This window comes from Colius striatus, chromosome 7 (assembly GCF_028858725.1).
Source record: "Colius striatus isolate bColStr4 chromosome 7, bColStr4.1.hap1, whole genome shotgun sequence".
NCBI classification, from domain to species: Eukaryota; Metazoa; Chordata; class Aves; order Coliiformes; family Coliidae; genus Colius; species Colius striatus.
This window is the reverse complement of record NC_084765.1, coordinates 24,435,477-24,540,933: the sequence shown is the minus strand read 5'-3', so window position 1 is coordinate 24,540,933 and position 105,457 is coordinate 24,435,477. Positions and strand designations below refer to the sequence as shown.

Here is a 105,457-nt window from a genome sequence, read left to right as displayed (position 1 = left end):
TCTGACTGCGGTATGTGCCGGATTGCATATGTGGATACCTCACCAAAGTGCACAGGTTATTATTGGCAACAGGAAGGGTTCCTCCCTTCAGCAATCAAATTGAAAAATAGTAGGGAAGTGTAGAGAGCAGAATTGTAGGAATCCAGGGGGAAAAGCACTCTAAAACAAGTGCATTCGATGAGTACATTGAAGTTTTGCTGTTGAAATAGCTCAAGACCATCACTTGGGATGGGATGGGATGTCTATTTATTCATTAGCACCACGAATAACCATATATATATGTATGCAGACATATTAGAAATGAACTTTGAATTAATTGGATACATTCAATTCACAATGATTAAGCAGAAAATTTCATTTTTCAAGGCTGGATATCTAGAAAGTGGTGTATGTCCAGACACTTCTCTTTAGTGAGAGAGAAACCATGCTTCCGAACTCTGATGTGGAGCTGTTCTTTTTTAAGGACTGCAGATCTAGGACTAGGTCTGAGAACAGTTTCTAATTTTAGTTACTGCTACCAAAACAAAAAATTACTCCCATAAGGAAGATGAAATCCTTCCGCATAGATCAGTAGCAGAAGGCCTCTTTAAAGCCTGTGCAGACATAGGCCTTGTGCTGACCTCTGCACAGCATAAGCCTTTGTTGATGCTCCATCTCCACAGGAATGAAATTTATGCAGAAAGCACAGCGGAAGAGGTTCAGATTAATATTCTAGTTTAGGCTTTTAATATTGGGTAGCATAAAGGTCAAGTAAACAGTTTAAAAATAACTGAACATTATTGCTGTGAAGAACCTGTAGTAGTGGTTTAGCCTTGGCTGGGTGCCAGGTGCCCACCAAGTTGTTCTGTCACTTCTCCTTCTAAAATGGACAGGAGAGAGCGAAATATAACAAAGGGGCTTGTGAGTCGAGGTAAGAACAAGGAGATCACTCGGCAATTAGCATCATGGGCAAAACACATTTGACTTGGGGAGAAATAGTTTGATTTATTAACAATCAATCATAACAGAGTAATGAAATAAGGAATAAAAACTAAATCTTAAAACACCTCCCCTCACCCCTCCCTTCTTCCCGGGTTTCTATCTCCTCCACTGCAGCAGCACGTGGAGATAAGGAATGGTGGGTCAGTTCACCACAGATGGTCTTTGCTGCTGCTTCCTCTCAGGGTGAGACCTCCTCACACTTCCCACTGCTACAGTGTGGGGTCCCTCCATGGGAGATAGTCCTCCATGATCTTCTCCAGTGTTGGTCCTTCCCATGGGGTACAGTACTTCACAAACTGCCCCAATGTGGGTCTACTCCACAGGGGGAAGTAGTCTTTCAGGAAGTAACTGCTGCAGTGTGGGTCCTCCACAGGCCTGACAGGAAACCTGGTGGGGTGTGGACTCCTCTCTCCACAGGTTTGTAGGTCCTGGCAGGAACTTGCTCTAACACGGGCTTCCCACAGGGTCACAGTCTTCCTTGGGCATCCACCTGCTCTGCCGTGGGGTCCTCCATGGGCTGCAGGTGGACCTCTGCTCCACTGTGGACCATCATGGACTGCAGAGGCAGGGCCTGCCTCACCATGGGCTGCACCACAGGTCACAGGGGAGTCTCTCTTCCAGTGCCTGGGCACTTCCTCTCCCTCCTTCTCCAGTGATGCTGATGTCTGCAGAGATGTTGTTCTCACATTCTGACTCCCTTCTGCTGCTGCTTCTGCGCAGCAACTTCTTCCACTTACCCACTATGTTAATCACAGAGGCATTACCTCTATCACTAATTGGCCAGGCCTTGGTCAGTGGCAGGCCTATCTCAGAGCCAACTGGCACTGGCCCTATCAGATACTGGGGAAGCTTCCAGTAGGTTTTTTTAAAGAAAAAAAAAAAACTCAAACCCAAAAAACCTCCATGTAGCCCTCCACTACCAAACCCCGGCCACACAAATGCACTACCTCTGTGCAGAAGTGGACCTCTGTCTTTTTGGTGTTTATCTTACAATACACAGTTTTTCCCATTTGTCATCATATTCTGAGTTACCAAACTTCATCACTGATGAGTTGGTTGCTTGCTGTTCAGTTAGTGGCTCCATAAAGTTATTTAAAACTGCTTCAACTGACCTTTAAGCAATTTGGCTATTGTTTTTAATTTTCAGATAAGCCATTTTTAAATAATGGCTGTAAGAAGTGAGCAATGCTCTTGCATATTAATTCAGCTCTAAACTAATTAACTACCTAGTTATGCAGTTTCATAATAACCTGTCATCTATTTTCAGTTAATTAGGCAACATGATTAAGATCATATGTGTTGAATTAACAGGTCCATCTTACTACAGTTTCATCTTGATCTGAAAGCCATATGAAAAGGACAATTTACCCTTACAATCATAGAATCAGAGAATGGAAGGGACTTCTAGACCCATCCTTCCACTAGACCAGGTTGCTGAAAGCCTTATCCAGTCTGGCTTTGAAGAGTTCCAGGGATGGGATAGTCACATCCTTTCTGGTCAACTGGTGCCAGTGCCTCACCACCCTCACAAGGGAGAACTTCCCAATATCTAATCTAAATCTCCTGTCTTTCAGTTTGAAGGCATTACCCCTTATCCTATCATTATGTGTCCTTGTTTAAAATTCCTCTACAACTTTTTTGTGGGACTCTTTAGGTACTAGAATGCTGCTATATGGTCTCTCTGGATCCTTTTCTTCTCCAGGCTGAATAACCCCACTCTCTCAGCCTGAGCCCTTCACAGTGATCAGTCTGATGTTTCATGGAAAGAGGTAAGTTTTTTTTTTTATTTGCCTTTCGTATAGATTTTCTGCTCTGAAATGTGAATTCCTAGTTGAGGCATATAGATTTTATAAAATGGTCAAAAAAATAATTTGCATAAGATCTGCACAACAAAAGGAGAGAGAAAATTCTTCACTTCTTACTCCATATTGGTCAGTTCATATTTATCATGCACATCATTTTCTTCTGTCTGAGTATCTGAGTGATGAATTTCAATAAAAACAATGTAGACCATTGCTCCAAGTACACCTCCCAGCATAGGTGCAACTATAGGGACCCACCACCAATTATTTCCAGCCCTGTAAGACAAAAAAACCCCAAGAATTATCGTTACTTGTTAGTCTAGTGAACAACCTAGCTTATACTTGGCAGTGAACGAATACAGTGACGTGACACTGCTTATACTGTAGACCTGTCTATTTGGTCTCGCATTTCTGTAAATGAATGACACCCGTCTCTGTCCTGCCCATGTTGTGATGGAAAATGCTGAGTAACAACCATCAGGCATGTTGCTCTATGTACTCTACTTGCCCCTTAGAAAATAAGGCCTCTTTACTGCATGTCTGTTTTGGGAGCAGGTGATAATTTCTCCCTTGTGAAAAATGGGCTTCATTGACTTACAGTGAAATGAACAGGGACATATTTATTGCCCAGCAATCTTGACTGATGCTGTTGCCAGATGCTCGTGAATAGGTTTTCAGAAGTGATAAATTCAAATGTATGTGGCAAAAATGAGTTATCTCATCTGCATGGAGATTTGTAGGTTCAGGCCTGCAATAGTGTATACAGTATTCCTCTTGACAAGTATAATAGATTATACTTGATTTTAAGTATATTTGCCCTGAGGAATGCAATAAAACACAGTGACTGTAAAGCACATTATACTTGACTAGAGTGGTCAAGATGCAAATTTCATGATGTAGTGTCTTATCTCTATGTTTTTACAATGTGAGATTTTTCAGTAAGAGGTAAATAAACATTCTGAAGTTTTACACATCTAAAACTTAAATCTTTTTTAGAATACCTCTGCTCAGTAAGAAAGTCTGACTGTGGCTCTACTCAAATGTTTACAGTCACTTTGCACAATTACTGGGATTTAATTTTAAATATGTAGAGTTATGAACATTTTTAGAGTCCACCATTAAATGGTACAAAACAATAAATAACATCCTGTTTATACAGGAGATAAATAGCATCCTCTTTATGCAAGAGACCTGGGCTTGTAGAATTGTTCTGTCTTTCCAGGAGGTCTACATTCAGACAGTAAATTACTGAGCATTGGTTTCTGAGCACGGACTTTCTTAACTGTACTGGTGCATGAAGGTGTTTTGATTTGATAACATGCTGTATTAAGTGAATATGTGAGTCTGCAGTGAACACCCAGTTGTCTCAATTTTATACACTTTTGAAAATGGAGAAATAACTTCCCCTCCTGCCCCTGAAATACAAAGGTACAAATTAATCTGTGAGAGAAACTTTACAGGAAGCTGTCAGGGGAATATTTAAACTGTAAGGATAATTATCAGCGCTCAGTTGTTATGGGTTTAGGCAAAAGTGAACTCGTGGTTAAGTCACAACACAAGAACAGAATATGGCTAATCTCACATCGCTGTATTGACAATGTTATTATTCCGTGTTCAAATATGCCTGGGATGTTCATGTTTTGCTTTTGCAATTATTTCTGTTTTGCCTGGAGGATATAAAATTGCTCCTCATATTGCTCTACCAAGTTTATAGGTCTATTTATTGTTGAGTCATAAATGTCTGTTGAGCCCCTGAATTTCAGGGACAAGTGTGGACTAAGGTTTTATTGAATTAATCAGCACCACAAAATCTATATCAAGAGCCTGCACATCCTCTGTGCGTGCTTGCCCGTGTATGCAAGCATATAATGACCATGGTAGGTTTCTGTCTTGACTTGTTCCTGTGAATTGATACATGCCTCATGAAAAGAGAAAGTCATTGGCCCCTGCATGACTTTCTTTAAAGGATGGCCCGTATTTGCAGCAGCTGCTGTCTGCTGCACTTTGAGCACTCTCTGCTAAGATGATGGGTGTAAAGTCTTTATAGAGAGCGATGCCAAATCTGAAATGAGATCATGACGCAGCTGAGTTATGAGTTTCCATAATAATTCTTCTTCATTGACACAAGAGGAAGGGCTCCTTGTGACAAGAACAGATAGCTTCACTGAAATAACCTTAGTTCTTTTCTACCAAAGCTTTGCCCTAGCTTGCAGCTTTGCTGCTTGGTTAGCAGGAAGACATCCAGCTATGCCTCTGTCATCATCAGGCAGTTTCGCTGCTACGCAGAGCTGGAAGGAGCCAGCTGTGCAGGGAAGAGGCAGTGCATGGGCTTGGTAAGCTGCAAACATTTCCAGGAAACTACAGCTTGTAAGCTACACGGACTGGGAACTTTTGGCCCATTTTAATCTTGGAAATTCATTTTTCACCTAGCCCAACTGCTTTGGGACAGTGAGATAAGACTGCTGTTACAGATGCAAGGACAATTCAGGCCATTCGGCAGCATGGAAGATGTCTGGCTACTGTTCTATGCTCCAGGAAGAGCGCAAAATATTTCAGAGGCTACTTTGCCATCCAGATCCCTGTGCAGCCAAGAGGTGCATGTCCTGACCTGTTCCAAACTGCAGTTTATGGTCGGGCGTCTTGTCCCCGGGGCCGGCGGCCACGAGGTGTCAGCGTTACCGCGCGTCCCGGGGAGAGGCGAGTACCGGGCGGCGGCTGCAGCGCAATCAGCTCGGGGTGAAACTCTCTATGGTTAGCCTCAAATCCTGATGAGGAATATTGTTCTGTAGAGGTTCCCACTTTATCACTGCTGCTTCACTCTCTGTTATCCTTGTCGGAGTCCGCAGTCTAGTATCTGTACTCAAAGCTCTGTCTGATCTCTCACTACAGACAAAACTTCACTACCCAAAACTTTTCTTAAGCTTGTTAGAATATTAAGCATGTGCTTAACAAAGACTTGTGATTATCTCTATGTTTTTTAGGACAAATCATTAGAAACATTTAGGTCTCTAAAATCAGAATTTGTCTCTAGTGATGGGGACAGTTGCCATCTGTGACACCTACTCACAACAGCTTTAATATTTCCTAGTGTTTTGTTTGTGCAACACTCCCCTCATGTCACCATAGAAGTTTCATGCTTCATTCCCAGCTCCTGGACATGCCTTTTACTAAAGAGCTTCAAAGTCAATAATTCCAGTTAAGTTGAAACATCCAAGGTTTAGGTGTCAACTGTTGCTGCACCACTTGAGTGTCTCATGCACATGTAACACCACCAAAGCATCAGGTCGTTGAGAATCCCAGCTACAGTTGTTCAGACTTCTGCAGCCCCTCCAAAGCTTTCAGTGACCCAGCAAAGCTCAAGTTCTTTCTATGTCATACCCAGATCTATGCTGTAAACGTATTTCTGTTGCTTCGTTCCCTTGAACTTGGTTATAGTTGTAGCCTTACAACTGAAGACGGGGAGGAAGACTTCTTCCTTGATTTATACATCCCCAAAACTGTCATGAGTTTATTCTGGCAATGACCAGAGACCTCATATCTCATTTTTCACATTTTCATTTGTAAATTTCTTCATGTGATCTTTACAGTGGGGCTGTATTCCTTCTCTATATGAATCCTGAAACTAAATTGGGGGAGAGCCCACATTAGTACAGATGCGGCATTTTCATGTAATTTCATAAATGTAAAAGAGGAAGACCCAACTTTGGAGAAGAGTGGAGTTCATGGGTATTCTGTGCCTAGAGCACAGTGCAATCAGGCTTCCAAAATTTTTCAGCAACCTTATAGCCAACTTCATAGTATGTTAGAGATATACTACATGACGCTATAATTAGTATCATAGTCAACATGTACATGGAGTTCAATATTACGAGAAAAACTACTTTGAACAAAGCTGATAAAGAAGAGGTTTAAATAGACAGAGGCTGTTTGTGGAAAATTAGTCTGCATAGGGGTAATAGTCCTTCAAGGAGAATTCTGTAACTACACAGGCATGAGAGAGAGGAATCCTAGGTGTGGGATGTCACTCTGTGGGCTGCTTGTTTGTGTTTTTTAAAGCTCAGTCTAATGGTACAGTGGTAAGAGCTGCTAGGAAGGAAAAGTTTGGAGGTAACTGGGCTAGAGAGCAGCTCACCAGAACTGCGTTCCATCTGAGTTCTGAATCTGATCTATGGTGTGGTTATGTGCCAGTTTCTTCTATGCAATGGCTGACTTTTTTTTATATGAGAAAAACTTTGCTACCGCTCTCCTCTACAAAGGCACATGATTTGTGTAGATGATAGTCATACTAAATAAATACAGATTGTTTGTACTTGCTGAAGTAGCTAAAACGAAATCTCTATTAACCAGAGCTCTCTAGTGGTCTACAGTACTTCTGAGGATTCCTACTTGTAAATAACTGAAAAAACAAACTATACAAAAAAAGCCTCAAAAGATCTATGTCCTGATGACAGATTGCTCTCACTTAGATATCCCAGAGTGCCTCCTACACTGGATCTGTGTAAGCCATCGATTTAATGTGCAACTAATTAGCTGTGCATTTGGCCAGTTGAGAGTGTGTGTGTGTGTGTGTGTGTGTATGCACACACATGCACAGGGGTTTGAGAGTGTGCTCTGAAATGTGGGAAAGTGAAGAGAGCTTTCTTTCATTCACTCCTTCACTCCCAGGCAGGAAGTCAGGCTTTTAGATTGTTGTATGTTTCTGCAATAACTCAGTAGTAATAATAGGCTAAATCAATATGATCCGTCTGTGTTTTTTATAGCACCCAATAAATATTCCAAATAAATATTCCCACCTAACTCTCTAACAATTTCTTCTTTTTTCCTAAAAGCTACAGGACAAGAGAAGAAAGTGCTCTTACATTTTCAGTGACCTCAAAGAATCTGTAACATTTTGGGAAGGCTCTACTTGAAACAATGATTGATATTAGCGATAATGCATGTTTGATTTGCCCTAGGAGCAGGAAATCCTTTTTAAAGCCCAGCTCCTAGAGGATGTCTGGCATAAAGTGCATGAATAGCTTCTTCTGGTATGCCAAGAATTACCTATATGTATATAAAATATGACTTGGTACCATGTTGAAACAGGATCTTACTTTTCTAGGAAGCAATTTTAGCCAAGAGCATTTTACTTCATATCCAGACATACTTACGTGAATACTTCCATCCCCCATCCTGCAACAGCTGTGAAGAGCCTTGGACCTAGATCCCTGGCTGGGTTCATGGCGCAGCCACTGTTCATTCCCAAGGAGCAAGTAAGAACAATTATAAGAAGTCCTATTGCAATTGGCTCTAGGCCCTTTGGGACGCTGTTATTTCTAGTGTCAAAAATAGCAAATACAGCCAGAAGAAGAACAGCTGTTGACATCACCTGGCAAATGCAAAGAAAATATTGAATAAATATGTGCAGATTCCTTCTTATAATGAAAAGAGAGGCCATGGTAGATCTGTGGACTATGTTAACTTAGAGCTGGCATTTAGATTTATCACACTAAACAGAGTAGCAAAAGTTGGAACCCAGTGCCTCTCTACCTCAGTCATGAGAAGTTTTTATACCTGTGCTGAAAGAAAAAGATACAGAATGTGCTGAGGACAACTGGTGGGGAGGGGAAGCTGAGGACAGCTGAGGTGGGGGGGAAACCAAAACCAACAGAAAAAACCCAAAGCAATAACCTGGTGTGGAAAGGAAGAGGATTTAAAAGACATTCCCTCTGTAAGGTTTCATGCTATGTTTCCACATTTTTTGTATCAATTTAGCACTTCCATTTATTTAATTTTTGGTGGTTTTACTATGCCAGTACAATCACTACTTTGATGTAGAAGTATTTTATGTGTTTGTATTTATGCTGATAAATTAGATCAAATATGCACCCTTTATCCAGGTATTGCATAATGTAAGAAAACAGTGAAGACTACATAGTAAAAACTGAGCAGCTGAAAAATTAGGAATTACCTAAATTAAGGTTGTAAGTGTAACTGTAAAGTGAACTCTGTGCTGCATATGCTAATTGAGCCAATGAAGGAAATTTTCTTGGCATTACTTTGATGGAAGTGCTGCTCTGCTTAAATAAAGTTGTTTGTAGATGGTGATGTTGCTAATGATTAACTTAGGGGAAAAACAGATGAAGGTTTCAGAGATGTCAAAATATGAACTTTATATATTGATTTAAATAAGTTTAGGTTTGGATTTTTTTTTAGAGAAAATATTTCATATGGTTTTAATTTTGTTTTAAGACATCTGTGGGTTAAAAGATCTTATGAAAAAGTCTGTTGACTGATCCAAAGATCAGAATTGTCTGTCTTACAAAATTTGAAAACAATGTTTGGGTATTTTTGAGGGTAGGTTGCACAATCTTCAAGTCCTTTTCATAAGGAATTCCTGTGCTACAATCCCTAGTTTTACATAGCTTGCTTGTGCAGTGTTTGTTTCATGTAGGACAGGAGAAAAGAGATTTATTGATTAGAAATAGAAGATATTAAAACTTCATTTTGCACTGTTGGTTAAGTGGGATTAGAGAATACAGATTGGAAATAAAGTGAAGACTCTTTCAGATTCAGTCATTTGAAAACCAAGAAATAATAGAAATCTGTTTGCAAAGAGAAAGCTGTAGAGGAGGCTTACAGTAACAGAAAACCCAGTTGATCAAGGTGTCCTAAGCATAACTTAAGGAATAATAGGTCCACAAAATGGACTGTATTTTGATGTAAATGGACATAGCTCTGCTGAAGTTTATGAAGAAAGATTGATTTATGCTGGGGAAAACCTCTTATGTATATTGCTTCAAAGACATTTAGAGTGCAACAATTAATATGATGTATGTGAAAAGAAAAACTTGAAATTATCTTGCTCATAAATATGACTAAAATGTAACCCCTCTCCAATAGCATTTTCATTGCTGTGTAACACATGATGTGTGACCAAAACAATGAGATTCATCCTGCCCACTAGAGTTCTATGTAATTTTTATTTTTTATTCTTGTTTTTACAGTTTTCAGTATGTTTAATTTGTAGAATCAGGACAGCAAATGCACTTACCTGATCTGCAAATCCATTTATGAGGGACAGATACGGAGCTGGATATGTTGCAAAGATATGTGCTGTTGCATTAGGTCCTGTGACTTCAAGGGTTCCATTGCTATACTGCATAAAGGCATCTGTAGAAAACAGACGTTACCTGATTGCACTTCCCCATAAACACTAGGTGTTCTAGGGCTAGAATATATGTGATGGGTCTGTGCACTTCACATTCTTAACTGAAACAGATTATTTTTTCTGGAAGCATAGTTGTAGATTTGAGGTGGTGTACTACTCATTACCCTTCTATCTCATCTCTCCTTCTGTACCTTGAAGTACTTGTTCTATATATCACAGCTTTCAAAATCGGGCTGGTTTTACCCCTGCTCGTTGCTCCAAGCTCAGTGTCAAGGTGGATTTTCTCATTCTGAACAAGGCTGCATTATTCTGTAAGAGGTGCTATATTTGGCATTATGCTCCCCCCTCCCCCCAATCTCTAGTGTCCTGATTGTACCGTGGTGGACTCCTAGCCATCAGGTACTCCTGCTATTCCATTTGAAAGTTGTGCAATGACTTCTTCTGGAAATGAACTCTCCTGAGAGACCTCCTCTTCTAAGTTTGCTGTTTTCACTCTTCATGGGCTTTACACCCAGCTGCTATGCTAATCGTCAAAGATATGAGGGGAGAGGCTAGCCTCAACACTTCAGTTCTTAGTTTATTTAAGTTAATGTATTTGTATATATATAGTAAAGATTTATTTTTAATGTAAATATGTGTATATTTATGTTAGCATATTTAAAACACATTTTAAATATAATATGACTTCTTTGTCAGAGTAATTTGCTGTCTTGGCAAGCCCTGAAATGTTAGAAATAGGAAGACGCTAAGACGAAGCACTCAAAAATCTGCATAGACAGATATGAATAACAAACACTGCCTTCATTTCATTACTGGGTCCAGTGATGAGGTGATACATGTGAGTAAAGAAGCACCTTCCAATCTCCCATGGAAGTCATGGTGAGGATGGTCAGCTTCTCCTGAAGCTAGCAGATGAATCTGTTTCTCCTTGCCCCTGTCTTTTCTAGCTTTGCTTAAGGGCATGACGTAGCAGAGAATATTTGGTTGTTTACTTTGGTCACGCTCTCCTGTTTGTAGTGTCAGACTATTTTGTTGCATTTAACTGTTAGGAAAAAAAGGATAAGAAAATGACCATTTTTTAGCTGTGAATTATCCTGTACACCTTTAGAAAGGCCTCACATTTAGCAGCCTAGCATATATATTCCCACACTCTTTCAGGGACATCACTGAAAATGAAAGCACCTACATCAAATATGTGTGTATGGGGAAGGTCTTGAGCTCCTATGTCCCTTTTTATGCCAGTGAGTTTTCAGTGAGCACATGACACTCCTTCAAGTTGCAGGAAGCAAAAAGTACAAAAGAGGTTGGGAACTGGTAAGAACAAGAGGAGGGCAGAGTACCTGAGCAGAGATAGGGGTGTGAGAAAATCCTGCACTCCTGAACAACAGGAAGAATTCTCTAACCCTAGCCCTAAGTTCCCTACCTTGCCTTCCTATCCTACTGTTGCTCTTTGGCAGAAAACATTGAATCCACCCCCAGTCCCGTGTGCATGTTGATGTATTGCTGCATCCTGGCCACAGCCCTAATCCTGTCTGTCTGGCTTGAGGAGGAGCTGGATTCAGATGGAAATCCTCTTCTGGATCCCACAGATTCAAAATTCTAACACTAACCTTAAAACAAACCAACAAAATACCCCACCCCAAACCCAAACAAATAAAACCCACCAAACCCAAAATAGTTACCACAATTGCTAAAGATTTTTTTGTTCATGATTACTGCTGATACTGAACATCTCGCTGATATACAATAGAGGTTTCCATTTTCATTTCTCTGTTGGACTTAGACCCAGCACTTTCTGCAGACATAATGCCCATACGAGAAAGGCTTTGGAAGAGGCTGGGCTGAGTCAGTTAGAAGCAGTAGATGATTGAAGCAACCTATCCAACTGGGTTGATCAAGTCGGGGAGTCTGTTATTAAATTTTTTCCTTTTGTGGCACACTGTCTAAAAGAAACGTGCCTCGGGGGTCGGGTTTGGGGGTTGGGTTTTTTTTCCTTTTCCCTTCTAATATGTGACCCCTTTGTCACTCTACCTGGAGTCGACTGCCTTGGAGAGCCAGCTCTCTAGCGTGGTCTGAAGTTCAGTCAGGAGGGACTTGATCTCATATCCTGTAACCTCAGTGAACGATGTTGGTGATACTTGCCTACAGGCACTTGGATCAGGTTTTTAATGTTTTTAATTTTCTTGGAAGATGAATAGCCCTATATCCTGGCTATTAAGTCATTTAAAAGCCTTACTGAGAAATACATGATCTCAGAGTATCTGGTTTCCCATGAATAATTTTTCTAAATTTCAGAACATTTCCTGGAGTATTAGTGTTTGTGACAAGTTGTAGGATACCTGGAATGTTTGAGCCTTTTCCCTTCAAACTCTTTATGCTTCTTCCTTTCTCCTGTACGGCTTTAGTTTGAGTCCTGCCATTAGCTCTGTGTGAGCAGAGCCCTCTGCATGCTTAGTGTTCATTGAAAAGTTGGGGCCTTGGAGACTGGCTGACCTCCAGCTTGTCCTGTGAGCATGTCTAAGGTGTACTCACCATAATAAATCCCAAAGACAGCTGCTGCTCCAACAAATGCTCCCAGGAGTTGTGCTAATATGTAAATTGGTAATTTGGTCCATTTTAATCTTCCAGTCACGGACATGGCTAATGAAACAGCAGGGTTTAAGTGACCACCTGAAAAATAAATCACAAGATAAGCTATATGGATGATTCATATACATGAGAATAGGTGAAGGATTTGTAGAAATGTGGTCACGTTCAAACAGAACAACCAGTACATGCTTTTCTAGATATTATTTTGCAATTAAATGCTGATAGCAATGAAATTGAAGCAAGGTGGACGAAATTAGAGTAGGGAGGGGGAAAGGCACCAATATCCCGCTTCCCTCGTGGTATTTGCAGACTGTGCTATTTATCAGACTGCTGTTCTACAGTACATCATCTGTAGATGTGATGGCAACTTTTCTAGAAAAAGCCTAAATCTGCCCTATCAGTTGTGATGGGAGGGCCATCATTCTGCACATATTCTCTCTCCTAAAGGCATTTGGGTCTTTATTTTTAAGGGAGGATTGAGACAGCAGATCATTTGTTCAGTTTGGCAAGCATGTATTGAGATTAAGGACTGTTCCTGGCTTGATCATATAACTTGAGCAGATCAGAAGTACCCAGGTTTTAAGTCATGTTTCTGTCCCTGTTTTCAACCTGGGATTACTTAGGAACTCAGTTTTCACGAGCATAAAATAAAATAATGTTAGGGCTGTCCAGTATCATGCTTACTGTGGGTGAGCTGTGTCTAGATGGGATCTAGAGACAGCAGTGCGTAGTTCGTCATCACGTACTTTCATCGAGCTCTTACACCCTTCAGAAAGGCCCACAGTAAGGAAACTGATAAAGTAGCTGTGCTGAAACAGAGAGTTCTAGTTCACATGGAATTTCCTTCCTGTGTATTTAGGAGAAGCTACACTAAACTCACACATGGAAAAGATTTCAGCAACACTGAAATTCTTTCTGACAATTTTGGGTCCTAAAAAATATTTATCATTATGTCGCACACTAGTCGCTTCCCTCAACATCTTTTATCAACATGGAAAAAAAAGTGTTGAGTGCTTTGTTTTTTAAAAAAATGTGTAGTTGATACTTAAGAAATACAAAAACTCAAATAAATAAACAGATGGAACAGTACTGCACAGTAAAAATGCAGTAAAGCTCAAGTTTTGCAGGGACATAGCAGATCCACAGCTTACCTTCAAGGTAAAGCCTCATTTCAGCCTGCATGGTTATCAGAAAAAAATGGCCTTTGCCTTTAATAAGATAACTAAAAGAGCATGACATTTGTCTGTCAAAAGCTGGTGATGAAGAAAGGACCTCTATGTACAGTTTCTGTGTTTGTTTGCACTTCAGGTCAGTGAGTCATTATCTTATGAAATCCAGGCATCTTTGATACATAACGAACTGACAAACACAGATAACAAGCTGGATAAAACTTTCTTTGTATCATTTCCAAAACTCTGACCTAGTAACACCGGTCTTGAATTAATTTTGAATTCCTCACTGTGTTTCAAATTCCTCAGCATGTAGCAAATAGATGGATGGCACTTTATTTAACAGCCCTTCATGTGAATTTTGATAAATTGTTGTCTTGTCTTTTGTTCTTTACTCTGGCTGGAATGAATAATTTTCCTTTCTTTCAACACCTGATATAGTTCCCCACCTGTATATAATACAGGGTGATTATGATGGCCAGGACAAGTCATAACATTGGAAAGATGTCTGATTAACATTAAATCTGGAAAGGAAAAGTCTATTTGAAGGTTTTCATGATGATATAGGGGAGTGAAAAGATTCTTGGTTCGTGTGCCACTGGTAGTTTTGTAGGTGTCAAAAATAAAAAAAAGAAAAAAATCTGCATTGGATAGTGTGTTTCCCATTCTGTACTTGGTCACAGTCATGAGTTAGGCTGAAATGTTAAGTTGGGAAAAAATGGTGGGAAATTATCTGGGCATTGTGGAAAGCTAGATGGAGGAAAAGCAAGAGGGGGAATTTTTCTAGATAAAAGAGATCAAATTCCCCAAATGTGCCATGTTACTATGAATTTAGAATTCCATAAAGAACTTATGTAAAATATTTTAGCAGTACTTAGACATGAGACTTCATGGACAAAGAGCCACAGAATTTGCTAACAAATTCTATACAGGAACTGATATTCTAAAGTGGCCACTAGTAATCATATGTTACATAGTCACAGCCTGATGAAATATTTGTTCCCATTCTTTCACAGAGAAAATGCATTGCATGCAGAATCTTTTGGCACAGGAAAACCACAGGAAGCACAATACAGCAACATCTGCAACTGCTCTGCCCTGCTGGGATTGAACTCTAATCTTCTGTATAATAAGAATATCCCTTAAAGATGCAAATATTGGACAGGTTAGTGTCTTTACAGTTGTTTGGGTTTTTTTTTTAATGATGCTGCATTAGAAAGGTTTACCTGCCCATATGTAAACCAAAAGTGGTAGTTTAAAGTTATTCAAATAGTAGGAACGTGCTGATGAATAAATTGTGTGTGGCATTAAGGAACCATTCTGCTCTGTTTCAGTGAAGGTAGCAAGACTGCTTGTTTTCATAGAGTCATAGAGTGGTAGGCGTTGGAAGGGACCTTTAGAGATCATCTAGTCCAACCCCCCTGCAGAATCAGGTTCACCTAGATCAGGTCGCATAGGAACATGTCCAGCTGGGTCTCAAAGACCTCCAAGGAAGGAGACTCCACAACCCCTCTGGGCAGCCTGTGCCAGGGCTTCCTCACCTGAACAGTGAAATAGTTTTTTCTTATGTTTAAGTGGAACTCTTTGTGTTCCAGCTTCATCCCATTACCCCTTGTCCTGTTACTATTTACTATAGAAAAGAGGGTTGTCCCAACCTCCTGACACCCACCCTTTAGATATTTTTAAATGTTACTAAGATCTCCCCTCAATCTCCTCCTCTCCAGACTAAACAGCCCCAGTTCCCACAGCCTTTCCTTGTATGAAAGATGTTCCAGTCCCCTGATCATCTTTGTGGCCCTGCACTGGACTCTCTCCAGCATTTCCCTGTCCCTCTTGAGCTGAGGAGCCCAGAACTGGACACAGTACTCCAGATGAGACCTCACCAAGGCAGAGTAGAAGGGGAGAAGAACCTCCCTCAACTTGCTGGCCAGACTCTTCTTGATGCATCCCAGGACGACATTGACCTACTTGGCCACGAGGGCACATTTCTGGCTCATGTTTAGTTTATTATCAAGCAGGACTCCCAGGTCTCTCTCTGCAGAGCTGCTCTCGAGCAGTTCAACCCCCAGCCTGTACCGGTGCAGGGGGTTGTTCCTTCCAGATGCAGGACTCTGCACTTGTCCTTGTTGAACCTCATGAGGTTCCTCTCTGCTCAGCTCTCAAGCCAGTCAAGATCCCACTGAATGGCAGCACAGCCTTGTGGGGAATCAGCCAGTCCTCCCAGTTTGGTGCCATCAGGGAACTTGCTGAGGGTACACTCTGTCCCCTCATCCAGGTCGTTGATGAAAACGTTGAACAAGACTGGCTCTAGAACTGATCCCTGTGGAACTCCACTGGCCACAGGCCTCCAGCTCAATTCTGTGCTGTTGATCACCACCCTCTGGGCTCTGTCTGTTTTGCAGTACCTTGATCACTAGATTTTAATGTGAACTTAGGAACCTCCTTGTGCATGGTATCTCTGTAAAGAGATTTGTAAAAGAAGAGTAATGGCCACAGAAAATTATTCTATAGCAGCTATTTATAACAGCCTGCCCAGATTGGCTTTAACTTCTTTATGAAAGGTAAGAAAGGTCTCTATGAGAAATGGAGTACAAGGGCACCATTTACTAAGAGGGCAATATAAACTCCATATACAACACAGAGTATTGTGAAGTATTATACACAATACCGTGTGTTATTACAACCCAACATTTTCTATTTTAAAGGGAGTATGTAGATGCTAAAAGCAGTTATGCTAACATCTCCAATACTAATTTGGCCAAACTGACTGGTAGAAATAGGAAACAAAGAACCATCCTTTACATTGATAGTGTATTGCAGAATGAAAGCAATAAGACAGCCTAGAAATTACCGTGTCAACAAAATGCTGTATAAGAAAAAACTTCACTTACCAGAAATACCCCCAGTCACGTACACTGCTATGATAACTGCTGTTGCAAATCCAATGGTTATTGTCATGGGCCCACCGTGGGCTCCTCGACTCAGGACAGCCTGTCCCACAGACCCACATCCAAGGGCCTGTGTTTTGAAAGAGAAATGTAAAACCATGACTGTGTCTGCCAAATGTTATTGGTTAGTTTGCAATTCCTGCTGCTGTCCAGGTAGAGTTGAAAATGCTGTTGAATGTAGAAACATTGTTAGAATTTGAGATTATTGGCATGTGTGCCATTGTTGCTTTTGCTGCGATTAATATTTGCTCTTTTCCCCTGCTCTATGACCAGGAAGAATGTTTGCTAATAAGGATCTCTCCACAGAAAACGATTTTCAAGTACAATGATGAGAGTCTAAACAAGATCTCACAGCTTCTACAGCAAATCTCTGCACCTGCAAGTGAAAAGGGAATTAGTTCTGTGTGGTAAGTTTTCAGTTCCAGAATGCTGTTAGAAGCAATGAAAAAATTACTGTAAAAGTTATGATAGATAGTTCAAAAAGCTTTTAATGTTAATGATAAAGCTCTGCAATGAGACAGCTTTCTGAAGATCAGAGTATGTGTTGCTGCCTTGATATCATATATTGCTCTGTCAAAGTATTTCACTGTCTCTGAAGCTTGAACAATTAACTGAAGTTGGGATACTTAAATAATTCACATTGGAGCATTCTCGATGGAGTTAAACTAACTTCCATTTTATGTTGGTTTCCTTCAGAGAGAAGTTCATCCACACATTTAAATGGATGCTTAAGCTCATGCTTATTCAGTTCTAAAGCTTCTGCTTAGCTTCAAGAATATGTTTAGGTTGTTTTAAATTTGGTAAGAAACATTTTCAAAGGTACAGAAGGTCTTTAGTATAAGCCAGACTAGCTCCCCTTTTTCCACCAGAAATCATAGAATCATAGAACGGTAGGGGTTGGAAGGGACCTTTAGAGATCGTGTACTTTAACTCCCCTACTGAAGCAGGTCCATCTAGATCAGGTCACACAGGAATGTGTCCAGACGGGTTTTGAAAACCTCGAAAGAAGGAGGGAGGCTCCACACCCTCCCTGGGCAGCCTGTGCCAGGGCTCCCTCACCTTCACCATATTTTTTTGTTGTTGTTGTTACGTTATGTTTAAATTGAACTTCTTGTGTTCTGCTTCATCCCATTATCCATTGGCCTGTCACTAGATACAACAGAAAAAAGTGCTGCCCCAATCTCCCGACACCCACCATTTAGATATTTGTAAATATTAATGAGATTCCTCCTCAGTCTCCTCCAGACTAAACAGCCCCAGTTCCCGCAGCCTTTCCTCCTATGAAAGATGTTCCGGTCCCCTGATCATCTTGGTGGCCCTGTGCTGGACTCTTTCCAAAACTTCCCTATCCCTCTTGAGCTGAGGAGCCCAGAACTGGACACAGTACTTCAGATGAGGCCTCACCAGGGCAGACTAAGAGGGGAAGAAGAACCTCCCTCAACTTGCTGGCCAGACTCTTCTTGATGCATCCCAGGATGACATTGACCTACTTAGCCACGAGGGCACATTTCTGGCTCATGTTTAGTTTATTATCAATCAGGACTCCCAGGTCTCTCTTCACAGAGCTGCTCTCCAGCAGGTCAATCTCAAGTGCGGTTGCTTCTTCCCAGATGCAGGACTCTGTACTTGTCCTTGTTGAACCTCATGAGGTTCCTCTCTGCCCAACTCTCAAGCCGGTCGAGATCCCACTGAATGGCAGCACAGCCTTGTGGGGAATCAGCCAGTCCTCCCAGTTTGGTGTCATCAGGGAACTTGCTGAGGGTACACTCTGTCCCCTCATCCAGGTTGTTGATGAAGATGTTGAACAAGATTGGCCCCAGAACCGATCCCTGTGGAACTCCACTGGCCACAGGCCTCCAACTCAATTTTGTGTCATTGATCACTACTCTGAGTTTTGTCATTCAGGCAGGAATTTGTGTCTTTGAAAATCTGCTTTTTAAATGTATGCCTAAGTACTTTGCTGAATAAGGACCAAACACTCTATGGAAGTTATGAAATGATATCTGCAGTGTGAAAACTTTTGCTTCTCTGCAACTGCAAGTGGTATAAATCATACCATTTCTGGGATGTGACTGGATTTATCTTGAGAAACCTTAATTACATTCATGTTAAATTGCATATATATTCCTCCTTTTATGGTACCTAGGAATCTGATTCTTCTTATAAAATCATTCCATCATAGCCAATGCAATTTCTTTGGTTAATCTCCTTGTTTTGCTTTAATGTTCTTCCATAACTATGTCACCAACGACTTTATTGCAAATATTCTTTCTAATTATGTATATTTGGATTCATCAAATTTTGTTGTTCTAGAAAATGCTTATTTTCAGTGGCAAGTCAATTGCATTCAGAAACTGCAAAGTCACAGGAAAATCTCTCCTATTTTAGAAATACACTGTACCAAAACTAAGGTTTAACAAGCAAGTCCTGCTTGAACAGATGCAATTTAAACATGCAAAACTATACATTTGTTTCCATTATTTCCTCAAGGGCTTTAACTAATGCCAAAAGCTCGCAATAAAATTACACTCTTAACCAGCTTTGCAATCCAGACAGAGTTCCTGTTATGAAAGTGCCCCGAGACCATGTCATATACGCAGGTACACCTCTTGCCTTGAGGTTATAATCATGCAAGCAAACAAAACACTGTCTGGTGCCAAAGTGTTCCAGCTGTCAGGTTACCTAAGGATAGGGTGGTGTTAGATAGCAGCAGATTATTGAACAGTATAATTGAAAGTTAGAAGATGTATGCTAAGGTGCAGTCGACTGCCCTGCAATGGATGACACATGCTTATGTGATGCTGTTAGCATCAGGTACTGAGCAATTTGAATGGGAAGCACAAATGCACATACAGATATAAAACCAGAACAAAATACATTTTAGTTGTTCACAGATGAAATTATATTGTTGGGAGTTTTCTAAACTTCAGATGAGACAATTCTACTGACCATGCATTTATATGTTTGTTTAATATGGAAAGAATGGGTATGCTGAACTTTGTAAAATTGAAGAATGTGGCACAAGCAAGTAGGAAGTGGAATTAGCATGTTCTAGCCTTCGTTTTCCAGACTTCTCAAAGGGATTATTTCAGAAATTGAACGAAGCACAATGTCATGAAAGATACGTCTTGATGTGAAGCGAGTTCAGTAGGCTTGTCAGGCCTTCTGTACACTGAGGTGCAGCTTGCATTCAGGCAAGCAGTTAGATCTAGGAGTATGAGGTGTTCTGAAATGGCATAGGCAAAGTTCTGCAGACACAAAGAAAAGGCCATTCTTCTGAAAATACTGCCCTTTTCTGTAAGGACAAGGAAAAAGAGAACAGGGGTGAGGCAGATGGGTGTAGAAAAGGATAAGGGAGAGTAACCCCATCTGTGTATATCAACTACAAATTCACAAAAAGAGGGAAGGAAATAGCAGAGGGAGGCTGTGGCCTCCCTTCCCTGATTACCAGAACTGTGGAGAATTCTACAGAACCAGTTATGTACTCCTCTTGCATAACAGCTTCTGCTCTGCACATCATAGGGAAATATGTAACTCCAGATGCCCCCTTTGTTGTGCTGACAAGTCTCAGAAATCTCAGTCTACAAACAAGAAGACAAGCAAGCCAGCATGCAAGCTGCTTGGTGGATGCTGAGAAATGACTGCTTGTTCGTGTACAATGTTTAAACACTACTGCAGATACAGTCAGTGTGTGCTTGTTCTGGGATGGGGAAACTGGGAACAGAACTACAAATCGGAACCTTGTCACAGTAATATTTTCTACATCTGCTGTTGTTATAAGGAGACAAAAAATTTTCTCATACCTACTGTAGCTAGGTTTCTATAACTGGAAACTATCACCTAATCATGTAATTACATGAGCAGCAATTTAATACCCTATGAATTTTTGCTTGACTGAATTAAGACTAACTAGATCATCAAGTTGTAACTAAATATTCTAAGTTTCTAGGCCAAACTTAGCAATCAGCTGTACCCACACAAACTCATTGATTGAAGCACATGGAGTTGGTGGGAGCTTAATTTACATTAGAATATAGCCAGATTTCTTTATCTTATGTTACCAGGTTTTCATCTTAGCAGTTGTCTGTAGCCTGATCTGCTTAAATTTACTGGAGTATCTTCAGTACTGACATTTTATTCACAAAGTAATTAGTTTACTGTCATAAATAACATGTTTGGGTGTGGAATAGCTGTCTGCCCATTCTCTGCCAAAACCCTTGCGTCATAGACATTAGATCCTTGTCTTTGCCTTTGGTAACAAGGAAACATTAGGAAAGAAAAACAACTGGCCTCCGATGAGCCTAATGTCGTGTTACTCCCTGGAAGCTTGCAGAATTTTCTCTCTGTCCCACTCACTAGAAAGACTAAAGATCATTTTGCCTCTCTCTGTGCTACTTTCAATGCTTTTGCAAATGCTTGTTGTAGCATTTTTTCAGTGTAAATAGGATTTCCTGCAAGATATGAATCCAGAATTTCAGGGAATCTATTTTTCTACACGGCCTGTTAAGGTGTTTAAAGCTTTAAGGAGAATGCTTATACAAAAAAAGTCTCCTTTTTATCGAACACATCTAGCGATACCGTGCATTCATAGCCCGACACTTTTACTATAACATTAAAGAGACAGCCAAGTGTTCTGCTCTCTAGCTTTGTGGAAACAATGACATGTGTTTTGTTATATCTTATACATCACCAGTTATGTAGTGAGTTACATACCTATGGTGGGGTTCCATAGATATTTCTGCAGAGTACAGCCTCAATGGCCACAGAACTGATGATGCTCTATACAAATACAAGAACTCAATGTGCTACAAGAAATAGAGTCAGCAGTTACACACACACACCCCCCCACCCCCCCTCAAACAAAAAAAGCACATTATACTTTCAGTTAGGAAATCCTAGGAAAAAAAAGTTCAGAATTAATATTTTAGACAGTATTCAGGACAGAACTATGTGAAGACGTCCCAAGGATCCCTCCACCAATTCACAGTTTTCTTTAAGGAAGACTTTGTTAAGGTGAGACAACCCTGCCTCTTTTCCACACCTATATTCTCCTGCTGTTCCCCAGACAGACGTTTCCTGCTACCACATGACTTGTCTGCTTTCCTTTCTCAGAGTGAACAGACCTGCTCTGGATTCTGCCATGCAGTATGTTACTGTGCAGTGCTGTGAGGGAGAAGGCTTGGAGGGGCAGTAAGGCTCAAGCTGTGTGCTTGCACTGGCTGTCCCCAGTTCTAAAATTATGTATTCCCAGTCTGTGGAAGCAGAGCAATATTGCTGGGACATTTGAGGACATGAGAGCAAGGCCTGGTATTTCAATACTTAAGGAAATCTCCATGATTTCCCCAAGCAATCAGACTTAGCATGTCATCTTTAGGCCCACAAAAGCAAGGATACAGGTGGGAAGAGTCAGAGAGTCCTTTGGAGGTTGGGAGAAGGGGTTGCATTTGCCTTTCACTGCACAGAAGGATCTCTTTGACCAAAATCGCCCATGAAAACATTAGAGGGTTGTTTGTGGTTTACTGTCGTATTGTACAGTCCCCCCTGCCCCTCATTAATGTTTCCATATATGGTTAGTTTGGGTGTTGCTTATAAAAGTAGCAAGTAAACTTTTCTGATAAGAAGCTGATTACTAAATTGTTGATGTCCTTCTAAAGGTCTTTAATTTGGAGTATGTTTTAGAGCTCACTTTCACTTCCAATCTCTTTGTTTATAAAACAAGTCTGCCTAACAATTTCTCTGTGTTTTGTAATGGATTTGAAACTCTTTCCATACAGATCTATATTTTTGTTATATTTGTGTATCATGTAAGGCCTTACTTCAGACTGGGCTTCTAAGCATTCTTTCAATAGGGATAGTAATGCTAACAGCAACAAAAATAGAGACATGTTAGATCGACTACAATTCAGGGCATTGGCTCTGCAAGAATTCAAGTTGCAGGAAACTCCTTACAGGAAAGAGCAATCTTCATCTAATTTCATGTTTAATATTTGCCATCTTTTAAGTCGGATAGTACTTGAATTTTTTAAGATAAGATAAAAATACACCTTTCCAGTCAAGTAATTTTTAAATACTTGAAAGGCACATGGTCTTATTTTATCATTAATTAAATATTTTTGTGGGAGCAGGGAGGATTTCTGTACATTGTGATTTAATCAAAGTTGGAGTAATAAAAATCATTATATTCATTCTCTTGATAATCTCCTGGGAAACAACCAATATCCTTCTGGATTCAAATGGATTTCCCTTTATGTTTTTTCAGACTTGCTGTCTAATAAAATAAGTGTTTGAAAAAAACCCTTATCATTTAGTTAATGAAATACTATAGACATAAGATTCAAAATGATTGCCATTTTGAAATAATTTTTTTAATGACAGAAAGTAGTACTACTTGGAGTCATGAATGGAAATTTATTAAGGTTTTGGATTAATTGTGTGTCTAAAGCTTTCAAAACATATAAAGATCTGATTCAAATTGCTCTGTGGGGAAAAAATATAGTGAAAATGGTGAGGGATAGACTGTGCTGTGTTATATAAACTGATGCTTTTTCATTTTTATTATGAGTTTTGCATAAGCAATTAGAAAACAAATAAAAGCTTGAAATCACCTAGAGAGAATGTAAAGTTCTGCATTCTCTCATATTTTATTGTGCTTCATTTTGCACTCTTCATGCTGAAATGCTAAAATGCTTTTCTTTCTGAATTATATAGGCCAACTGGCTTTAGTCAGTTTCTTCAGTGAATATTATTTTCTTACCTCCCTTGCAAAGAGGCTAGGAAGAGAAAAGGCTAGGCAAGGGAAGAAAATCTTACTTAGTAGCTTCTTGAGGAGAAAAAGAGCCTATTCAGTTCAGTTTCCCTCCCAGGTTATTCATTTATTTTTGAGCTGAGATGTGCTTCTCTGCTTTGCTTCCTACACCGACTGAAAAGATTAAAGTCTTTCTAAACTCTTATAGTGTTATTCTCTGTAACTGTGCTCAGAGAATTGTATCACTCAGAGTGCAGGAGCAGGCATTGCAGTTTCTAAGAAAGGAGGTTTTCTGTCCTCTCTTAGGAGTACAACAGTAAGTGTATCTCTTCTTTTATACTTTCCTTTGTGTGCAGAAACAGGTTGACTAGATCTTTACTGTGCCCTCATAGTTGGAGGAGATGCATGGTTATGAATAATTAGAGGCTCAATATGGTCTCTTCCTAAGCTGAATGTTTTTAATAGGAAAGAAACTTTGAGGAATGGGTTAAAGCAGACCAGGATTTGGAGAGCTCACTAGAATTCACTTTTAGCCAGAATGGTTTATTGAAGGGTTGAGATCACAAAGATATAAACTCGCTATATGGCATGAACTGCATTTATTATCTTTTATTCTGTTCTGCAACTGTTTATGACAGTTTTAAACAGGTTATTACTTTTATTACCTTTTTTTTTTTTTTAATTTGGCAAAACTTTTGAAAAAACAGCCCATAAAATTGTGTCTGTAAAATGGAAATTCAAGGTTTGCACTCGCACTTGAGTATTGGAAGGGTCCAAGCATTCTGTAAGGCTCAGGGAGAGTGCCTACACTTTAGTCCAGTAGATGCAAGAAGGTATATCTAAAGAAAAAGGTCCCAGGTAAGTAAGTTGAACTTACTGGAACCTCTTGGTTAAACAACGAGAAAAGAGTTATGTGTTGAGGCTGATGTTGCAGAGATGAAGATAATTCTCTTTTAAAACTTTCATGCAACACAGAACATCTGAGTCATCTGAAAGTTTAAAATGTCATATACTGGAAAACTTCAGTTTATTTGAGAACAAAAGATTTCCTGTGACTTCAGAAATATTTGCTTTAATGAGCATTTTAGGCTAAAAGAATAATTAGGTAATCTCCTTTACAGTTCTTTCACACTGCTAATTACTCATCAGAATTAAAGACTGACTTCAGGGAAACAGAAGTATTGTCTAGAATTAAAAAAAAAAAGAGTAAAATTATAGAAATAATACCAGTGGGCAAGAAACCTCCTTAACCTCAGCACAACTAAGGGTCTTTGTTACTGCTTTGCCTTCCGTTTGCAACGCTGATTTACTAGAGTTGTGAGAAAGAGGAAGAATTTGCACATCTTCAGCAGAATACGTAGCAAAATTTCCTACCGTCAAAATACAAGCAAATGGTACAATTGCAGAAGCAGAAGGGACCCTTAGTTGGTGATGACAGGGAAAGGAAGCATCTTACTCCCATAAAACGAGTGGGATTGGTCTGGAAGTGCAGGATTACATACTATGACATTAGATTCATGAGTTATTTTTATTATTTATTGTTTGTACTATAGCACTGCTGCTACAGGCCCTAATGTATGGATCTCTGTGATACAGATACTTTTCAGAGTGCTTACAGTGCTAAGGCCCATGGTATTTGTAGCATTATATAATATTTTAAAAGCTGCTAAGTGACAGATCAAAATAGCAATTATAAATAAGCTTTAATAACCTTTTTTTTCCCCTAGCTTTGACAAACTTAAATTCACTGTCTGAGAGCTAATTATACGAGTTTCTGTAGTCCAGGAAATTCATTGCTGATGGCAAACAAGGTAGCTGTTAGAAGCTACTACTATTTAATTTAGTTGTCTACCTTAAACAAAACTTGCTGTAAGAAATTTCTTCCTATGCAGAGTATCCCTTTCACCAAAATGTAGAAAATTAAATTTTATCTTTGCTTAAAATTTTTGAAGTCCTAATTTTGTATTAAATGCTAAACAATTATTTAGGAAGTAAATGATCAAAAGCTATATTTGCTTTCATGTAAAAACATAATGTAATGAGGATTCTAGTGCCTGTTTGGAATAAGAGATATATGTTACTGTACAGCATTGTAACTAACTGGAATGAAAGGAAGAAAGATATGGAAAAATTGATTTAATTTTAATCTTCTGGACTCAGCAAATATAATGTCATACTTAAGCAGGCAAGACTAAACTCCACAACAAAACAGGAGTGATAACTTACAGAATGAGGTGGTCATTATAGAAAAAAGAGACAAAAAGATTTTGATGAGCAAAAGGTAAATAGTCTTCTTTCTCATTAGTTACACTGTTTGCAGTGTGGGGTGTCATACACTCTGTTCCTGCTCAAGCCCTGCATTCTCTGTGCACACACAAACATTTGCTTCGGTGGAAGCTTTGCAAGAGGCTCCCTGCCTCCAGTTGAAGGATAAGGTTTGGGATAGGAATATATATACTCATTTATCTTTAAATGCTAAATGAAAGCCTGTGTTCTGTTTCAGTGAGGGAATGTACACTGCTCTGGACTCAGGAGATATTGCACCTCCTTTCTGGGAAATGATGTTTAGAAAGATACTCTTGAGAGTAAAGATGAAATACAAACCATATTAGGTGAGCAGCAGCCAGTAAAGGAAGCCACATGGTCCATTTGACATCTCTTTTTGGAACTGTTCCAATTGGGATATGTTAATTAATGGCGTAAGCCAGAGTAAATCCCATTTTGTTTGAGCAATGCTGCCAAGTTCCAAAGGGGAAATATGGAGAGAAGCATGATCAAAAGCAGAATGCAGTTGGATAGGTGAGTTCCAGACAGACTTACTGAAAAGTTACATAAACCATTTCTCTGATATGGCATGGTTTCTTAACTGTCTTGTGCTGGTACCCAGATGTTGTCCCCCAAAGTAACCCACAGGGGCCCTGGGAGAAAACATACTGAACCAAGAGACATGTTGGAGAACAAAAAGCTCTCCAGAGAGCTCTTTCTCTAGGAGAACCTCATGGACAGCCTCAGCTATAGAAGACCGAGGCTGTGTCAGAGGCTAGGAAATGTGTGGGTGCACTGACCTCTCAGCCACCATGGTACAAACGAGCAGGTGTTCTCCCACCTCAGTGACCTGTTGCATAGGTGTAGGGAGGGAGCAGTGCCATGAGTTGGTTCCAGTCACACTAAACCCCACATTTCTCAGTATCCATTTCCTGGAACACAGTTGTATTCTTCTCAAATGCTCATTGAATATTTTATTAGTAGATTGTGGGGTTTGTGGATGTTTATTCTAAATTACAAATGGCACAATTAAACTTTTCAGGTTGAGGGTTTGCCACGTGACAGTACCAAGGTAAATGCAAGAAATGGACAGGAGCTCATAAAATAATCTACAAATGTAGACACAGCATAGTGCATGTCCTCATTGCCTGTACTGCAAATGTAGCTTAATGACATTGAAACTGCACCACTCCATTTAAGAGGGGAAGTGCAACATTTTCTCAGCTTGATAAAATCTTACAGAGTGAATATGATATAGTTCAAGGCAGTAACCAAAAGCTTAGTGCAACCAAAGCCACATGCAAGTTGGTTATGGACTGTACATTTTGGCTTTTCTGCCTTGGTTCTTGTTGCAGAGTGTAATTAGACAAGCTATGCTATTCCTTGAGGAATAAGTCAAGGCTTGATACTGAAATAAATACTTGTTTGCCCAGCAGAATAGGTCTATAAGTACAATAGCCTAATGACGATCAGAATTACCCAGGCAGTCAATAATGGCAGCTACTCCGTGTACCATCGGACTCATAAAGCAGGGCACTTCCAGGTTCAAAAAGACTGGTGTTGCTCACTGAACCCTCAGAGGCTGAAATCAGGTGCTTTAATAAGCAGAGAGAGGGGTTCACACAAGCTGTGTCTGTATTATCAAGTCATGCAATGCAAGCAGCTGGTTCAGAGAAGCTGACTATGGACATCTCAGGAGGGATTACTTAGGAATATCTTTGGTCTGATCCACTGGTCAGCACATTTGCTGTGATTCTGAAGCTCACCTTCAACTTTAGTTTAATTTGAACTTCGGTTTACATGCTCTGAGAACATGCTGCAAGGCAAATCACAGCACGTGAAGTGGAGATGATCAACAGATGTTATCCAAACTGTTTACCCAGTGACTTTCCCAAGGCTTGTTGTGTCAAATCTGTTCAATGTTGCAGGCCAAGACCTTCTCATTCCCGGGCGAAGCTTGATTTTTGCCTGATGAGTGATTTCCCTTTCTATGTTACAGTTTGTACATTTTCCAGCTTGGAAAATAGCAATGCAAGGCTTGAGAGTTACCAAAGAAGTAGCTTAAGCTCTTAATAGTATGTGGTCTGTGAAGTTGTTCTCCAGGAAAAACAGACAAAGGTGATTTGGGGAGACAGAATTTCACCCAGATAACTTCCAGAGGTGCAAGGCTGGTTGCAGATTTTGGTGTGGTCAATTGGCATTGACCTCCAGACAGAGCCTGTGTGTAATTGAAAGGTTCATTGCTGGTGCAGGTGCTCCCGACAGACTGTAAACCCCATCACAGTGACGAGAAATGGCTTCACTGTGCAGTAGGCTGTGCACGCTCATCTCACTTTCACTTTGTAGCAGGATTAAGACGTAATAATTGGCTGGTGGAAGCAAGCTATCACTTCTTTTGCATATATGATGTCTGTTTTTCAAGGATTTCTGCCTTCTGATTTACCAGAGTGCCCCTTTCATCAGCTCGAATTTAAGGGTTTAATATTTTTCTGTTCTTAAAGAGAAACTACTTATTAGCTGACAGAGCATTAAAGCAATAACCGCAGAAAGGTCCGTTTCTTCCCAGTACACGCTTTGTATTGCTACTAACCTGCTCAGTCTAAACATAAATTGGAATCTTAGAATGGTTAGGGTTGAAAGGGACTTTTAGAGATCCTCTAGTCCTGTCCTGTCACTAGATACAACAGAAAAAAGGGATGCCCCAACCTCCTGACACCCACCATTTATATACTTGTAAATATTAATGCAATCCTCCCTCAATCTCCTCTTCTCCAGACTAAACAGCCCCAGTTCCCACAGCCTTTCCTCATAAGGAAGATGTTTCAGTCCCCTGATCATCTTGGTGGCCCTGCACTGGGCTCTCTCCAGAAGTTCCCTGTCCCTTGATGTAACCAAGCACTGAGAAAGCTGCAGTTAATTCTACATTAGACTCTGCTCTGCTTTAAGAAAAGGTTTAAACTAGAATGAGTGAAAAAGGATTGAGAAACAACAGTTTTCTGCTTCATTTTCCACTGTGTTCATACAGTGAGTTTATTAGAAAATGGGTTCTGAGTTTGTATTTCCTTCTAGTCTTGTGCAGTAGAACATTAAATAATAACATTTGTGGTCTACTCTGTTCTTTAATGTGTTTTCTTTACTTGCTTAATTGTATTAATGGAAAGAGGAGGAGGATCTTGTGGCGAGGACAGAGTACTGTAAGTCAGGTGATCTGGGTTATATTCAGAGTTCTGCCACAGGCTTCCTGTGCAGTCTGCTGTAAATTAGGTTTGCCACTAGAGAAAATGAAGATAATGACATTTCCTCTCCTTACCAGAGTGTTGTGGCACTTAATTCATTAATGTTTGTAAAGTGCTTTGTGCTCCTTGCTTCTAAATGTGCTCCTTACTGTCATAATGTCTCATGCATAGTATTAAATTTGGGAATAATGTTGCTTTAGTGCCTGGGCCATTCAGTTTACTGAAGTGTAGTAAAGACCTTTATTTTCATGTATTTTATGAGATACTGGAATTTTTTACTTGAAATTTAGCCAATATAGTTATTGTTATAAAATATACTATGTCAGTACTATGCCTGCTTCTTTTTTCTTCATATGCTTTCACTATGATGAAATATTTAGCAATAAGCAAGACTGTCTTGTTCAGATGAAAAGGAGGAGGAAAAAGTTTGGCATAAATTCTCTAGCTGCTTGTCTTCCAGCTCTGTTACTGAGTCTGCTCTCTAGCCTGGTAAATTACAGGGTAGAGCTCTATGTCACAGTGCAAAATTCACAGAAAAATTGAGCAAGAAACTAAGTAAAAAAAAAAATCTAGGGATATAAAAACAGGGAGTTCTTGTATTTACCTAAATTGTAGCAGTACTACAGGACCAAGAAACTGTCCAATTTATGTAATACAGTTAAAAACGAAGTAAAAACCAAGTTAACTTACAAAATCTCTGAGGTTCGGCAATGCAACTCCAAATAAATACACTACAAATCACACAGCTAAATTTCTGTATTGCACAGGAAAATAACACAGCTAAAATTGTCTTAGTGTGCAATATAGTATGCTTTTTTTTTAAAGCAAATAGAAGTGGTGCATAGAAGTGAAAGCAGAATAAACAGCTGAGTTTTTTAAAAACAAAAATATTATTAACATCCATTGTGTATATCTGTGTAATAGTGTAGTAGTTCACTGAAATTCTGCCCTCACATGAAATAAAATGCCTCTCAGACAACTGTAATACATAAAAGCTATCTGTTTTTAATAGCCAGTAGTAATTACATCAGGTGAAGAAAGGAATTTCAAACTTACCATAAATAGAAGCAGTTCATTCAAGGCTGTACAACGTTTGTCAGACAGTAACCACATTGCTGGTACAGCACAAGAAAAAGCATATATGTCCCCTTGGAAGCAACTGCCCAACGTTAGATTAGTAGGAAGAAAGGAAAGCAGCTGACACTTACTATCAGTAAAAAAGTTCCCAGGAATTCAGACAGGGCTTCTTTAACTGAGCTGTTCTTCAAGGCAAATTTCTCCTTTAAACTCCTCTTGCTTTTCCGGCTCATTTTGGCTTCGTCTATTGTTCTGGTGCCCTGGTTACAAACACACACAAAATTTGTTCGGCATTTGTCCCTGCTTCAGCTGAACTTTGACACTTACACATGGAAATATGAGATTTCATCTTGTACAGCCAGTGAAATCATCTGACTGCGGACATTGACAACCGACTCAACATGTCCTAACAATTCATCATGAGTTTTCTATCCTGTGCCTTCTCTGAATACGCTTCTATTTATAATGGTTAGATAATACCAGTAATTTCACAATCAGAACTCTTCTTTTTTTCCTTGCAGAATGGATTAATCATTACCTTTCCTGATATGTTACTTTCTTTTTTTTTCCTGGTAAAATGAATAAAATGTTGTTGCTGTTACTCTGATCAAAAAGAGAAGCAAAAAGAGAAACCACAAAGTAAGGAACCAAAATATGGTTGAAAATTTCTCTCTGACCTACATTGGGATTTAAACCACGCTACTATTGGCTGTCCAAAAACTTTTCAAGAAGAGGTTCTAAAAGAGAGTGAATGCTTGTGAGAATGCTGTGCTTTACCCTGTAAACAAGAGCTCCTCTCTTGTCACTTCTGAGGGATTTAAAGGGCTAATTACAAATCTTCCCTTGGTGTAATATCTTGAATTTATATATTCTCTCACAATACCCTTTCTGGACTAAATGTCTTGCTCACTAGTGACCTACCCTGTTTACAAAATAGCAACGAGGCAGAATAAATTAGGTACAATTAATGAAATCTGCTTCAGACCAGTGGCTCCCTATAATGCAGTACAGGCAAGTGAGGCACTGAGTGACTACATGTCTCCAACATCTTTAGTTTAAAAGTGCATAGGTGCTACAATATGAAGCATTATATTATTATTATTTTCCATAGTCTTAAGACATGAAATTGCTGAACACCTCAAAGAACTGGGCTTCCTAGAGAAAAATATTACACCCTTAATCTCTTAAACATCATGAATGGTTTTGTCAGATGTGATACTGACTTGACTGGTTGATTTACAAGTATTTTCTGTCATTTGACTTGACACCAAAACCTTAGCCCAGTCCTCCTGGCAGATTATTTTGGCATGTGTTGTAGATGTTCAGTGCCTTGGTTTGTATCTGTCCTAAACCTTTTTCACCTTGTACCACTACTATTGTCTCTTGTGAACAGGACAGAGGTTTACAGGACTGAGCAAATGGGCCACTTCTGTTATTCCATCAGTGCTCTTCCTTGCCTTATTCTAGAACTTGCAGCTGTACTCACCACCACCAGTTTCAAACCTTAACCACCCAGTTCACCCCCACCTCTCAATTTTCATCCTTAACTACTTTTCTGTGTCCTTTTACTCAACTTTCTCTACCTCTGCATTGAAGTACTGCTCTGCCTTTAGCTGATTCAGAAAGTGCTGGCCTGTAGAAAGCCACATCGCTGATGAATTATAGGATGATCTGTCTTGGTGCTGTACAAGCCAGGGTAAGAACCCATGCAACAGCTCTAGGAGTGCTACAAGTCCTGTACTACAGGACCTGCCTGTCCTGCAGGTCCACACTTGCACAGGCAGCTGGGAGCTACCTCTGGGAAGCCTGTGTGGGGCAGTTGGAAAACTTTTACCCTTGAACCCTGCAAAACAAAGATGTTATTCAGGACCCTAATTATCACAGCACACTAAAGTACATGTTTATTATGTCTGTGAGAGAAGTCTTTCAAAATTCTGTATACAGTAGAACTGAGAGAGGATGCTAGAGAGGCCATTCATTACAGCAGAATGAGATAAACCACTTCCTCTCTTCCAGGAAAATGAAAAACAAAGACATTTATGAATGCTTTTTTTTGTTGTTGTTTGTTCATAGCAGTTCTTTTTTTTATGCCAATGCAGATCTCTCTCACCAAGTAGTATGCAGACACGTCTTAGTTTAGTCTCATAACAGGCATGATGGTGTTAACACTATTTTTCAACTAACAATAGGACAGACACAGAACTCCTCTTCTTTGTCCAGATTCTGTTGCCTTCCTTGTAACAGGTTCATGTCTCTATAGGGTGGAGAACTGACACAAATATGTATGGTTTATGTCTTTTTTCTTCAGATTTTCTTCAATACTTAAAAGAAACTGTGTGATTTAACTCCATTAATAAGAACCATAATGGTAAGTTAGACCAAAGGTCCTTCTCAGCTCTATAACCAGGTTCAAGCTAATGTTCTAAGAAAGTATAGAAGAACAGAGTACACAGGGAATGATTGCTTCCTTGGTAAATCCTTGAAGCTTTTGACAATTTGCAATTGAAAGTTGCTGCGGCACTATGGAATAGCGTTCAAATAGAAAAAGGGTCAGCATAGAACATTTGAAGTTAAGTTTCCCCTTTTATTGACTTCAGAAAGAAATTCTAAAGATGTTTCCCAAATCTAACAAATAGGTACAGAACATTACAAGAAAGACAAATAAAATGTAAAGAAAAACACTATGAAAGCTTTGACCTTAATTACTAACTCATGTGTTCCATGCTTGACCTTTTAGTCACATGCAATGGACCACCTGGTTCAACAATGGAATGGAAATACACTGTGATTATTGTTTTCTACTGATCCCTTTCACCTGGGCCCTGCTTCCAGAATCATAATGATAAAGATGCTGGCAGTGCCACCCACAAATATCAACAACTGTGTCATCTGAGGGAAGAAAATGCAGACATCTTTCAAAAATGAAAGTTGTATATAAGCAAGGAGCATAGAAAGAACATAAACTCAATCATATTAAATGTAACCATAACAGAACTGACCAAAAAGATTTTGAGATTTTGCCAAGAATGTGGATATAATAATATAAACTTTTTCAAATTCCATCACCAGAGGCATCCTACAAGAGAGAAAATAAAGCTATAGAGGATGAATATACAGGAGAAGCATTCAAGATGGTTATACTACACAGCCAAAAAAGCTGAAAAATTTGCTTTGCTAATGAATTAAGCATTAGCTGGTCTGAGTGTGAGGAACTCTTCTAAAATGAATTATCAGTAGGAAAGGCCTAAATTGAAGATTTATTGAAGATAAATTGATTAGTTAAACAGTAACTAATTGCTGGAGCTGTGCACTGATTACAGAATCACAGAATGGTAGGGGTTGGAAGGGATCTTTAGAGATCATCTAGTCCACCCCCCCTGCAGAAGCAGGTCCACCTAGATCAGGTCTCACAGGAACGTGTCCAGGTGGGTCTTGAAGACTTCCAAGGAAGGAGACTCCACGCCCTGTTTCTACCAAGGGATTCAAATATACATCTACTGAGGTGCTAATGACAGTGGATTGTTTTTTGCTGAACCCAGTACAGCAAAATAGAGTATAGCAAAGATACTACTGATCCACTGGTCTTTCAAAAGAGTCCTCCAAGGGTGATCCTGGGAACTAAAAAACTGTCAATGTGATTTCTCTGTCATGGAAATGAGATTATCTGTTATAAAGAATAAAATCAGTAGACACACAGATAAAGCTGATACTCTATAGAAGCTTCAAATAGATTCTGTTAAGGGAGGTTATGCCTCAGAAATCTATTGGCATTCTTTAAAGACATCAAAAAGCACATTGTGTGATCTGTGTAACCTTGGATTGCAAGACCAAGACCCTTGGGCCCCGTACCTCAAGGCAGTCTGGACAGAACTATTTCTTCTTCACCTGGATTCAAGCAGAGCAGGAATTCACACAGTGTATATAACGTAAACATTTTTATAGTAATCTTCACTCCTATAGAAATAGCAAAGTAGAGAATAATGCACATAGCTCCCACAGTTTAGATCCCATGGGTAACAGTATATACTGTACTGAATTTTTAATAGCATATTATTCAGAGTATCACATAAATTGTTACTACTGATGTAATAAAACCTAAATCAACACAGCTGGAGAGACCAAGGCTATAAATACACACTTTTTTTTTGTAATGTAATAATATGAGACAAATTATTTTTAAGTCTAAATCTATTGATTTTAGTTGAATTTGAAAAAAAGACTGAATCACAGAATCTTAAGGGTTGGAAGGGGCCTCGACGGATCATCTAGTCCAACATCCCTGCCAGAGCAGGACCTCCTAAAATAGGTCACACAGAAACTCATCCAGGTGAGTTTTGAATGTGTGCATTCACTATAATTCATGTCCCTGGTCAAATGTTTTTGCCTAATTTATGGGTTTTTTTCAGACAGAAACTGCTGCACAGTCCATAAAGGACATTCTCTGTTTTATGGATTGATCCTGCTGCTCAAAAAAATTCTAGTGAGAAATATCTAAACACACTGTAATTCAGCATTCTGAGCTTTTTGAATACATTTTTAAAATAACATTTCTTTAGTTCTTGGGTTTTTTCTGATTATTCTTCTGTCTCTGGTGAAAAAGTGCTCATGAGAGAAAACATCTGCAAGGTCTAGCTGAGCCCACCTTGGAGGGGGCAGGGCATAGGAAGTGACCTCTTGAGAATGTCTTTGTTCTTTCTTCTCTGTTTCTGTGATCTCAGTGTCCAGATAAAACATCTTAGTCCAGATCATGAACACAAGTTCAAAACCACACCACATAAGTGTATTTCAGTCTCTTTTTGCCAGTGATCTTTAAGGCCCGACTGAAAGCTTGTTGAAGTCCACTGTTGCTGACACTGATTTCAGGGAGAATGAAATGGGACTTTCTCTAAAGTAGGATCCAAACCTTCTCTTTGTTCTTGGTTGGCTGACTGCATCATTAAGCCTCAGTGCATACCTGATGCTACTACACATATATCTATTATATATAATTATATAATTGATTATAGTATTTCTTTTCATTTGTTGTATAGACACATCTGTGTATAAGGCTCAAGAGTCTCCAAGGCAGTTTAGTCTCTGTGATAGCCATGCTGGCACGGTGGGGCACAGATAACTTTCCACACCAAAGGGCTCCCTGACAGCTCTGTCAGTGCCAGCATAACGTGAACGTGTTGGGACAGTGCTGTACAGAGGATTACGTGCACCACTGCTATCTGTGCTTCCTACTGAGTGTGCTGGATGTGCTTCTAGTGTAAGCTTATCTGGCAGGTTACAGTATGGGCAGGTCTGGCTTTCTGAATGCATTCAGAAAAAACACTGTTTCAGTACAAAGAATTTTGCTTTTAAGGAATAGACCAATTTAATATAGGCAAGTGCTTTGTTGCAGACAGTTCCCCGCTCTTTTGTTCCTGCATATTCTCTTTCTCAAACGGTTAATGTACATGAGATGTGAAGGTATGGGAAGATTATTGACAGCATGTTCTTTTTAAAATAACTCTCCTTTTCTGAATTCTTTATATAAAGCCTTCAAATTGGAGATGAAAATTTTAAATTCGTTTTTGCTATTAAAAACAAAAGACATCTCAGTAAATAAATCTATGCAGCATGAAAAAACCTGAAAGTATATCCTAAGGGCTTTGCAGTGATCCAAGTCCTATGTTTCCTTAACCTGAATGGCATACATTGTAAAAACCTTTCATCTCTCTACAGGGCTGATTCCCTGTAGCAATAGACACCCTGAGATGACTTATGGCTACATTCAAGGCTGTGAAGAGCAGGAGATCTGAGCCTATCTAATTATTAAAGGAGGAAAGACAAAGGGAATGACAGATTTGACTCCACTGACACACAAAGGCCAAGTAGAGTGTTTGGCAAACAAATAGATGCAGCTAAATAAGACAGCAATTCATGGTTCTGAAACCTAATTACCATCAGGAAAGTGACTGTTTCCTGCATGTGTCTCACCAACCCACCTGCCTTCAGCTGCCTCCCACTTGATGTGGCCTCACACAGATAACGTCAAGCCACCTTTTGACTCTTACTTAGAGAAGAATTTTCTGTAAGACCTGCTGTTCCTCTCTCTTCTGCAGGCAAGAGCGTTGATTTTGCCTCCATGCTCGAAACACGCATTCCTTGCGTGTAGTGAAGTGCCAGTCTACCTGTTTTTAATTCTTTTAATCCTTTTCATTCAGGATGATTCATAATTGAATGTTTAAATCCTCTGTCTTTCTAGGAACAAAAGCTTTGCTTCTGATTTTTTAATTTTTTTTTTTTATATTTAATACTAACAATATAGGTTAACAATTTATCTCAGACTCCTGTATAAGAATATTGGATTGATAGGCCCAATTCCTTTAGAACTCCCAGATTTTAATTGAAAAAAAAATGTTCAGAGGTTCATAGCAGACCCTTTATAGGGTGTACTTAGGAGCAGACCCAGGCAGCAATCTTTTGTTACTTGTGTGTGGTATCTATATTCATTAAGGTAATGAAACTATTAATTGAATATGTAAGTTCAGGTAATTAAATGTAAGACTTATTTCTTTAGTTTAAAGGGTAATAATAAAAAATTTAAACTTGCAAACTAGATCACACATTTAGTGATGATAAATGTGGTCTGGAAAGTGCAATATTCCAATACGAATTAGTTAATTGCATCCATTCATTAGGTGATATACATTAGCAGAAGGTCAATCCATTTGAGGCTTGATGTGTTTTACAAATAGTAAATTCAAACAGGTGTAAATTGAAGAGAAATTGAAAATAGAAAGTTTTTTTGTATATTTCAATTCAGAATAGTATCCTTACAACCCAGAGCACAATGCCTATAAGGTCACAGTTAAGACCATGCGTTCTTTACAACACTCCCATGGCACTGGCACTCACTGCCCTCTATGCTCTGTGGGAGGTACTATTTTGCAGACACTGGGCCAAACTACCCCATGGCTGTGTGTTGTGTGTGTTGCTTTTGTGTTGTTGTGTGTTGCTGTGCACAGGGTGGTGACCAGCCAAGGAGCAGCTGTGAGCTGCATGGTCTCGGGAAGCCTTCGGACTAGGGGAGTGGCACCTCTGGCTCACACCATAACTGGCAAAATCAGCCTTCTGCACAACAGCCTACTGTGCGACACGTTCCATTGCAACTATCCTCTTAAACTATAATACTGATTTTTGGAACTGACACAATTAGAAAGTGAGTCAGACACAGACAGCCTTTCCAAGCATAGTCTGTTTCATCACTCTTAGTGAATTTTTTGTGGCTTGCTTAAATCCTTAAATTCAAGTTTCAGTTTAGGGCAGAATTTCCCATAGCAGCAATTGACAGTCCTACTGCGTATAAAATGGCCACTATCACAGGTAAGAAAACGGATCCATTTGACTCATTTTTAGTAAAAATTACATTAAATCAAGTTTTCTTGACTAGCCATTCCTGGATTTTCAATAATAAAAGTGCTTGTATTGATATCAGCATTTATTTTATCTTTACAGTGATGGCAATGTAGAAATAAAGAAAATAAAAGTAGACTTAATTTATTTCTTTAGAACTTAAAGTCTAACCAAACTAATTCTTAAACAATTATTAATAAAGTTTAGAATATTAAGACAATTAATATGTGAAAAAAATCTGAAATAATGTTTCATAGATCATCACAGTATTGTGGTTGTTGCTTTTTTTAGATAGTATTGCTTATGTGTGTAACAATTTTACCTTACATGTATAAAACATCTTTGTCTGGAGCAAGGGTTGATACCATCCTGCACACAATTCAAAGGCCATAATTCTTAAGATATTTCAAACAATGAGCCTCTTTCAAATGATCAGACTTAGTGACATTTAGATAATTGATTCAATTAACCTAGAGGAAAAAAGTGCTATAATGTGTGATTTATGTTTGCAGATAAATTAAAATACAAGTATCTCCTGAAGAGCATTTGCTGCCATCATGGTCAGTAATGAAAATAGCAGGCAATTAAAATAGGACACCTGAGGCTGAGGCTTTTACTGTATAGATCAGAAAATGAAGTTCATCTTTCGTAAGTGGAAACCTGAGCTTAAAAATAACTTAGTGCAAGTTTCTTTTCAGTGCCTATTTTTCTTCCAAAAGTCATTCCTAAATCACATAAGAGATAAGAAGAGACAGTTGCTGAGGCAGGAGGCAAAAGGTACAGAGGAGTAGACTCTCTCCATCCATACTGAATTTGTATGAGGAACCAGGGATATCCTTGGCTAAATGGTAGTGGGACAGCTGGGAGAATTATATGTACAAAAGAACTTACAGGTCAGATTTAAATGATTTTGGGGCAGGTTTTGAAGTTGATCTTGAAATTAATTACTGGAAGCGTCTCACAGAATTGTGTGATTCAGTTCCTTCATGTGTGTTACAAACTGCTTAGAGTCTGGAGCTCACTAAGAAGCAAAAGAAATAGTCACAGATTTGAAGTAGTAAGAATGAAGAGCTCAGTGGTGCTGGACTGGCTGTAGCCACTGTCCATTTCAGTGCTGTATCAGCATGTGCTTTGGTACAGCTCCCCTGTCATACAAGAGGTATGTGAGATACAAAAAATTTACCCAGTCCTCTAGCTTTGTGACTTCTTTTAGGCAATGGGGACACGGTAGTTAGAGCAGGAGAATATCATTACATACAATACATCCCAGGAATGCCTTAATTACACCTGTATTTTCTTCAACATCACAGCTCCATCTTTTGCACCCCCTTCTAGCTACCAAAGGCCTTGATTCCACCATACAGTGTAACATCTATGTCTTTATAAATAATACCAGTCACGGGGGATGGGTGGAGAAATCAAGACTTGAAACAAAAACATTTCTTCAAATTATACATTCAAGTTGACCTATAAAAATGAAGCTCTTCAGGGTGAATTTGATCTTGGCTATATACTAGCCTAAATTTTAACACTGAAGTAAAAATCAGTGTCACTCGATTGTTCTTCACTTTTTTGACAGCCATTTCTTCACAAAATGTGAAGACAATAACATCTTTGTCATTACAATCTGAAACAGAACATATTTGTTTCCTGATTTGCTAAGTAGGAGGTTAATTAAAACTCATTCATGTAAGACAATAAGCCAGTCTTACTTAATTGCCAGTTCATTTAGTATTGCCAATTCACAAAAACCTCAAACTCAAAACAAAAACTACAGGACTGTAATAAGTGGTTTCTCTGATTTATGTAGGTGTTTAGGGACTGCAAAACTTGGGCTGAACCTGGAGTGTTGCTTCTGTTCTTTCTCTTCTTGACCTTTTATCTTTCACAAATTAATTAGCTTACTTCTGTTCTCATTGTTACTACTGAGTTAAGGCACAAAGAAATTGTGTTAAATATTAGATATTCACTTGCAATTTGCTACCATAAAGTAGCCATTGCAGTGCTGCATCACTGAAGCAGCTCACCAAGCTGGACTCATCAGTGTGTCCTGCATAGCGTTGCAGACCTTGCTCCTAATTCTGCTCAGCAAAGTTACTGTTGTACTTGATGAGAACCCACTTGTGGTCCTGGCACTAAGGCCTATATCCTTGTCTTCCCAGATGGTGGGAAGGGGAGCTGCAGTCGGTCACGGGCTGTGGAGAAGAGCAGCAGCATGCATCCACCATGTTCTCCTGGGGAGCTCTGGGAGGCTGCCTGTAGACCAGGAGCCCCCAGAATGGTAAGCACAGTGCCATTCTCCTCTTGGGGAATGCCCACAAGGCATAGGTAGCAGTTAGACTGAAGGTGGACAGCTCTGGGTTTGCTTCTAGATGGAGGAATGTGGTTGGTACAAGTAGTTGATGGAGATCACTTAAACAGCTCCAGGTTTTGTGGGTTTGAACTGCATCTCGGTGTGCACTGAAGCCCCTTCTCATCAAAATCTCCTGAACATTATTGACTTGATTTAATAATGAAACTGTAACAGAGTTTCCTCATTCCTGAAACTTGTTTAAATGCTGTCTCTTTTTATAGGGGCACATCCCCATTCTGATTTATTTTAAAATAGCTTTTAGAAGGTGTCATCCTTGTGATGAAGTGTTAGGTCTGTGTTGCCAGTGTGCCATTAAAAATTGAATTTCTGGCATTTAAAAGTCTCACTCATCCCAAGTGTCACAGTTTGACAGCTTTGCATGTCACATTATAGTACAGTATTACAGATCCATTTCCTCTGTCGGGGGGGGGGGGAAGAAAAAAAGGGTGAAAAATGAGAGAAAGCAAAATCTGCAATCTCCTTCTTCATTATTGAGCTGGAAATTTACAGAAATGCACACATTAGCCATGAAATGACTGAAATGGCACTCTGTGTCGTGTGCTGCCTGTCTGTGCAGAAGCAACTTTTGTCATGTGCTTCTGTACAAACAGTAAGAGAGTGCTGGGACACTGCCCGTGAACTTGTAAAACATGGAGCAAGGAAATAGCTATGGAATCAACAAATGGGTATTGTAACAAAATTAAGACGTGGATGGATCCCATTGTTTATTCTTGGCTAGGTCAAGTAAGAGGTCACTTGGTGTATTTCTTGCTGCTTTGTTTTGCCAACTTTAGACAGATGTAGCTTTGGTGTCCTTTCTCTGTTTATCTGTCTGCAATGTGATAACTTCAAAACATGACATCTGATTTGTTTCAACACCTTCTGAGTGTTTGCATCAGTAAACAGAACTTTATTGGTTTTTGCCTTTCTAAAGTAACAAAAACTGTCTAGGTTTTGTGTATGCTCTGCTTAGGAGTTCTGACCAGAAAGATTCTAGGGCTTTGACCATACATTTCTGATGTCCATCAGCCTGGTCAGGGCGCAAGCTCAAGGCATCCGCTGTTTCATCCAGCAAGCTAGGGCAGATGTCTGCCACACACGCACTGTTTGCTGCACATATGATGAATCTAAGCCAGCGAGTACTGGATCTGGTTTTGTTGGTCTTTTAATTCCCTGTGACCCACTGTTTGGCATGCCCAACCTCTTGCATGATCTGACCTCCCACCAAGAGAGCACCTCCAAAAAATAATGCCTGGGAACCAGTACACATCGCTTCAACAAATCATTCTGCCCTTTAAGCCTCTACCAAAAAACTTCCAAGAGACGAGAAAGCCCCTGCTGGGCTGCAGGACTTGCCCTGGAACTGAGCACCTGCTCCTCCTGATGGCTTTCCTTCCTGGGAAGAATTTGGAAGCAGAGGTGGGCTGGTGCCCTCGTTACTGGAGTCGCAGTCCTCTAAGCCTCCGCGCTGGCTGCGGGGCCCGCCACCACGCACCGTCAGCGGCTACGGGTGCAGGGCCGTGCCCCTGGCACTGGGAGATAGGAGACCGTTGTACAGAAAGGAGGGCAGGCGGGACTGCACGGGAGAAGGGAGTAAGCCTGGGACCTCGCAAGGAAGGGGGAGGGAGGTGTACAGCGCTCCTCCATGAAGGGAGCAGGTGAAACCCCGGGGGCGCAAGAACCCCGCAGACCCAGGGGACGGGCGGTACCAGCCCCAGCGCAGCGCAGGCCGGAGGGCCGCAGGACAAGAGAGCCTGGAAGGGCGAGGAGCCCTTGTCGCCGGGCCGGGGCTGAGCTCGGGAGCGCTCCGCCGCCACTCGGAGCCCCGCGCGGTGCGGGGCGCGGTGCGGGGCGTGCGCGGGGCGCGGGCGGCGGGGGCCCCCTGCCGTAGCGGCGGGCGGCGGCGGGCGCGCGGCCGGCAGGGGGCAGCAGGCGGACGGGGATGGCGTTGCCGGTGCGGCAGGTAGGGCCGGTGCGGGGAGGGTGGGGGGAGCCGCGCATCCATCACTGTCACCGGGGACGCGCAGCCACTTTGATGTCAGCCGCCGCGAAAACAACAGCGAGGCGGCGCGGAGAGCAGCGGGCGCGGTGTGGGCAAAGCCGGCGTGGCGGGCGCTCCGCAGAGCGCCGGCGGCGGGAGCGGGGAGGGCGGCGGCGCTGCCGCCAGGTGCTGCGCGCCATGGGCCCGGGCAGGGGCCGCTGCCCGCCCCGCGCCCTCAGCATCGCCTGCGCCCGGGGCCCGTGAGGGGCCGCCTGCCCCGCGCTGCCCCTCCGGCTCCCCGGCGGCCCCCGTGCCCGAGGGGCGGCAGCCCTTCCCGGGCCGCGCTGTGAGGCGATGCCGCTGACGGGCCACCGGCCCCTCGTCCTCCCCCTCGCCCTTCCAAGTGCTTCACGAGTGCGAGCCCGCGGTCGGGGCTGCCTGGGCTCCCCATGGGCTTCCCCGGGGCCGGGGCTGGCTGCTCCCGGACGCGACGCCTCCCCGCCGGCCCCCGCCCTGCACGGGGGCGTCGAGGGGGGACGCGACAGTTTTAGCCGCCCCTTTCCCCGCCGGCGCCGAGTCGGTTGCCCAGTCCCGCTCCTCGGGCGGGAGGCAGCGACCCGTGCCCGAGAGCTCTGTCCTCCCGCCTGACGGCGACGCGGAATCCCGGGACGGGACGGGACGGGACGGGACGCGGGGGCCCACGGGCCGCCGGGGCTGCGCAGCGCGAGTGTGCGACGGGGCTGTGCCGCTATCGCCCTTAGGTAGGACGGACCTGCCCCCCTGCCTCTGCCCCCATGTCCAATAAGAAGAGACCCGGCTTGACACCTGCCTATATACAGAGGACGAGAGCAACATCTTCAGCGCTGGTCTTTGGAGGGGGGGGGGGGGGCGGGGAACCGACCCAAAACACAACACAACATCAGGTCAGAGCGGGGGGCTCCGTGGTACTATAAAACCCCCCCAAGACTATGACTTCCAGTAAAATTGAGATGCCAGGGGAGGTGAAGGCAGATCCTGCAGCTCTGATGGCATCTCTGCATCTGCTGCCTTCTCCCACTCTCAACCTTGAAATCAAATACACCAAGGTAAGTTGTGTTCGTTTGTTCTGGCAGGGAAATTCATGGCTTACCCTTCAAAGGAGGGATTTTGCTTAAATCAGTTTCATTCTGTCCTAAACAACTTGATTGTAGAGATTAAAAAAAAACCTACAGAAAGACTTGCCTTGAATCTGTAATAAAGGAAACAGATTTTTTTTTTTACCATGTAATCATCTGAAAAACCACAGGAAATTAGATCTGTTGGGACTGGCTTTGCCACTTCTCTTTAAATGTAGTATTTTTCACAGAGCTGTTGGGGTTTATTTTGGTGCAAAATCAGTAGTTCTCAAATACGTTTCAGTTGCTTTTGATGTACTTCAGAGGAAGTTACTACACATACATGTGTATCTCAATCAGAAAATAAAAATGTTTTCTTTCTCAAATTACCCTGCCTGCCCAAGGGACTCTTTTACAGTTCCTGAAGGACTCTTAATACTACCAGGTTGTTGCAGCCGTGGAACAGGTCTCTCTGCTAACTTCCGTGACACTTCAATACACCCTTGAACAATATTGCAAGGGGGTAAATTTTTTTTCCTATTAATATTTAAGACTAATTTTCATAAAGACAGGTTGCATAAAGAACAAACCTATTGGGTCAATGTAGCAAAATGTGATGGTTTTCTGTGGTGTATTGTGGGACTGGGTTGCTTCTGTCCATTAAATGGTCTTTAAGAACAGTCATTTGTTTGCAAATGCAATTTTAATTTTGAAATTCGTTTATATCATTTGAATCCTTGCATCTTTATTACCTTTAGTTAAAGAACATTTTCAGTTCTGTTGGAGAAGTTTAAAATGAATCGTATAAAGAGATTACAATGTGTCAGACTTTGTTTCTAATTACCGAGTAACTTAATAGGAAAATAAGCACATCAGCACTGGAAAAAGGTGATAACATTTTTATCTACTGGAATACAACTTCAGGAGCTTTAAAGCTGATAGGAAACTCATTTTGGACAATGTAGTGTATTTTTTTTCCTCCATATCATCACTTTAAAAGCTTTTCATGTTTTCTCTTTTTTAAGTGGGTGCCAAAACCAATTTGTCCTCTAATTTGTTACAGCAATTCCATGTTCTAGAAGAGTGTTTCAGAGGAAAGTCAACTATTTCAGAGATCATTGCATTTTGATGGAAACTGCTATATACAAATTAAAAAACACATATGGTTTCTTGCATATTATTTCTTCAAAAATCGTTTAAATAAGCAATGTAGTCACTTGATGTTGTGTGGAGTTACACTTTGGGAGTAATCACGCTGTGCAAACAGTATTTGGCATGAATTTTGTTTATTGCTGGTTTCAGTGTAAAACAGGTTTCTGGAGCGTTTAGTGGATAATTCTTGAGAATGCTGTCACAGGCAGTTTGTATAATAAGTGGACTTGTGTTTCTCTATTCTGAAACTAGAAAATTAGTTCTAACAATCTTTGAAAAAGATAACAGTCCTCAGCAATCATATCTTCCTATCTGCGAGAATGTCAGCTGGATGGTATCCTTTAATAACTCAGAATATATTGTGCCATAATCTAGGTAGTATGTAAGATCTGACACATTTTATACTAAATGAACAAGTAAAAGAAAGTTATTTTCTTTCACTATTAAGCCAAAACTAACAGCAACATGTTCCTTCTAAACTTGGTTTTGAGATATCAGATAACTCCTCATTGCTTTTGAGAGAAATTTGGTTTAGGACAGGTATCAAGTATTTCACTTGGCGTATCCTCTGTCTCTGTTTTTCTGTCTGTCTCACTCTTCCCTCCTTTTTCTCTTTCTCTGTAGGAAATACAAGTGATTTATAGATAAATGGAGTCTTCAGCTGGGAGTCTTGTCTTGAGCAGGACTTTTATCCAGGATCCACTTTCCCACCTATTACAAAGAAAAACAATCAGAAATGAAATAATGGATTGTAACTTGATGCTTTCTTTTGTGGGAGTGGTCACTTCACATCTTAAATGACAAACAACTTCCATAAACAATAAATAACTTTAGACTAAAGTACTTTAGTTAAATAAAAACCCCAACAACCCCAAACCTTGTAAAATCAGACATCTGTAAGCATTCCTAGCAGCCTCTCTCCTGCTTGTTAGCTGAGAATTTTAAATACACTGCCAGGAAGCCAGGACACAGGATTCTTGAACTCTTTATTACAACTGTCTCTAAATGTAAAATCTTTATGAAAAATAGAGATATCTGTGAACATTTAAGCCAAGTGAAGTAATCAAAAAATATGTTTTACCAATTAAATCCCATTTCTGGGAGTCTAAAATTGGAAAATAGACCATCTTGTTAAGATGTAACCTGATAAAATTCCAGGAACCTCTAAAAGAGATTTGTTAAAGATTTGTGATGTGCACCAGAAAAGAAATGAATTTATTATTCATTACCTCTAAAACACTACATTATCCCTGGGATTATTATGAAAGCTCCTCTAAGAACATAGATAAAACAAATACTACGCCCATAATTTTCATATATTTGATTATTTAGCAGAATTATCAAAGCTTGTGAATTTTTCCTCTGGTAGGCTTACTGAAGCGACCAGAAAACTGTGTGTTAAGTTCTTCTGATCAGTACACCTGATGTAGCACACAGAGACAATGTAGCTTTTCATTGGTCAGGAAAAAATGTATTTAGTGAGGAAAATTACTTGATGCTATGTTTTTCTGTAAGATGTGCAGTGGTATCTATTGTGACTTCAATATTGGGAGTCAACCTATTCTTTGAAAAAGCAACTATTAGAACTATTTTTTCCCAACTTTTTGATACCTTGGCATGGTCTCTGTGAAAAATAAAGTATTTAAATGTGCATAACATGAATTGGTGAATAGGATGTGAACCAGACAGGAGGATGAGTGTTCAGGCACACAGGGTTAAGTTTTTTCTGTGTGGTTGGCGCTAAAAGTGCTACATGCAAGATTATCTCTCTTTTTATTGTGATAACTGCTTAATTCTCTGCTTCTCAACATCAACATTTTGGGAGGGAACAGGAATTCTTCCAGTATTGCACAGAATTAGATTGATCTATGTCCCTGTGGCACAGCAAGCCCTCCTCAGGCTTGTCAGGAACGCGTTGCCAGTGCTGTGCTGCAGACACAAGGGAGCACCTAGGTAGAAGAGGGATCCAGCCCTCTCCCTGGCAAAAATGCATACTCTACAAATGTCAACCATGCCAGAAACTCTCTTGGAATAGGCTGCTCCAGAAATATCAGGTGTGTGAGAAAAGCTGTAGCATGACGTCCAGTGTGGACACATTATTAGCATGTTCTGTAAGGTAGAGTGCCTCTGAGTTGATGGTCCTGAGAACCTGACAGCTTCTGAGGGTGATTGGAGGGTTCTCAGCTTAGTATTATGTTGGTATCTCCCTCTTCCATGCTCTTAGGAAATGCTACTCTCTCTCCTGAGACTCGAGCATCTCCCAAGTATCTGGCAGTGGATGTGGCCCCATGGACCGAGCCCTTTGCAGCATTTTCCTCCTGCTGTCTCCAATTGAGGGGCTAAAAGTGCTTCCAGAGGTTGTGACTGTCCTTCCTCTGTTACCACATAATCAGAGCTGCCTTACAAAGTATTTTCATAACTGTTTTAGTTAGACATATTGACTTTAATAAAAAGACAGTTTGGTATAAAATGAGGACCTCAGGGTTCTGTCCTGTCCTAGCCCTGTTGCTACATCATGTAACGGAGTGAACAAACATACTCAGCTTGCAGCATGTTGGGGACACTAATCCAGATGGATGTTTTAAGTTTTGCTTCTGGCCTGCCAACTGATTTAAGTCTGAGAAAGTGCTGAAGAATTTTAGCATAAGGAAAAAGCTGAAGAATTGTGGGTTTGAGAGCTTTTTATGAAGAGGTGCTCTAAAGGGGTGAAGCTACAGTGCTGTGGCAATGAAGAGGTACAGAAATGTTTCTGTAGTAATAACCTGTGAATTGCCTGCAAACCATATTTTTTGTCCTGTGCAAAAGGCTAAAATCAGGTCATTTTCTCAACACCAACCAACTGAACAACCCAGCACTGCACCAGAAAGCTGCACGTGGCAACTTGTATGGAGTGTAGGCAAACGGCTTCTGAATGGACAAGAACGAACAAACACATTTCAAATTCTCACATGATAAGCTTTTGGGTTTGAAGTATTTTGTTACTAAGTTTCTGTCTCTTCATTCCCATTGTGCTTTCTTGGCATTGCCTAGAAATGAATGCTGCAGAACAGTATTATAAATCCTTTTCTCTAAAATTTCCAGCATATTTGGCAGATAGAATTCTAGACTGACACTAAGATAGGAGGCAGAAGATCTGTTTTATTTAGAATGACATACAGTCTTTGTCTTTTGGTTTTTTTTATCTTAAGACAAGCTTTGGCAAAACTCAGGTAAGTGGTGGACATGTGCTATTTCCCATCTGCATTTCCCTGAATGAGCTCACTACTTTAAAGCCTTTTGCAGTCGAATTCAGTGACCGATACTTGAAGAAATCAGGTAGCCTTTTGGGTCAGCTCAGTGAGTACTGTCCACTTACAAAAGATGGGGCACAGAAAATTAGAGATGTTTGCACAAGGAATAGACAATAGAACATCTGCTTTTCCCCTTTGTGGAACACTTCAGCATCTGATGTTGACTCTAGATATGTCCCTCTGTATCTTTCTATGTGAAGTTTTAGGATATATACTGTATTTAGATTTACTGTTGTTTACAGTTCGAATTCTCTTCTAGTGCATTCATACTTTGTGGTTAGCATTACAATCCATCCACTCATATAACAATTACAAACTATTTATGCACTTCTTTCCAATTAACAGCCTGAATTTAGGATTCTTTCTTTCCTCCCAAACCTCTAAGGTCTTCTGCACAAACCCAATTTATCCAGGTTTTTCATGAGACATCAAGAAACTATTATAGTCTTATGCATATCCAGTCCCCTGCCTTTGCTTACTCCGGTACAGCTACTATAACCATCTTAATTCAAGAACACTAAAAACAGAGAAACTATCAGGCTGAAACTGGCAATAATGACATAACTGCTGCAGGTAACTACTGCATTTCTGAGTAGGTAACTGTTCTAACAGAGACCTCTTACTGTGCTGAAGTTTTAGGGAAAGACTGAATCTTTAGGGAAAATGCAAACTGGTTTAATGCATCGAGCTATACATACTGGAATATTATATTGCTGGATAGGGGAAATTTTCCTTTTTTTTCCAGTCTATAAGGTCAGATGATACACCAAAACACAATTAGCAATTTTTCTCGTGTCTGTAAAAATGTTTATGGTTTCAAGTATAACCGTACAAAAGATGCATATATTTATTTGCACACCAAATCTTGAAGGTCAGTAATAACCAGAGCACTTGCAGGAGTTGAAGAGCAGACAAATTCACACCCCTGCTCTGAAGCAGAAACTTGAATACAGATCCCTGCTCTCTGATGGTGGGTAGTCCCCAGTTTTGGGTGCTATCCACTTTTGGCTATTCTTGGAAAGAATCTTGCCTTTTCTCCTGTTGGATAATTAACTTGTAAATTTTTATGAGGCCTGAGAGATATCAACTTGAGAACCCAGTGGGCAAGACAGTCATGGAGTAAATGTAGGATTCAGGTCTTTGCTCCAAGAATACTCATGATGTCAGAGCAAGGATTTGATCCAAGATCTATGTCTGTCTAGGCATCAACCCTAATTATTGGACTATTGAGTTGGGATAATGTGTCTTGAACATGCGCTTTCCTTCTAATAAAAAGAATCCTTCTTTAATTCTCCATTCCATTCTGTCCCTCAGAAGGACTTTTGCACAGAAGTTCACCAGTCTTGGTAAATTTCCATATCAAATTTCTCTCTTGATGTATCTGTATTTTCTGATAAATCCCAACAGTCCAAAATTTTTTTATGATTTTTGCCCAGCTTGTCCATGCCAAATTGTTCCCTGCAGACCTCATTGGTCTCTGCCATTTTGAAGTTATTCACTGCCATAAAACCCCTTTGCTGCTATGAGCACCCCACAGTGAGACCACTGTATCTCTCTTCCCTCTTGACTATGCACACGAACAGTGGCCTTCAATAAACTGCCCACAGCCATTGCAAGTCTTTGGGAACATATCAGCATCTCAGAGTTATTTGAACCTTTCCTTCAAACAACCTTTTTTTTGCATTTACTACCTTTGGCAAATTTCATCCACACTTGAGTTGCCCAAATGCCTTTTAACTCCAGCCCTAGTGATATTTTCTTCAGTACTCTTACTAGTCTGAATATTTTAATCTGCAGACTATGTACCTTACTGTTAACAATCTGCACAAGCAGGTGAACCAAGATATCGATTGCTAGTCACAGTAATGGAGGGGCACCTTGCTATTAACCTCTTTCCAGCGAGAATTATCCATTTATTTCCAGTCTTTTTATCTTATCTCTTAACCACTTTTTAATCCATGGCAGGACTTTATCTTTCACCATATGGTTACTAACTTTCCTTAATAGCCTCTTGCTAAGGGCTTTATCATCAAAAGCCTTTTTAAAGTCTAAATAAATTATATCCCCTGATTCATCTTGACTCCTCATTTGACTAACTATCTTCCAAGAAATCTCACAGGTTTACAGAGATAAATGACAAAAGATGAGTTCAGTGGTCCATATAATAAATTCTTAGTCGGATCCTGCATAAAGTCACATTTCTTTTTTTTTACAATTTTGCAGATATCTTTCCTGAGACTGAACTGTAAATTTTTGCTGTTTATTTTATGGTAATAGTTTAGTTCTTTCCACTACTAAAAAATGACAACTTTTTAGCTCTTTTTTTTTTTTTAAAGAGTAGAACTCACTCTCTGAAACAACCAAAACATCCACTTTGCTTCAACTGAAATAAATGACAGAAAAAAAATGCATTTAAACAAAAAACAGAATTATAAGGAAGCTCTGTAAGCACAGATGTGTAAAGGTTTAGAAAAGTCTTCATGAAGTTGCAGATTTGTGCAGTCCTCTAGTGAGGAATCCTCAGATAAATGCTGGCATCCCTACTCAAGCACAAATAAGTGCATAAATAGCTGTGTGAAGATGTACTACTAAATATTATGTGGATAAAGATGAAGTCTAAAAAATTATTACCATCTAAGAGATCAATCATTCATTAGTATTATGCTTACTGCAATGAATTCCTGTTCTTCTTGCATACACCTATCTGGTTTTTCTCCAAAATACAAGCTCCATATTTTGGAATTTACCTAAAAAGATATCTCTCCTGATCAGCCTTTTCTGTTGCTTTTCATAGCATCGATCTTTGTGACATGAATGCAGCACATTGATTTCACGTTATGCAGTGTAACTGAGCTTTAGGAGCACTTCATGACTAAAAGTATATGTGAAGCCACATCAAAGTGTTGCTGCGATAGCATTGCTGAAATGGTCTCCAACTGACAAAAGAAAAAAGAAGGACTTCATTCTTGTTCACTGGAAGTCAGTTCCTTTCCCAGAGAGCCTAGTGAACTAGATTTTTACCTTATGACTTGAAACATAATACATTCCAGCTTTGCTGGACTAAAGTGCGAAAATACTTCAGAGCAGAGAACCATCCACATCAAATTCTATGACCGCAATGAAAATGTTTAAGGTCAGCCCAATGTCCCTTGACCCCAGCTGGAGGTTAAACACAGGAACCACACTGACCACTAGAGTATATAGACCTTAATCTGTGAGGGATTCATAGGTAATGAAGACTTTGAATTGAACTCAGAATCTGAAGGGATGCTGGTAGGACAGCTGTGCCGAGGCCTGCAGCAGGTGTTGTGGTTACAGAAAGCATATACTTTGCTGATTTCCATGTGGATTTCCAGTATGCCCAATTTTAAATGACTTACAAAAATCCATTTGGAAAGTCAGAAATATGTAGGAAGCATTGCACAGAAGAACAGGCTGCAGGCTCTTGGCTGAACTTGGATAGGAAGGGAGCTGCCAGGGAGACGCTGGCTCTTACCATGCTCTGGTCATCTAGCAATAATTACGCAAAGTCCCACAGTTTTGATTGAGGAACTCTTGGTGAGTGCCTTTCCCTACATAATTCCAAACACATGCACTTACACAGATGAAGGCTTCATAGAGCTACTTACAACTTCAGAAAATACAGGTATTATTTGACTGTCATATAAAAGCTGATCTTATTCTCTTATGAATAGCTCAGCATGCCTTAAATTTGGCCTTGACTGACCGGAGCTGGTCAGAACCTCAGGTCTATGTTTCATCTGAAATAGATCTCTCCAATTGGAAGGTCATTCCAGGTCTGTGCTGTGACATTGATCTCTCATGCTTCAGTGAGAAAAACACCACTTACTACATCATCACACCTCCCTCAGGTATGTCCTTAGTGTCTTTTGTGCAATTCCTATTGCCTCAGCTTTTGAAAAAGGGAATATTTGGGATGTATTAGCATTTGGCATTTCTTTCAGGAACTAGTTTTCAACTGTGCTGCTGCTTATTAGTTATTAGTGGAGACAATTCCCCAAACAAGTATTTTACCTGTTGTCTTCTAGTGTCCAAACTAGGGACTCTACTTTTCTTCCCTTAGCCCTTCAACACACGTTGAATTTTGGCCAGAAATATTATCTACTTCTGGAAATATCTTCAGTCTCCCTTCTACGTATTTCATAGTCAGATTGTTTTTGGAATGCACTGACTCTCCCACAGCCTACATTTATTTATTTAACTTAAGGTTCCTGTTGCCTGTTTCATTTGTGCTACCTTTTTGGTATTTCAGACTATTTAGAAGCAATTTTTAATTTTTGTGTTTTGCAGTTTTTAAAAGATTAATTTCTTTCCTTTTTTGTCGGGCTTACATTTTCTCTTGTATCTTCCTCCTTAGGCACGTATATTTTCTTGCCTATGCTTCCCTTTTTCAGCTTTGGGAATGCAAATCTTCTTTGACTCACTCACATTCTGAAGCCTTCATGCTGATTCTATGGATTTTAATTTCCTAGCTTCAAGCAGGGAGTTTCTAAGTTACTTCCTCTTTAAAAAAAAAATCCACTTCTTGAAGTTTAGTATCCCAGAGAGTAGGGCTTCTTCATGTGTTTCTCTCCTGCAATGAAGCTGAAATTATTTATGTGTTAACCATTTCTCAGGGGTTCATACACAATTTTTGGTCCTTGACAGGTCTATGTCAAACGTTGTTTACATTAGGATACAGAAAACTCTTAAATTCTCTAGACACTAGCTCAATGCAGCTCTCGCTGAACTAAATCACAGTTACTTTTGCACCAGTCTTACTACCTTCATGGTATTTTTCCACTTCAGTGCCACTTCAATGTCACTTCAGTTGCTCTTATCCAGAAGTCAGCACTTCACTCTTGGTATTATCCCTCATGATCTATACCACCTCTATATCCATGGGTCTATGTTATGTGTTGTGTTTCTCTTCCAATAAATGTTCACGCAAAGCCTTGCACACAGAGCTACTCCCTGCTCTCTGCAGCCTGGCTTGTCCTCCCTGTGTAGCTTACACCTAGAAATCATGGTACACCTCTGATAATTCTCATTCCTTTTTGCTCAAACAATGCTAGTCTTTTTGCTCTCCGTGATACAGTCCAGGTGATGCATTTTCAGTTAGACTTCCAATGCTGGTTTATAGGCACTTGCACTTTTATTTCTGAACTATAGGATGACCTAGATGAGAACTGTGATCTAGTTAGTTGAAAAACCCTGTGAAGTCTTTTCAGCTCAACCACTAAAGCACCTCCTATAACATGACACCTCTTGTTTACCACTCTGAGAGTGTAAAAAGTCCTTAAAATAGAAATTGGTTTTAAACTGCCTTTAATACTTTACACTGTCAGCTTGAGAAGGCATTTATGTAACTGCCAGTTGGATACATAAGTTTGGGGTTTTTTTAAGGAACCACTTCATTTGTTGCTTGGAACATACTAGGAGTTTATTTTAACTGTTCTTTGCATCCAAGCATAAAAGCACTGTCCTGATTCCACTGTGTATTTACCAGGATACCATAACAGATGCATTTTACGTTTGCTTATGTGGGTTTTTTCATCTGTAACAGAAATAGTTTATTCGTGAGTAGTTAGAAACTACCAAGAAATTATCACCTGCCTTCCCAAACCAAGGGGTTTATATTTTACTCTCTCCAGTTTCTTCAGCGGTGAGGTATGGTTGCAGCAGTCCTGTACTGGAATGGCCTGAGAAACATGTATGGTGTTTTCAGGATATCTGGCTAAGCCTTCACCCCCTTTTCCATCAGTGCTTGATGTTTTGTTGGCCTCCCTCTTTTTGTCCTTATTAAACTTTACCACAGCTACTTAACAGCCTCTCGTGTCTTTTGTGATGTCTATGGGATGCTGTTTTCCCAAGAGGTGAGAAACAAGCTCTTCTTTTTTACGTGTCCATCTGAAATTGTGATACAGGCTAACACTAAATGAGTTGGCTGTGCTGACCATGAGCTGGTCTTGGTGGTCCAACCCTCTGATGGCAATTTTAAAATCTTTTTGTTACTAAAGACATTTTTAGCTAGCATCACTCAACTGCAAGTGTTAATATTCTCCTCCTTCCATCAAAGTTTTTAGAAAACACTAATTGATTCAGTCTCACTGTAAAACTGGTGACAAGGCTCCTTCACAGATGGAGGAGTTTAAACTTGTGGGAGTGTAACCATGACTAACAGACAGTAGGTCAGTGTCAGAGGCAGGATCTCTTGCTAAACCAGCCAGACTTGTAGAAGATAAAACCTCTTTTTCTGTATGTTCTATTCTGGGAAATGGAAATACAAATTTCAGAGTCAGTGTTTACATGTGGATGTACATCTACAATTCTATATGGTATTAATTGCATGCTTTTTTGTGCACTCACCTGTGCATGTGCACACCACATAGATTAAAAGACCCCTTTCCTTGTGTTCTGTGCTCTCTTTCTGTGTCACTTTATCAGGTGTTGTCTCCATTTCTATTCTCTTGAGCACTGTCTAGGAGCCAGTGGCCTTGCTGGAAGACCTGTGTAATGAGTTAAATGAAGCTGGAGCTTGTGATGGTGCACTTTTTGGTTAGCAGGAGGAGTATCTGCATTGGCATGAGTCAGTGACAGTGCTGGCAGTCCAGGTGGTTGTCTCTGGTATTGTTTCTAATCACTTCTCAAATATTTTGTTTTAGTAAGGCACTCCAATGTGGCGGGAGAAGGAAGGCCCTGCTATTTAGATCACATCCAGGAGCCCAGTGTAGAACATGCTCAGCAACTGGTGCAGCACAGCACTTCCTCCCACCAGCTAAGATAGTTGCTTTTAATGTTTGGATTCTAGATGAAACACAAATATGTTCATGCTCTTATTCTCCGTCCGAGTTCATTTCTGTCCTTGAGAGAGCTACAGGACAAATTCTTGATAACTTATTTCCTGGTTAGAAGCTTTACCTGCTTTCCTTGAGAGGCTCCCTGTGACTGGGAACCTTTGTAGTCAGCTCTTCCAGCTGTTTGCCTAAATGGTCTTCAGGGAGACTAAAATCAGTGAACCTGGAATAACAGCATTTGACTTCAGCTAGGTCTCATGAGAATTTAGTTATTACTTAATGGATTGAATTGGCGACATACCTTATACCAGATAACTGCCAAAGGTTGCATGAAATTAACCTTCACAAATGGCTAGTTATTGGTATAGTCCTTGCAGAAAGCTGGGCAGTGGGAGACATCTGTTCGCTGTAATTAATATTGTTTTTCATACCTTTACATGCCAGTAGTATTGGCCAAGTCTGGGTGAAAAATATCTCAGATTAAAGTCTTGATGGTGATTTTAGCCATTTAGTGATCATGTGTCATTGTGCTACACTGAGCATAAATCCTATCTTGTAAACAACAGGGAGACTAATGAGGTTTGCCCACGATCTGGTATTGTCACAAGGGATTCCAGCAGAGAAAAGGGGGATTTGGTTAGGTCAGGGAAAAGAAATGTGACTTTCAAGGAAATGGAAAAAGAAATCTCAGGATTGCATATATGAACACTTGCTTTCAAGGAAGGCTTTTTATTGACAAGACTTGTAACCTACTTTGCTCTTTTAAGGAAAACTCTGCATAGCTAGGTTTTGGGTTTGCCTTACTATATGTTTTTAATGCTGCAAGTTGTCAAAAGTTGAGGGTCACATTTTTAATTTACACGTGCAAGGTTATTACTCTGCTTCTATTTAAAGGTAAACAGAAGAGCTTATTTTTTAAGCAAGCCTACATGTCTATATAGAATAGCTTGCCAGTCATATATAAAAATGTTAACTCTACTAAATATTGGCACTATTTTGCTGTACCTTTAAGTGTTTTATTTGCTTGGGGCTGTAATCAGTTCTTGCAACAATGCTTGACATCCAATTTTAGTCTTAGCACCACAGTGTACTTTGGGGTGTAAATTTGTCAGATATCCAAGCACAGCAGGATACTTTGACAGCTTAAGCCTAGTTCTCCCCAATCAGCCTTATGAATAATAAAAAGTAGAATGACCTGTTCCAGTTTTGTATATGTCAAGTCAATCGCTTATTAACAGAAAGAACTGGAGGAGAAATCAGAACTGAACTCCGAGGAAAGAGAATCTAGCTAAATGTTTCTTCTCTCCAGAGAATATTCTCAAATAAATAAATAGTATTTCCCAAGACTTTTTATTGAGAAGAATTTCTAGTGTGAGAGATTACATTGCAGCACTGATTGAGGAGAGGTGTTGGGTTCCTTTGCATCTCGAAGAGCAAAAAAAGGTTTATAAATCAGACTTCTGGGAATTGTTATCTCACAATTTCTTCTAACAAACACAACAATTTGTTTTAAAGGCTTTCACCAAAGATGTCATAAGTGGTAATCCCTATGTTGTAAGTGGACACTTAATGTGATTTAACTGCATGCTGATGATGCAAAGCTATTCTCCCCTAAAGCTCATTAAGAACATCCAATTTTCTGGTAGACTAACACTCCTGCTTACTATCGTAGAGATAAGCGACTGTTTAACCAGGACAATAAGATATAGTTTCAAACCAAGGCCGCAAAACTGAGTGGCCACAAAACCAACCTTTGTGAACATTCAGACTTTGAATGTAACTATCACAACACAGTTTAATTTTTTTTAGGAGTAGTTTGAATTTCTGTCTATACAGACATGTACATGCAGGCATTGTCAGTCACCTTAATGAGCATACTGGTGAATATCATTATTTATTATATTAACAAGCACGACTGAGGTAGAAAAGAGCCAGTGCAAGCCATTTATGTAAATGAAATAAACTGATAAATATTGAATTTTGTTTCATGTCGCCCTTACACGTAGATAATTCTAACAGTTTATCTAAGATAATGCTTCCCATGCTGCAATGCTTATTTGTTAGCTTGACTTTATCGTGGATTCTGTACATGCAGACTGACATGAAAGAAAATATCACTGATTTCTTTTAGCAAAACATGCTAACAGTAATATTTGAAAATATTCAGGATGCAAAGTAGAAGTGAAGGTAAACTTTCCAGGAGCTTAAGGCTGCTCACTTGAGTCTAATGTAGAGTTAGCACTTTGCAGGTCAGCGGCTCTGCTATTTGTCTTTGACCTAACAGATCTGGAGTTCTTCACATCAAAACCAAGTCTTGCTGAGCTGAGATCAAACGTGTTAAGGTAAGGATCTTGCCAGTGATTTATCGTGCCAGGGAGGGTGATCAGGCCATAAGGGGCCACTGCAAATGAAGTTGACATTCCAGCAATTTCTCATGTGTAGTTATAAGGTAATTTTCTCTGACAGAGCTTTTAAGTCAAAATAAATTTGCCCATTGTATTTTTCCATGTTGCCTATAGTGTCTGGAATCCTAGGAGGAGTATTTATTTATGCAGCATAGCTCATTTCTAAGTAAGAAATTGTTCTTTGGTGATGAATATTTTAAATGGCAGTTACCTACAAGTGATGATCTGCTAGATTCTTTTAAATGACAGAACATGGTTTTCACATACAAATAAATAGATCACGCTGTTTTATGTCACGCATAATGAGCACACAAGGCTTGCACTGCACGAATGATGCAAAACACAGGCAAACTACACAGACTAATACTACTCTTGTTTGTACAAACCTCTCATTCCCGCCGTTTCAAATGAGTGCTTGTGGAAGCGTTTCCAGGATCAAGTTCTTAATAGCCACAACTTCATTAAAGCACAGTGACAGCCCAATAACTGATTCTGTAAACAAATACTTCATCCTCTCCACTCCTGATTTAATGGATTTTAAGAAATCTTTCCTTATTTCAGTTTTAAGTTGCAGTAAGCAACATCAATCACGGTACTCCCTAAAAACCACAACCACCCTTACCCAAATCATTCAGTGATGACTTTTCTTAGTTATTAGTGGAAATGAGAAGTATCATGGCTTCAGGAACGATGTTTTCTGATGCAGTTAAGCTAGATAGTAAATGTTCCTCTCCAGCAATTAGCACCACAAGTGAAAGGATAATTAAAGCTTAGGAGCTTAATTTCTTAAGAGTACATGAAATATTACTTGAGCTATGGGAAAGTGATATTGCTCCTGGATTGTGCTGTTACCAGCAGATGAATTCTTCATTAACTGGATTAAAAAAAAAAAAGTAGAAATGACTTTGAGGAAAGCCTTTATGTGCTGTAAGTAAAGTTTCTTCCCACAGGTTTAATTAGGCTGCCAAAAGAAGTAAAATGTTTGTGGTGGGTATAGTTCAACAGGCAATACAATCTGAAGTCTCTTCTCTTTAGATTCATTTTCTTGAACAACCAAGCGCAAAATAGTCCCTTTAATGAGACTGAATGGAAATAACGGATGCTAGATCAGCATGTGGCACAGTGAGAAACTAAAATAGAAGAAGGTATCATCACAGTTTGGCAGCCTGGGTTTTGTGCAGGAAATACTTGGGGGGGGGAGGAGGAAAGTAAGCACGCTACTGCATGTTGTTAAGACTTATTTAATCTTCTTAACTAATTACTCACACTTCCTAATTCAAAATCATACAAACAAACCCGTTTAGATAAGCCGGGAGTTTTTTCAAACGGGTGCCCCCTACAGCTTAGAAAATAAACATGACAGGTCTCCCCTGTCTGATGTGCTGCCATTTGCAAAAGAACAGACCCAGCTCCCAGAAAGATGGAAGACTAATTAAGACAGGAAGACAGGCAGGTCAAACATTTGGTGTGAGGGATTTGAGACATAGGGGAGAAAAAAAATCACGTTACATTCCACTTTCACAGCAGACTGACAGGAGGCTTTAAGCCCTTTCTCCGATTCCATTTGCTACTCAGAGGCCCTGGATCCCCCCAGTTTCTCCTCCCAGTCACACCCGTTTCCCCACAGCCGTCTGTGCTGTGAGCTGGCTCGGCAGGGGATGCACCGTATCTGCCTTTAAGCATCTACACAAGGTGTCCAGGTGAGTGAGCCAGTGTAACAGCCACTGGAGAGACCGGTCCTTGTGGGGGCGGATGGCACTGAGCCCGAGGTGACAGGTACTGGCCTGAGGGACTGCTGCTCCCTCTCCTTCCACCCCACAGTGACTGGAAAGAGACCAAGCTTCTGCGTTAGGTGCTAGATATATGACTCCTCCTCCAGCTTATGTCTGCCACACTGAAGTCTCGACTTCATTTACACATGCTGAAATGTCACTGAGACCTTAGTATGTTCACCTGTTTTAAATACTTGGCTTCTGATCCAAAGTCTGCTGATGTCAAGGACTGTTTTCTGATTTCAGTAGGCTTGGCTCAGGCTTTGCTACTTGGAAATTACATCTAGAGAAGCTGAACGCTCTGGTCTTCTCATCCAGACGTACCCTTGGCATAAGACTTAGGTTGCATAAACATAATTCTACTAGATTTTGGTGTATGGCTGTGCTGACTTCAAAACCAGAGCAGCCTCATTCACTTCTGCATTTTATTTAAGATTTCACTTTTTTGATCCTCCTGCTGTAGTGTGTTTGCAAATGTATAAAATTCTCCAGTCTAAAGATTTTAGTTAATCTGAAGTTTGAACTCTAGATTTCTTGAGTGAAATTTCAAGATTGAGTTTATGAAGGAACTCCTAATTTATGGTAGACCATATCTAAAAGCTGTGACATTATTCTTCTGGCTCCGAGGTTCAATTGAGTTTTTAAAAAACCTCACAGAGCTTTAGAAAAGAGCTCTTCTTCCTTTTCAAATATTTTTGGTTTGTTTGTTGGTTTGGGGTGATTTTTTTTGGAAGACAGTGGCAGGGAGAGTGTGAGGTAAGGCAAGGGTAGGAGCTAGGAAGATGCAGCAACCAAAGGACAGAGATAAAAATCTACATGTTCTGATTTTGTTTGGCCCTCACAGACCTCACAGGCTCTAGAGCAGGTGTCAAGTTTCCAGTGAAGCAGCTTTGTCTTGCAGTACAAACATCCTGCTGGAGACTGTTGCCATTGCTTCCCTTTCATCAGCTGGGGCCTGATGCAGCTCCCACTGAAACCAGCTGGATTTTTCCTTTTATTTTACAGTGAGTGGGACTGGACCTCTAGTGGCTGAAAACCAATGATGTCCACAGGAGCTTGTTTGCCAGGAGTAAATTTAGTGCAAAGTTCAGTGTTGCTCACACAGTTCACAGTTACCTTTCTCAAAACAATTTAATTCCTTCACAGTTGAAAGGCATCTGATTACAGGAACCACAATCTGGATAACTTCTGCATGACTAACATTGCTCTGAGGTAACTGTAATGAGGGACATGGTAACCATTTCTGTTTACATGCTCAGGCCAGCCAGCCTACCTTGATATATGTAGATATGGGGTTTGAAAGAGATGTGGTCATTGGCATTGCCCAACGAGAGGCTTGTTCGTGGACTGGTGTGGGAAGCAGGGCTCTGCACTGAGAATGTTTGGGGAGGCTGGCTTCAAAGGCTGTGCCCCATAACTCATCATTTGTGAACTGCAAGCAAGGACCAGTGACTCCCACTCTTCACCTGAACAATCACAGAATCACAGAATCTTAAGGGTTGGAAGGGACTTTGAAAGATCATCACTAGATGATGAGCCCCCCTGCCAATCTCCTTCTTAAAAATGAAAACAGCACTGCTGATCAATTGCTGGCCAGTCAGCTATCAGTGTGCTGAGGTTGGCTTTAGCTTTCCTAGTGACTACTTATAAATCAGGTTTTTGTTGATTCTGTAGCCAGCTGTGTGGGTTTCCAGTCACTCCCAGGAGTGTCCCACAGCACGCTCTGGCTAGAATGTGAGAGATTTGTTGTATCAAGACAGCCATAAAAGTGAAGGAAAACAAAGCTTGAGAAAACAAACAAGCTGCACCTCTGATTGGCAATCCCTTCTACATCATTCCCTTACAATTGTACTAATCGTTAGGACTCTTGAAATGTTTCCAAAGGAGAGGAAATTAAGTTGCTGAGATGGGAAAGGATATGAAATTTCCTGAGCAGACTGAGGCACAGGTGCCCGGTATCTGTGATGTTATGCAGTATTTACCAAGGGAAATGCTGCTGCTGGATTTTCTGCGTGCCTCTGAAATTGTTGTATGCCCCCCCACTCCCCCCAAAAAAACTGCCATTCTGTATTTCTTAATGCCTGCAGCTATGAGAAGATGCTGAGGTCTGAACAGCTGTGGTTCTTTTATAAAGCACTTTGGCATCTGATGCCCCCTCCCCCATACTTGCAGATTTAACGCCAGAGGCTCTCTAAGGAGAAAGTCACATATGAAAAAAAGATCTTTGATGGAGTGAAGCTATAACCAGCTACTAAATCAATTGAGTTAGGAAATTCCCATTCCTTCCTCCATTCATCCAGAACCATATCTCCTGTGGGAAGCCATTATTATTTGGATGTTAAAATCCTCTTCCTGTACCAAAAAACATTTCTGGAGCTGCAACAGTACAAAAACATTGTTTATTAAGTTCATGGGAAAAGAATTCCACCTCCAAAGAGCTGAATGTTAGGCCACTGTCTGTCCACTGGCTGAAGTTCTTTACTTGTACAGCTGGGGAACTTGAAGAAAATGTCTGATGACATCATCATGAAGCAATATGGAATTAAGAATGTAGATCATCATTTCACTCACACATCATTTGAGAACACTTTCAAGAAAGGAAATGAAACGTTACATTGTTGCCACCTGTGTTGATTACTCTCAAGAATTAAAGGAGCCCAAATTACTATTTTTCTAAGGGAGGATAATACAAACAAGAGAGATGGTGAGCATGGAGAAATCCCCAGTGAATTTAAAAATCAGTTCAATTTTCCAAATCCAGGGCTAGCTCCTGGGTGAACATCAGAGGGAATCCACACAAAACCAAATCTCATCCAACTAACAGCTGTAAACAAGGTATTAGTACTATACTGCATTATAATTACTTATATTTATGCACAGATCTGCACAGAGATGGTTGTCTTTTGTGATGAAAGACACAACATCGCAATGAAAACACAAAATCCTGTCCATTTTCTCCCTGCTCTAAATTTTGCTGCTACTGCATTGCAGATTAGATTGTTCAGACTGGTTTTACACACCTCCTTTTCTCTTTGAATGCCTGTTACTCCAATTACCTGCATGGTTTGAAATGAACATTAAGTTGGTAATTATTAGTAAACCAACTGGGACAGATGGCTACTTAAACATGATATTGTCATTTATTTGCAAAGCTCAATTTGCTTTGCTTTACACCAAAAACATTAATTCTTGGCTTGATTTCAAAACTGATGAGCATCCAAAAATGCATTTGAACTCAGTGCATAATGCTTTTCAATTGCAAGTCTTATACAAAATGCAATGTATTGTTTCCTTCCAACTGTGTGTCGGTAGAATCTCAAAGTAACTTGCATTTTTACATGATCGCTTTGAATTTTCCTTTGTATGCTTTTTTTGGATGACACAGTATCTCAAAGGTTCCAAATGTATGGCCTGTAGGATGAGTCTGATTGCTTCCTTGATTAGTCTTATGGAACTCCCTCAACAGTTTCTATATGGAGTTAACCACAGGCAGAATATGAACCCAGCAAATATGTGCTGGGGCCATTATCTTGCAAAGTTCTATCAAAGGCCTATGAGAACACGTGTGCGTGAGGAAGAGGTTATTGTCAGTACCAGGAGGGATGTGCTGGTTCTTTTAGGAAAATGCCATCTTTCATTTGGAAAGGAACAGAAATTATCAGGAGACCTTTATGATGAGATGTCCTGAGAATGATGGTGCTCCAGGGGCATGTTCACAAGGACCTTCCAACCTCACCTGTTTGCTGTAATGCCTGTTTGAAATCTCCCTATCCCACACACTTGCACACCCCCTTGCTCCCTCTGCTGCCGCCCTGCTCTGTGTCCTGCCTTAGGCAGCACTGCTGGTCAACAAACAGCATTTTGTTTCCTCCTTAGACTGTTGTAGGCTACTGCCAGAGTCCTCACTTATGAGAAGCATTGTCTGTTTTGCAAGTTGGGTTTGTTCTTGGCCCTATCCTGACAGGGACACCTACGTGAGCCAGGAAGGTTTGCCATTTCTCTTCCTCCTCTGACATTAGCGCAGTTTTGGCTCTGCTGAGGGTAGATGGCAAATGAAATGTTTGTGTGTTCCAAAATTGTTTATGTGTTCTAAATTTTTTCAAGTGGTCCCTTCTTCCCTTTCCATTTTGGCACAGTTTGGTTGATAGCACCCAGCAAGCCAGATTATTTAGCTTACAATACCGCATAGCAAATACATGACATACTCTATACCTCTATACTTTTCCTTTTTCTTACTACAAATGACATGAGGTAACACTAGGACTCAAACAAAACCAAATTACCTCAGTAACTCCTGGAATACTCAAGTGGTTAATCAGTTACCTTTTATTTACATATATATGCTTAATGCTGAATTAAATTGTAAAAACCAAAGGCTGATTTATAGCTCCAGTCAGCCTTAATTAACATTGATTCCAGGGGAATAGTAAATGTGAACAGCCTTCACAATTGAGGCTGAACAATGAACTCACTGGGTGTTGTCCAATTTGTAGCATGATTTACATGGAAGCAAGCCCTTCTTTTTTCTAGGGTTACCTCTTTTTCATCTGGTGTTTAGGATGGGTTATATATAATCCATAGATAGGAACATTTGCTGTCAAATATTTTCCCTGATTTACAGTTAGCCTTTACCATGGTCACTATAAATAAGGCAGAAAAAAACCCATTTTGAGGCTTTGCAGGGATTCCTTGTTCTTGCAATGTGTCATCGCTTGTCCATTTCATGGCATTTTTACGAAGTGGCCATAATGAAAGTCAGATTAAATGTACAGGATATATACGTTTAATCAACAGCCATTGGAGTCAATAGTGCTGGAAGAGTTATAAAAGCCCCTGTGAATGCAAATTTATTGCAAAAGAATCTGTGTCTTGGTGGTAGGAATATCTGCTGAATGGTACTACCTGACACAGAACACCTAAAACTTTCAAAAGTGAATTATTTAAGTGTAAGGTTTTGCTTGTAAAGCCGCCAGCTGCTGGATTTCAAGACTTGAAACTGTTCCAAAACATGGGACTAGGTACTTTATTTGTGCACTAGAGTAAATACTCTGATTTTACTGCCAATTTAAACGTGCTCAGTTTACAGTAATGAGCTTGTATAGGCAATACCTTGTTTATAGAAAGTGGAACAGGAAGAAACTAACATTAACCATTAACAGTAGCAATTTCTCTTGCCTTCAACTCTAACTTCATGCCAAATAGATCCTTCCCATGTCCTATCTGAAATCTTTGCTGTTACTGTTGTTTTGCTAAATCTGTGAGATAAATGACGCATTCAGTAAATAATACACCTCATGGTTCCAGCCAACCAGAACTGCAACACTCTTGTAATTCCAAGGCAGTGTTTCTTATTCACATAGTCAAATGCACTTTAAGAAGCATGTGTCCCATATACTAGCAAACCTGATGATAGGTGTTCATCCCAGCAGAATGTAGGTAACCTTTGAAAAACTTGTTAAAAAATAACAGACCACTTCTATAAGGGAAGAGTACTGAAATGCAGTTGCTACCACCTCTTGGGTTCTTGTTCTCAACCCTAACTCCTTTATTCTTTCAAGACAGATCCCACAAGGAACCTATGTGTTTATGTACATCCTGTTACCTTACACAAACATCCTTACATCTCCTTTGGACATCTGCTTCTGAGGCTGCAAGCTTTTCTTCCTTCCCCTCCCTCCTCAGTGCACCCCCACACTCTGGGCGTGGAGTTAACTCCACTGAACTCAATGGAAAGGATGACAGTAAAATATGTCTTCTTCACAAGTCATAGGTTTCAGACATTGTTTCACTCATAGTCTAAGAAGTGGCAATGATAGACCAGAGGATTTTGGCTTATACTGTTAGTCACTAGAGATCATACTGGTGATTCATTTATTGTCTTCTTTTTTGACTGAGTTAGCTCCAAATGGTGACGAATGCTTCAGTTTGCAAAACAGTGTAATCACTGAGCAGGAAGACACTACCCATGGTATGAGGAGCTTACAGTCCCAAGGACATGAACAGGTTCAAGATACATGGACAAATGGATAATAATGCAGTAGGTCCTGGGTTTATCTACCTGTCATGGTTTGACACAACAGCCTTTTCTGGTAAGGGGGAAGGGGCTGTAAAGATGGCTCCTGTAAGAAGTTGCTCGCAACACTCCCCAGCTCTGAGCCAGACCCACTGCTGGGGCTGAGCCAATTAGACACCTCCACGATCACTTTTTAAGAAGAAGCCAGAAGAGGAAGTTTCTTCCTCCATCTTCCTCCATCTTCTTCCTTCTTCTCTACCCCTTCTTTTTCTCCCTTTTTGCTTTTATTCTGTTCTGTTTCTTGTAGAAGAAACTTTCCTACTTTCCTCTCCGAGTACTGGAGTCTGTTTTGCCTGGAACCGTAATTGGCAGCGAGCTCTCCCTGCCCTTGTCTTAATCCACAACAATCTTGCTTATCTTTTTACTCCCATTTAGCTGGGGCCTCCGCCATCCTAACGAGGGTGGGGGTGAATGAGGGCACCGAGTGAGAGACTGTCGTGGTGCTACTGTGCTAGCTGGGCCAAACCACGACACTACCTCTGAAAACCAAAGCAAAAAAGGGGAGGAAATAAAGAGAGACTCTGAGATGGATGGAGGGGGACACAGCAAAGTGTCTGAGGCTAGAAGCACAGGGAAGATGAGGAAACAACAGAAACACCCATAACAGCAAAAGCATATATAGTTGTTGGTTTCTCTGCAAAGTTTATATTGCCAGGGCATTTTCCAGGCAGGCACAGGTTCCTTGTGCCCATGTCCTCAGCTGGCCAGACATGAGCCTACTCTGAACCAGAAGCTCTGTCACTACAGTCAGTGTGGCACTCAGCCTGACATAATAAGACCTGCTCAGAAGAACACAGCTACATGGCTTCCCCTTGGCTTGGAGAATAGTTTGAGCAAGCTCATGTCTCGTAGTAGAAAACTACAGACACATCTTTGCCTTCATGTGCAAATATGAGTGTGCACTTTCTATAATATGCACAGGCACACTAGTGTCCTTACCATGTTCTTTTATGAACTCTTTTTGGTGTTACAACTGTTCATCTTGAGCTTTCTGACTCTATTTTCTCATGACTGCTTTATTTGCTAGGATAGTGTTGGGATTTTTTTCCAGCTAGGTTTCTTCTCATCAATTTATGATTAGCTCTCTACTTGTTTCCTTTCTTCCTTACAGATGTGTTAATGCTTTGGTAAGCCTCTTTCCTTAAACTCTCAGCATTTTGATGCCGATGCACGTTTTTGCCATCAGACAAGTTGTAAACAAGTTCAAGCAAGTTTTAAGCCATTTAGTTGGCAGGCTGGTGCTGTTATTCTCATTGTACTATTCCAAGCCTAAAATATCCCCAGCTGATCTATATGATAACATAGTCTAGTCTTTGACTAGAAGACAAGTATTACATTTCATTTATTTTCACGTGAAATAATGTGATTTTTTTTCCTTCTGTCTGGGTTTTGCCACATGCAACTTTGCTATAAAGAAAACAACCAAAAAAAAGAAACCAACAACCTGAAACCATTTAAGCAAAGTCCTTACATATGAACTACCTTCCACCATCTCCTTGAGCTCATCTGGCTGAACCAAGCCATGTACCAGTACAATGGTAACACCTTCTTTCTTGCAGCAGGAAGACTGCAGAAAGTGCAAGACTAATGAGGTAGCACAGTACTGCTCTGGATAAGTTGCGACGTTGTGTCTGCCTCAGCAGTGGGACAGACATTTGTCCCAGTGTCTCTGGTGGCTCTGTAAGGAAACTGGACCGGTGTTTAATGTATCATTCACTCTTGTTCTATTGGCATGATCCAAAAAGACAGGTCGCCTTCTACCATCTGAGAGTCTCTAATTTGACCTGAGACTCTTAAATCTTTCAAAGGGTCCATCCATCAGCTTTCTATTCATCCACAGTCGTAGGATCTGTATGGGGTATGGGGCTTGGCTTCAACCAGAGAAAGGTCCCTATAAACCCAATGCAAACCCTCGTGCAAAAAAAGAGAAAGGTGGCACATATTCCTTCTATCTTGGGGTGAACTCCTGCCTCCAATGAAGTCAGTGGTAAAATTGCCAATGATTTTGATGAAGTCAAAACCTCCCCTTACATATTTAAAGCTGTATTTCATGGAATGCAATGAACTCCAAGGAACCCATATGGTGCCTGGACTTTTTGAACACTTTTTTTTTTTCAGAAAGATTTCAAGGACAGGGAGGGTCATTTTCCTAGAGTGACTTCTTTCATATTTGCTAATAAATAATTGCATACTGTTCTTGAAAGGTATTTAGTAGAAAATAACTGGTATGTATGTGTTACAAACCAGTACCAGTAAAAGATCTACTTTAAATGAACTCATTTGTCATTACCTCTCAAAACAGTTGTTGTCAGCACCATTAAAATTCAGATTTGGTTTGCCCATGACAATTGATGTGAAAAAAACCCATGTGAACACTAAAAGAATGTAACAATTTCTATTGTTTGAACCAGATAAGCAAGTTAATTCTGTGCTGCAAGCCATCACTGTAGCCAGAATCTACTGACTGTGTATTGACAAACTGTGATGTTTGAGATTATTCAGCCTTGACTGGATTGTATCAGTGACCAAATGTTTATTTACTGAATTGAATGATTGCTCTAAATCCATCTCTTGACTCCAGTGGTTTCGAGGCTTTTTCTTGGATACAGGTATTTCTTTTTACAGTTTATTCATTGCAGTTTTTGAAGCAAATTTGAATGTCAACCAAGTTATTTAGTTTGATATTGCATCTACAGTGACACTGCCACAGAATACACAAAGATATCAGGGGCTGACCCTTAGTCTGAACTCTTGAAAACAGTAAGTTTTACAGCCATAAGTAAGTTTCAACTCTTTTGTCTTAGAGTCTGCAGCCTCTCCCAGGAGTTTGTCGTTACTTTTTATTGTCAGTAACCACTAATAGCTACATTACTATTTGTTCATGCTACAGGACTGATGATTCTTTTTCCTTTTCTAGATTTTCATCAACAATGAGTGGCAAAATTCTGAAAGTGGGAGATTATTCCCAGTATATAATCCAGCAACTGGAGAGCAGATCTGTGAGATCCAGGAAGCTGACAAGGTAATGCACCCTGTGAACGAGTAGAAATGTATAATATATAGATCAAAACAACAGGTCCACCACACTACTGTTGGACAGTTTTGTGCATCACAGCTCCAAAACCCATCATGTGACTAAGGTATACAGCTGCAAATTTCATAAGCTTGGTAATGTTTTTACCTCAAAGCCTTTGGTTTTTTTCCTCCTTCTTGACAGGTTGATACGGACAAAGCAGTGAGAGCAGCTCGCCTTGCTTTTTCTCTGGGTTCAGTTTGGAGGAGAATGGACGCATCGGAAAGAGGCCATCTTTTGGATAAGCTAGCAGACTTGGTCGAAAGAGACAGGGCAATTCTTGCTGTAAGTGGCACCTGAAAACCAACAGTCAGATCACCTGTCAGTTTTACATTCTTTAAGCAAATTAGTTCATAAATGTAATATGAATTATATTTGGAATCTACACTCAGCTCGATGGCTAAGATGCTGACCATGTACTTAAGACCTGATCCAAAGCTTATAAAGTCAACAAAAGTCTCCCAGTTGACTCAAATGAGCTTTAAATTGGACATCAGACAAATAACTGGGTGTGCACCCACATTTAGGCCTGTGATGAGCACTTGCAGTTTCCTAAAACAAAAACTGGAAGACGGAGTGAAGTGATTTGATATTAATGAAATGGCAGGTGAAATGCTTACTGACACTCAACTGGTAACATGAGTTCTGGATACTGCGCTGTTCCGCTCACGGATGAAGCCATCTGAACGGTGGCGTTGTTAATGTTGTTTTCCACATGTCAAGTGCTTTGAACTAAGCTGGTGAACATCTTAATTCCCGCTTTGTCAACACTTAAATCATCTTACCACCAGTGTACGCTGTAAAATCACCACAGGGAGAAGGAAGTGCACAGCAAATCAACTTAACTCTGCCTGTCATTTGATTTTTATTTCTAGAGCCAAGTTCTTTACTGAATTGCTCTGCAGGCAATGCCATTAATTGCTCTTGGGGATATAAGTCAGTGCAGAATTAGGCCTCTATTCTTCTCTATAGAAACTCGTTTGATGGTTGGTGTGTTACACATGGGCGTACTTTGCCTGTTCTAAACAGTTTCTATTAGACAGCGATAGAGAATGGCTTAAAGCTACTCAACATCTTAGGATATTTTATTGGATTCTTTTTGCTAAATGATCTTAGGAATCCCTAAGAGGATAGCTTATAAGATACTTTTAAAAATAGGAATATTAACTTAAAAATAAGGACATTAGCTTGTTAATTTATGAGCTTCCCTAGAGGAGAGTTTGTTTATTCGATGGCAATAAATAAACTGGCTGTACAGTATAGATATCTCAGACCTCAGCAGGAGTCTTGGCAGCCATATAGAGAAATTTTTATATTCACATCAATTATATAAAGAGGGATATGTCCATTCTTCTCTTTATGGATTCAGATCATTAATATGGGGTTACAAGGAGCCCCTTCTCAGCTGTTATCGTTACCATAACAGAACCTAGTTTGACAGGCATTTTTATCTTGGCACCTGATTAAAGCAATTTAGCATTTATATATCTGGACCAAACACAGTGGCTATTAGGTCCAAAATACACACAGACACATGTACATGCATGTGGATATACACACAAACCCACAAGACAGACACACATAAACACACACGCACATACACGTTCTTAAAATCAATCATTCCAGAATACTCCAGAAGGAAACAGGCTTTTTTAGAAAGGAAAATGCTTTTAGTTCACATTTGCAAAAAGAAGTAACAAAGGGGATCAGATAGTTGTTCTGAACCTTCTGGGACAAGACTATGCCAAGGCATAACTGATCGATCTTCATTAAAATCTTTGTCATGACTGAAGAGCTGTTAAGACAGTAAATACCGTCTTAACAATAGTACAATAGTCTAAAAATGCTACTATGCTTATATTTCTTAACTTTTTCCTGTCCCCTAGACTATGGAATCACTGAACAGTGGCAAACCTTTCCTGCAAGCTTTCTATGTTGATCTTCAAGGCGTCATAAAAACCCTGAGGTATTATGCTGGTTGGGCAGACAAAATCCATGGAATGACCATTCCTGTAGGTAAGGGGGATTAAAGCACAGCTATGCATCTAAACCTTCTCATGGCCAAGTGTCTCGGTAGATTATGGCTTTGTGAAAGGTAGAAAGAAGAGAGACCTTTTTTAGTCTCCAAGTGTGTTGCTGAAGTGGATGTTTAAAAGTCAGCAAGGGCTGGACTAGCCGACCTGCTATTGTTCTGCCCTGCATGCACATCCCAAAGAGTGTTTTGTTTCTTTTGCATATGTCTATCTGAGAAGGAGATAACTTAATGCCTACATTTACATATTGTTAGGCTTACAAAAATGGATGCAGTATAAGCCTGACAAATACCCTGGAACACATAAGAATACTCTTAGCTGCCTATTTAAGAAACAGTCTGTTTACATATATATCTTGTTTATATGAGTCTTCTTACTACCTATCCAAATCATTTTACTTGAGACTAACACTGGATCCAAATTCTGTTATACTTTGAGAGAGTTTGTAATGTTACTATAGAGAACTACACATACGTATCAGATATATTTTGTTATATATTCTCCTTCAAATTATTCAATTAAGCTTTATATTCTATATATGACATATATCTTTATGAGTGCTAGGAAATTAGTTTTTCTGCTTTTATTTTTTGCTAAAGAGACAAGAAATATCCTTACAATTCTTTTTATTTAACAAGTCTTTTCCTCGTGTCCCTCCCTTCCAGCTGTTTGACAAATACAGGCTGCTTTTTCTGCTGTGAATATATTCATTTGCAGTCTGGACTAAATGTACCAACTGCTATAATTACACAGAGTGGCAAAGAATAGCAAAGAATGACTTTATGCAGGTGCAGTCATTAAGACAAATGTACTCGTCTGTTACCTGCAAAAAAACAGTCTTTGGAAAAACAGTAAGGAAACGCAACATTCATTCTATGGATTCCCTTTGGCTTCTTGGTGCATGCTGATAATTGCATTTTTATTACATTTTGGTGAAGAAGACCAGGCACACTCAGAAGTAAAAGAATTTTGCTGTTGCACATCCATTTCCATAAAATCCCATTCTATAACATGATATCTGCAGTACACTAGCTTGCTTCTCTAAAGCAAAGCACCAAACTATCAAAGTTAGGCAAGCAGATAAATAAAAAATGTGGCCTCAATATTTTCAGGAGGAGAACAGATCATGTAACTCTTACAGCAGCATTACTCATCCTGGTGTTTCAGCTTATCAAAATTGCAGTATGTACTGACCAATGTTTGTTGTCACTAGTATATCTTCACCAAAGAAATTACAATATTAATATTCCAGGTATAGACTCTCTTGTAAGAACTCTTGAAGATTTTCACAGTCATTTAGGCTGAGATTCAGAAATCCCGATTTTGCTGCTTGCACTTCACATTTAAACATGCAAAAATGCAGAGCCCACCATAAATTCATATATTCAGCAAATTTCCTGTTCCCCAGTCTCTTTCTCCCTGGCCAGTGAACATCTCCTTCTCACTCATTAGCCCCACAGCACTCAGAATTTAGGTCACCAAAAGGCATTGGCAGGTTAAGGATAATAAATATTCTCTGCTTATTCTTGTCCTCAAGTAGTGTATCAGATAAACTCCCTGGTATTTTTTTCAGTGAGGTGGGCTATCCTGGGGGAGAGGAAGGCACATTTTCATCATGCCTTCCTAAACTCAAACTTCAGTGCTAACAAACAGAGTTATCAGCAGTATAGAATGGTATGTCCATTCACAGACTTTCAGAGTAACAATTAGTTCTTCCTTTTGGTTAAACACTCCTGTTCTTCTCTAGTTTCACATAACAAATTTGTTATTCTCATAAAGCTATTTTAGGGGAAGGCCAGTGTTAAACAATGGTGCTCTTTACATTCACTTACCATCAGCTCATCAGAGGAAACCAAACAAGACAACAAAAGCAAATAAAAACCCTATTAAAATCTCCTTCTTTTTCTGTTTAGTGTGCTAATAAATCTGAAAGCTCCCAATCTTTCATCTGTTGAGGTTTCCTTTTCCTTCTAAAATAAAAATAGGCAAGTGATAGACAAGTAGAAGAAGAACAGTGCGTTTTACAGTCACATTCCTTTTGGTCCCAGAGCTGCTAAAACCTTCAGACTGCCCTTTGCTTGCTCCCATGCGTAAAGCCTTGATGATTTAAATTAAAACAGAATGAGGCTAGACTAGAAACTGTTAAACCAATAAACTGAATGCAAGCAAAAATGTATCTTTAAATCAATATATTATATGATACAGCTTAACAAACCAACTTGGCTCTCCTCCTCCACTTGTTTGCTGGTTCCTGCTATAGGAGGTATGTGACTGTATGATGATTGTTATGCAAATAAAATAGCTGGGACCAAGACTCCTGACAGAAATCTGAGCAAACACATCTGTGGGAGGCATTGCTGTCCCACGGTGAGATCCCTGGATAAACAGGGCATTCTTTCTGATTAAAAAATGAAAATCTTTGGGCCAGGTGCTAAGCAGCTGCAAATTGATCTGGCTTTATTAATATCAGTGAAGACTGAGGAACGCCAGTTTATTTCAGCTGACAATATATTAAAACCCCCACTTTTGAGACAAATTTTTAGGTTGAATGTGATGTCACTGTCAGATCCCTCTCGAGCAATGTTCTTCTGACTGTCAGCTGGTAGAAGGATAAAAGTAACAATCAGCAATGGCATCTTAGACTATGTCATTAGCATGACTAGTATAAACTAATATTACAACTCCAAAAGGTTTTAAAGTTGCATATTTAATTTCTGTGCACAGTGAAGCTTTCTACACTCACTGTTCAGAAAAAGTGGTTCATTTATCAATCTTGAGTTAGTTTGCCATTGTAACAGCTGATTTTACATTATGGACAAGGTGGCTCAGATATATCTTTGGCCTGTCCAGAGGCATCTGAAGTTTCTGAATAACATCAAGTCACGTAGGTTCACAATGATATTGTTAGAAAGCAACCTTAAAAATCCCATCTCAACAGTAAGCCTGTGGAGGATGAACTTTGGAAGTAGATGTCAAAAAGGGCAGCTGTCTCGAGTCCAGTGGAAGAAAGCAAGGCAAGCAACTCTGCACCGGAGGTATTGCTCTGCAGAAAGAACATTCTGCCTACATTGAGTTGAATTAGCCACCATTTGTCTGACTTGGCAAACAGGTTCAGGTTATCTATAACTTTGTTTTGAAGCACACAGACATGTGGCAGTGATTATGCAGTGACAATCTAAAGTCAGACAGTGATAACGTAACAGTGTTACTGTTATGTTGCCACCATCCTTCTGGCTGAGAATCCACCTCTCACAGTACTACCGAGTACAAGCTAGTATTTTTAGTTGACTCTTCTGTGTGCCTCTTGAGCACTTAGACAGTTTTGCCTGTACATACTTCTCTGTATTTTGACTCCTACTTCTGTGGTCTGATGGTTCTTCCTATGGCCTGTGAACCACGACTAGCATCTGTGAAAGATAATCTAAAAAAATCCAACTGATCATCTCAATTTGTGAAACAAATGTTCTTCCTCCACTGGGAAGTTTTTAAGCATCTGAAGATCGAAATGGTGCAATGACACGTTGTTAATGCAGAGCAAACTGATTAACTGTTTTCTTACTCCCTGCCTTAGTTATTTCCTCTGTTCTGTCCATTGTCTTGGTTGCAGACTATTGTTACCTTTCTCCTAATTACTCTGTATGTGGCCCCCAGCTGATGTATTAGCTACTCTAGCTCAGGTTTCTACTGAGCAAATCCTGTAAAGCAGATGTACAGAACTAAGCAGACCTGAAAAGAAATTGTTTCTAATCAAATTCAAGTTGAAGTCATTACTCAATCCCAAGAAGCTTTATGGATTAACCCATTTATTCTTACCAGACATATAATACAGGACATTGCAGCAGGTTCCCAAAATGTACACTCTGTTGTGGTCAGGTCTTTCCTCGACATTGAAAAAGGCTGGCTGCAGCTCCAGACTGAGTGGAGTAGAGGCCACAGCTGCCTGCATGCTCTCACACCATATGAAGCAGAGCACATACTTCTGCATTGGACAGGGAGAATGGGAGCAAAAGCACTGGAATCTCTCCTCCTCTTCCTCCCTTCCTCCCTCTATCTCCTATCCTGGTAAATCATCTCCTGTGATTGAGCCTAGGTACCCTTCTTGTCATTCTCATAGACTTAGCTGAAATTATTTTTGTAAGGAATGAGATTCAACTTTTTCTAGATGTCTGAGCACTACAGGCCAAAGAGCACATTCAGCTCATGCCTTTACCGTAGCTTTTCTCTCAGTTGGAGCCTCACTGAGAAACATTTCACCTAAATTCAGAGGTGATTTGAGCCTGGGCTAGTTTATACAGCTACAAGGCTCCATTTAGGTTCAAAAGTGTGTAAACTGACTTTGCACAGATATAGGCCAATCACACTAATGAAGCTGGTGGTTAGACAATATCTTAACCAGTCGTCACACAGAGCAGGTCATTTTCCTGCTCTTTATCAGTTGGGAAGAAGCCCACATCATATCACAGCATGTATGAACTCGATATGTCCTCCTAGACTACAGACAAGCACTGAAGCAGCAACAACCGTGCAGCTTTGTGACTGAGCATGAACTTCAGCAGCCTTATGGCAACCACTTGTGCCAGCTGTGCAGAATGAGCCAGCACAGAGACCTGCGGCTCTGAGCAGGCCAGGCCATGGCAAAGCTTCCCACGGGCTGCAGACTTGACCATGAATTACAGATCTGTTTATTTCGTGACCTGACTCAGGCTGCCCAGAGCTCAACGGGCTTTAGTTCAGACTGCAGATCTAACGTAGCACTCACTTTAACTAGTGATATCTCTCTCCCCTGGGGTTTTTTGCCATTTTTGTTCATCATGACCTTAAAAATAATTATCAAAGAGTTAATTCCCTTTAGTCTCATACCATCCACACCTGCTGTTTGTGAATATGCAGCCTGTTTTTCCTGTATCTTTGTTGTTAGGATCTGTCTTAGTCTATACTCTTACTGCTGTCAAAAGTCTAGTGAGACAAGCCTGTAATTTCACAAGTTTCCAATTATTTAGTCCATTCATTTCTTCACTCACTTCTACCTTGCCCAAAAGGTTTGTGAAAATTGTTCTTATCCTCTGTTGTCTAGTTTTCTTGCTGCATCCAACTTTTCCCAGCCAACTTAAATTGACTGCCTATTTAGCCTGAGGACATTTCTGCTACGGTCAGTCAGCCATAAGAGCACGGCTCTATGATGACCCCTGTATTCTCCTTAGTATTGTTTTCTGCAGAAATTTTGCTTAAGCACACATCAGTCACAGGCTTCCGCTTGTCATTCCACAGCTACAGCTTGTGGTGCATAGTTCCACTCCTCAGTCTGTCTGTGTCTTCAATGGAAGACGGGTGAGGTGTATATCTGCTATGCCACATCTGCTTGAACGTATACGTTTATACTTCTGTGTTCCAGCCTTGCCTTTCAGGCAATTGCTTTTGTGACTGTTCCCTCACTTCTCTCACCCTCAAATCAGTAGAGGCCACTGAGTGGCTTTCTTGCTACTGCCTTTTTTTTGTGCTATACAGCTCATCCTCTTTGCCATGGAATACATCAGGCTACTTTCTGCTGCGATGCCCGCTTCCTGTGCTCTACAGGAAGAACAATTAGGTTGCTCCTGAACCTAGGTTTCCCATACTGGCTCATGAAAAAAACATTTCCATTACTCTTTATTTCTTTTACTGCCATCAAAGGCTGATCCTTAGAGCTTCCCCCCCTCCTTTTTTTTTTTTTTTGTTCTGCCAAGTCAAACTGCACTTGAGAGTAACCATGCTCATCTGTTTCAGATGGAGATTATTTTACGTTTACAAGACACGAACCCATCGGAGTGTGTGGACAGATCATCCCTGTGAGTATCTCTACCAGCACTTTCTATTTATTTTCATTTGAACCAGCTCTCTTTAAAGACACATAAAACATGGTCTTCAGCTATGTGTGTTTTCCATTACGAAAAAAGCTGAGCTCATATTGTTGACATATCTTTAACAGCCTCCCTGCAAATGCTTATTTGAACATGCTAATAGGGTTTAGGCTCTGTTATTAGGAGTTAAGTTCTCAAGTCATAGAATTCTCATGATTAAAACAAGCAAAGCAAAACAGAGTGTTAATATGCTGTCAGTGGTTATGGATGTTCACACAACTTATGGAAAATTGATGCTTTGCTGTGGTAGTCTTTTTATTTATTTAGTTTTTACTGTGATTTAACAGGCTCCTCGGTTCCTGGGAGAATGTGATGCATTTTAATTCCATTCTTTCCTGCTATTTCTTTTACAAAGCTGGAGGAGAAAAGGAAACTCCAGGAGACATAGCATTACAATTAACGTGATGTATCTAATAAAAGACATAAAATGTTTGGTTTATTTGTTATAAGAGAGAAATGCAGTATTTCATCAAATCTAATACTCCCCCTATACCCCAATGTACCTCTTAATATACTCTCGCTGGACATTGCATGGGAAGCTAACTTTTTCAGAAGAACAAGGTAACTGGCTTTGGCAGAAATTTCAATGAGAGGCTCGCATATAGCTTTTAAAATACTGTGTGGAAGCTTTTTTCCTTGACAAAGCACTGGGGAACTAATCAAGACAGTGTCTGAAATTGTTGTTGATTTTTTTTATTTTGTTCACGTTAACCATAAAGCCACTAAACAGCAGCATGCAGCAATTCTATCAAGAGGAGCAGCCAGAAAAGAGTAACAATGTTGAGCCTTTTTTCCCTGTTTATATTTGCTGTTATTTCATGTCTTTGTTAAGAGGTGGCTATTACGTTTGGCACTCTGTAGAAACGCAGAAAAACATGCAGCCATGTTTGGAGAGAAACCACTCAGAGTTTACAGCTACACCCATCCTGCAAACACCCTCATGATCTCCTGACTTGTCTGGAGAGTGGTTCTTATGAATGAATGATACCACAGCTCTGTCCTCATTCTTTAGCCAAGCACATGGATAAGCAAAATGACAACTTCAGCATCAAACCCCAAAGCTGCTGGACATCACTTAGGCTTGTCTCATTGAGCTCAACTGACAGATCCGTTGAAGAAACTTGGCCACGGGCAAAAGATCACACCAAAAGCAGGATTTATTTAGTTTAGATTTGTAAAACTCTTTGTTGAGGTGCTCAACCACCTACCATACTTGTTCATTCTTCCCCCAAGTTTGTCCTCCAAAACCTCAACATGACTGTCACATGCACCTATCCTACCACTGCTACTAAGCGGTTCCATGATTTCCTGCCTAGCTGCCAGCCACAGTACAGCCCCTGGCCGCTGCCTGCACTTAGCCATTACACCAGCAAATAACTTATTACAAAAACAAAATTAAACAACAAGCCTAACACTAAACTCCTCATCCTCTTTCACATCCTAGCTTCCATCAAAACATCTGCTCTTTGGCAGCTTTGAGGCATAAACAGGGCTATATACTGCCCTGTAAAACTCGTCAGAGCTCTCCTTGAAATACCATTAGAAGTGCAGGCTGTCAGCACACTGCTGGCCCTAGAGCTCCCCTCCCAGGTTTATATACTGGAGATGGAATTAGAACATCACTTTGTCTCCGGAGTTTATAAACATCTGAGGGAGTAAAAAATTGGGTGTTCAGTGAAGGAAAGACAGTTGTGTATTTTTTCAAGCTAGCCAGGGGCTAGAGAGATGTCTGTGAGAGTGGCAGCTGATATGCATCAGGCAGTAACATGTTCTGGCCACTGGCTGACTCTTTGTGACCCATATTTTCTATTTTCTTTCCAAAGGAGATTATTTTATGCGTTTGTAAAAGTGATTGTCCAAACACCATTATTTTATTAGCCTGGCATTTCCACTGAAATGAGTGGGACTGCCCACTTAACCTGTTAGAATCGGGCCTTGATGCAGAAAGGCTTGTTACTCTCTGTCTTTGATCACAACTTGTTTGTGCATCAAACTAATGTAATTCACTAGATTTTCTGCTGCAGTTAAATGGAGTTGAAATTAATGATGGCACAAAATTTTACATCAACAAAGAGCATTTGTCGACTCATTTTTTATTGTTTTTTTAACATCTTGCATATAAACTGCTCAGTAAGAAGTTTTCAAGAAGATTAAATGCTTTGACTGAGCATTGACACTTATGGGGTTTTTATTGTAACCCCACCAATTAAGGATTATATAATTTCAAGTATAAATTTTATATCTTAAGATGTATTCCAGGATAGGAAATTTACATCCAAAAATACTTCAGCATGAACAAACAATTCTTTCCAAATGTAGCAGAAGGAAGAACTACTTGTCATGGGGGACTTAAAAGCACCAATTGCAAAACAGTGAACGAAATAAAAATTTCTGACTAAAAAAATTACCAGATAACAGAAGATTCTTTTATGAAGCCTGTGGGTAGGGGCTGCATTTCATTGAACAGGAGAGAAAGAACTAAAAGGTCACAGTTGTCGCTTTCTTAATGGCAGTAATTTAAAACAAAAAATCCTTGCTTTGTGCCGGGAAAGATTTATGTTGAGGATCAGCCTGAGAAATAAGTGAGGTAGCAGCTTGACATCTTGAAAACAAAACAACACTGCTATATTTTTCCATCTATCAACTTTTATTTTTTCCTACAGTGGAACTTCCCCCTGCTGATGTTTGCATGGAAGATTGCTCCAGCTCTGTGCTGTGGCAATACAGTAGTTATTAAACCAGCAGAACAAACACCACTCAGCGCTCTCTATATGGGAGCCCTCATCAAGGAGGTAAGAATAATTGACAGGAATGTCTCTGTCTCTCCTTGTGGGGAAGGGACTACCAGCACATGCCTGGTTTAACGTGCTCTGTCAGTTTTCATGAATCATGTTTCATTCATTCCTATTTGACAGGCTGGCTTCCCACCAGGAGTTGTAAATATTTTGCCAGGATTTGGTCCGATTGTTGGGGCAGCCATAGCATCTCATGTTGGCATTGATAAAATTGCTTTTACTGGATCCACTGAGGTAAGAGCATTCACAGATGTGTTACTGTAAAATGTAGGTAAATACTTGGGATAATAGTATTAAGTCCTTGTGCTACATTTCTCACTGTCACTGAGAAAAAGAGCTACATCTAAATAACAGTGCTTCCCAGCTAAACTTATGTACCACAGTACTTCCAAGGCAGAAATGGCTCCTTTCCTCCAGCCCCTGCTGTGCTCGGCACCTCAGCACAGGAGATATGCCTGGAAAAATAGTGCTGGGGTTTCCTGTGGGCTTACAAGGATGTGAGTCACATGCAAGTAGGCACAACATCCCATGTATATCACAGCACTCATAAATGCTGCTTTAGCATCCATAATTTGTGTATCTTGGCATACCTGGGGAAAAGGAGAATGGAAGGGGGCAAACTGGGGGAAATGTACTTCAACTTTGATGGATGTACTTCAACTTTGATGAGGATGAGGAGGAAGTCTAAAAAGGAAGGAATGCAGGGAGAAAAGGAGACTTGAGGCCGTTTCCTTTCATCCCATCACTTGTTACTTGGGAGAAGATACAGACCTCCATCTTACTGCAACCTCCTTTCAGTAGTTGCAGAAAACTATACGGTCTTCCGTGAGCCTCCTTCTCTCCAGACTAAACATCCCCATCTCCCTGAGCCGCTCCTCATCAGACTCATTCTCCAGACCCTTCACCAGCTTCATTGTCCATCTCTAGACACACTCCAATGTCCTTGTACTGAGGGACCCAAAACTGAACACAGTATTCAAGTTGTAGCCTCACTAGTGCACAGTACAGGGGGACAATCACTTCCCTCGTCCTGCTGGTCACACTATTTCTGACACACCCCAGGATGTCTGTTGGCCATCTTGGCCACCTGGGCACACTGCTGGCTCATACTCAGCTGACTGTCGATTAACACCCCCCAGGGCCTTTTCCTCCAGGTAGCTTCCCTGCCACTCTGCCCCAAGCCTGTAGTGTTGTCTGTGGTTGTTATGACCCAAATGCAGCAGCCAGCACGGAGCCTTGTCAAACCTGATGATGCAGATGTTAGAGCTTGGTCTCAAGATGAAGGCTGTAATCTACAGAAAGAGTAAGGAATCCCTCAAAACTCAGATGGTGTCTTGCTCTCAAATATGTGCAAAGCTGGCTGTTATCAGGGTTGGGGTGGGGATGATAGAGGTACTCCAGACTGAAGTCACAAGAGAAGGGGCCTTATCTCATCGTCTGAAGGCAGACAGAAAGGAATCTCAGTGGGAGTTTCAGGGCTGGTTATATTTAGAGAGTGCTAAACCCAGCCCTTTTCAATTCAAAATCTGACAAACTATTGTATGGAGGGAGCTAAACCCCAGGGATTTGGTGTCTCTTTGATATGTTTGACTCCTACTCATGCAGTGGGAGGCTTTATGCATCCCAGGGATACTGCTTTTCACAATGAGTCAATTTGGTTTTGATTTAAGTCAACTAATTCATTGACTGAGTAGCCCTATTAGATATTTGTGGGTATCTTCCCAGTCAGCCCAGGGATTGCAGAGACCAGCTCAGTTATTTCAAATACATTACTCTGGTGGAAGTATCCTGTAATTGAGTTTGGAAGTCACCATACACAAGCCTAAATTACCAGTAAGATGTAGCTGCAGTCATATGCCTAATTTGCACACACACGGTTGTTTTGCAATTACTGTATGGCTGTACATGACATTTTTATGGCAATTTTAGATTATAATATACATATAATATACAATAGTAACATCAGATTTCACATTGTTATATGGAATTACTCTAGTTGTTACATCTCCTGTAACCAGTTTATATCAGCATCCTGGAATACTGAAAACTTTAATATGAGCTGATTACCCCCCATAAATTAAGTTGAAACAATTGTTTTCATAAAGATATGTGGTCTCTGTTTAAGATAAATATTCTATTATACAGGATGTTGCACTGTTTGGAGGAGGAAAAATACAGATGGGTTAGGTTTCAAAGTTGTCTTTTGTAGCCAAAATAAATTTTTATTGTAGTTCCAGACAGCTTTAGTTTTAATAGGCGTTTAAACTCAAAAGCTGTGGGTTTTATACTAACTCAGTGACTACCTTTAAAAGCCTTACTAATAGGAAGTGAAAAGCATTACAGAGATGAAAAAGCAATTCTCTAAGAACCTAAAGCAAGAACAGATGGAACGTTTTAATGCAGAGTTAGTGTAAACTATTCCATATTGTTTCTTATTTCCTGTAACACTGAATTTTTGTAACAGCAAGTCAACATTGTAACATTTTAAACACAATGCTGTTATATGAGCTGTACTAGAGTCTTTGACTTCTCCAAAACAGATTTCAATTTCTAATGAAATAATAATAATGGAAATATTTTGTCTCTCTGGTCTTGTCTGATGCATGTCAACTGTACACTCCAATGATGTGGATTTCCGATAGCTATCAGATACATAAGTACCACAAGATTAACTTCCATTCCCCCATTTCATCCAGGCAGTTAATATTTTCAACCTGAGCAAATGAAGGATAAAGCCTATCCATACAAAAGCAGTGATCTTCAAGTTAAGATGTCTGAAGCACAGGGCTTTCTCAAGTTTTCACCATGAGGCTCTTTGGGTAAAAATATAAGTTCTTTACCCTTGAAATATATACTTATGGCTAATGAGAACTCCTCCTTTGCCTGTAAAAATCAGGCTATTATTATCTGTTTCCTGCAAAGTTTTTTTTTAAAGCAGAATGCAGCCTGCTTTTTCTATTAAATAAAACAAAATCATGTTAATGTTTTCTCAAAACTTGTAGAACACAATCCATAGAAATATGAGCCAGTGGGCCAAGCTCATGCCTGTACCTTGATAAAGCCTGATATAGCCACACCAAAGATCCATCCAGCTTGCCTGACCAGCAACAGATGCTTGCACAAGAAGAGAGCATGTGTAGAGTAATCCTTTCCTTGCTGTAGCCTCACAGCTTCTGGTAACCAACACTGTAAAGACTTCCTGAGCCTGAAGGTGCATGGGCAAGTGTCTTTAATAGCAACCAATGGCCTTGTCATCCATGTGTTAGTCCAGAACCTCTTCAAACTGCTGACTGTTGTGAGACCTCAAGTCCATGCCTATGCAAGGACAACACATATGTGACTTCTAATTTATGATACTGATTTCTAGATTACTATGCTGACCCAGTTTGCACTCTCAATTTGTTTTCAATTTCTTAGATTGTCTAGGTCTTTGAAAATTGTTTTGATTACTACTACTTACTTTTCATAAACTCCCCCAAAACACTATGTGAAAAATCATAAAGAGCCCTTTTCAGTGGTACCATCACAGTTTGATTCCACATTCTCTTTTGTTCTGAGCCTTCCTTTTATGGTCTAGCTCACTCAAAAAAAAAAAAAAAAAGACTAGTCTGCCAACTCTTTCATTCCTTGACCTGCCTGCTTCTTATGAAACACTCTGCCATGGATCACCTTCTCTCCCAGTCCCCTAGTGCATAGCTCTCAAACCTCTTCCCTCTACAGTTCGCTAGGAAAGGTTCTGCAGCCACCTGTCAGGCTATGAACTTCACTTTGACAACTGTCATGCTGAACGAAAGAAAATCATGCTGAATATGAAAGCAAGGCTAAAAATATTGTGCCGCCTTTGATTCCAGAAGTATGGGCATTTTAACAAAAGTGTTTATTTATACTGTGTTGTTTTTTAGTGAACCAGGGCTAATCTATGATCCTCTCTAATTATGGCAATCTCCTTTCAGGCTTCACTCACACATTTTTCCCTCATCTTCCACAATCAGATAAAGTGCCAAAACCAATCTTTCTTCCAGCCAATCTGACCATGTCAACACTTGCACCTATTCCTTTCCTACACTCCCTTGAAAGCCCAAAATTGATTTAAAGATCTTATACATCTTACTATATTTCTCCTTGATCTTTCTAGCCCCTAGCTGTTGAGTGAAACTCTGACTCACCAGGACTTTGGGAGTGGCCCTGTAAAGCTCAGCTATCTCCTGTGTTATCCTGCTTGTTCACTATACATGCCTTGCCCTTTTACTCTGCCTCAGCTCCTTCATTGATCCATGTATTCCTGTCTATTTGAGTTCCTTTAAAAAAATCACTAGCAACAATTTAATGAAAAAAAAACTCAAGTCACTTTTATTTTCTAACCTTAAGAACAGAGCTCAGAAGTACAGGAGAGGTTATACAAGCCTCCTGTCTTCCCTAGTTAAATGCACAGAGGACTATTTATTTCCAGGACAAATGCTGATGAGGGGACAATTTTTACATACATCAGAAAAGCAGAGAGGTTCTTAATATTAGCTTTTTATTTTCTGAAATTAGTTTTGCTAAGTAGCAAACATGAGAGACCTTGAAATAACAGAGAAAGGCAGACATCAGAAGCTGCTTTACTCTTCATTTGCCTTTATTTCCACTCAAACATGTGAATTCAGCTGCAGGCTTTTCAAATCCAGCCATTTTGACTGCTGCAAGCTGTCTGGCCATGTCTGAACATATGTGTTCTCTTTGAAAAGGAACTGCATACCCCTAAATTCCTGGTGCACATGGAATACTTGGATGCAATATCTTCTGGGCTTAAGATTAGAGATGAGTATGGAGAGCAAGAAGTTAACATTTAAAAATATGTGCACTGAAAGCACTGTCTGGATTTTAAATTGTTTTTTACTGGTTGCAAAAGTTTAATGAGTTCTAGTAACTTCTGTTCAAAAACAAATGTGTTACCTCCAGATCAGAGTGGCTTACAACTCTTTCCAGTCGCTAAACACTCTCAAGATGAGAATTATAGATAACACACAAAACTTTTGAAGCCCTAGCCAACAAGAAATGTATCCTAAGTGGCTGGTTTCCACTTTGTTCAAACTATGACCCATTAAAATGCAGACAGATTAAAGATAGGATTCAGGTCTGTGTTCATGCAGTTCTGTAGAGTAACTCAAATAAATATCCAACAAATTGGTTTGGATGCCTGTGTAAACAAAAGGTCTATAAACAACTGCAATAAACGCCAGCAACAGAGTCTGCATTTTGCTTGGCAGAATGTTTTCTTTATGCACTTAGATTAACAAACCATGATCTCATCATTAGTCAACAAGATACTAGAGAGACCATCAAAGCAAACTACAGGAGAGTTGAGATTGATTCATGCCAAACAAATGTTTGTACCTAACAGCTGTATTACCACTGATTCTAATTTACTCAGCAGGATTCTCCTTTCATTTCCGAAGTGAGATGAATGTCACAATGCATGATGTAGACAGAATGTCTACCTACTGCATGAGCAATGAGTTGTGTCAGCTCTCCTGAATCACAATCTCTTGCTGATTTTGGATGGGATGAGGAATTACATCCTGGGCATTTCCCACCTTAGGGAATAATAATTCTAAGGGTGGTTTGACCTGTTCCGAGAAGTCTCTTAGCTTACCATGCTACACACATGCCCTGTTCAATATGAGGAGGATTTAGGGAGGCTGCATTATCATTCATTCCTGTTTCTGATGAATCTTTTTGGTTGTATCTTGGACAGCTTGTGCCTCCTGAATGAAAAGTAATTGCTTCATTTTTCCATCCTTCTGTGTTTTCGGTAGAATTTAGGGAACTGTCCTTGGACAACTGGTGTGCCCCTTTGCCTATAAGAGACATGTCAAAAGGATTTACCTTCTTAAAACTGAAACAAATAGGGTAGTGTATCAGCCCTGTTAAAGTTAACGAGAGTTTAGCAATGGACTTCATAGGGCCGGGATTTAACCCAAGGAACAAGTGAGCCCTTTATGGCTTAAGACTCTCTAGGAATTTCTGTTTGAGATTGCTTTTTCACTTGTGCTGCACTATTTGTTATGCTCTTCTCAGAGCTGCTCCTCACACAGGACATTGCACAGTCAAATAAAGCTGCTCTTCAAGTCAATGTTTCAAAATTCACTTATTGCAGGAGACACACCCTGAACATACCATGCAGTCCTGAAATATTTCTCAGAAAGATTTTGCGTACAATATAGAATGTTTTAAAAATCAGACAAAGTAAGCAGCAGCACAGGTTTGAATGTTTTACCAAAACACTGACAGACAGTGCCTCAATACCTGGAGAGGGAAAACAGCAACATGAAAAATGTCTGATCATGACACCTCCCTAAAACAATCAACCTGTTGTGACCTAAACCACTTACGGATCTTCAGGTATTCTCTCAGTATACCAAAAAAGGTATAATAGCAAAGATGGGCAGCACAGTTACTTAAAATGCCAACATAACTGAAGATATATGTCTCCTCTGTCAATTTTTTGCATTGTTCATGGAATCTTTTCATCCTGTGCAGGCTTACCTTCACAGTCTTATCTGTGGCAGTGTGCAAGAAAACTACCTGCTGTTCAGCTAGACTGCTCTTCCTCTACATTCAGGTGTTCCCTAGTGGCTTAACAGGTAGCTGTGATCAAAGGAAGGTTCAGATCAGAGGAGAGGTCAGACATTCTGATGGAACTGTAGAGGAAGTATCACAAAACCTGAAAGTTTGCTATTCACTCACGAGACTTCTAGTGCATGAACAGTAGCAGGCAAACTCGCCTATATAATTTAAAAACACTCATTTCTAACTGAAACCAGTAAACTAAGAGAACCTGACAGGCAACAGACTTTGAATTTCTGCATGGTGTTTAAAATCCAACTGCATAAGCCTCCCCTTGAAAGAGACATTAAACTCGCAAACACAGAAGGCAAAATTAAGCAACAAACAAATTGTTTTCTATCATGATACATTTTCAGTGCCTAACTTCAAGTCCAGAAAGAGATCCTTCCAGGACTATTCTTCATGTCGTTTTGTTGCACAGGGGTACCACAGAATGCTCCTTTAATCTTTTGTTGTTGTTGTTCTGAATAACAAATTGTTTTCTTTGAGATGGGCCAAATTACATCTGCCTCACCCTTCAGGCAGCTTACAAGGTTCTGGTACCTCACAAGCTATCCAGGGATACTCCTGATATCAATCTTGAAGTCTATTCAAAACAAGGATGGGGAGTCAGGGCTTTCTCTGCCAACATTCCTGCTGAATAATCACACAGCTCCATTATCTGTGGAGGAGTCCTCGTTTCCCTCCAGAGGCTGTACTGCCTGTTGGGAGCTCACAGATAGAGCTGAGAGACACCACAGGAAGCATGTACTGAAAGACTATACAGATTGCAACACTATCACTTATCCCTTTCATGCTGTCTTTCTCCATAAAGAGAGGGGTGGTCACAAAAAGCCGTCTTTGTCACTGAACAATCACAGCTCTGGTGCCTTCCCTAAGACTTTTCTCTTTCTGTAAGTGCACAGGGCACAATAGGAGCACAGTGAACAAAGCTGCTGGGCAGCAGGAACCCTACCATCCTGATGGCTACACTGGTTTCTAATGGGAAGGACACAGTGAGGCTGTCTTTTAAGTTTATACTTGGAAACTTGACAACCTCCCTGCATTAATAATGTTAAGAATAAGGACTCTACTTTTCCAAACAAACATCACTGTCTCCAAACCCTTTGGACATCAACCTTTGACATCTTACATAATATTTAGACTTGGATATTTGCAAATCACTTGTTTGCATGGAATCCTTTCAAAATCTTTACTCACATGGACAAAAAAGTTTAGACACTGAAGTGGTAGAATGGAAGGCAGAGGGATGGTGGGTTGGACACATTGTTCTGGCTTCCTTGGTCTGTTCAGCTGTTCGTGAATTTTTGAGGGGAAATGGGTGATTGCTGCTTTTTAAGAGCAAGGTTCAAGGCAGTGAGGGTGAGCACTCACTGGTTTCCAGTGTACATTTTCAGCACCATGAGATAGATTAGAATTTCCAGATGACGTGCTCGATGTATGTGGTGCAGGCGGAGGGCAGAAAAGGTCCTTCTTTTTCATGTTCACTCTTGTCTGTCAGTCAAACACAGCAGTAAAATCAGCTCCAATTAAGGGGATATGCAAGGAATTTCATGATAATGTCAACACTCCATTCGATCAATACAGAGGGAAGAAAAGAACTTACTTTTAATTTTTGTTGTTGTTGTTAAAGAACCTCAGACTGTGGTACATCCAGATAAACAGTTAACCACAAAGGTACATGAAAAGGTTGACAAATCCTTCATTATCTTGTGGGGCTTTTGCTTTGTTTTTTCTGTGGGGGCCCTGGTTTCTGTTTCATTTTCTTTCTTATTACTCCAGTGCTGATTTAACTTTCTCCAGCAGACTCTAAGAGGTTCAGTTTCTCATCCATTAACCCCTTACTGCAGGGAATCTCACTCACCTGACCTTAGAAATACAAAATAGCTAGAGAAACCTGAGTATACTATGATGAAAAAAAAAAGGTCCAGCTCTGGACTAACTTCCATCTAACTTCTGTGTGACCTTAAAACATGTCCCAGTTAAAAGAAAGCACTTACCAAGATTCTGAATATTCAATAGATACTTTTAATCCTGAGTTTTATCACGTAGAGGCCTAAATTTACCCGTCATTACTTCCTTAGCTGCAAAATGGGCACAGTTACACTGCAACAGTATAAAATCTGATCTGTTTTGGATTCATTGATCTAGGGAAGGGAGAATTTCCAGGGAGCACAGTTAGGAAGTACTGACATGGAAATAATGTAGCTGTCAGATTGCTACTTCATTTAATCTACTGTCATATCCCTTGGTGAGATCTGCAATTTGCGGCTGCTCCGGGCACATGGTTCCATTCTGCTGCAGCTGATCCCACAATCTGCAAAGACATCGTGGAGGTGCTTCTTATCTCCTCGACCCATATTAAGATTATCTGTGGGGCCATTGAGAGTCAGGTCTGGGATGGTGCATTTGTAACTTCTTGCCCCACTGGGTATTCTGCTGTGAGCTGTTAATCCTGCAGAAAAGGATGACAATTTCATCAGAATTTGATGTATTCTGGATTGACATTGCATGGTCAAATTACTTAAACCTTTGGGCAATGAAAACCATATTTTGAGGATAACTACAAACAATTTGGCTAGCAATTTAGTAGCTACAGTAAGAGGGAAATAAATTCTAAAAGCAGTGATCATCTGGAGTAACTAACACCTAAACTATATATAGAAGTATGATAGCATTTATTACTAATGAATAGTAATAAGCTTAACACATGCTTAATACATACTCAGATATCTATTTTTTCCACTAAAAATAATTCAACTAAACTTCTTAATAATAGTATCCAAAACCTTGTGAACGTGTTACTAGTTTGGATGGAAGTAATTATTGTTACACCAATTTCAATGTTTAATTTAGCCCTCCTAAAGCAGGTTAAAAGAAAGCCCCAAGCTGTGTTAGCATGGATTCAAAGGGGTGAAGGGTACATATACTTTGTGCTCATCCCCCCTCAATTTCTAGAAGAAAAACCCTGGAAAGCTGCTGACTGCTGATGAGAATCTGTTTGGATTGAAGAACCTGCTGGATTATTTAAAGCTCTGTTCCAGTGATAGCCAACATTGGCTGTTAATGTAAACTGTATGACTACATTCTCTGTAAAATGTGTCTCCATTTCCTTTCAGGTTGGGAAACTGATCCAAGAAGCAGCTGGAAGGAGTAATTTGAAGAGAGTTACACTGGAGCTGGGTGGGAAAAGCCCAAACATTATTTTTGCAGATGCTGATTGTAAGTCAGCACTTCCATATTTTTCTTAAAAACATATTTATGTGGTGTCTTTTGTTGTTGGTGGTGGTTTTTTTCATTTTAGGGCATATTTTTCATACAAAATGAAATGGATCAATAGCTAATTGCACTTTTTAATCTTACAGAAGCAGCCTAAGGTGTGCAGTGTTTTTTTTAGAGATAGCATTTGAACCCTCAGATTCACAGGCAACAAGAAAACAGAAAAAAACTTACAACCAAGCACACAAAAATGGTCCTACCCACAGGCATCATACGTATTTATCATCCTAAACTTCAGGAGGGTGGTTTGGTGCTTTAAATATGGAAATCCTGTTTTGGTTTTTTTTTCACAGCAGTCATAAAAAAGGAGGGCTTTAATTTACCCTTGAGGTGCTGATCTAGTCAGTGCTGGATTCCTTTATTAAGCTGGTTTGATAATAGCTATAAAAGGAGATTATTCCTTTTTTTTTTTAGCTTTCACAATTGAAGAATTGTGTATTGAAATATCCTCATTGCCACTGTCAGCAGGGAGTTGAAGGTTTTGGCAGCTGGATGATGTTGTACAGCTGAGATTTTTGGCACCTGAGAAGATACAGGACAGTCATTTAGGATACGATAAAAGCACAAGCTGGAAATTTCTGCCTAAAGGATCAGCAAAGAAATAGTTTAAAATATCAATATCTAAATTGTCAACAGTTTTGAAGTTAATACCACATTAAGATTAATTGGACAGTTCACACCTAGCTTTGAGCTATTATTTCAGGCTGAGTGCAGGCACATTGTGCACCATGGGTTTTCTGAGAACTTTGTAACCCAAATCAAGAGATATATAAGGATTTGGTCTTTTAATTTGAAAGGAGAAAGCCAATAGAAAAGTGATTTGGTTACAATCCTGTATTCATTTTCAAAGCTTACTAATGTCTAAAAAACTAGGAAAAACTTGAAAACTTTCTGCATTTTCTCTACACAGACGTGTTTTACAAAGCTGGGAGTCTAAATTACGGTTACAGTCACTCTAGTAAGCTAAAAAAGCTCCTGTCAGCTGAAGCGAGATGCACATTTTACAGTCTTCTACGGCAGTTACTCATCTCCTTCTCCCACCAGAAATCACCACATCTCAAATGTCCCTAACTTACTAACTCAGACTAGATGACCTGAACATTTCTAGTAGAGTAATTTATGTTGAGGCAGGCCTGTCTGATGGCCTTCCACAGGGGACTGACAATGCTCTGAGCTGCCACACAGAGCTGTAGTTTATCTGCAACACTGGATCTGCTAAATAAGGTTGAGGGCCTGGTGAGAAGTCACAGGACACGGGAATAACAGAGCACAGAGAACAGCAAAGTTCTTCAGGGTTGTCTGTTCCATAGTATTATCATACTGAAGCTCTCTGGTCTTCCCATAATTCTAACTACCAGCACTCGACCTGAGATTCAGACTTGAAAGCTCTGATTGTTTAAGAGCAGCAGCCAATTTGCTCAGGGTTCCAAAGGAGCTGTTTGTTCTGTTTGAGGAACACTGCGTGCCAAAAATTAGCAGAAAGCATGACAAAGCTTTTGAAAGTTTAGTGCACCAAAAAACCAGAGAAGAATGGTAAGAGCCCCTCACAGTGAAAAACAATAACCCCTCTGTGGTGTTAACAATAGAGGAAGAAACATCAGTTAATCAGTTCTGTCCACTGGTGTTTTCCATCTCCATGGAGCTGCCTGGGAAAATTTGAATAATGGCCAGGAAACACCCTCTTCATTAGTGTTTTTTCAAGACCATACTGAGGGCAGAGTAAGACATTTCTGCTATATGGAGTTGTTTAAGATGTGCTGAAGGTAAAGCACTGTTGCTTTGTTTATTCCATAAAAGATTATATTTTATGCAATGTTCCAAAGTGTTACAGCTGATAACAGAGGTATTACAGTGCTATAGGGCATCACTGTGCAAGGATAAATTCAATATTCTTGTCTAGTCAGCTGTTACACCCAATGTGAGAATTTAGCTCTAAGTGTCTAACTAAGACTGGATCCACTCTCCTGCTTGGATAGTGGACAGTTGTGCCTCCAAGGAAGTTAGAGCAGAAATCAAGGGTTGATTGTTCTATCATTGAGCCACACCTTTAAAGCCTTAACCATTCACCTGTATAGGCCAAGAAGATGTTTTTCTTGCAGAAAAATAGTCTGTCTTTTGTGGATCAAAGGAAAATTCTCTCAAGTACTTGATTGGCTGTAATTCTCACACTTGCAATATTAAACCAAACACAAACTTGAGATTGCAGACAAATTTTTCCTTCCTCTACTGATCCCAGTCAGGCAGACTTCTATAATGTGGGGCACAATCCGTTTCCTAGGACCTCTTTAAGAGTTTTAGTTGATAAATTACATGTTGGTGGCATATAAGTCATTGTTGAAGTTGTTCCTACTCCTACCCTACTCCTATAGACTGCTAAAGCACTATCTTGATTTCATTTTTGCAGTGGGATATTAAGCAACATTTTGTGTCTTCTATCACAAGATGACATATGGGATCCATTACCCATGCACTCTTTAATGAGATGATACCTCAAGTCCTAAGTGGTCCCCTGAAATCTAGTGTTCCTGAAACAGTTGTATTGCTCCTAATATCCCTCCAGTGTAGATGTGTTCAAGGTGGAATAAATGGGGAAAAAATCTGCTTTAGACATTTGGACATTTAAAAATTCCATATTTTCACAGGAATTATGACACAAAATTAAACAAACCGACTTCATTCTTGAGCCAACACATGTTATTTGGTCACTGTTTTGGAATTTTTGAACCAAAATTCTACTTCTGAAGTCTTTGGAACGTGGTACTATGTAGTAGACATGACAGTGGTGCAATATCAGATGTGTCTATGATGTTTCAGAGCAACATACGCTGTCTTGTTTTTGTAGTGGACTATGCTGTGGAACAAGCGCACCAAGGGGTCTTCTTCAACCAAGGTCAATGCTGCACTGCAGGCTCACGGATTTATGTGGAAGAATCAATCTATGAAGAGTTTGTTAGAAGAAGCGTAGAACGTGCAAAGAGAAGAGTTGTGGGGAGTCCTTTTGACCCAACTACAGAACAAGGCCCACAGGTAAGGGAGCAGTGCCCAGGAGGTTCCTGGAAGCATTTCAGCTTTACTAGGGCAGACAGCAATCAGTGCATACTCATAGCCCAGGGTAGCTGACATGACAAATGCTTTAAAGGTTAAAATTCTAAAGGAGCAGATAATCTGTGCAGCTCAGAGGTGTTTCTTGTTAAGTAAAAACGCTCATATTAAATATCAGGAAGTTTGCCTCCCAGCTTTTATTGCGAGATTCTGATCTTCAGCCCCTAAGATAAACCTGTAAACAGTGAGAAGTTCTCAAAGGTGTCTGTGGGCACTTACTTTAAATAATTGTCTACAATCAAATTGTGCTTGTAGACCACTAGAGACAAAGGAATTCTAAACAAAAGATAGGTTGAATTATAAATAGGTCTTTAGAAACTGTTCCTGCCACTAATTACCCACTGGCCTTATACCATTTTCGGGAAGTTAACCTAGGACAAAAAATAACAATCCACTTTGTGTTTAGAAACAGGTTGCTTAGCAAGAATGCAAGTTGGGCCACATACATAAGGAGGCACATCCTTAAGAAGACTGAGCCCTTGGTTGCAGCCAGCAGCTATTTGTGAATCTTTGGTAACTCAGGCTCAAAGAGTAGTGAATACAAGCATGAATCTACCCACTGGCACAGGACTTGCCTAAAAATCTGATTGCCAAGTACACAATCTGAAATCAAATGGCTTCTTCTCTCTTTCAGATTGATAAAAAACAATACAACAAGATCTTGGAACTGATTCAAAGTGGCATTACTGAAGGAGCAAAACTTGAATGTGGGGGTAAAGGGCTAGGAAGAAAGGGTTTCTTCATTGAACCGACGGTGTTTTCCAACGTCACGGATGACATGCGGATTGCCAAGGAGGAGGTATTCACACAACTGGACAACATCATTTCAGAATATTCTAAACATGTTTTGGTTTTTCCTTTTGTTTACTTCCCAAGACAAAACCTTTAGAGTGAAAATTACCACTATGTGATAATTTTGTGGAAAAAGCAAAATCATTTCCGAACCTCCTCATGCACACAGCAAATGACGGCATCCATTGGGTAAAGAAACTCAAGTGTTGTCATTGGCTGTAAAGTCTCAGACTGCAAAGAAGAGATAAGGGAAGAATGGGGGAGTTCCAGTGAGGCAACTGCTTTGGGAAATGCATGCAGCTTTATGGACAGCTATTATCACTATTAAATGGGAAGAGTACAACAGGAGAGAAAATACAAGTCAGCAGAATAAAACAGGAATAAAACGTCTCTGAGTGGGCTGCTTTATTAATTAATGATTCATCTTTGTTGCAGATTTTTGGGCCTGTCCAAGAAATTCTGAGGTTTAAAACCATGGATGAAGTTATAGAGAGAGCCAACAATTCTGATTTTGGGCTGGTAGCTGCTGTCTTTACAAATGACATAAACAAGGCCCTGACAGTTTCTTCAGCCATGCAGGCTGGAACAGTCTGGTAAGGCAGAAGTTATCACACTCTTGCTCTTGGAGATAAAGTGTTTGACTCACTATCACTATGGCACCTCAGTTTTGCACCCTTTGTCTGAAAAAATGTTTATCTAGACCATCCTAGTGTTGAATCACTAACCAAGACATAGAACAGCTGTAAGGAGACAATGTGATGGCTCACTGCAGGCAAATGCTATTGAAAACTGGAAAGCACCTTGCTTCCCACTAGCATGGCAGCCACACTGCTGAATGGCATCACTGAAAACAAACAAAGCAAAGTATAAAGGATCCTTTCTGTGAAGTAGAGTAATCCTGTGAGGTGTCTGCTAATGGCACAAAGAATTATGTACTTTCTACAACATTAAGGAACTGAGAGGACACCTCTTTAGTCCTTAGGACTTTAGTTCCAGAGTTAATCACTGGCAGTTTGGTATGTTAAGCCTGGGTAAACTAAAGATCCAGGAGAAATCAGGGAGAAAAAGAACAAATTCAAACCTCATAGCTCTCTGTTATAAACCAGCACTGAGGTTTGTCAGCCAATTAACAGTTCAGTACTGAGGCTGCATCCAAGTGTTCGGTGCCTCCTCCAGTCTTCACAGGCCAAATCCCATTCTCCTTATGAACAGGGAGCAGAAGGTTGTTTTGGTGGCATAAATCCCTCATTTCTTTTCAAAGTGAGACAAGTTTGTTATCACTAAGAGGTATAGAGTATCCTTCACTCCACAAGTTTCAGCCTGTCCCTGAGTGGTCCAAAGGGTTTTCTGACAGTAGTTGCAGTTGAATTTAATGCATTTTCTCTTCCAGGATAAATTGCTACAATGCCTTAAATGCCCAGAGCCCTTTTGGAGGATTCAAGATGTCTGGCAATGGGAGAGAGATGTAAGTATTACACTGCTGTCTTCTAAACTGTTTTCAGCTATAAAACTTAATAAACATTAGTGAATCCTTCCATGCAAATTAAGATGAGGAGATGTTCCCATCTGAGGATTGGGGCATAATATAACATGACTGAAATATTTGCCTTTTTTTTTTAAATTGATTTCTTTTTTCACATAGCAGAGTGAGTTCCTGGAACTCTCTTCTTATTCTGAAAGGAACTGAACATTTCTGAGTATTTTTGTGAACTTGTAACCTGTGTTTTCTGAGAGTTTTTTTAGACATATTAACCAGGACTTTTGCAGAAAGATTCTCCTTTTGCTACTCCTGTGTGCTTGTTGACTGGTTTGGTGTACTTGTTTCAGAGTTGTTTTGCAATATATTTTGTCTCTCTTGCTATTTTTTCCATTTCTTAACTTTTTTCTCCATTTATTAACATAAGTGCATCTGAATTTTATTAAAATTTTATCTATCTCTTCCAGATTTATATACAATGTTAAACCAAATCAGGCCTAGAGAAGGTTAAATAAATGTGTTTGCAACCCTTTAAAAAAAATCATCACTTTCCATGACAAAACTTTTTGTCTTTTTTTATTGCATTTAGAACTAAGTGCCTAATATTTTGAAATGGAGCTCCACGCTCAAATACTGTCCCATGTACCTAATTTAAAGTCTTACCAGTTTCTAATTCTCATTACAATCACAAGGAAGTTTAGCAATTGCATCAGCCCCAGATTGGTTACACACACAAAGGATTCAATTAATTTCTGTGCAGGAGGCATGTATACCAGATATGTCTCACCTAAGCTTTCAAAATAGCTTGTGGCTAACAGCAAACTCGGCAGTAAAACTAAAGTAAGGTCAAACTCTTTAAAACTTTAAATATGTTGAAGTATACAACTTGACCTATAAAATCAGCTCTATGTAGTCTGAAATATTTTCCCTCATTAGGGAGTACTTTGAATAACACATTCATACTATTCTCCACATTCATGAGTTATGAGGTGATCTCACACTGGCATAAATATGTCAGCTCATCTACCTCTTATCATTGTGAAAATATTTTAAAACTACTAAGCTCGATAGAGCACATGAGTAACCTGACACTTGAGCATGACCCCATTGACTTCAGGGAGGGTAACTGCAAGTGAAATGTTCAGGTATTGATATCACAGAGTTTTGAGAGGGAAACCAGGCAGCACCCCAGCCCTCATGGAAAAATCTACAAGTTGTACACTTGCTTCCCATCTACTGCTTTGGAAAGATTCGTCATAAACAGTAAATGTTTGGAGTGGCAATAACCTCTGTCTCACAAAGATGCCTGAAAACCTACTTTGGAGTAAACATGGTACTCCTTTCAGAATCAATTTGTTCAGATATCACCTTCTAATTCACCTCTTCCCCCCCTGCATGAATATCTGCATACTTTTTATTAAAGTGCCACTGTTCCTCAGATCCCTGTTTTTAAGGGATATATTTTACAGCATAAATAATGTTGAGATGGGCAATTAAAGAAAAAAAGAAAGAGATAAAGTGTTCATCTATATGTGTGTCATTGCTAAGGTTAATGTTGTGTTACAGCTGGATCACAATTGTGCCCCTGTGCTATCTGCGCTACCACCGTATTATATGAGACTTGTTTTCTTCCTGCATTTAAATTCACAAATTGGGAGAAAAAAGTTGAGATCTGCTATACTCATTTTACACTCCAACAAAATGTAGCAGGGTATGTGCATACAATGTATGGGAAGTATCAAACAGAGAACCAGAACTCACACACACAATACAACTGATTCCTGTTTATAATAAGGCTATTTACAATATTCTTGTATTCTTAGAGTCTGAAAGAGGGGGTTTTTTAAATATTTATACTTCTTTAAAGCTTCTTATCATTACCTGAGTGGTGTAAAATTTAACTCCTGTAACTAAAAATCAGGTAACTCGTTCCAGATAGCCACATGTTGTTGTTTCACATTAGGTAAGAGTCCCCCAAAATTCTGGATTCTGGCTTCAAGGGAAGGAGATGCCATTCTGACTCAGAACCATTCAGAAACGTTATTGTCTAGGTAGCTCTGAGGTACAGCAGTGCATAGTTGCATTCCCAAAAAGAAGTGCAAGCAGAATGGCTTGGAACTATAAATTTTTCTTTTTTCTCTTGGACTGAGGGAGGGAAGAGAGCATGTAATATCTCTTTTTTCTGAAGAGCAGTTTATTCCTCTTCCTTCACACCTACACAACCAAGGGACAGCATCATGCAAACTTGACCTATGGGCTCCCTCCTTTTTGCAGACACCACCCTTGTACTTATTCTGATACCAAACTGAAATCCAAGAAGACCCAGAGAAGCCATAGAACAGGATGTTACTGCTCCCTACTTCCCTGTACTAGGCTATGGGTAGAAGCAAGCCCTTTCATTGAACACACATTGACTCTTCTGCTCTGAATGTCTGCAATAATCCATATTCCTGTTCAGCAAGAGCAACTTTTTATCTTTTACCTTAAAATTCATCACAGTTGTCCACTCCCAAACTTTCAGTCAGAAAACAAACACATAAGATCCTGAAGCCTTAAGCTGAAGAAACAGGCAATAAATATATCTGTTTGCCAGACCAAGATGAGAAACCAACTAGCAGTTGCAATATGCACAAAGGCGCTGGATACTCTGTTGGCTACTTTAGCTACTGACTTGCAGAAATGTGTCCAACAAGTGTCTGGAGCTGAGCTACAGCCCTACTGAATGAGGCAGAAACTTTCCCACAGGGAGTTACTGGATTGGTTTTGGGCTCCATGCAGTTCTTGGTGACAGCTTCAAGTGAGCGATAAGGGAATAGCCCTGTGGCTCAGCTGAGTCTGATAAGTAGCTGAAGTTTTTGGTCATTCTTTGGAGACATATCTCCCACTTTCTACTGAAAGCTGGGGGTGGGATGGTCCAAATCAATGGGAACCTTTCACATGTCAGAAAATCTTTACTAATATATTTCCTTGAATGTACTTGGACTCTGCTAAATCTTAAAATGCCTACTGAATCATCAGTCTCAGTTAAACATTAACCACTGTATCATATGTAAGGCTTACCAAGGCAACAGGCACATCAGAAAGTTTTCAAAACTGCAGGTGGAGTGAAATGGGCTGGTAAATACTGGTATTTCTGCCCAAATTAATTAAGTTTCCAAGGAAGATTACAAGAGTTCCTCCCACAGTGTTATATTTTGTGTAAAATTTACAGTGTAGAGGTAAATTCAAAGTAGGCTGTGCAACACCAGGGCATAGAGAGGGGTTAAATTGCTTTGAACAGTGCCCTCTCACTCCATTCTGAAAGCAAAACTTGTTAGAAAGAGGTTCTGAGGAGCTCCCCTGAAATATTCTTTATGGTGCAGTTGACATTAGATTCTGCACAGGGAGATCTAGAGGGAAGACAGTGTCAAATAGTAAGTGTGCCAACATGATGTGTGTGCTAACTCTTTTTAGATTTTAATATAGATTTTATATTTAAAATAGATTTTAGTAGAAAAAAAGAGCAATATTGTGTGTGGTTTAGGGGTGGGGACAAGAATTGAATAAAGAAACTCCCCAGAAGCCATGCAAAATCCCTTCTAAACATCAGCAGAGTTGTCAAAGAGATGAGCCATGCTGAAGCTGTCTCCAACAAAATCTACACAGCCTTCAGAAACACGGATTTCTTAAGCATAATTTATCCAAAGCAGAACATGTACCCCTCAGAGCCCTGTGTCAGATGACTGGGATCTAGTAAGCAGCTAGGTTTTAGCAGGATGGAGTATCTTATGTAAGATGTTGTGCCAGGACAAACAAAGGTCTTCTATGTAAATCTAGTGGAAATCTGAGCAAGCTGAATGCTCTTTCACATTATGTGCAAATGTTGATTTATGCTGCTGGATATTTTGTCGAGGAAAAAGGATGGGTGGGTTAGAAGTCAAGTTCATCTTTACTCTGGGTTGTGTGCAGTTCATTGTCCATAGTACTCAGTTTGGACCTTCTCTTTCTTGAGTGCAAATATAATCAGTAATTTCACTGGCTTGTGCTGTAGATCTTGGTGTTTGGATGTTTGCAAGGTCTGCAAAGGAAAAAGGACATAAATTCATTCCCAACAGTTCCATTAACAGACAGCAAGTATTTCTGGGTTTAATGTCATTCTGTGTGTCTTTATCAAATGCTGGAGCCATCCACTCTTCTTTTGACCTAAACTGAAACTTCATCTTCAGGGTTTCTGAAAGGTGGCATGAAAGGAAAACCTGTGCAAAATTGTAGTACAACAGAAACCTATGCCAAGAATTTTAGGTTGTACCTTAACTTTATCGAGGAATCACTTTGCAGGTTTTTACTCAACATAGAATGTCCGGTGTAAGCTGATGCTGCAATTTGTCTTTTAGGGGTGAATGTGGATTGAGAGAATATTCTGAAGTTAAAACTGTGACTATAAAGATCCCTCAGAAGAACTCCTAAAATAATGAAGGACCACATTGTGCAGAAGAGCACAGTATGCCACCCTCTCTGTTCCTTATGGAGATCAGCACTCAGGAATAAAAAGTGTTACACAATATATATTTAAGAAATTAATTTGCAACATATATCCTGGGCACATAACTGTGTATGTAATGCAAACCAACTCTGCATGCTTTCGTATAAACCTCCTGAGAATCGTTCTGTCTTTGTAAACAAATCGTAACGAGATAAAATTGCTATTGGACATCATTTAATAACGGTTCTAGCTATAAAACTGATAAATGCAAATGTATGCACACACACGTTTCTCTCTTCTTTAAATAAACAAAGTAAGTCTTACTGCTTTTCTCAAACAGACCTGCCTTGTACTGACATCCGAGTTTAATCAAGGTTTTACAAGCCAGATTTTACCCAATATGCTAGCAACGAACAACAGAAGTATCACTGATGCTCCTAAAAAAATAAAAGACTCTGAACGGTAACGAGTGAAAAACTGGTATATTGAAACCTTTCCAGCTAGCATGCTCATGTATTGAGGACAAACTGGGGAGGGAATCAAACCACTATATGGAAAAAGAAATCCAAATACTTATCAGTGAGATTTGGCTTTCATGACCCACAGTGATTTGCCTTTCAAAGCTTATTTTCGTAATTGCTTTATGTCTTGTTATAATTCTTCCTCACTTATTGGAACTTGAAAGGTTTTACCTGCCTGCCAAAAGAGCGTGGCTAGACAGAGTGGGAGGGTGTTAAGGAGAACAGGAGCAGATCCCAAGGCTTCACAGAATATTTCCGCTTTCACTGCTTGTCTAGTTTTGTTGTTGTTGCTACTGTTGTTGTTTTCATGGTTTTTTCTTTTTAAACAAATACATGCACAGACAGACTCCATTTATTTGTCTGCTATTAAAATGCCTGTGATTACACTGGGAATTATTTGTTGCAGGAGGAAGAATCCAGCAAAAGCCTACCTGACAAGAAGTAAGCTTGACCTAATTTTGTTACTAAATGGTGGCTTGCCATCCTGACCATGCTTGTGAGCCTTAGGTCAGCTTACTGGCTGATACTGACTTTTCAATTATATCTGCTCTCTTTTTTTTGGCCAAGGAAAATATGAACAAGTTCTTTTAGAAGTGAGGTGTTTAAAACCTGTCACATTATTACCTGCTGCCTACAGAATCTCTTCCAACTTGTAACTAACAAACTAAACACCACCTCTTTCTTCTTTCCAGCTGCAGACCTCACCAATTCCCCAGACTTCTTTTAAAGAGGTTTCATTTTATGCTTTAACTTAGAATTAAGTATAATTATTTTAAAAGTACAGGAAATCATCTACACTGTGTAGCTACATTATCTGGGGTGTAAGGACAGAGTTGTGGCCTCAGGTGGTAACAGCTTTCCTAGCTGCAGAGTCTATACTACTAACTGTTGAAAACTCAAGACCTGATCAGCAAATCATTTGTGCATATTATTCCTTTACTCTCTGAGGAACTCCTCTTAGATTTGAAGTTGTGTGTGTCCTTAAACATACTGCTGGACCAGGACAAGAGTATCCAGTGCTTTGTACAATACTTTGTATTTCTAACTCATGTCAAACTGTGTATGTGTTTTTAAAGCAATATGTATACATGATGTTATTCAGAAATGACAGTACATTTACAGACATGGAGATGAACCCAAATATTCCTGAGTTGTTAAATGCAAATGCCATATACTTCTATTGTAGTGTACATCAGAGAGAAGAAAAACAAAATACAGCAAATAAGAGTATAGTTCTTTTAAACTGCAATATAAAATGTGAAAAAGGAGACTTTACTTCTTTTCTCCTATTTACTTAAAGAGAATCTTCCAGTGCTACCAGCATTTACACTATGTATTCTTTTGTATCCTTTTTGTGGTTTTTTTGTATGTCTGTGCTTTATTCCCAGTACATCCAGGTAAATAACACAGAGTTGCCATTTTTTTCAACCCTGTCACTGCAGTCCCATTTGATGTACATGGATTTGTTAAATCCTTTTTAAATGTACCATCTGCATGGATTCAGCAAAACATTTTCCAGTCCCTGCAGCTTTTTGTTATAGTTTTAAATCATGTATATAGTTATATGTTATTAAAAAAGTAAAAGGATATTTTCTATGAAGTTTTTTCCATTAAAAAGGTTTAGAGAAAGACTTTAGACTACAAGACTCCTTTATTGTTGATAGAGCTATAAAAACATTTTAAAAATATTTTCTTAGCAAAAGATCTGCTCTTGCAGTAGCTTTATTTTCATTTGCAGAAGTGAATGAAGTAAAAGGCCAATTACATTTTCTGGACTATTATTGCAGCTGTATGAAAAACACTTGTGAATTGCAGATCTAGGTCACAGACAAAGTTCATCCTCACCCTCATGGTCAGAAAGTTTAGCTATTGGGGAAGGTCTGAAATCATCAGAATCAGTGGGGCACCCTTGCAAACTGCTGCATCACAGCTTGAGCTTTGGATAATGTTTTAAAACATTACGCCTTTTCTTTCTCTAGTAGATGAGTCATGGAGATAATTAACACTCAGATCTTTTAGAGAGTGATAGTCTGCTTGTCTCTAATTTCAAAATACTAAAACATGGGAAAAGGACAGATTGTTATTTGACAGACAGTAAAATTCACATGGCTAAGTACTATACAACTCTCCCTCAAACCCTTTTTTCCAGGGTTGCTTTCATTGCTAGAAATTGCAATGCTCTTTTTAAATGGTGCCTATTTAGATAAAGTAACTACTCAGTTAATAAGCCCAAACTATTTCATTGTATGGCAAGCAATGGTTATACTTCACAATAAATGTTGGTTTAATCAACATGCTACAGGCAGTCACAATAGATGAAGTAACTTGACTAAAACAGATGGGATAAAAGATAGTAAAACTTAATAATAGGAGTGAAATTGCATTCTCAAAAAGGAGCACTGTTCCTGAAATCTGGGATATAAGGAATGGAGTTTAATTTCTACCTTCATGTGGCTGTGAGTGCATAATTAGCACTTCCCATATTCTCTGTGTCTCTGACCTTTTTGTAGCCTATCTCACCACTCCAAGCAGTCACGTAGGCACAAGCAGTGTAGTGCTTTTCTGAAAGCACAATGAAGGAAGGTGGGTTGTTCTGGAACCCACTGAAAACAAGGAGCATTGTCATCTACTGAAATGAGTAAAGTTCAGGCTATAGTAAATAAGTGCTCTGAAACCTCAGCCAGTGAAAGTAAATGTATTAATAAATACGTATACAGGTGTAGTAAAGGGAGACTTTGGAAAGAATTGTGCTTTTCTGCTTGGAAAAAGATGTGAAGGAAGGCAAAACCAATTTCAATTCTGTGGCCTTCAGGCAAAGCAATAGTCTGTGTTACAGTGCCTTCTTATTTCTCACTTCTGTTTCAGAAAAAAAACCCAAAATAACATTGAGGACACCATTTGAGCTAGAGATGACATAAAAGATGAATGATACACTGTACTGTTTACTTGCAGCTCTCTGCATGGTCACACCTAGAGCTCTGGACAGCTGCATTTACAACGACCTTACCTTTGCATCCATACATCTCCATTGGCTGCATGCTAAGTCCATCAACACAGGAAGCTATTTTTCTCATAGCAACTTCATACCACAAGGACTGATATTCACAGTGCTGTATCTGTCAGGAAGCAAGAAAAGCCTCTGTGGCTATTAGATGCCATCAGCATTCCCACCCCATGCAAACATACTTCTCTCAGCACATTAGACTACAGCTGCATAAAATGTATCTTTCTTCCTTGTCCCTGTTAAACATACAGTTGATTAGTTCTTTGTGATCTTCACTGTATCTCCTATGCCTACTGACAATGCACAGGTGTCAGGGAACTAGGTGCAGCTCTGCCAGAAAGCTTAGGAACCTCTGAAGCAAAGCAGAGGACTTTAGCATGAAGTTGGGCCATTTATAAGGATGATTAGACTGATATGAGAGTAGTGTTATAATTTCATGTGACTGAAGTGTGGCTAAAATATGCCACCATTAGGGCTTGGGGTCCCACTTTCCTCTTCTACATAGCACAATGTGGAGTTCTGGGATGCTGGTTTCAATAAGCACTTACCTAATTTTTCTCAGAGGACCGGAACTGACACTCTGGAATTCAAGGTTAACACAAGCAACAGATTATTACAGCTGGCTGCAGTGTAAGCTCAGTCATTTTACTTGTGAAGAGCAGGTTAAGCTGTCTGTGTAGCCACAGCTGCTACACTTGGGTAGTGCTCTGTGCCAAGTCCTTCGTTATCTGAGAGTGAGTCCTAGAGACTGTGCACACACACATGACTGGGAATCTGTCCCAAAGACTGAGCGGAGGCACAAGGGTGACTTATCTCCCAGTATAACCGAGATAGGTCACCAGAGCTGTTGTATAAATGTCACTAATTCCCTTACAGTACTGTCAGAGGGGTAGAAAAAGCACACCTACATGCCCTGGTTCATAAGAATGGTTAATTCTAAAACTCATCTGAGTTTAAATCCTCAACCCTCACTAAAAGCCAATCTCATCCCCCTAGCACAGGTACTCTAGAGTCCATTTGTACAGTTAAGACTCATATCAACACATTTCAATCTGCCCAAGTCACTAGTGCAAAGAGGGACTGCACCCATAATCCCCTGCTTCTCTATGATGGGCATTAGCACTATTACTTCTCATGGGTTTATAGGATGAGTTTCATCAAACAGCAGAGACTGGCTTGTACTGTGCATACATTTTATGCTGTGCCTGCACCCAATGTCAGGTGACATTTATAAGTACATTATGGAATGACCTTGCCATCAGCTGTAATACCCCAAAGTCTCCAATGCCCAGGAAGGCTGGGACATCTGCCAGGAAAACTTGCGATAAGGATAGATGAAGTCTGCATTACTGACATGCGCATTACTGTAACAATTCCTTCTATTGTCATATAACACAAAATCCGGCAGTTCCAGGCTGATTTTGACATGCTTTTGTCTGCCTGGAGTGTCTTGATGAGACCTGCTAAATAATCCTGGATTGTGCAACCACAACAGCAACAGCCTGTAAGAAAAGTTCAGCTGCAGAGGTTGCCAAGGAGGCTGTGCACACAGCAGGCTGAAGTAACCCAAAAGGGTGCTTGTGAAATGTTTGTGCTGCTGGCAGGCAGCACATTGCCAGGATAGATCACACATCATGCATTTGCACATCAAATGAAGCTGCACTGGTCTGAGAGCATGGGAAAGGCCTGTCTTGAACGGCATGTGTCCTACTTCCTAAACATGTATATTTTACACTTTACACTTGGTTATTGGCCAGATTGAAAGTACCGCAAGTTCCCCAAAGCTTGTCGTTTTGCCTTTGAAGTAGAACTGTTTGGATAATGTTTCCTTTGGCAATTTATCTATGTAACAAAGCAGGAGCTTAGCTGCACTGGCCTCACAACAATCCACCACTAGCTTTTGTCAAAGTATTCATGTGTTTGTGTATATGCACTCACACACAATTTGATCATTTTTTTGCTTAGCCCCTCTCCTTCACCCTTCATGATGAGGTTGGTGCAACTTGGGCTAATGTTAGCTCACTTCGTTTGGGGATTTTTCCCTGCTCTTTGTACGCCTGGCTGAGTACCTATTTCTCACAGCAGCTTAATTAGCAGCTCACTCCTGCTGCTGAACAAAAAGAAACTGTTTTTGCACTGCCTTCCCTGCCAAAAGGGCTTTAGCTTATAGTCCACTGGTTTTCTCAGACTCACCTGTAAGGCAGGACGGGACACAGAATGGAATCTCTTGTGAAGTTTCTGCCATTTCTTGCTTTCTTTTGGTCCAAAACCTCTCCCACAGTCTTTGGCATTTGACATCCAATCTCCAAGCACAGTCAGTTCCTGGCAAGAGGAGCCTTTTAGTTTTTAATTTTGAACTTCACAAACACTCAGGTTTCTCAGAAGGATGATGAATGCAAAGGTACTCTTCACTCCCACAAAGAAACTGCAGATTAAGTATCGCTAAAGCATGGCATTCCCCTGGCATCTGATTGTCCTGCCACTAGTCAAAACTCCCAGCTTGTTCATTCACCATAAGTGTGTGGCTCTCACCTAAAGCTGTACAGCAAGATGCCCTAATCCCAGGCTTTACAGCTATGGGGACTAAGCAGACAGTCTTCATTCAAATAAAGCATTCCAAAAGGTCCAGGAAAATCACCAAATATGCTTCAGCCTTATTTTTTGCAGCATCATGTGCACATTCTCTTTCAAATACAACCTGGCTGTGAAATTGAGAAAAAAACCACATTGTCTCCAGAGAATGAACATTTGTAGAGCCTGGAGCTCCTCAGAAGTACAAGTAAAACTCCTATACTACAATGTTGCATTGTACCTGGATCGCCTTATCACAGAGGCTGAGGCATCCGATGTAGGGGAAGAGGCAAGTCTAGTGAGGCTGTCAGGAGCGTGTGCCCTTTGTCTTGGCATGAAACTAAACTGCAGTAATTGACTCTTTCCTGACAATCTATTCCATGTTCCTCCACAGTGTATCTTGCACACCTTCAGCCACAGGAAGCCCTTGCTAGAGAGCTCCCAGGGACTGATGCATTGTCCAGGCTTCTGACCACATCGGTGTATACAGAACTACCTACTCCCACAACTGAAACTGCAGCAAACCTCAGAGCAATTCCTCCTCTGTCTTTGCTGCCATTCTGCCTCTCCAGCAGTTTTCCCTTTGCAGCACTTGCTCCCAAGGAGTTTGCCAGACATAGTTTGCCAGACATTTATTGCAAAAAAACACCCAGAAAATTCCACTGGTACAGCAGACTTTTACAAGAGTTTCCTTAGGGAATGGAGAACACTTGACCCTCTCCACAATTCCCACTAGATTACCCTTTGTGAATCTCTGATGCCACCATTTCAGATTGCTCTAGTGGGAAAAAGACAGTAGACTCCAGCTGCCCAAAGCCTTTCAGGAAGACACAAAGTATGCTCTCATCTCCTGCATCTACAGCTACTTCATAGTCGAGGCTCTGGGTCAAAGGTTTTTAAATCATTTCATATGTCATTATAACAGATATAAAAAATATGATGACAAAATCACCACAGAAACTGTTTCTCAGTGTTTCAAACACCTTGCAGCTCTCTCCTATGAAAATGCCAAACCTGGTTTCTTCCCTGCAGTGAACTGCACATGTATTAAAGAAGGGCTGGTGCAAAGCTCTGCTAAAAGACAGAGTTGCTGGTTCATTTCTATTTTAAATACACATAAAACATCCTGAGCTTTTTCTCAGGGATTTGGCAAAGAGGCTCTTTTAACTGTGTTCTTAGGTAGAACAGCAACAAATGGCTCAATGATTTGTTTTTACAATGTCCTCTCTGGGAAGACTAATTACCAGCTAGCCTTCTAGCGTGCAGTTTCAAACATTTGGGGCCCCATTCTTTTTCAGGCAAAATTCATACTGTGGACTGCAGAATCTGTCACAGTGGAGGCATTTTGCTGAAAGTCTGTAAAGGCTTTACAATTATGGGCTGGCCTAGAGATTCCACAATGCCTCTAGAATTTTGAAAAATTAAGTAGGAAAAGTCCATGCTTCCCTCTGTATTACTACTTGTCTCCTTGGGTAGTGGTCGAGTCATCAAACCACAGTCACTGCAAAGGCCGTTCTCAGCCATTTTGTACACAAAGCTCAGAACAACAAAGGTAGATCTCATGCATTAGTTGTGAAAGC

General features: G+C 40.1%; 2 protein-coding genes across 4 annotated transcripts; one reads left to right on the top strand and one right to left on the bottom strand.

Annotated features, from left to right (window-relative positions):
- Positions 1 to 999: 999 nt before the first annotated feature.
- Positions 1,000 to 30,559, bottom strand: AQP9 (aquaporin 9). Of its 2 annotated transcripts, XM_061999690.1 has the most exons (7): positions 30,501 to 30,559; positions 30,094 to 30,222; positions 16,583 to 16,709; positions 12,466 to 12,603; positions 9,817 to 9,935; positions 7,934 to 8,151; positions 1,000 to 3,059 (listed from the first exon to the last, which is right to left on the bottom strand). In XM_061999690.1, the coding sequence occupies exons 2-7, from the start codon at positions 30,193 to 30,195 to the stop codon at positions 2,900 to 2,902; spliced, it is 864 nt and encodes a 287-aa protein (XP_061855674.1). In that variant the 5' UTR covers positions 30,196 to 30,222; positions 30,501 to 30,559; the 3' UTR covers positions 1,000 to 2,899. The 2 variants fall into 2 exon arrangements, with proteins under 2 accessions (XP_061855674.1, XP_061855675.1); XM_061999691.1 differs by lacking the exons at positions 30,094 to 30,222; positions 30,501 to 30,559 and adding an exon at positions 29,942 to 30,084.
- An 11,539-nt stretch (positions 30,560 to 42,098) lies between these two features.
- Positions 42,099 to 99,883, top strand: ALDH1A2 (aldehyde dehydrogenase 1 family member A2). Of its 2 annotated transcripts, none has more exons than XM_061999865.1 (13): positions 42,099 to 42,440; positions 67,180 to 67,284; positions 67,480 to 67,620; positions 69,222 to 69,351; positions 75,132 to 75,193; positions 77,929 to 78,057; positions 78,181 to 78,294; positions 87,789 to 87,891; positions 90,791 to 90,975; positions 91,685 to 91,849; positions 92,278 to 92,435; positions 93,233 to 93,307; positions 97,693 to 99,883. In XM_061999865.1, the coding sequence occupies exons 3-13, from the start codon at positions 67,546 to 67,548 to the stop codon at positions 97,763 to 97,765; spliced, it is 1,269 nt and encodes a 422-aa protein (XP_061855849.1). In that variant the 5' UTR covers positions 42,099 to 42,440; positions 67,180 to 67,284; positions 67,480 to 67,545; the 3' UTR covers positions 97,766 to 99,883. The 2 variants fall into 2 exon arrangements, with proteins under 2 accessions (XP_061855849.1, XP_010205978.2); XM_010207676.2 differs by lacking the exon at positions 42,099 to 42,440 and adding an exon at positions 42,577 to 42,764.
- The last annotated feature ends 5,574 nt before the right edge of the window (positions 99,884 to 105,457 follow it).

Coding starts and splice junctions, on each gene's coding strand:
- ALDH1A2 (XM_010207676.2), top strand. CDS start 42,648: ATGACTTCCAGTAAAATTGAGATGCCAGGGGAGGTGAAGGCAGATCCT. Junction 42,765..67,179: donor TTGAAATCAAATACACCAAG/GTAAGTTGTGTT, acceptor TTCCTTTTCTAG/ATTTTCATCAACAATGAGTG. Junction 69,352..75,131: donor TGGAATGACCATTCCTGTAG/GTAAGGGGGATT, acceptor CATCTGTTTCAG/ATGGAGATTATTTTACGTTT.
- AQP9 (XM_061999690.1), bottom strand. CDS start 30,195: ATGAGCCGGAAAAGCAAGAGGAGTTTAAAGGAGAAATTTGCCTTGAAG. Junction 8,152..9,816: donor TAAATGGATTTGCAGATCAG/GTAAGTGCATTT, acceptor TGCATTTGCCAG/GTGATGTCAACAGCTGTTCT. Junction 3,060..7,933: donor TGGGGGATGGAAGTATTCAC/GTAAGTATGTCT, acceptor TTTGTCTTACAG/GGCTGGAAATAATTGGTGGT.